Raw genomic sequence first — 144,179 nt, forward strand, 5'->3', positions numbered from 1 at the left:
ATTTTTGAATGCTACTGATAGGGATGGTGAGCAGATTTTGTTTAATAAGTTGTCGTTAACTAAACATTCATTATATACAATATTTTTACTATTCTTATTATTATTATATTTTGTAATATTATTATTGCTATAAACTTTATAAAGCACCAGAGCGTTACAGTCACATTTATACTTTTCCTTACATATGGTATCAAGATTCACAATTGTCAAAACTACAAAAAGTACATAATAAAATTGAGAATGGAAATGGGGAATAAAACTGTAAACAGTGCACTTTTTCGTGTATGAATTAGGTATTCGATCATATAAATTATGTTCCTAGATGATCGTAAATTTTATATATTTCAGCCTGAGTATTATCCAGTAGATTGTGGTGATTGATATAATAAACAAAGGAAATAAAATATTATAATTAACAATTGTATCAGCTTTTTCTTTGTCTTTGTTTAATTAAATTAGCTTGTTTTTATTTAACCTCTTCAAACCACATGTTTATGTATTATAACAATTGTCAAAAATAGAGAAATGTGTTGTGCTTGCCATCGGAGTGAGGCAATTGTAAACTCAATGATATGCGATATTACAAAGTTTTTTGTCAGTGAAAAAAACGCAATACTTGAAAAAGTCAACTAAAAAATTCCTTGACAGTTATAAAACTAAATATATGAGACTTTACAACCTGTAGCAATAGCCCGACACCATTAAGTTTCATATAATCAAACTACAACAGAGAATGAATAATAATACGTGTTTCTATTGTCAAAAAAATAGTTCTAAAGATTTCTTTTAGTCAATTTAGGACAGAATGTGACTATGAGTAAAGTGAAAAGTCAAATAACGAAAATTCTGAACTCCGAGGAAAATTTAAACCGAAAAGTCTATTTATCAAATGGCAAAAACAAAATTCTACACAACAATCGAATGAAAGACAATTGTCATATTCCTGACTTGGTGCAGGCATTCTTATGTAGAATAGTGGATATATTTTGGGGCAAATACATTGAACGGGAAAACACCAATCAATACTACATTAATAACGTGAAATCATTTAAACATATACATAAACGTTGTATCATTGTTTAATCAGACTAAGTCATTATTTTGTTGATGATTGACTTGATACCCTTATATGATTTAAAATTATGATTATTATATATATGCATGTTGTCCACGATAAACAATATTTTGCAAACTCTTCGTTACAATAACAGGAGGAAAACGGCGTTCCGTAGGTTTGTATATAAATAACAACATGTGAACTGATCGTCATAGATTACTTACTTTACCGTGACTTATTAATGATCATTGATATGCCTTAAAATGCACCAATTAAGTTTCTCTTTCTTTGTGTTTTACTTTCTGGAGTTCAATATCATAAATGCAAACGAAATAAAAAGTAAGTCTTATATTCTTTTCATTAAAAGTGATTTTCTTTTAACATGTTAAATTGCTTTGAATTATCATGATGTCGTTTGAACTCGGCATGAACTCTGAATACAACCCTGTAGCTACGGCAGCTCGTTGGTGTTAATCTACTTCAGTGTTTAAACTTTTTTTTTACATATACCAATTGTTAATGTAATATAAACCATAATTGTACAGATGACGGTCAGTAATTAAGATAAATATCAATGAATGGATTTGTGTATTCTAATTCATAGGCTTCATTTATAGCCTTGGTCTCGTTGGTTCAATATTAAAAACGCCTTTCACTTTTAAACATGTATTAAAATTATGCTAATACTATGTAGCCAAGGAACATTGTTGACAACTTGTAATAAAATAAAATATATAAAAAATGCCTAGTATTGATAACGACATTACCGTTCAAAAAGATACATTTCCCTAGTTTTATAATGGAAAGAGCTAGTCCACAATATTTTCTTACACGTATAAAACAAAAAACAGTATAACTATTTTTGATACTTGTACGTTGCATCACCCGTTAGTATAAAAAGATATTGCCCCTTTAATATGAGACTGATAATTCAAAACTAAGATAGGATACTTTGTCCATGTAACCTCAATCAAAAAGAAAAATTGGGTACCGTGTCGGCTGGTTTTTTAAAATGTTCTTCAACTTTGAACTTAATTGTTTTGCTTTATAACCTTTTGATCGGAGCGTCACTGATGAGTCTTATGTAGACGAAACGCACGATTGGCGTATTACATTTTAATCCTGGTACTTTTGATAACTATTTAGCATCGTGTTATAACATGTATAATAAGATGTGTAAACGAAAAAAATCTGACAATATTACCCACTGTATTTCTATTTGATTAAATGTCTGAATATTATAGTTTCGAAAACAAAATAAGAAAAATGATGAAAAGGTATATATAATACGCACATTTCTTAGATTATCACAAGCTACATCTTCTATTTTTTTATATTGAATCCTCGTAAACGTAAAACCTTTTGTGCTCGTGTCTTCTGACTAAGCGATCAACACACGCTGGTGGTATAGTGACTATAAAAATAAGGAGATGAGATATGATAGCCGTTTAGACAAATATCCATCAATGTTCAACTAGAGTGGATGTAAGTAATTATAATATGCAACCATGAGGCCTTCAATAATGATGCAAAACCTATACCGTATAGTCGGCAATAAAAGGTACCGACATGCAAAATATAAAATAAGTGTATTGAGACTAACAGCCTAAATATAACAAAACAGTATACGAAAAACAATATAAATCTACGACATCCACTGATCTACTGGCTCCTGACTTGGGACAGGCAAATAAAGAATGCGATGGGGTTACACATAATTTGAATGCTAGCCCAAGTGATGACAATCATGTTACAGAACAACATAAGAACAAACTTTAAAAAAAGCTTAAAAGGCTTAATTGATTAAATCTGAAACAAACAAAAACATCAAACAAAAACAGACAGAACGCGGCAAGGTATATATCCATTCTTCATTCATAACAACAAAAAATTACTTAAGTACATATCTTCGAGTACTTGCAGCTACTGACATCTAGTACGAAGCCCAAAAAAAATAAACTAATAAAAAAAACATGTATCTTAGTCTAAAGACTGGTCACTACCAATTCTTAGCTTAATGCCTCTTCTGGGCAGTTGAGGATGTCTTCGATGTCGTTTGTTACATCAACTAGATAAACGGAATCAGTCGTGTGTAGACGAGTGGAACGCGGTTGGATGGTGAAAGAACGAAAAATAAATCTGAAAAACAATACGAATAATCTCAGTTCAAATATCAATTTACCAACATGACCAATCTGTATTCATTAATAGAAATACAAACTTCGACTTCATTTTTGATTTGGCTTTCCCATTTGCTTCCAATTGAGCTCCACTGGAGAGTCTTTAAGGAATATGTACCATTATGTTGATTCAATGCTTAACATATAGAAATTTTATAGAAAATCCACAGCCTTTATCCTTTAACTTTCATATTTGGCATATCAATGACTGATAGATATAGGATTATTGCATTCAGTGCTAGCATCGATTTCCTTAAAACAATTTCATTAATGTAGGTATTGGTTAAAACAAATAAAAATATGGACCAAATTAGGTACACCTTTTAGGGTTCGCTCGACTTTAGTTACTCTGCACGAGGTATTTTGGAATTTACAGGTTGGTTAGAACTTTTTGTAAAAAAAAACACTAGCACATCATAGAAAAGCAAGTAAGTAATCTATGTTTTAAGTTTTATAACAAAAATCTCTGTATTAAAGGCCGTGGGTTTTCTATAAAAATCTTGATTTATTTGCCACAAAGTACTCTTTTTCTATTAAATTCAATGAAACAGTAAATAATAATGCTTTGTATCAAGTTTTCCATTGGTATATGTTAAAAAAAATCGTTATATCTGTAGTTTTGATACAATTGAAGTTTGAAAAGTTCATACAAAAATGGCTACAGAAGGGGTCATAAACCTTAAAGAAAAATTGCGCGTCTGTCGTACTAAACTAATATAACCCTGGTAACTCTAATGAGTTTCAACAACTACACAACGTTTATGTTAACAAAAGGATTCTTATAACAGTTATTTATGTAGGTTTGAACTTTTTTGCATATATACTTATTTTAATAATTGCAGTAACCCTACCGCCTATCACATGTTACACTAATGGATTGGAGAACATCAAGGTTAATCCAGAACATAGTTATAAAATCGTCTACAATGGTGGAAAAATTGCTAAGTCCTGTGCTTTAGTGGGGTTTTTCGGATTTGCTGATGACAAGGACTTCAGGGATTATACATATCAACAATGTGTCAGTATGGAAGTATTTGACATCGACTGTGGGTCTACTGACGTCAGCTTACAGTACAGAATAAGAACAGGACAATCTGTAGTTAGGCACTTGAAATTAAGTGCATGCAGACATTTAGAGTAGATTATGTGAATTCTAAAAACTCTGGTATCTATGATGAGTTTATTTTTAAATGAGACAACTCTCCGCAGACTAAATGACACAGAAATAAACAACTATAGGTCACCGTACGGTCTTCATCAAATAGCAAAGCCCATTCCGCCTTGTATGCTTTAAAAGGGTCCGAAAGAAAAAAACAATTTAACGACAAAAAAGTAATTAATATATATATCATAAATAATGTCCATAAAGATGCAAAGGGCTATGCAAAGTTAAACGTGTAGTACCAAAGGACAGGATAAAAAATAAAATAACATGTCATAGATTGCAAGCACCTTTCTTGATTTTCACCTCATTAGACACGCTCAAAGACAAATATTTATTTAATATGCGGTTTTTCCCGATTTTTACCCTTCGTGGCTGTTCAAAATTAAAACTTCAAAGCTGAAAATAACAAACATCGAACATCATTTGTTCCAAAATATTCCACAACCAGGTGCTCCGCAGGGCGCAGCTTTATACGACCGCAGAAGTCGAACCCTGAACAGTTGGGGGCAAGCATGGACTCAACATTCAAGCTTGATACAGCTCTGAATTTAGATTGCGATCAATTTTGAATTTTAGTTTGAAGACAAAACATGGAAAACAACTACCACCTTCCTTTTTTTTTAAAATTAGTCCAGAACCTGACATTTCTTTATGCATATTTTACAAGTACTGTAAGGGAGGTAAATCCGAACATACCCAACATTGTATGTTAAATGTTTTAGGATTACCTCCCTTATACTGCTTTTAAATTGTCTTAATTGCCCTTTGACCAGAAATTCCGAGTTTTCCTTCTCTTTTATCATAATTCCGAAGCATTTTGAGCCATAACACACCCCCCCCCTCAAGACAATACTAACCAGCCCTTCCTGGTATGGAAACTTGTGGTTTAATTTCAGAGAGATTCATACACTTAAACATAAGTTATTGTTTGAAAACTACAAAAATGATTATTTGGCCCGCCTTTCTGGCCCTTAATTCCTAAACTATTGGAACCATAACCCCCAAAATCATTCCCAATCTTCCTGTACTGGTATTGAACCTTCTTGTAAAAATTTATGGTATCCCATACACTTATACACAAGTTAGTGTCTGTAAACTAGAAAAATGTCTTTTTGGTCATTTTATGAGGCCCTTATTTCCTACATATTCTGGAAATTAACTTCAAACTGGATCCTAACCTTCCCTGTGTTATATGGAAACTTGTGTTACAATGCCAGAGAGATCCATACAGTTACACACAAGTTATCGTCTTGAAACTATAAAATGCTTGTTTTTGGCACATTTTTGGTCCTTAATTCCTAGAATGTTTGCCCAATAACCCCTTAAAATACTCCAAACCTTGTGATTATGGTATACAATATTGTTGTACAATTTCAAAACAATTGAAATACAAATACACAACTTTTTGTCCTGAAACTAGATAAATGCTGTTTTTGGCCACTTATGGGCCCTAATTCCAAAAGATTTGGTACCATAACCCCAAAAATCAATCACAAGATTCTTTCTGTGGTTATAAACATTGTTTTACAATTTTATTAATTTGTTTTTACTAATTCAAACATTATTATCTAGAAACAATCCGTCTTCGGACGACGCTGACGACGATAACAACGACTACGACACCGACGGCGTGATACCAATATACGACCATTTTTTTTTATTAATTTTAACGGTCATAAAAAAACGCACACTCGCCAAGCTATAGGCCAGGAATGATGGTATACGCCTGTAATGAAAGTCCACATACAATGCAAAGTTTTCACACTTTAATACAGTTATTTTATCCGCAGGATACACGTCTAAAATATACGTATTCATGCAATGACCGAGTATGGAGCATCCCGGAATTTTGTACCACTAATTCTAACGACAAAGAAAGTGTGTACGTTAATATAGTTGCAGACGGGTACAGTCCATCACGAATCGTCTTGAATGTCAGAAGTGGAGACAAATATAAGTTAGAGAGTAAGAATACATTTGTTGGTAAGTACAATGATAAGTACTACAATGGCGAGGTACACTGTACTATAAATCTTTCTTGAGGATATTGCTGTGACTTGATTTTTCTTTCTTTCTTGAAACAGATGGACAACTGTTAATTTTAGTTGTTATGTTTTTATCATCGAGATAATTAGACAATTTTATGATAAGTGTGTTATTATGTTACATCTATAGCTCTCAAGATTGAACAACATTACAAAACTTGAGACAAGATTTAGAAGATGAGACGTGCTAAATGCATGTATTAAAATTATTAGTCTTCTGAAAAAAGACAATATTTAAGAATAAGGACACAAACATGACAAATGACATGAAATTCTTATTATTCTTTGTTTAAATATTTTTCATCATATTTTGATTGCACGCTTGCTGCTTGTTTTATATTCAGTGTGATCTTCAGTTATATAAGTATGTGAATAAAAAAGAAGATGTGGTATGGTAGCTAATGAAACTAATCTCTTCTCATACACCTACATAGAAGTTAACAAATATAGGTCACCGTACGGTTTTCAACAAATAAGCTGAATTCAATGCCGCTTAGTCAGCTATGAAAGGCCCCGAAATGACAAATGTAAAACAATTCAATTGAGAAAAAGAACGACCAGATTTACATACAAAACAATTATAAAAAAACAAATGTGAAATATAGCAACAAATTACAACCTTGATGAAACGATACGATAGATACACCGTCTTAGCTATAATTGTTCTACCTTATTCAAACTAAACATTAAGTACTATGACATTGGCATGTTAACACAAAAATGATGACTGTTGTGTTGGTGTTACCGTCTCGGGGACGAATTATACAATACAGTCGAATCGAATTAGTCGTAACAAGTCTCAAATATACAAGGCTAATGATTTACTCAACCACGACGCACGTGTTTTAACACTATATAAGGGGCAGATAATGTAAGGGAGCTGTATAATGATACTTTATGAACTTGATGTGATATAAATACAAAAAACAAGTCGGTCAGTAGTGGTCACAAATATAACTCGTTGAACCCATCAAAATCATTACATATGAGGTCGATTTCGATAATATCAAGGAAATTGGTGCGGTTCTTTACAACTTCACAAACTAAGAGTGTTCGTGAACTAAAACATGTCATTTGTGTCTACGGTTCCCGTTTTTGTAGAAACAGCTTTAAATACTATTTCTCCGATCATTATTATAATTTAATGCTGCCGTTAAATACATGTGAAATAAACTTGTATCAGTGTATTCCTCATTCTTTCAGACACCTCAGAAGATAAGGGGGAAAATCCATGTCACTGATGGTAAGCTATAATATATCATATTTGATAAATGTTTACAAAATGTTTTCAATTATTGTTTAATGCTAAGCTCAATTGTTTGATGTTAAGCAAAACTGTTTAATGCTAAACATAATTCTTTGATGCGTTAAATATACATTTCGAGCAGAAATGTCAGATATCTTTTTCCAGCACAATATACGCAGAAGGTAGCGTTTCTAAAAGAGTTTTTTTTCACAAATTGTCGTCATTTCTATAAAATTGAGAAAGGAAATGGGGAATGTGTTATAGCGACAACAACCCGACCATAGAGCAGACCACAGCCGAAGTGATGCACATATACTTGATTTCATTCTCTTAATATAAAAACAAATTATACATTTGCAGCGCTAGAACATGGACGTGCCCTACTTCTGGCAGCCATCTTTGGTACTCTCTTTATTGTTGCTATCGTCGCAACTATAGCACTTTGTCGACGTTATAAGCGCAGAAAGGCAAGACAAGATAGAATACGAAATGTAGAAAGAGAAGTGTACGGCATTTAATATATGTAGGTGAATGTCTGTAACTGTCTTCATACATCGTCCGCCACTCATGCAGAAAACTTTGAATGAGTTAGTAACTCATACAATGACACTGTATTCACAGCTAATTGAACAAAACTAAAACAAAGTGAACTTGGAGAAATGAACCCAAATGATCATGAAACTATATGTATACATCATTATTATTATACCTTTGAAGAAGATGTATGTCTTGGGAAATAATTCCACAAAGCAGCCAATATCATAATTCGTGATCAAGTTTTAGCATAAATGTCAATAGAATGACTTCCGAGAAGATACAAAGATTTAACATTACAAACGATATAGAAGAATGCATTTGCAGGTTTTTTTTTCTGAAATGCATAAATCAGAAAGGGAAGTTTAGAAACTGAATCCGAGTGCTGAAGCTGTCGTTTATTTAGAGCTATAAAATATTGCAAGTCGTTCTCTGTAATAAGTAGTGTTGTTGTTCAATAGAGACTTTTATATGTACATGGGCATCAGAATTATACGGAACTTTACTTCAGTGTGAGTACATTATATTGATTTTATATGATAACATGTGATTCTTCGTGTTTGGGAGGCCAGTGCCTGAGGTAATAATGGCAACAGTAGTATAACGCTGTTCATAAGTCATAAATCGATTGACAGAAAAAAAATCTGGGTTACAAACTAAAACCAAAGGAAACACATCAACTATATGACAAAAGCAATGAAACAAAACAAACACTGAAGTGCAACAACAAGTGGGAGTGTGTCAAAGAGACAACAACCTGGTTATAGTACAGACAACAGCATGACTGAAGGTACATGGCTGAACATGGAAATGAGAATGGTCAATGCTAATACAACTGCATACCAAACACCATCATAAGTTGTTCCCTTTAAACAAACAATAACACAAGATATAACACAAATTATAACTTGTAAACTAGGTAAAAGTTTCAAAGTCAATTAACCATGATGAGGGGTTGCGGCTTTATAATTTCAATGGAAATAAGACTTGCAGGTGCCAAAAAATTTGTATACTAAATATCATTGACTTAACATTAACAGTTCATCTTAAACTGATCTAATCACAAACTAATACATATAAATTAAGCAAATGTTTCAAAGTTTATAGACCATGACTGAGGAGGCAGGTCAAATTGTGTCCATGGAAATGAGATGTGAGTAATGAATGGCTTACATAGTTATAAGACTTCAATGATAAGATGTGTCATGGTTTCCCAAATTTTATAATCAGAGAATGTTTCATTGGCTTTTAATCGCTAGTTTTTCAAGACTTTGAACCATGGTTAACTACTGGCACCTTTTTATTCATAGTCTTTTTAAAGTCCTTAAACAAAGTAAATCAATATCTAACTTGAATAGTTTTATTTCAAATCCCTTTCAATGATAAAGTCGTTAACAATTTTTACATATAAATTTTAACTCATAAACACAACTTGCAATAACTAACAAGTAAAATTAACAATCATTGCATATACCATTAACAAATTGCACTTTTAAAGCCCTCAGTAATCTTTACATAACAAGCTATTTTAACATAAGTTTAAGGCCGTAGTTGTATAAAAATAACATAGTTCTAAAGACATACAAATGAAAAATTTTACTTTTGCAAGCAAACCAGGAATGAAATCACAAATATATTTAAAAAAATATTTAATCAGAAAAAATAATAATTTATTATAACTGATTTGTACTTTGGCTGACTTGAAATAAATGTCTATTGAAATGTCACATCAAACATCAACTATAAAGTTGACAGAACCTGTGCTGAACAAGTATACTTCTCCAAACAGAACCTGTGCTGAACAAGCATACTTCTCCTGACAGAACCTGTGCTGAACAAGCATACTTCTCCTGACAGAACCTGTGCTGAACAAGCTTACTTGACCAGACAGAACCTGTGCTGAACAAGCATACTTCACCAGACAGAACCTGTACTGAACAAGTATACTTCTCCAAACAGGACCTGTGCTGAACAAGCATACTTCTCCTGACAGAACCTGTGCTGAACAAGCTTACTTGACCAGACAGAACCTGTGCTGAACAAGCATACTTCACCAGACAGAACCTGTACTGAACAAGCATACTTCACAAGACAGAACCTGTGCTGAACAAGCATACTTCTCCAGACGGAACATGTGCTGAACAAGCATACTTCACCAGCCAGAACCTGTGCTGAACAAGCATACTTCACCAGACAGAACCTGTGCTGAACAAGCATACTTCTCCAGACAGAACATGTGCTGAACAAGCATACTTCACCAGACAGAACATGTGCTGAACAAGCATACTTCACCAGACAGAACCTGTGCTGAACAAGCATACTTCACCAGACAGAACCTGTGCTGAACAAGTATACTTTACCAGACAGAACATGTGCTGAACAAGCATACTTCACCAGCCAGAACCTGTGCTGAACAAGCATACTTCACCAGACAGAACCTGAGCTGAACAAGCATACTTCACCAGACAGAACCTGTGCTGAACAAGCATACTTCACAAGACAGAACCTGTGCTGAACAAGCATACTTCACCAGACAGAACCTGTGCTGAACAAGCATACTTCACCAGACAGAACCTGTGCTGAACAAGCATACTTCACCAGACAGAACCTGTGCTGAACAAGCATACTTCACCAGACAGAACCTGTGCTGAACTAGCATACTTCACCAGACAGAACCTGTGCTGAACAAGCATACGTTACCAGACAGAACCAATTCATATAGTAATTAAAATTGAAAAAAAATCAATTGGTTGGGTATTTTTTGTGCTTCAGTATCTAATAGACAGATAAATTCAGAGAATTTAAAACACATTTACTCTTCATCAATCGTTTTGATGAACCCCACGAATGAATAGCCTTAGCTATAATTGACAAACACTTTTGGAATGTTTGTTTCTCAATAAACTACAACTTCATACTTTATCCGGACTTTTAACATTTTTGTTTCAAGAGTCAGTGATCAATCGTTTGTAGACCAAACTACATCTTAAAATACACAATTATAAGCCTAGAATCTTTCATAGTAGTTTAATTCTGTAAACAGATTATTTCATATGTAATTATTTTCATGCAGTATACTGCAGTTTAAGGTTTTCAAATTTTCAATATCTAATTGGTTTATCAGACTTAAGACATAAATATCATGCATGAACAAAATATATCACCCTGTTATTTTGTGAACACAAAAAAAAATGCATTACAAATACTGGAATATACAAATAAATCAATAAAAATACTTAAATGTAATAGAAACAGACATTAATTACAAACCAGTGCCATGATCTAATAAAAAAAATAAAAAAATATGTAATAAGTGAAGAAACAAAATCTATTTACACACCTAGTAAAAGTGTTAAATAACTAAAGTAGGCACTTAAATGATATTGACAATAATAATATAAACAATTCACAATTGATTTTTTTTTGTAAGAAATTATTTCCTATCTACCAGACACACATTTCTTAACTGATGATTCATGTATCCTTTGTCCCCTACTTATTTAAACAAACCAAAATTTATTCTTGAGACTTTTAAAACATTATTTATATCCTATTTTTGTTTTAACATTAGGCTGTCCTATTTCTTAGAACTACATGTATATGGCACAAAATGAAACACAACCTTTCTAGAAACACCCTTCTGACTAACAAATTGTATTTGCTAGACAAATATGATTAAAAATTTAAATCTATTTTTTGTATTTGATGTATAACTCACAGGTTTTTTTTCTCACCGAAATTCAATTTTATCTGAAGCTTTCACCTAATAACTTTTCAAAAAATAAAAATTTGTCAATTCTATTATTTTCAAAAGATAAAACATGTATTTACATTTATAATTGAATTATAATTGTATATTGCAATAAAATACAATACAATCACAATAAAAATTAGTGTAGTAGATGTGGCATGACTGACAATGAGACAACTGTCCATAATGGCCAAAGACAAATCTGTAAATAATCACAGATCGTCATATGACCTTCAACAATGAGCAAAACCCATACTGTACATGATCAATACAGTGAACAAAACCTGAGCACCATTATAAATTAAGCACCTTATCTGTGTCTATCAATTATAACATGTCCTAGCAATATATTAATTCTGTTATGATATATACAAAGCTTTAGGGACAAAATCAAAAGATCGATGAAGGATAAAAAAACTAAAATCAAATAGTTTGGGGGTGGGGGGTTAACATTGTTGCAAGTTTTGTTAATTTAAAATCGATTTTACATATATCCATATAGGTAAATCAATTTTTCCCAAATTAGTTAGGAAGGGGTAGGTGGGTCACTGAAAAAAATATTTGAATTAAGTCTTTTATCCTACATTGAACTTTTTATGTCGTCCCTTATACATAATAAAAAAAATAAAAAATATGTCCATTGGACACTGATGTAACTGCATGTAAATATAAGGCAAAATCAGCAATTGTTCTATTTGTAAAGAGATGTGACTTGAGAACCGTGGGAGTGACCATACCCAAATATGAACTTGATCTGTGTTTGGTGGTAAGAAGCATTGTGTTCAATTTTCATAATATTTGGTTGAGGGACTTGAGGCAAACTACCGAGAATCAAAACCAATATTAGGACTTTTAGACGGTCAAGGGTAAAACGTTATACCCATTGCTTAGCAGCAAAGCTTAACAAAATACAGACTTAGTATTTACAAATCTAGAATAACAAACCTATGTTAGAAAATTTCATGCACAAATTTCATTTTCAAGACCCTGTTCCTATCGAAGTTAACAGCTTAAACAACATTAATGCCAAAATGAATTGAAACTGCCATTTATATAATTAAGTCATAACTTTATTGATAATGTCCATATTGGTCAGACAGTTTGTATATCTATAAAGGTTTTAATTGAATATCTTTAAAGCTTAATAGCCTACATAATCAAGGATGCCATGATAAGGGTTTTACTTCCAATCTTTTATCATTATAAGGATTCCACATGATTAGCAATATCAGATACTGTGGATTCATTATATTTCGTTGAATACCAATTTTCGTGGACTTCGTGTGTACAGGGAAACCACAAATTTTCAACGAATTGCAAATTTTCTGTATGATTAAATGCAGACTTTAGGAAAACCATGAAATCAAATATTCACGAAAATGCAAGTTTTCCTCAATCAATGAAAATTGGTACGCACGAAAATAAATAAATCCACAGTAGACCTATAAGGTAGGCATGATACCACCAAATTTCTTTCCAATAATAGTTTTAGAGACATGGACTATCTTGTTCTGTTATTCAAATTCCAGACAAATGATACACTCTCTTAGAGGACAGCAAAACTTGTGAAATCCATGCCCTGAAAAAAGTTACACTGAACTTATAATAATGAAGAAAAAATTTGATACATTTATTTACTTTTTTTAAATGATATTGATAACAAACTATCATAACTATAACATCACTTTTTTCCCAAAGTTTTTCTTTATTAGAAGACAATGAGCAATCTGATTCAACATTACATAGTGATGCTGCTATACTTTCTTACTAACTCAATCTTATAGACTGATACATTTCAGGTTAATCTATCTTTTTACCTGCATTTACCTACCAATAGCCATTCAAAGCAGAAATAAAGTCTATTTGCATAGTTTTGAATAATGGAACAGTGTATTTTTCTTGACTTTGCTTTACAGATAATTCAGAATTTATTGTGTGTATTTATTATTGCTATTTTACCATTCTAGACCAAAATGCAATTACTATTTTTGAGATACAGGGGATAATTCAATTTCATTTTAATATAAACAAACTTGTATTTTTGTCCATCTGATGAGTTTAGCTTTTTTCAACTGATTTTTATAGTTCGTTCTTATGTTTTACTGTTATACCACTGTCCCAGGTTAGTGGGAGGGTTGGGATCTCGCTAACATGTTTTACCTTGCCACATTATTTAAGTATGTGCCTGTCCCAAGTCAGGAGCCTGTAATTCAGTGGTTATCGTTTGTTTATGTGTTACATATATGTTTTTCGTTCATATTTTTACATAAATAAGGCCATTTTTTTTCTCGTTTAAATTGTTTTACATTGTCTTATCATGGCCTTTTATTGCTTACTATGTGGTATGGGCTTTGTTCATTGTTGAAGGTCTTACGGTGACCTATAGTTGTTGATGTCTGTGTCATTTTGGGCTTTTTGTGGATTGTTGTCTCATTGGAAATCATACCACATCTTCTTTTTTATAAAATCCAAAATGTGAGTTTAAATTATTACGATCACAACCCTGTCTTAGTTTTTTCAAAAATAAAAACATCACAATAGCTTCTGCTTTCAAGGAGGTCTTATAGGTCTGCTTCCAAAGTAATTCTGAGTTTTCCTATATGACTGTATCATAAAATATTGTAAGACAACGAATGTCACTTTCTAAAATTTCATTAAATATCATATTGCAGAAAACAAGGGTGGTGTTGACCTAGCTGAAAGTTGTGTTCCTGTCAGACATTAGCTGACCAAATGAAAATCAAATTTGATTGATTCATACATCCTGTTCCAAGTCATATTATTTCTAATCACCCTTATAAAATACACATGGAACTAATTGGATTAAATTTATAGACAATGACTTATTATATTAAAGGAATTTAGTTCACAGTGACATCTTACCACAGGGAAATATGAGTACTCCAGGTTCCACATGAGATACTGTCTCTGTTAATTGAATATTACAGTTTCTGCAACTCCTGCAAATAAATATTCAAATTCAAAGGTGACAAGACTAATATCTTAAAATTGGCATATATTTAATGAAATATTCATTTTTTAATGTTTATGCATTTGTTGATGTTTGCTTTTTTTCTTTCAAAATTTAGATTATGGCACTTCTAATTCTATTAATATTGAAACACACTGGATTTTCTAAGTAACTATTAATTGAAATGATATATCTTAAGTTCATTACTCAATCTCTCTAAATATATAAAATTATCGATTAAAAGAATTGGTTTACCTATTAATTTTGGTACTTGTACCCCAATGACTCTCCATATCCTCTCTGTAACGTCTGCTAGTCAAACTATGATCTGTGGTCATATAGAGCTGTGGAAGAGAGTTGAATATTTAACAAGCACCTTATATATATATTAATCATTAGCACTGGAAATCTGTAAGAAATTATGACTAGTTGATGTGCAAGTAGTTACTACAATTTTTTTTTTTTTTAATATTTTATCATCTCAACTTATGGTACTACCCCTGCGAGATGAAATTCATGAACTGATGAACCACCATGAACTGTTCATGAATGTTCATGAACAATGCATGACTGTTCATAATGAGTTCATTAAGTTTCGTTCATGAATTTAGTTCATGAATAGTTCATAAAATACAGTTCATGAATATTTTCTGAACTTTAATGAACTGTAAGTCAGTTCATAATGTTCATAAATTGTTCATAACACATGTTCATGAACATTTTATGAACTTTTAATGAATAAATGAATACATAAAGTTTATAAAAAAATTCATAAATTTGACTGTCATACGTTCTCATAAAATTTGACATCCATTACATTGTATCATGACATCACAATTAAAGTGCTTTTAGCATGACCTCCAGTTTATTCATTTACAGATCTTGAGATCATTTTGAGACAAAATTCAGTTGAATAGCAAAAGTGTAAATACATGTATGAGGGGGAGGACAGGGGTAAGGGAGACAGGGAGGAAGGGTGTAGGAGAAAGGAGAAAGGGGGTAGGAGAAAGGAGAGGAAGGCTGGGAGAAAGAGAAAAAGTTGGAGAAAAAAATAAAATATGAAAAAATAAAATATCTCTCTTTTTTGTGGTAAATTAAAGAAAATAAAATAATCATTAAAAAAAAATCATTTAACAACAGAAATTAGCTCAGCACCCTTTTCTTTTTTTCATACTACGCCAGAAGAGTGTTACATTTTTAGAGTCATACAAAATTTGGGACTAACTTTGAAGTTTTGTAACTTACTTTGAGCTGGAGATGTTTCTCATGTTTCGTTTTTACAATCATGACAAATTTGGTAAACTTAATTTCTTTCTTCTAAAGATGTAATTTCTGATTGTCTCTCAAAGTTCAAACATGTGCCTTTCTTAACCATCATACAGCACATAGAGGAACTTGGAAAAAAGCACAGATTAATGACAATTCATTCTTTCCCAAACATTGCAGACTGGTGTCAATAATTATCATTATTAATGAATTACGTTTACCTATTGTAAAACGCTTCAATGACTTTGACAAAAGATTACAATGTAGACAAATGATTACAAGTGACTGGGAATAGAAAAACGTCATAATGACGTCAGCAAAATGATGTTTTTGACGCTTACAATACAAATGAAGATGTTTGATGAGGAGTGAAGTAATAAAGCTGTCAAAACAAAACAGATTTGTTATCAGATAAGTAAATTATATATATTTTGATTATATTTTTTTGCTGAATAACTATTTGTTGAAGCATTTTATAATAATTATTGATTAATTAAAATAAATATAAAACACCAGAAAGTAGCCTTTCACAGTGTTAGTTTAATGATTTCCATTCAGGAATAACTGATAGATTTGTACAATATATTGTATTTCAAGGTAAAAATAATTCATGCTTCAGCCACTCTTATGATTGTGTGTGGGTAAATTAAAAGGGGAAAAAGGGGGGTAGGTACATTATTTGAAATGTCATGAAAAGGCTGAAGTGATATTCATGTTATTAATCTTACTCTATTGATATTTTAATAAAAACAACATTTATTAAATTAAATTATTACATTGTATTATACCTGTTAGAAACTGTTTAATCTTGAGTGTTTATTTATAAAAACAAATATCAAGGACTTTTGATTCTTTGTGAAGTGATTTTTGATTTTGCAGGGGGAAACTCAGATGCATTTATTGATTAAAAGATCTGTTCAACTGTGAAGAATTTCAAGCAGAACAACTGCACCAAGATGTTATTTAGCATTTCTAGTTGGAAGTCCTGATACAGCAATTTTAATTACAGACAGGAAGAGATTAGTTTACTTATGATAATAACACAAAAAATGAAAATTCAAAAAAATCCTTTTAAATTATTTCATGAACTTTAGATGAACAGTTCATGAACTACAAGTGGACAAACAATGTTCATGAATAAAATTACTAATGAACAGTTCATAAACACAGTAGTTCATGTGTTCATGAATGATTCATGGACTGGTATGGTTCATGAACAAATTCATGAATCATTCATAAAAAATTCATGAACTATACATGAACAGGACATGAACTACAAATGGACAAGCCTGTTCATGAACTATAAAATCATGAACAATTCATGAATAATAAAAGTTCAAGAACTATTTTTGTTCATGAACTTTAATGAACCAAAGAGTTCATGAACACTTTCTGTTCATGAATAGTTCATTATTCACTGGTTCATGAACGTGCTTGTCCATTTGTAGTTCATGTCTAGTTCATTAACTGTTCATGAATCTTTTATGAACAATTCATGAATTATGTTCATGAATCATTCATGAATCATCCATGAACATTCATGAACTATTCATAATCATTTCGCAGGGGTATTGACCTTTATAAAATACCATGTCATTGATTCCCCATATTGAATTTACTGTTACTGTGGATCAATTTATTTTCATGGGTACCAACTTTCATGGATATTTGAAATGAGTATTTTCTTAAACATTTGCATTTGTTGTTCACCTCATTGGCGGATCCAGGGGAGGTTCTGGGGTTGCAACCCCCTTTTTTTTGGCTGGTCAATGCATTTGAATGGGGACATATAGTTGGAACCCCCCCCCCCCCCCCCTTTTGTCCTGGGTTGAGACCCCCCTTTTAAAATGGCTGGATCCGCCACTGCACCCTTACCTGCAAAATCAACAAAAATTGGTATCTAATGAATAACAATGTAATAATCAAGTTTTCTTATCAATGTTATTTATGTTTTTTTTTTGTATGAGACGGTAGCTATTTTTTAGTTCTAGCAAATTCATATTTTCATTTAATCATAAAGAGTACTAAAAATGATATTACCATGCTGTCCTGCTCTTCTATTCTTACATCCTCTGTAATCCCTTCTTTCTGACTGTTCACTAAGAACTGTAACTATAAAATAAATAATAAGATGAAAACAATTCTAAAACAGGGTTTTTCTTTAGCGTTTATTTTAATTAAGACTCAATATAAAAATTAATAACTTACTGAAATATAATATTAATCATCACCAAGACATGCACAGTGAAAGCACAAGCAAAATATGAGTAAATTTTACTGAAATATATAGCAAACCAGGTGCTCTGCAGGGCACAGCTTTATAGGACCGCAGAGGTCGAACCCTGAACAGTTGGGGCAAGTATGGACACAACATTTAAGCTTGATACAGCTTTTGTTGCCCCTAATTGCTCAATGATTTGATCCATAACCCCCTGTAACCATCCCTTTGTAGTATCTAAACTGGTTATATACATTGCATTAAAATTTTTACATTCTATTTACCTATACTAAAAGTATTATCCAGAAACCATCCGTCTTCGGACGACACAGACAACAATGTGATACATGCACCTATTTACGACCGCTTTTTGTGGTTGTATAAAAAATCAATGTGTATATATTCTGTAAACTTAGAAATGATTGCAATGTTGTATCATTGGGAAAAATTGGCTACAGGGCTTAAATTGCAAGAGTTAACTCATTTGGATTTTTTTTATTATAAGAATTAAGCAGGATGTCAAAAATGAAAATCAGATTTTAGTCTTTTAGACAAAATTGCAATATTAAATGATGCGCAATAATTTCTGAATTAACAGTTAAACTTTATTTAAACTCCTATGCTACTTATTAAAGTTACTTTCATGTTTTAAATTTTAAACAAGTTTCGCTAAAAATAAAGGAAGTAACCGGTATTTTACCTCAGGCATAAGTGTATTTGGTTTCTTTGTCCATAGGTAAGAATCTAACTTTTCCAGTAAACTGTGTGTAACATTTCTGGAAATATATACATAGTTTTAGATGAGAAAAACAATAAAAATCATTTCATATGATGACTTTTATGTATCTACATTTATCTATTCAAATGATATTCGTTTACAGTTTTGAAGTCAGATAATAAAAATATTCTAAGACAAATATCGTATGTGTCAAAAATGAAAAGTTCAAAATAGGCAGTATTCGATTTTTTTTTTTAATATATTTGCCATGTAGTATAAAATTTGACCAACTTTCTCACAATTGAAGGGGTAAGAACCCCTAATGTAGGGCAACCTTTAACCTTCACAAACCATGCATAATTAGAATATATTGGAATGACAACATTAAAGGAGTAAGTCAGGTAAGGACCGATTTTGGCCTCAAATTTCAGGTTCATCTGATGAAAGATTCCGACAACTTTTCATAACACTTAAGTGTCTAATTTATTTGATTCTATTAGTTTATGTTCAAGATTTTAACTGATTTTGTCATTAAAAAACGATCCGATTCAAGCTCAAATATGAAAAATCTACAAAATATGCTGAAAAATGTCACTTTTCAGATGGTTTTTGTCAAAAATGAAAGTGGCTGCATCTGTGTTCATCCTCAACCTTTATATATGTTATGTATTATTATCAAATACAACTTACATTTTAATATCAAGGATGAACACAAATGCGGCCACTTTCGTTTTACACGAAAACCGTCTTAAATTTACCTAAAATGCTAGAATTGTGTATATTTCAGTGATTTAGCATGACTTAATGGTGCTAGTACACGATATATGTGCACTGTATTGTCAAAAACAGCCCATATTTATGTAGCAGAAGCATTCTACTGTCCAATAAATAACTAAAAGTTTACTGTTTAACATTTTTGTAAAACTGCTATATTTTGGGGCCAAAAAGTGGTCTTACCGGACCTACTCCTTTCTAAATGCCATGAACACAAAGAGAGTATAACACATATTATGCAAACGTCATTTCAAGTTTGTATAAAAATTCTTGTTTTTTTTCATGTATTAACATCCTTGTCATTTAAACAATCACAGGATTTCAAATTGTACTGATTACTTTACATTTTAATTTTCCTTTTATCTATTAACGTACCTTTGTTGTCTATGGATGAATGAACTGAGAACACATGATTGGAAGAATGGGAGTAAAAACATCTCATCTGTCAAGTTACAGTCTCTTATAACCTGGACTGTAGTAACTGGTCCCAAGTTCTGTAACATAAACTGTCCTATAGCATTCCAGGTGATTGGTGTGCACTGAGGCGTGATATGGTCATCTGCCCCTTCTGACCATGACACTAACTGCTCATTTGATTGATCAGTGTCAGTGGCTGTAGTATTTTGGCAATTTAATGAGGAATACTGATCCAGAAACCATTTCCAATCTTCCACTGAACTTGGAAGTATTCCTGCAAAACAGATATGACATGAAAGCATGTTAAAGATGTTTTTTGGATGTATTTAGCAAAGTCTTCCTAATTCAAAAAAAATAGTTCTCTCTTGTATGGTCTTAAACTCTTTTAAGATGTGAAGTGTGAAATCCAGACTATTGCAAGCATGATTTCAATCTTCCCAAAATATTCTTTTTTTATTAAATAATTATCATACCCATAATCTACTATGGATTCATTATAATACAGGGGATACCAATTTATTTATTTTTTATTTCGTTGGTAGAGCAAACTTTTAAGTTTTTAAGTTTCATATTTATATAGGCTGGTTGCTGACTTTCAAAACCATAAAGTCAAATATCAACAACAAGAATGTGTTCTCAGTACACGGATGCCCCATCCACACTATCATTTTCTATGTTTAATGACTGTGAAAATGGGGGAAAATCTCTAATGAGGCATTAAAATTAGAAAGATCATATCATAGGGAACATGGGTATTAAGTTTCAAATTGATAGGACTTCAACTTCATCAAAAACTACCTCGACCAAAAACTTTAACCTGAAGCAGGACGAACGGAAAAGCTGACCAACGAATGCACATACCAGAAAACATAATGCCTATAAATTGGGCATAAAAATAGTTTTTCCTCAATACATGAAAATTGGTTTCCATAGAAATAAATGAATTCACAATACAAAGTTCCCTATGGAAATTATGTTATAATATTAAAATATATATATATCAAAAAATAAATTCTTGAACATATAACATCTTCATTCTGAATGTACATAAGTTTGGACATCTTTTACAAAGATAAATATGTATACAATTTTACAAACCATTAGGTTGATTATTATCCAGGAGTTTGACATCATTAATGTACAGTATAAGCATCAGCATCTCTTCCAATCTTTCATTTTGTTTCAACAAAACTAGCAAACCATTCCAATATCTACAAGTGAAAAATATGAACTGACAAATGGTAACAAATTATGTCATTTTACCAGAAAAGAGTGATGATAAATTTAAGCTTTGATATGAAATTGGTAAAAACTGGAGAATGTGTTCATTGTACATGGATGCCCCATCTGCACTATATTTTCTATGTTTAGTGGACTGTGAATTTGGAGTAAAAACTCTAATTTGGCATTAAAATAAGAAAGATCATATCATAGGGAACATGTGTAAGTTTCAAGTTAATTGTACTTCAACTTCATCAAAAACTATCTTTACCAAAAACATTTACCTGAAGCTGGACAGACAAACGGACAAACGAAAGAACAAACAGATGAAAAAAATGGACACACAGACCAGAAAACATAATGCCCATAAATGGGGCATAAAAAATGAGGCATTAAAATAATTTTGCAGATTTATCCTTACATTCATCCATTTTTAGGAGCCTATTATAAATTCAAATGTAACCTAAATGTAAATCAGTTTATCATAAACATGATAAATGGTAGATAGCAAATTTATTCTTTAGACACATGATTTTTCACAGATTTTGCAAGAGAATACATTGAGAATCTAAACAATTTTATTAGCATAAATAACAAACATAATGATCAATCCCTACTTTAATTTGAAATGGGGATTTTCCACCATGAAAAATATAAATCTTCATGGTAGAACTTAGATCGTACCTGATAATATTTTACATCACATCAATAAAATTCCTGTTCTGTTATACAAAAAAAACATTTTTAAACTGCTCTCTTACCCCTCTTTCTTGCATAGATTCAAATGATGCTGTATTACATTTTCATTGGTTACTGATATCACATGATCAATTATGTCTTGGTCATTCCATTTCAAACAGTGGCTCCATGGTCTGTCAAAATGAAGAGATAAAGTTTAAATTAATAAAAATAAAATCATAAGGGGCACTGACTGCCGAAGAATGGGCATGCTACATTCAAGCTTCAGTGATTCCCTAAATAATAAAAAAAATTCTCACAAAAAAGGAGGCCTGGGCCCTTTGCCCCTCCCCCAAAACAAATCTGCCTCTTTTAGATTATAAAAATTTCAATCCATAACCATTGTCAGTGTTAAAAGTGTACCCATCTATGACACAAAATTAGTACATGGCAAAATGCACAGCAAAAAAACATAAAACAAAACAAAGCATCTCATACATTATCTTGTAAAATTGAGAATGGAAATGGGGAATGTGTCAAAGAGACAACAACCCGACCAAATAAAAAACAACAGCAGAAGGTCACCAACAGGTCTTCAATGTAGCGAGAAATTCCCGCACCTGGAGGCGTCCTTCAGCTGGCCCCTAAACAAATATATATTAGTTCAGTGATAATGAACGCCATACTAATTTCCAAATTGTACACAAGAAACTAAAATTAAAATAATACAAGACTAACAAAGGCCAGAGGCTCCTGACTTGGGACAGGCGCAAAAATGCGGCGGGGTTAAACATGTTTGTGAGATCTCAACCCTCCCCCTATACCTCTAACCAATGTAGAAAAGTAAACGCATAACAATACGCACATTTAAATTCAGTTCAAGAGAAGTTCTAGTCTGATGTCAGAAGAGGTAACCAAAGAAAATAAACAAAATGACAATAATACATAAATAACAACAGACTACTAGCAGTTAACTGACATGCCAGCTCCAGACTTCAATTAAACTGACTGAAAGATTATGATTTCATCATATGAACATCAGGCACAATCCTTCCCGTTAGGGGTTTAGTATCATACCATCATAACATATATGAGAAGAACATAACCCGTGTCATGCCAACAACTGATTTTAGAATAAATGTGTTTAATTCCGACGCAAAGACCTTATCACTGACTCAATATTAATGCCAAAATATGCAATCTTTAATGACTTGACAACAGTATCGTAATTATATCCCTTCTTAATAAGTTTCTGAGGTGAATACTGACACCTTTGTGCTTTATAAAGAATATTTCCATAAAAAATTGGATGTGAAATACCTGAACATATAAGAAGTCTGCATGTTGAGCTATATTTACGAATGATGTCTTTATACCGATGATAAAATTTAGTAAATGTTTTGACTAGTTTGTGATATCAAAAACCCTGGTGTAATAATTTTTCAGTAATACATAAATTTCTCTTGTACATGTATTATATGCATAAAACAAATTACAATTATCATTGTTGAAATAGCTTGGAATAGAATTGTATGAATAATTACCTTGGAATACAGCTCTCATCCATAACTTTCTCTTTATGGTTTTCAGTCTGGAGTAATATTTCTAGCCATTTCTTAACAATCATTTCATTTTCATAAAAACTGTGCCTGTTCAAGCAATAAAATGTAAAACATTAATAATCTGTACACTTTCATATAGCTTTCATTTTATATCTTCAATAAAAAAAATACTCAAATAAACGAACCTCCAGTATTTCTATGTCCCCCAGATGGTTCTGGGGACAACACAATGTTATAACATAAATATATGCCATCTGTTAACCAGCTTATATGATTGATTGCATAACATATGTTAGGTGAAGAAACCAAAGGAACATTCAAACAAAAAAGACCTGTCAATGCTAAACATGATGTTAAACAAAAGATATAAACTAGTCATTATAAGAAATATATTCATTTAATGGTATAAGAAGAAATATATCTTGCATTATAAATAACTGCTTCATTAAATGCAGTTCTTAATTGAGAAAATCTGAAAATTTAAAAATATAATAACTTACCCAGGACTGTCTGTAACCCTTGCTTTCATGAATTTATAGAAGTAGGTCTCCACTGGCAGCAAATAAAGGTCACAGAAGAATAAAATGTCCTGAGGACAAACTGTTGCAACATCTACACACAGGTCTATAGCTTTTGTTGGCTTGAGCTCAAATAACCTGGGGAAAAAAAACAATATCAATAGAATATTGGCCTACTTTATCAGCAAGATTATCAAGTTTGAGTATTATATAAAGCTTGCATTCAAGTTTATTAAGTCAGAACTATCATAAAGTATTTATTTAAACTGCTTCTACAAGAATGACATGTCGCAATGGTTGTTTCAGCTGTATCAATGAAATCACATGCATGTCATTGATAATTGATGTGGATAGACATGAAGGCTTGACATTGCAGCAGTGTAACGTGACGTCATTCCCTTATATTTTCAAGATCTCCCTCTTCATAACACCACTTTGTACAGTCTCTTAGGGTGGTACCCAACACTTCTCTCAAATTAATTTGGCTCGTTTAATTTTCATAAAATGATGACAAAATATTTACTTTGACTCTTTGACAAAAATATAAAATTCTAAAAAATTTGAACCAACCATTCTATCAGAAAAATTACACTGGTTATATAGCAGTTTGACAAACACTAATTTTGATCATTGAGAAGCTTAATATATCCTTAACAAAACAGCGTAATTAAAACATTTAGGCGATTTTACAGAGTTATCTCCCTGTAGTGTTAGGTACCACCTTAATTTAAAATTATCCATACCTAGATATATATCCTAATGTTTTACTTTGTTGAAATTCTCCCAACCTCAATAAATCAGTCATTGTAGACAACTCTTGTTCCATTCTATTATATGGTACATCTTCTTTGCAGCACTCTATTAAACAGACAAAAATGTATATATCATTTTACCATTGCATTTAAAACATTTGTTATAATTAACAACCTCAACATAATGATAATGTTGTTAACCTAATGCATATCAAATATAATTATTTTTTTCCTTTCTGAAACTTTCAATCCTTCTGTAAATGATAAAGCCAGAAGATATTTTCCCTTTTTCCTTATCAATGCATTAGCTATAGGTGTGAGTTGTCCTAAAACCCCAGTTTTTCTACTCATTCTTTAACAAATGCATCTTAAATACATCACATACATATTAAGGATGTGTTTTAAACATTCTTTTTATTTTCTTCTAACCTCTTACACACTTCTACATAAAACTTGTTTTAATAATTTTTATAGAAAAATGCAAAGGAATGATTTTCTCACCATTATTTGTTCTGTTCAAAAGATTAATGTGTAAGAAATAAGGACAAACATTATTTTTTCCCCCAATTTCAATTTATAAAATACACATAATTTTAGACAACTAATTAAAATATGTGCTATATTTACCTACCTCTTAAAGCATTGACCAGTCCACACCAAATTTGGTATGACTGTTCATCACAGCAGTAAGCTTTGTTCTTTAAATTATCAATATCCAATAAAAAGAAGTAACTTTGAACAAATGTCTGAAAATCTAAACATTCTTTCTTTGAATGTTTACCATGGAAACAAATTGTGTGACACTGATGACAATAATAACATGGATGACGTTTAATGTCTTTGCACGGTTCACTGCTCAGGTTGCCATTGACTACAGCTTCATTTATTGACAAAGTCTTACTATGGTGACATTTGTCTGTCCCATTTTCATTGACTAAAGATGTTTCCTGGTTTTTATCAGATTCCAAAGAATGAGTATCTGGAATACTGTCAGATAGGCTTAAGATACTTTTGTCAGAGCTATTTGATACTGGACCAGAGAGACTATCTAAGTCTTCAGAGCAATCCTCCTCTTTTAATACTACTTCTAACTTTTCATGAGTATCTACAGCATCTGTAGAACTACTACATTCTAGTACACTTTGACCAGTCAAGTTGGTGTTAGTTTTTTCATTGGTCGTGTCAGGACATATTTGCCCTAAAAAAGAGTCATCTAATTTTTTGGAGCTCTCAATTTCAACAATATCTCTAAGTGGTTCATTATTGATCAATTCTATAGGACTGGTTTCTTCCTGTTCAAGATAACCAAAACCTGGCGCTGTTTCAGTTTTAGAGGTTTTGGAATCTTGCTTCATTTCACCACTGTCACTAAAACCAGAATCTCTCTGGTGGAGAATATAAATGCTAGATTTTTCTACATTGAGTATTTCATTGCACTTATCACATATTTCAATATCATGCAAATCTTTGAAATTAGGGATGGTGAAATTTGAAACATCACCATGGCAACCACAACCAAAACACATTTCCGTTAACTCTGCCACGTTCTGTTGAAAATCACTTTCCATTAGAAATGGGTCATTGACAAAACAGATTTGACCAAAGTCTAAATTCTCTTCCTCAATCAAATGGTCTAAATGATGAAAAGTTTTACTTTTGATTGATTGGCTTGATCCTGTAGAAATTGCATCAGCACTTTTAATCTTCAAATGACCTTCATTTAATTTAGAATTACCAATTCCAGAATTAATGACATTTTCTTCTCCACTTTGCTCTAAACTATGTGGTTGGTCAGCTGTTTGACTACTTTCATGTTTTACTTTGGAACATGTGTGAAATTTTCTCATTCTTTCAACATAAAGGAATGTATGTAACTGATAAAGTGATTGGTTGAGGTGTTTTATCCAATCAGACAGAGTCTTTTGTAACTCTACAGGATTAAGTAAAATGTTGACATCTTGCAACAGTTTTCTGGTCTCCTCTGTACTTTTCTGTAAATTAGAGAGATCTATAGGACCTTTGACAACTGGTGCTAACTCCACCAAATCTTTCTGTACTTTGTCGGCTGAGATTATGATTCCATCCATACTATCTAAAGACTATAAAAACAGCAAATGATTTTATAAATATTAAAAAAAATGTTTTCTTTAACTAATTCAAATCTATACTTTTAAAATTTACACTTAAGATTTATGAATGATAAAAAAAACACTAAACACATCTCAAGGTTATTTTCTATAGTGTTTAGTTTTTTCTTGATCACAAATATTTAATTCTAAATTCAATATAACGACGATATACAGAACACCTGAAATCAACCTTTGGTTTTGAAAAGGTTCATGTTGCTCAGTCTTTTGGTTTTTTTTGGTTTTGTAAACTGTTGTTTGTCTACCGATAGTTTTTCAGTTTTTCAATGGTATTTTTTTTTTTTACTAATGAGTTTGAACGTACCTCTGGTATCTTTTTGGCTTCTCTTTAACATAACTTTATATAGATATTATAATAAAAGCAACACAAATAACAAAGGAATGAAAAATCAATTTGTCTAAAAATGGTCATACTTTCACACAGAAGATAACATACTAAAGTTTCACACAGCAGATAACAAAAGAAACTCTCACACACAAAAGATAACATAAGAAACATTCACACAGAAGATAACATGAGAGGCTTTCACACACAGAAGATATCATAAGATACTTTCACACAATAGATAACATAAGAAACTCTCACACAGAAGATAACATAAGAAACTCTCACACATAAGATAATTAAAACTCTCACATGTAAAAGAAAACATAAGATACTTTCACACAGAAGATAACATAAGATACTCAAACACACAGAAGATAACATAAAAGAAAACATTCACACACAGAAGATAACATAATAAACTTTCACACACAGAAGATAACATAAGAAACTTTGACACAGAAGATATTATAAGTAACTTTCACACAGATGATAACACAGGACACTTTCACACATAGAATATAACATAAGAAACATTCACACCCAGAAAATAACATACTTTACTCTCAAACCCAGAATATAATATAAAAAACATTCACACACAAAAGATAACATAGGATAATCTCACACACAGAAGATAACATAAGAACATTCACACACAGAAGATAACATAAAATACTCTTACCCACAGAAGATAAAATAAGAAACTTTCACACACAGAAGATAACATAAACATTTACACAGACCATGACATAAGAAACTTTCACACAGATGAAAACGTAAGAAACTTTTACACAGAACATAACATAAGAAACTTTCACACAGAAGATAATACAAGAAACTCTCACACAGAAGATAACATAAGAAACTTTTACACAGAACATAACATAAGAAACTTTCACACAGAAGATAACATAAAAAACTTTCACACAGAACATAACATAAGAAATTTTCACACAGAAGATAATATAAGAAACATTCACACAGAAGATAACATAGGAAACTTTCACATAGAAGATAACATAAACTTTCACACAGAAGATAACATAGAAAACTTTCACACAGAAGATAACATAGGAAACTTTCACATAGAAGATAACATAAACTTTCACACAGAAGATAACATAGAAAACTTTCACACAGAAGACAACATAAGAAACATTCACATAAAAGATAACATAAGAAACATTAACACAGAACATAACATAAGAGAAATTCACACAGAACATAACATAAGAAACATTAACACAGAACATAACATAAGAAACATTCACACATAACATAACATAAGAAACATTCACACAGAACATAACATAAGAAACATTAACACAGAACATAACATAAGAAACTTTCACACACAGAACATAACATAAGAAACTCTCACACAGAAGATAACAAAAGAAACTTTCACACACAGAAGATAACATAAGAAACTTTCACACACAGAAGATAACATAAGAAACTCTCACACAGAAGATAACATAAGAAACTCTTACACATAAAAGATAACATAATTTACTTTCACACAAAAGATAACATAAGAAATATTCACACAGAAGATAACAGAAGAAATTTCACACACAGAAGATATCATAAGAAACTTTCACACACAGAAGATAACATAAGAAACTTTCACACAGAAGATAATACAAGAAACTCTCACACAGAAGATAACATAAGAAACTTTTACACAGAACATAACATAAGAAACTTTCACACAGAAGATAACATAAAAAACTTTCACACAGAACATAACATAAGAAATTTTCACACAGAAGATAATATAAGAAACATTCACACAGAAGATAACATAGGAAACTTTCACATAGAAGATAACATAAACTTTCACACAGAAGATAACATAGAAAACTTTCACACAGAAGATAACATAGGAAACTTTCACTTAGAAGATAACATAAACTTTCACACAGAAGATAACATAGAAAACTTTCACACAGAAGACAACATAAGAAACATTCACATAAAAGATAACATAAGAAACATTAACACAGAACATAACATAAGAGAAATTCACACAGAACATAACATAAGAAACATTAACACAGAACATAACATAAGAAACATTCACACAGAACATAACATAAGAAACATTAACACAGAACATAACATAAGAAACTTTCACACACAGAACATAACATAAGAAACTCTCACACAGAAGATAACGAAAGAAACTTTCACACACAGAAGATAACATAAGAAACTTTCACACACAGAAGATAACATAAGAAACTCTCACACAGAAGATAACATAAGAAACTCTTACACATAAAAGATAACATAATTTACTTTCACACAAAAGATAACATAAGAAATATTCACACAGAAGATAACAGAAGAAATTTCACACACAGAAGATATCATAAGAAACTTTCACACACAGAAGATAACATAAGAAACTCTCACACAGAAGATAACACAAGAAACTCTCACACATAAAAAAATAACTTAAGATACTTTAACACAAAAGATAACATAAGAAACTTTGGCACAGAAGATAACATTAGAAACTTTCATACAGAACATTTCATAAAAAACTTTAACACAGAACATAACATAAGAAACTTTCACACAGGAGATAACATAAGAAACTTTCACACATAAGATAACATAAGAAACTTTCACACAGGAGATAACATAAGAAACTTTCACACAGAAGATAACAGAAACTTTAACACAGAAAATAACATAAGATACTTTCACACAGAAGATAACATTAGAAACTTTCATACAAAACATTACATAAAAAACTTTTACACAGAACATTACATAAGAAACTTTCACACATAAGATATAAGAAACTTTCACACATTAGATAACAGAAACTTTTACACATACGATAACCGAAACTTTCACACAAAGGATAACAGAACTTTCACACACAAGATAATAAAAACTTCCACACAGAAGATAACATAATAATATTTACCACAGTATCTGGTGTACCTCTTCCTTCTCTACCTGGTGACCTTGGTAGCTTTTTTGATTTGATTGCCTGCAGAATCTTGTTTTTCTTTGTAGTAAGCATTGATTGCACACTATTAAAAATACACATGCATAAAATTCATATAATGATAAAAGAAATGTATACATAAACACCTATTAAATCTAAAATATTCCAGCTAAAATATTGCAAAAAGTCATAAAAGGTAAAATTCTTAAATCTTTTCAAAATTATTCTTTTATATTGATAAATTGGTAATGTGAACCTTGAAATATCTTTTAGCTGCCTGTGTTGATTGGTGGATGTCTCATTGTTACATAAATCCCACAATTAATTATTTTAATCTTTATATATATAAATCCCTTATTACTACTTGTAATGTAATGTTAAGTTTTTACCTGTCAAGTTTGTTCGTTATTGACTTTTTCCTGAGTCCACTAAACATTTCACTGTTAGAACTTTCCCATGACTGAGGCAGAGAACTTGATGGAGAAGAGTTACTACTGCCTTCTCCTAGACTTTTATTGTCAAAGTCAACATGACTGACCTGTACAGGCTGAGATAAACATTCTTCAGTAAGAGGTTCTTCTATAGACTGTCTGTGCTGTAGTTCTTGAAATAAAATACTGTCTAAATTAGTGAATAGTTAATGACAGTTTAAAAAAAATTAAGAATGAAAATGGGAATTGTGTTAAAGTGACAACAACCCCGACCATAGAGCAGACAACAGTCGAAGCCACCAATGGGTCTTCAATGTAGCGAGAAACTCCCACACCCGGAGGTGTCCTTCAGCTGGCCCCTAACAAATATGTATACTAGTTCAGTTTTATAGCTGTCACCATTCAGAGAAATATATTTTACTAGAAGCCATGTCTTATGATAAGATATCATTTTTGGCAATATAAAAAAGTTATGATATATTCTAATGCAATTCCTTTGTAACAATAATTTTCATTGGATGTTGACAAATATTTTGAAGAGTTATATTCCACATTCTACTAGTCTGTAACCAAGAAAGCCACCATTTTGAAATCAGATATTTTTTGGTGTGTAATTTCTTACAAAATATACAAGTAAATCACATTTGGAGCACCAAATTCTTTTTTTTGTCATCAATGAAACCATTCTGAAGCGTAGAAAAAGGTATACATAGGTACAGTGTTTATGTGTGACATCATAATTAGACAGATGATGTCACATTGCATAGATGCTTAATTTTGCTGACTTTTTCTATTGAGGCTTAAATTAAAATATTGTTTGTTTGCAGTTTACCGATGACCCTTGAAAATCCTCCCGACTGTGAAAATTTTATTGCTTAAAATTTGAAGATTTTTTTTTTAATATCTCTATTGACGCGATCCAGAACTTTGGGTCCTTTCCGGAAATGAATTAAAGTCTGGGTCAATTACGCATTTCAAGTTCGGTTTTTCTTAGCTTTCAGTCAAGCGTTCATGTGACCATTTAATGATAGAGCACATGGAAATTGTTTACAGGTATCCATGAAGTCACGGAGGAGTACTTTACGCTGTCGTCTCGTGTCAATTTTAAGACAAATAACAAACAAAAAACACTATGTTGTTTGTGCTCTCAAAGACAAGACATGGGAAATATAACTACCGGTATCATACCTGCCAACTTTTCAAATGTTCATAGAGGATTTGCTTGCAAGATGGCTCTTATAGTTCTTAGAAATCATCAAATGTATTATTTTTATGTTTCTTTTTGGCTGCTTCATACTTTTAAAAGTCAATAGCCATTGTGAAATTTACTATTTTCATTTAAAATTGTGGACAAAATTGCTCTTTCAAGATTTCCATTTGGATCTATCATCGGGAAAATCCCCCGCAAATAGTGACAGTTGGCAGGAATGCGGTATCAAAATATTTGAAATTAAATGGGAAGATCACATCAACAATTTGATTGTTGACCCCTTTGTAGTTGTCTTTCTTGTTTATAATCTTCTTCTCTTGTCAGAAAACAGTAAGTATGAAAAAGGTCATTGAAATCATGTCTTATTAAATAATAAATGTCTGTTGGGGATTATATCATCATGATCATTATGATCAGTTATACTCTTCATCATGTTTATCAAAATCCTCTTACTTTTTTCTACACTCCTAGATATTGATCCCATACTTTTACTTCTTCTCACTGGAATAAAATGAAAAGTTTGCAAAGCTAAAACAAGGAAAGCAAGTTGTACATATTGATCTTGTGGATTAAGATTTAATATTCTAGATATACTCAGAAGTATATTGACAAGCATTCATGCTGGTATACCAAAAATACTATGGTTATATATATATATATAAGATTAGAAATCATATGATAAGAAAAGCATTTCATTGAGACATGTTAAGTCAATTTTTCAGTTCATATAGTACTGTGAATTCATTTGTTTTCGTTGATTGCAGAAACCTTGCAACTTTGTGGATATCAGATTTTGTGGTTCCTCCAAACTCTGGATACAACTTTATAGTAATTTGTATTGTGTTAAACATTTTAATTTGTTGTTCTCTTGAACCCAAAAACTTACAAAAATTAGTATCTAACAAATAATACCGAATCCACAGTATACAAAAATTACTTATATTGATTAAATATAAAATTAGTAATCATATAAAGGTTAAATCAATGTACATATAGAACTAAGCATTCAAGGGGGTCTCATTGATCCCAGATCCCGCTTACTATATTGTCAGATTTTGCCTCCCGCTTACACTTAATGAATGTAAGCAATTCTCATTTTTTTGTCATTTCCCGGGTCATGCTAGACCTCATTTCCCGTTTTCACAACACAATAATTTGACTTTCACGTGTCACGCTTACAAAAAATCGGCAATCCCGCGTCATTCTTAAACCCTAATGAGACCCACATTCAAGGCAAGCACACTATCATAAGACAACCAATGAGACCCACATTCAAGGCAAGCACACTATCATAAGACAACCAATGAGGCACGTACCAAAGCAGTTATACACAAATAATACCTGTACATGTATCGTATTAAAAGATAGTTAACTTCCATAATAAAATATTGATGTTCATTTGAATCAAAGATGTTGGCGCATATTGATTTAAAATAGGCTATTATCTAAACTTGGAATTATTTTTCATTATGAAATTTGCATAATTTCTTGTGCTTGAAATTTTTTATAGATTCCATGTTTATTTGGTATTGAATGTTTTGAGTGGTTCATAACACTTTCCATACAATGTATTTTGTATAGATAGTGCTGTTCATGGCACAGTACATTCTATTGAAAAGGTACTATCTACTTATAATAAAAAGTGTTGCACACAGCACATAACATTAAAAGTACAGAATAAACATGGAATTTATTAAAAATTTCAAGCACATGAAATTATGCAAATTCCATAATTAAAAATAATTCTTTGTTCAAATAATAGCCTGTTTAAAAAAGATTTGAAGCATAATGCTACTGAAAAGAACAGGGTGTCACTGAAAAGGACAAAGTTCCACTGTAAAGAAAATGCAGTAGTATTCATGCTAATTCAATATTATTCATGCTAATCCAAAATTATTCATGATAATTCAATAATATTCATGCTAATTTAATATTATTCATGCTAATCCAAAATAATTCATGCTAATTCAATATAATTCAAGCTAATCCAATATTATTCATAGGCTAATCCAATATTATTATTGCTAACAGTGCTAACCATGCTTTGAAAAATAATTTGAAATAATCCAAAATTATTCATGATAATCCAATAATATTCATGCTAATTTAATATTATACATGCTAATCCAAAATAGTTCATCCTAATCCAATATCATTCAAGCTAATCCAATATTATTCATATGCTAATCCAATATTATTCAAGCTAATCCAATATTATTCATAGGCTAATCCAATATTATTCATATGCTAATCCAATAACATTATTGCTAACAATGCTAACCATGCTTTGAAAAATAATTTGAAATAATTGTTTATCTTACTTCCTTTCTGTGGGATAGTTTGCCCCTCTTCTTCCAATGTATTGACAGATCCCTTTCTAGGTTTTTTCTTTCTCTGTCTAGATGGTTGTCTAGATACTACAAGTGGTGTGGCATCATTCACAACTATGGCTAGGACTGCTTTTGAATCTGAAGAAATATGTATAGATTTAAGTATAAGATCCTGCTGATACCCTGGCTTTAGCATGTTAGTTTCAAAATTTCATGTAAAAGAAATGATTCATCATAAAAGAGGGACGAAAGATACCAAAGGGACAGTCATATTCATAAATCTAAAACAAACTGACAAAGCCATGGCTAAAAATGAAAAAGACGAACAGAAAAACAATAGTACACATGACACAACATAGAAAACTAAAGAATAAACAACATGAACCCCACCAAAAACTAGGAGTGATCTCAGGTGCTCCGGAAGGGTAAGCATAAATTGTCAAATAGTTCTGACAAAATTGACAATCATCACCAAAATTGTTTAAGCATTACAGTAGTAAAGATACATGTACACAATCATAGATTTAAATTTTATTTGTATTTTGATGAAAAAGAGAAGTTCTACAAATGTTGCATGTCAATGTTTCTAAGCCTCCTACAAATAAAATGTCTTTTCAAAGACAAAAAAATCCTATCTTAATGTTGTATATAATTCCTGAATTTAGGTGGAATGAAAGATTTGCTCTGTTTTTATAGAATACCAAGTGTTATGGTATTATTTTATATACTTTATTAGCCAAAGTGTTCTACTGTGAACTTTGTGAAAGACCAAACTTTGAAAATTATATTATGCAAGCTTTTTTACTCAACACTTTTTTTTTAAATTCATGTGTTAGTGAATCCAGTTAGCCAAGCTATATATTTACCTTCTTCAGCAAATATATCTTCCTCAGTTTCTTGAATGCAATTTACAGTTATTCTACTTTCACTTTGCTGCTTTGTGTGGTCATTTACAAAAGTTCTACTTTCAGTTTCCATTTCCTCATTCATGTATGTTTTATTTGATCTGTGTAAATCAATAACTATACCAGTATCAACGCCAGAGGTACTTTCAGTTCCATTGATGATAGGTTCAGTGTGTTCCACTATAACTTTGGTGGGATCATTAAGTGCATTTTTTAATACTGTTTCATTTTCAAAATTATCATTTTCTATTTCTTCAGAAAGTATAACCCTTTTTTCACTATCAAGCTCATCTTTACGTGTATATAAAATATCAAATTCTCTTTGTTGATTATCAGTACCGTTTACAGTCAAATCTGAACGCTGAGTGACATTAAACGAATTTTCAGACAAATTATTACTTATTGAATCCATTGCGTCTTTTCCAAAGGTCAAATCACTTTTGAAACTCAAATTTTCTTTTTCAATTTTGACTTCTTTAGTAGTACTATCCATCAATCCAAAAATTTCTGATTTTAAGTTTGTTAAGACTGGATTTTTACTGGCAGTAAAACTTGAATGAAAATCTTCCGGAATACTCCTGATCTCAGGTGATAATAATGAAGGCTGACTATTTATCCTATATATCCCAGTTTCCAGTTTTTGTATAGAAGCATTACTACTGGATCGGCTTCTATCTGAAAAGGAATCTTCTAGTCCTGATGATTCGCTATCATGCTGGACGGGATATGAGGACACCATATTGTCTATTACACTTTCTATAGTTTCATTACCCGAATTTTTACAATGTTCTTTTAATTTTTTTAAGTCTTCAACAGAGATATACTTTTTCCATCTCATTTTTGAAATCCATGTACAAAAATAACTATAAATTTCTTCAGCTAGAATCCAAGATTTTTTTGAAATAAGAAATGAAACACATTGAGGAATAGGATAAATCTTGGTCTTTTGAATGTTTCCATTGCAGTAAAATACAAAGAGGTAATTGTCGCTGCTAACTACATTTTGAATATCTGAAAAACAAAGAGGAATCTTTTTTAAAGTTAAGGTCCAACAAAAGGCAAAATAACATGAGGCAGATGTTACCTGTGAGATATGACAGATGATTAAGTCCTTATATTTATTCATACTTTTTGGTTATCAAAAACACAAATTTTCAAGAAACAGTATTACAACATAGCATGCTTGTCAACAAAGTATTTATGTGCAGATGGTAAAACAAAGTTTAGGATTTTGATTGCATAACTGATGTTTAATTTTCTTCTCACTTTGTTCATAACATACCCCATACTCCCTAAACCAAAAACAGAATTATTCAAAAAATCTTTTATGTATTCTGGACCATTCTTGTGGAATAATTTGCCAATACCATTAAGAAATATTACAAATATTAATTCTTTCAAATACAAAATAACAGATCATTTATTGAAATCAACCTAGCTGTATAAATAATATTAAAAACTGATCATGTCATCATGTTTATTTTTTCATCACATTTTATCAAGTTGTATTGAACATTATTATCACACTTGACTTTTTATGCTAATGTATGTATGCAATGTACTAGTATATGTTTGTGTTTTGTTTGATTTTTCATTACAAAGTCCTCAGGGAAGATTAGTTATAATATAGCTAACTGTGTAACCCTCTTAAAATAAAGTATTGTTGTTGTTATTTATCATATGCAGTGCTTACTTGCACTGTTTAGTGGGGAATCACATTGTATAGGAAGCGTCTAGATTTTTGTCCAAGTGCAATGCTGTGCTCAATTAATTTTTATAAGATTCTTCTTTTTTCATGCTGAATCACAATCTGTGAGTTTTTAATGTCAGAATGCATCAATTGTACTTAAGCAACTGTTGGTTGACTTTTATACTCAAGACTTAAGAAAACATATATTAACCTGCTCCCATGTCTGTCCAGAATATGACCATGATGTTGACAGGGTCAAGGACATAGAGATTAGTCTTATTCCAGGTAAACAGAAAGTTTTCTCTGAAAAAAAAATAACAAGAAGAGAGTAATAAGAAGTAAATAATGTCTGATAATAAGAATTTATCAGATCAACACTCATGGCAAAACTTTTTCACACATATACTGAAACTGAAGGTCTTTTAATGTATGTTTGTCTTTTTTTAAACTGACTGCAGTGAAATTGACCATGGAAGCCATACATCATTTTTACATCAGTGGAACAGTCACTTACAATATAAAAATATATTATATCTAGATGTAAAGTTTGACTGACATCTTATCATTGTGTGTCCTTATTTCTTTTTATTCTAATAATTGTACAAACTGAAGAGAAAACAAGAATGTGTCCATAGAACACAGATGCCCCACTCACACTATCATTTTCTATGTTCACTGAACCGTGAAATTTGGGTCAAAACTCTAATTTAAATTAAAAAAATCATATCAAAGGGAACATGTGTACTAAGTTTCAAGTTGGTTGGACTTCAAGTCCATCAAAAACTACCTTGACCAAAACTCTAACCTGAAGTGGGACAAATGGATGGACGAACGAAAATGTACATAAATGAGGCATAATAAATGGGGCATAAAAACAGAAAAGAAAATTACCTTGTAGTCTTCAGTTTAGGAAAAGCCACACTTTTAGGTTCACTATTTTCTTTCAATGGTGCCTTCCAGTAATAGTCCCTACAACGAAAGCAAAACTGAAAATTACAATGCGATCAAATAATAACTTATCAATTAGTAAATGCTGGTCTTCTTGAAGCATATTTTTACTACTCCATTTTTATTGGTCTATGATAATAAAAAAAAACCAGGAAACACCTGAATTTAGGATTTATATCTAAAATATATTTGACATTTTTTCTTTTAAATAATTCTTTTCTTGTATTCATCAGAACTGTTTAACAGTTGATGCAATGCAGAGCTGACAACAAAATGAGAGTAAAGGCTCATTACTAACTTAATTGAGAAGAACACATTTTAAAAATATCCAAAGTACATCTTAAACACAGTCGACCACTAGAAAAGCTTACTGTACTGCTAAATACAACAAACCTAGAATATTAACACACTACGGACATGTTGTTCTCTGGTTTTCATTTGTTGATGTGGTTCATAAAGTGTTTCTCGTCTTTTATATTAGACCAATGATTTTCCTGTTTAAGTGGTTTGCAATGTGAGTCAAGGCTCTGTGTTGAAGGCTGTACTTTTGCCTTTAATGGTTCACTTTTTACAAATTGTTTTAATATGTGTACAAAACTCATTTTAAATCCCAACAATACTTACACACTACTGACCATAGGCAGAGCAGGTATAGCTAACAATTGTTTAAACATGTGTGTACATAACACATTACATTCTATATCAACCTAGAAATATAACAAATAATTATTTACATGAATGTTAAAAAATTCTCTCTGAATAAAAATGCTATTGTAAAGTTATACTTTAGGCAAAATAATGCTAATATCATAATAATTTCAGAATAAAATTCATCTATCAAACTCAATAATTAAATAGATTGTTTTAACATGTTCTTTTTTCATTCATTCTCAATATACAAATAAACACAAGTATGTACATAATAAAATGTCTTGCCTTCTTTACCTAACATTATTGAATTTATTTTGAAAGTATGTATTGTGAAAGTTTTACTGTGAGTATCACATAAACTTTATTAATCATACATGTAAGAGGTGAACCCTGCCAGAAAGGTATGTACACCTTACCTCCCATATTCTAGATCCAGGTCTCGCACAATATATTCTGTATAACCCTGTACTCGGCTGTCTGTAAAAACATGCTCCATACTCACCATCTCTGAAAACATTAATGCTACACATAATTCTACAATTAACCATTAAGCAAATGCAACAGTAACTTTGTAGAAATGTATTTTCACATAGACTTACTGGCTTTAAGCTAAAATAATGAAGTTTATTTGTGTTGGACCAGTAAAAATGAAACATAGAGATCTTCTTTTCATTGACTATTCTCATTAAGATATTGTCAGTTATTTATTATGGGAGATATCTATTAAAACTGATTTCAACCTAATGCATGGTTATAACTAGTGTTGTCAAATCGTACACTTTTGCCTAACCGGTTACTCGGATAATCGTTCGACCGATTAACCGGTTAACCGGTAGTTTTAAGTTGTCGTTCGAAAGCCTTTTCAATAGTACCATACATGTACACATAGTTATAAGATGTGGTATAAGTGTCAATTTGACAACCTTTCATCCAAGTCATAATACTACGATTTAAGAATTGAAGTTTGTCCTTTGGCATTATAAGGCTTTATCTTACATTGATCTTTTGATGTAGTCCCTTAGTTTGCATTTCACAATTTTTAAGGTAGCATTTCGTTTAAAGAAAGACTAAACCTTGCACTACTGAGGTCACACATTAAGATGTTTACACAATATTAGATCAAAAACGAAATAATGAACTAATTAGTAAAATTTAATCGCATCTCTGATTTAAAGTTATTGTTAAAAAAACATGTTTACCAATCATGTTTCTTTAAGCTCCTGCCCTGAGCTCTAATTAATTTCATGTATTTAGGATCAACAATAGCAATCAATCAATATACTGGGCAATTGATCTGTCAAATAAATAACCATGACGACAATTTTAAAATAAAACATAACTATTTAATGATTTCCATGCAAATTTATATCAAAACTATCAAAATTGAAAAAAAGTCTGGTTAACCGGTTAGCATTTTTGGTATTCGGTATTCGGTCGTTCGACCGGTTAACCGATTAACCGGTTAACCGTTGACAACACTAGTTATAACACACCTTTCTTTTTATAAATTATAGATTGATCATTGGTTTGTTTTCATAGAACTATCTTGTACTATTAACATCAAAAGGATTACAATAACATATGCAATACTGTGGATCTATTATCTTCACAGGATACCAATTTTTGTATATTTCTTTTGTATAAGTGAACCCCAAATTGCAATGGTTGGAGAAGTTCACCTTTTCGTTTGTCAGACAAACATGCAGACTTTTTCCCAAAAAAAATTAGTACCAACAAAAGTAATTGAAGTCATAATATTACAGGGAAAACCTGGTACATATATATTACCTTAATTTAGTTCCTATGTGGGTAAACTTTTGTCTGAAAAAAGAAAACAAATATATCTTAATATGGTCCACGTTTTATGACAATTTCTTTTTAGACTTGCAGCAGTAAAGGTCACTGGTAATGGTGTTTGATAGTTTCTGAACTTAAATCATCATTTTTGTTCCTTTTATATATCCATTACTACAGAAATAATTCAAAATGCAGTCAATTTAAATGTCAGTTAATTTTCTTCGATTTGTAATTTACACAAGAGGCTGTCACAATGACAGCAAAACGGATTCATTAACATTTAATTGTGTCCTTGCAATATCACAACAAGAATAATGCTTATTTGGGCCCTTTTGTGGCCCCTAATTACTAAACTGTTGAAATCAAATCTCCCAAAATCAATCCCAACCTTTCTTTTGTGGTCATAAACCTTGTGTCAAAATTTCATAGATTTCTATTAACTTAAACTAAAGTTATAGTGCGAAAACAAAGAAAATGCTTATTTGGGCCCTTTTTGGCCCCTAATTCCTAAAATGTTGGGACCAAAACTCCCAAAATCAATACCAAGCTTCCTTTTGTGGTCATAAACCTTGTGTTAAAATTTTATAGATTTATATTCACTTTTACTAAAGTTAGAGTGCGAAAACTGAAAGTATTCGGACGACGACGAGGACAACGACGCAAACGACGACGCCAACGTGATAGCAATATACGACGAAAATTTTTTCAAATTTTGCGGTCATATAAAAACCATAACTGACGAAAGGTGATAGTGAAAATAGTTAATATCAAATTTGACCGCCATTTTGTTATCAGTATCAACATATTGAAATTTGACAAGCTTAGGTTGAATGGTTCATGAGTAAATGCAACAACATGAATGGAAACACCATTTTTCAATCTTTCAAGAACCATAACTCCTGACATTAAAAGTCAAAATTGTCATTATTGATCTTGAACTCCATTTTGTCATCAGTAACAACATATTAATTATTGAAAAGCTTTGGTTGGACAGTTTATGAGTAAATGCATGGACACGACAGGATACGCTATTTGTCTATCTTTCAAGAACCATAACTCCTGAAAGGTAAAAGTCAAAATCGTCATTATTGAAATTGACCTCCATTTGTCATCAGTAACAACATATTAAAATTTGGGAAGCTTTGTTTGAACAGTTCGTGGGCAAGTGCACGGACACAGCTGGAAACACCATTTTTCAATCTTTCAAGTACCATAACTCCTGAACGGTAAAAGTCAAGATCCTCATTATTGAACTTGACCTCCATTTTGTTGTCAGTAACAACATATTAAAATTTTAAAAGCTTTTGTTGAATGGTTCATGAGTAAATGCACTGACAACATTTGGTTTCTGCCCGTCTAACAGCCTGCCCAGTCACCTTGCCCGCAATACATCCCAAAATCAATAACTGACATTTTCGTCACATAAATCCGGTTAAAAATGTATACATTGATTGTGAAAAGAGAACGAAAATTGTCCAATTTTGGGTCAAGTAAGCCCGAAATAACAACATATTTTTTTAAGTTTCCACAATTAGGACTTTGAATAAATGTACTCACAAATACACTTAAAATATGTTCGGAAGAAAGGCTGTACATGTATAGCTATAAAATTATTTTATTCTTACATGTAATATGTTTAAATTTTGGTGAATTTACAGGTCAAATAAACCCCAAAATGTCCATTTGCATTAACATACCTTGTTGTATAACACAGATAGCATTTCTGTAAAGTAGACACCAGTAGTTTATCTTCTGAGAAATCCACTTGACAGATAGGAGAATCTAATCTGAGAATGATCTCAGGTGGTAGTGATACAAAATTCTGTACCTGAAACAGAGAATTATTTTCATTTTGTGGTGATGAATCCTAAAAGAAAAGTAATGAGTCGAGAATACATTTTAAGAACATGATTTGAACTGAGCAAGGATCACTATACAGATCCTTGAACTGAGTGAATAAAATTGCATTAAAAATTGCAAGTGAAGTGTAAATGTAAATTGACATGATTGAGTTATTTTTCTTTAATTTTGGTTGGTTTATATTTTAACTTGGAGTTTGTTGTGGTGTTGATTTCGCTGAACTAGTCATGCTAGTGTACATTATTGTTAAGAGGTTAGCTGAAGCCTGTCTCTTGGTGCAAGATTTTCTCACAGTCACTCAAAAATAACATAGCAATGTGAGCAGTTTTTTAGTAGAACATGTAATTCCATAAATATCCAAGAAATAGCTCTCTCAGTAGTATGAAATTCAGAAAAATACATGGCTTAATTTTTTTAGCTTTTATTTCAAAAACAACCAAAAAATCATATACAGACACTGTTGATCCTGCTTATTGTAAATCTGAATGTAATTGTCTTACTTTTGTACTAGGTATAGATGTAGCATAAATTCTCCCAAGATTGTCCCCTGTATATAGTTTACTTCCTGTGGTATCCCAAGTAATACTGGTCACAATTGACTGAACATGGTCAGTAATCAATCGCAACCTCTCAGGTTTTTGTCGTGAACCTTTTTCTGTGCTCAGTTCCACAACTACAGCATGTCCTTTCCTGTAAATAGAAAAATATATCTAGTTGATAACTAAACTGTAGACACAGAGATATGTCTTGTCTGTACGCAACTTTAGTATGAAAGGTACATGCATATGAATGCAAATAGTACATAAACCTATATAATCAAATGTTGATTTCAATATAGAAAACTCTATTAGAAGGAGCTTTATGAGAGAAAAAAATCCAGTAGGAAAGCTCATGGGATGTAACTTTCAATCCTTAGGCCATCCATTCGTCCCACTTCAGGTTTAAGTTTTTGGTTGAAGTAGGTTAAAGTTTTTGGTCGAGGTAGTTTTTGATGAAGTTGAAGTCCAATCAACTTGAAACTTAGTATACATGCTCCTTATGATATGATCTTTTTAGTTTTAATGCCAAATTAGAGATTTTACCCCATTTTCACGGTCTACTGAACATAGAAAATCATAGTGTGGATGGGGCATCCATGTACTCTGGGCACATTCTTGTTCCTGGTAAAATACCTAAATATTTACTGTTATCTGAAACTAAAACTAGCTGTTTGATCTACTGTTGCATATTCATTTTGTATCACACCCTCTTGTTTTTTGTTGTAACTTTCATATGATTTATTTCTTAGATTGGTTTTAATTTAAACAGAACATTGTTTCAATTTCAATTTGACTTGTTTAATGAACAATATGCTCCCACTTTGGATGATAAATGTAAGTCTATATATGATCATACAAATTATAGTTTAGTGCAAAGTTACTTACACTGTAGAAAAAGCAACTGATTTATCTATTGGACTAATTGATACACAGTTAACTTGTGCTGGTTCCTGGAAAGCAGAAATGAAAAAGATTATATTTCAATTTGATTAAACAAATAGTTAATAAGACATTAACATGTTTGAAAATCATGTATATTAATAAAATTAATGTAAAATTAAAAATCATAATCATTTTCATTTTACTTGCAACATGTTTCAATTACTTAATTTTGAAATTATCTATTATATTGTTGAGTTCATTTTTAATACTTTTGACAATAAAAGTACATTTGTAATCATGCTAATTAAGTATTTCTTTTTAATCAACCTGCATTTCTTAAAGAAGCAATAGCCTCATTAACTTCAGAAAGGATATCCTCTGAGGTAATTTTAGTTAAGAAACACTTACGATTTCAGGGAATATAATCTGTGGATGTTTGTGATTAGATCTTCCAAACACATACACACTGCCTGTATTGCTACCAAAGGCCAGAAACTTAGATGACACATCAATACATGTAAACTTTAGTCTAGATGAACCTCTGAGTGCACCCTTTACATCATCCAGACTAGATGTTTCTACCAAGATGTGAGTCCAGTCTGGTTCTGCTGATGTAGACTCAGCCATGGAATTTTGATTATTAAATCTTTATATCATGATTGAATATGCATCATAGAGATGACACTGCCATTTCATTAAGATTGTCCTGAAGGTCCATCTGAAAATAGGATAACATGTAAGATCAACAAAAAACTTTTCATCTAATCTTACCCATACACCAATATATTCCAGGTGCTTTTAAAATTTAATAGGCACCAGCTTAAAGTCCACATTTAGAAAGGTTACAAGTTCTGTATTTATCTTGTGAATAGCTGACATTGATTTAGAAAGATTACAAGTTCTGTATTTATCTTGTGAAAAGTTATCTTTGATTTAGAAAGGTTATAAGTTCTGTATTTATCTTGTGAATAGCTATCATTGATTTACATGATTTAGAAAGGTTATAAGTTCTGTATTTATCTTGTGAATAGCTATCATTGATTTAGAAAGGTTATAAGTTCTGTATTTATCTTGTGAATAGCTACCATTGATTTAGAAAGGTCATACGTTCTGTATTTATCTTGTGAATAGCTTATATAATCATTGATTTAGAAAGGTTACAAGTTGTGTATTTATCTTGTGAATAGCTATCATTGATTTTGAAGACTAGTAGCAGCTAATTGGAGTTTTATATTTAAGAGATCTGTAACATTTATGATGAAATTCAATGTTCAATTTTGCAGTCTTCTTTCCATTTTTTTAATGCTTTTTTTACATTATTTTCATGCATGATGAAAGGTAACTATGTTGGATTTTGTGGCCAGTTATTCTGTTTCAAGAAAAATAAAATTTACAAGTCTGACATTGAGAGTACTAGTCTTGAGATAAAATTGAGAATGAAAATGGGGAATGTGTCAAAGAGACAACAACCCGACCAAATAAAAAAAATAATAAAAAAAAAATTAAAAAAATAAAACAAAAGCAGAAGGTCACCAACAGGTCTTCAATGTAGCGAGAAATTCCCGCACCCGGAGGCGTTCTTCAGCTGGCCCCTAAACAAATATATACTAGTTCAGTGATAATGAACGCCAATCTTGAGAGACTGTTTGTCAACTGGAGTACTATAGTCTTTATGTTTTTGTGTGTTTATCTTAAAATTCTAATTGCAACAATTAAAATAATTTACTGGATTGCCCATCATTGTCTGTATACTGAGTAAATTGTGTGGTGTAAATACAATCATTATAGATAATATACACCTTATCGCTATTAGCCTACTCGGCCTGCCGACCCGGCCGCTTGACCTTTTGACGCATACAACAATCACTTTTCCATTGTGGCGTCAGATGTTTTGTTTTATGACGTCAAAATTTTACGGGAACCTATGAGATATCAAGTAATGGCGGACAAATAGCGATAAGGTGTATTGGACGGTCAGAGACAAAGTTATGATGAACTTTAATTTTTCTGCCAACATCTACCTTCATGAATTCCCTGTTTGATAAGGAATTTCTAAGGTGGTTATATTTAAAATAAACGTCAAAGTGCATGCAAATGACTTCAGAATATGAATATAAAAGATCCGGAGCGTCTTTTTACCACAGAACACCACAGAATACCACAGAACACTAAAAATATACCACAGAACACTAAAGATATACCACAGAACACTAAAAATATACCACAGAACATAAAAACAAACAACAACTAAAATATGCAACATAACATTAAAATAACTTAAAAAATCCATGAACTAATATTAATTAGACAGAAAATCTAAATTTCATCACAGATCGCAAACCGCATATCGCTAAACAGCGCAATTTATTTTTTATTTTATTTTGTTTTATTGTATTAATTGTGACCTTAATATATTATATCAGTTATAATGCAACAAATCATATTAAATTAAAGTTTAAATATCAAATATATCTACATTGAACACGCCGAACAGGAAAGGAAAGTCTATAACATGACAACTCCGCAAACCACCAAATATATATATATATTTTATTCATTTCTTTCTTTTTCTTATATAAAATATAGTTTTACCAAAAATAAGACAAGAGACAAATATCAAAATCTAACCGACTGAAAGAGATCGAGGACTTTGACTGATTACTTATTATGAATATATTTAAATTCTATTTGAAATGCATAAAGTTCCTTTAGCACGATTTTAATACATAATCATGCAATATCTTTGAATGGGTTTTCCTATTGACATACTTATATGATTTTATAAATCTTTTTTTTTAATAATGCTTGTAAAAAAAAGTCTATGTTATGGTCATTATTAAGAGTAATTAAACAAATACAACCCACTATATAATGAGGTCTATGTCAAAATTTAAAAAGAACGGATGGCTTCTATAATTCAACCACGCTGTCAAAAGAAATGGAAATTTAAAAGAAGTCCTACATAACTTTTTGTTTTTTTTAACAATGTCTCAAGAGAAGTCATTTCACATTTGTGTTCTGTTAGCGACGTCTCAAATCTTTTGTTAGACAATGGAAACATGAAACCATAAAGTACTGGAATCACAATTTCTTCCTGTAAATGTTATTGGACCATCTTTTACTTATGATGAAAATAAGTGGACAATATTTTATTTCCTGTTAATATTATTGGTCAAATTTACGATTGGCTTCAAAATTTAAAGATATTGATCAAAGGTTATATATTGATAGAACAAAAAATAAATTCCAAAAATCTTTCTAAATCTATTATAAAGTTTAAAAGTTAATCAGTAAAGTCAAAATGCCAAAACGCAAAGTTTCGTAGCTAAAAAGGTCGATTTTTTGGCCCTGTGGTGACTGCAGACAGAACTGCTCCAAGAACTCAGTACAGTGTGACTCTTGCAATTCATGGTACCACTATGAGTGTCATATTTGCACAATTTTTGTAAATTTTTGTTTCATACACTGAATTTCTTTATATGTTGAATCGGTTTTATCTTTTTATTACTTACGCGTGTCAGGATTTGTTAATTCAAAATGTATATGGCACAATTGTTAATTGCGATTTATGATAATTAAGTGATTGATTATCACATTTAACATATTTATCACCGACGCGTGTCAAATTTGTTAATTCATCTTTCTTATTAAGTTACGGAATATAATATGTTTATGAAATTTACAATTTGGTAATTTTTTATTTTAAATATTTGACATTGAATTTGTTTTCTATTTATTACCGAGGTAGGCTTTATTTATGATAAGTGATTGATTATCACATTTAACACATTTATTAACGACGCGTGTCAAGTTTTGTTAATTCATCTTTCTTATTAAAAGAGGGACGAAAGACACCAAAGGGACAGTCAAACTCGTAAATCTAAAACAAACTGACAACGCCATGGCTAAAAATGAAAAAGACAAACAGCAAAACAATAGTACACATGACACAACATAGAAAACTAAAGAATAAACAACACGAACCCCACCAAAAACTAGGGGTGATCTCAGGTGCTCCGGAAGGGTAAGCAGATCCTGCTCCACATGCGGCACCCGTCGTGTTGCTTATGTGATTACAAATCCGGTAAATAGTCTAATTCGGTAGGTCAAATTCATGAAAGGGAAGGGGATTGTAGTTACGACGTAAGGAACATATCCGATATCATTTGTGAAACGGTTATTCCATAACGGTCAACCAACTCGTGATGGCGTCCGTAAAATTTACGAAGGGATGATTTCAACTTCACCATTTGGAACTCTTGGTTTAATAGCTTCCTTGTGAGCAGTAACCCTCTATCAAGAAAATCATGATAGGAAATGCAAGCACGGGAATATCGTATCAATTGGGAGATATATACCCCGTATGCAGGTGCTGCTGGAATGTTGCTACTTAGAAATGGAAAGTTCACAATTGGAAAGCTGAAATCATCTCTTTTGTCGTAAAGTTTTGTCTTCAACCGACCCTCATTGTCAATTTCTAGATGTAAGTCAAGATATGAAGCCGACTTAACTGTATCTGTAGTATCCTTTATCTCCAATTCGATGGGATAGATGCGATCCACATAGTCACCAAATTTTGAATTGTTTAGTGAAAGTTAAGTTACGGCATATTATATGTTCATGAAGTTTATAATTTGGTAATTTTGTATATTATATGTTCATGAAGTTACAATTTGGTAATTTTATATTTTAAATTTTGATATTGAATTAGTTTTCTATTCAGCTCCGAGATAGGCTCTATTAATTCAAAGTGTATATGGCACATTATTATGCAGAGAAAAAGGCCAAGAACAGAAAAAGCCGAAAAAAAGACATTAATTACCTTGACCATGTATTTATTGAATTGTTTGTTATTTATGTAATCAAATTAAAATTTTCAACTTTAATTTTATATCTTTATTATTATTGAAATTTTACCACAGACAAGACTTATCTAAACTTGAATTTTTTCACTTGAAATTTGAGGAAGATACTCACACACACACACACACACAAACGTAAGATTCAGTCTTCAACCTTCAATTTTCAACAATTAAATACAAATACATGTAAACTATAATTTATAGGTATTTAAAATTGGTAGAATTCTATGTTGTTTTCTCGATAATTGGTCTTACATTAATTTTTAGTCTGGTCCCAATTAAAGGCCAAGTCGATTTGGGGCGTATAACAATGAGTCGACACTGGATTGAAATTTTTAATTTGTTTGACTAATAAAGTCATATTATAGACATAATTAGCAATAACAACAACTGCAATATCTGAATTGTTACTATTTAGGAGTTCTGTGGCATATTATAAGTGTTCTGTGGTATATTTTTAGTGTTCTGTGGTATTCTGTGGTGTTCTGTGGTAGTCTGTGGTGTTCTGTGGTAAAAAGACGCTCCCTAAAAGATCTGTCTCCATCATGTGTGTATTCTCATGTTCACTTGTTTTACTTTCAGTTTGTCTCTATAACAGAAAATGCAAGTAGGTGGGCATATATTTTTTCTTGGTAATTTAGACAGAAATAAGAAATTAAATTATGTGTTAAGTCAATTCTTTGTTTAACTTACTACGTATTTACGCCCACGTTTAGTTCTTTCGATAGTCTTTTTACAGGAAATAAAGTAACATTGCGGTCACATGATTCAGTTTTTCGATTGAACCCAATGAAGGGGGAACAACTCCTTTCAATCACGTGACTGTCATGTGACATATTTTCAGATTGCAGAAGTTGTAAGGCGGGTAGGATGCTTGTACTTATAATAATATTTACGTTATTGACTTGTTTTTCAATTCGAGAAACGATGTCAAGGAAACCAAACATTGTGTTTGTTCTTACAGATGACCAAGATTTAATACTTGGAGGACAGGTACTATTTTAACATGCTCTTCTTACAAAATGCTAGAACTTAAAGTACAAAAAACTTTTACCATTATTGTTATTGTGATGTCCCTGGCTGTATGTTGATCATGCAATAAAATTCCCAGTATTATATTAACAATTTACCACACTTTATACATAAAAGTCGAATCAGACTATTTTCTAACCAGAATGGGCAACTATAATGAGTTGGTTTAAGAACTGTATGTTTACCTTGTTGATTTGCATAGACGGATCCAGGGGGGGGGGGGGGACCCCTTTTGTGGGAAAAATTTGGTTGATTATATAGGGAATCACTGATGAATGACTGGAGTGGGCCCCCCCATAGGTCAGTCAGCGGGCCCCCCTCCCCCCTTTAGGAAAAGTTCTGGATCCGCCACTGATTTGTACATATCATGCCCGACTATAAATGAAATTTACTTAATTACTCACTTACTTATAATATGCATGGATGGGAAAAAGACTAGTAAATGCAGTTCCATCCTGCCAAATGTTATGCGTACAGATTCAGAGATAACAATGAAAACATTCAGCAATTTTTTCCTATTCAACCAATCGTATTATGCATGGTCACATTATTTAACAATTAGAAATTAAAAATATCTCAAACTAACAGTAACTGTAAGACAATCATTAATTTTTAAAGTGAGACAAAAACATTCAGACCATGACAAAACTATCATTTATCAGGAAAAAAAACCAAAATAAACTTTTTTACTCTTTAAGTCTAAGATTTGTTAACACCTATAATACTAAAACTTGATTGCACCCTCTCCAACCCATAAACATGACGCCTCCGGGTGCAGGAATTTCTCGCTGGATTGAAGACCTGTTAGTGACCTCCTGCTGTTGTCTGTTCTATGGTCCGGTAGATGTCTCTTTGACACATTCCCCATTTCCATTCTCAATTTTACTGTATCACTAAAAACATCAACTACATTGAAAAGTCCCTCCCTGAAAGTGTTACCGACATGCTTAATATGAAATCCCATATGGTTGTCAATTTAATTGACAGAGCTAGTTGCTCCTTAATACTCTGTGAAAATCTATTTAGATATATATAGGAAGATGGTAATTTTTTAAGTTGATGTCAGGGCAAGCTGGAAAAATGTCTTTCCATGCTAACTGGTTGATAGCCTGTATATCAATTCAGTTGATAAAGAAAATAGTAAAGTTAAACCCTATAGACAAAAGATTTGTTATGAAACTTAAAGTATTATGTTTGAAATAATAGATTTTTGTACATACAATCAACATGATTAAAATCTTATGTTAAGACTTACAAGTTAAAAAAAAAAATGTACATGACTTATGTAATTAATGTCAATGAAAACATGATAACAATTTTACAGCCAATATGAAACATGCTTTTGGAATAATTACCAAACTCAAAGTTTGTTAGTGGTCAAGTTGTAATGTACATTAAAAGTTGATTTTCTTTTTATATGTGGTTTCTAAAATTTAAATTGTTAAAAATAGCCAATTCATAACATTTTTTTGCAGATTCCCATTGTGAAGACAAACAAGTTAATTGGAGATAATGGGATGTTATTTAATTCCATGGTAAGTTTGTAAAAAAGATTTGTGGGAAATATCAGAGAAATAAACATAACACTGCTGACTGAACACTAAAAAACAAATACATGTGTAGACCTTTTTTTTTTTTTTTTTTTTTTTTTATCTATGTACAATGATGTAAGCAAGTCTTCTTTATTAAAATAAGTTATTCCAATTTAAAGATTAACATCAAGCTACATTTTGAACAACAAGAATTAATTTGGTTTAAAATTTTTAATGTTGTAAAGATACTAAAATTCTACCACAAATGAGTACGGGAAACATACTGTTGTCCTTAAGTTGAGAATGATGATGAGGTTAGATGTACCAGGGGAACAAGTTTTTTTTATACTCTCAGCAATCTAGAGCTTGAAATTGGTCCATTATTGAGGACTTTATGTTGACTTCTAGATCAGTGGATATGTTTAACATCTATTGTGTCATTTGCATGTACATGATGCATGTTAACATTTTTTTTTATTCATAACTTTTTGGAAGTTTTTTAGAAAAACATATTGAAATTTAAATGTTACAATGGGAGATAACTCTGGTTAAAAATGTGTGCAAGAGTTCCTCATTATATGTAATTTAATTGGATATTTTTTGTACAACACAGATCCATGCAACACTTCTGACATCTTGCATAGTTTGTGTGTTTTCAGGGATATCTAAAACTGCAATTTGTATTGTCTTGTGATTGGGATTTTTTAATTGGCACTGGCTATGGTTACATGGAAATGTAACAATAATAAAAAATACTATTGTTACATTGGTCTCAAACTAATTGCTGTAATACAGGGTTGGGTAAGCTTAGATCTGATTAATTACGAATGTGACAATAATAATTGAGGCTATGGTTACATTGAATTATTGTTACTGTACATTAATGCGCGTAATGCATGCTAGATTAATTAAACTTAAACCTTCTATGCATTAAACTTGTGTTGATTATTTTTTTCACCAATCTGTAATCTGTAATATCTCATTATCTGAACTATCAATGATTTGTATAGTAAGAATCCAATTAGAATGAAATTACTATAACGAAATATCTTGACTCTGAAAATGAAAACACTGATTCAATCACTTTCAACATGTTGGCAAATGTTGACTAGTAATTAGCTGGATATTGAAATTGGAGGTGAACTAAAAATCAGTAATGGACGGTAATGAAATCATATTACAACCTCACATGTGAAAGTATAAACATCACACCAAGGATATTTATATACAAATACTTGATCGCAATAGTAAACAAATATTTTTATCAGCTGAAGCATGACAGACATTGAAAGTGTCTTTAACTGCAAAGAAGGATAGTACAGAATGAAATTTAGAGTATGAAATACTGATGTGCATATGCTGCATCACTCATTTGTGTTGACTGTTTCATTTCACCTAGATTTGCTGGACTAAGATACATGTATGCTCCCAAAAACAATATATTGGCTTTGTAAAAACTGTAATACTGCAAATAATGTTTTTTAGAATTGTATGCAATTTTGTAAATTTCAAATTAAGTTTTCAAGTTTTATTTTACTAGTTCCAGCATACATTGACGTGAATAAATGTAACAATAACACAATGTAACCATAGCCTTAATAATTATTGTTACATTCGTTAATAATCAGTTCCTCACCCAACCTTTCATTCTTGCAATTAGTCTGTAATATTTTTATTATTGTTACATTTCCATGTAACCATAGCCAGTGCCTATTTAATTTTGGGATCAAAGAGGAGTTTCAGCGTTAATATTCATTTGTCTGTTATTTATACCAAGTTTATTTATACTTCAGTATGTAGCCTCACCACTATGTTGCCCAAGCAGATCGAGTATTTTGACGGGAAAGTATGTTAGTAGTCACAAAGCTTACAACAACTCAATAGTAGGAGGATGTAGTAGTCCCGAGTGGCAGAAAACACAGGAAGTGGATGCCTTTCCAGTGTACATGAAAAAACAGTCTTACACCACATTCTTTGCTGGAAAATATTTAAACCAGGTATTTTTTAACAAATGCATTATTTAGCTATGCATATGACGTGTATGACCATGTGTTAGAATTTTTCTGAACAACAGTGCAAAATTTTAAAGCTTGCATACTGCTAAATTCATAATTCATGTACTTGTGTGCACAAGGTTTTTTTAACACTGAAGAAAAGGCAATGTTTAGAAATGAAAAACTTGTAGATATAAATGACTGAGCATGTTTTTCTTCACATCACATGCCCTTTATATTTTTCAACTTCCAAGATCATTCCTTGATAGTATGCCAATTATTAATAGACTACAGATACAATTTGAATTTGTTTTTATTACACAGTATGGTTTCCCAGCAACTGGTGGAGTTCAACATATACCTCCTGGATGGGACTGGTGGAATGGACTTGTAAGTATTAGTAATGGAGGCGTGCAGCTGGTCATACATAGGACAATTTAGGCCAGTAAACATGTGCAGCTGGTCATATATAGGACATTTTAGGCCAGTAAACTCGTGCAGCTGGTCATATATAGGACAATTTAGGCCAGTACACATTAGTTTGGTTTATTTATATGATATGCATTACTGGACCAAATATCATTTAAAATTTTGTAATTGTCAAAATCATGTATGTTCATGCCCTGTCTTATTTGACCAAATGTCTAGTTGATTTCTCAAAGCCTAAGAAACCACTGTTAGATCTGGCATTTTGATTTTACATTTTTTTAGGGTGTAATGTGACATTGACCATTTTCTTTATAACCTTTGATGCACATTGACTCTTCTGAGACCATTTAAAAATAACAAATCTTTAAAATATGGTAGTCTTGTTTGCTATCATGTGTAATAGACCGTACTTTTAACAATCATTTTGATTTGATTTAATATTTTCTGCTTGAGTTATGGGACTTTGACTATCTTTGGCATGTTGCAGCATACTACCACTGTGTGACTAATCTACCTTATACACAGGTGGGAGATATTTCACATGGCAATTATGTTCCCCTAAACTTACATGAACAGTCATGATCCGGATGTCAAAATGTCCAATTTATTCCAGATTGGCAATAATAGTTCAATTTTATTTTTTCAGTTGAGAGATTTCCTCATTGATTATATGGTTTATTTTTCAGGGTACTATATGAACTAAATTTTCCACAATTATAGAAAGCCTTTTATAGAGTTAATCTCTGGAAATGCAGTTTTATTGCAAACATTTAATAACTATAGATTTATAAACATCTATTCTATAGTCCTTTGCACTTTAAAACAGAATAGGGGTATAGCCCATCTGCTTAAAATATCACATAGAATATTCATGATATTCTTGACTTGCAATTTATATTCATACCATGAAAAAAGTCATTTCTATTTTTTTAGGTTGGAAATTCCAGATACTATAATTACCATCTATCAGTAAACGGAACAAAGGAAGCACATGGAAGTGACCCAGAAAAAGACTACCTCACAGACTTGATAGTAAGATAGTATATTATACATGTTATACACACATAGCAAAATATAGATTTTATAGATTTTGAAAGATTTAGATAAACTAGGGCAATCAAAAATATCAGGAATTTTCAGATTTATTTTTAACCCCTGGACTCCACTAGATAAAGGGAGCATTAAGGTTTACCCTTGTCCTGTATGTAGTACATTGTGAAATTTAGTTTCATTTCTTTAACTTTAGTTTTCCTCAACCTGTTACAACAAATTAAAATGCTTATTACCAGTAAAAACAGACCAAGTCCAAACTTGCGGGGCTCCGCTTTCACTGTTCTTCAGTTATGATATTTGACCTTTTAATATTGAAAAAAAAGGCTGAAATATTTCTGTACTCCATGTATATATACCTTACAACAAAATTATATAAAAAAGAAGATGTGGTATTATTGCCAATGAGACAACACTCCACAAATGTCCAAAATGACACAGACATTAACAACTATAGGTCACCGTACGGCCTTCAACAATGAGCAAAGCCCAAACCGCATAGTCAGCTATAAAAGGCCCTGATAAGACAATGTAAAACTATTCAAACCAGAAAACTAAAGTCCTTATTTATGTAAAAAAAAAAAGAACGAAATACAAATATGTAACACATAAACAAACTACAACCACTGAATTTACAGGCTCCTGACTTGGGACAGACACATACATAAACAATGTGGCGGGGTTAAACATGTTAGCGGGATTCCAACCCTCCTCTTAACCTGGGACAGTGTTATAACAGTACAACATAAGAACGAACTATAAAAATCAGTTGAATACCCAAAAAATTCAAAAGTTTAGTATATCAGCATTTAGATAAGCATAATCATAATCTGAAATATATAAAATTCCAACCGCTCGAAACCATTCAAAAACAACCAGGAGAATCGCACAAGCAATTTGAAAAATCATGCGAAGTTCGCGAATTGTTTTGGATAAAAAGACTTCAAACAGCTTATCCTCTCGGTCTAAATGATAAAATATTAGGGCAGGGGAACATATCTAAAACTCATATCGATGTCATTGATATTGTTGATAAACGACTTAGAAATAATAGGTCTCATGGTAAACGCAAGAACCACAATCAACGTATTAAACATCGTATAAATTATACACTTGCTGATCTGTTATCTATAATAAAGAATAATGGCAGACATCAAGTATTATGCAAACTGGGTCAGATACCTATAAGTAAATTATATGCTATTTTTCTGGAGGGTGATAAAATTTCTTTTTTTAGCCCATTTTATGAATACACCCGTTATTATTACAGCCTTTTGTCATCACAGACTTTTTCCTATTATTGATAAACCTGAAAATCATAAACGACATTTTCTCAAATTAAAATATATAAATAGAGGTATTGATTTTATTAATTTGTCTAGCATATTCAATGACTCTTCTGTCTATAGCTTAATACCTCCATATTTTGATAATATAGAACAACCCATTATTTCGTATTCTTATAAAAAAACGAGCAGAAATTTGATTTTCAATTATACGTCAATTACAACAGACGTCAATATAGAAAATAATGTTCCTTCCACTTGAGATTGCAAAACATCTAGTTTTAAATATGTTCCCTATGGTCATGTTATCACAGGAGACCTCAACATAGTCGATGACCGTGAAGTCATAACTTTTCTAAAGAAAGGACCGAAATACCGTCCTCCATCTACAATAGATTGGAAACAGTGTTGTCATGTCATTAAAGACGCTCTGTCTGCCTATTGTAAAAATTGGTGCAAACGTGAAAAATCTGATAAAAAATCTTTAGACAGTTATTTGAATAAAATTATGAATACTGTTGATATTCGAATATCTCATTTGTGTTCGTACCGGCAGACAAGGCAGCAAATAATGTAGTGGTGGTGTGACGCATATACTACACGCAAGTTCTTCAAAACGAAATTATCAATTCCTCTACATTCAGGTCAGTGCGCACCACAGAGAGTCGAATCGTTAACAAGCATACCACTGCCCAGCTTAAAGCATCTTCCGAACACTTGAAAGTCCCTACCATGTACTGGTTACCAAAATTACACAAAAAAACATTTAAATTCCGTTTCATCTCCGCTTCGAGTGAGTGTTCTACTACTTATATATCAGTGCTTCTAACCACCTCCCTTACTACTATCAAAGAACTGGTTATTAACTTTTGTAATAAAGCTTATGAAAATAATGGTATTAATTATTTTTGGAGTGTTAAAAATTCTTTAGAGGTTTTAGATAAAATACATGCTTTCAATGGTTCTTACAATTCTGTTGACAGTTATGATTTTTCTACTCTGTACACTACACTTCCACACAATCTTATAAAGGAAAAGTTTTTGTATTTGATTAAATGGTCTTTCGAAAAATCTCATTATAATTTTATTTGCTGTAACTCGTTTAAGGCCTTTTTCTGTAACGAAAAAGGAAAGTATGCTAGATACACTTACTAGAAATGTGAGGATATGATTGAAGCTTTAAACTTTCTGCTTGATAACATTTATGTACGTTTTGGCGATAAAGTGTATCGTCAGGTAGTAAGTATTCCTATGGGCACCAACTGTGCCCCTTTAATAGCAGATTTATTTCCTTATTGCTATGAATCTCAGTTTATGACCAAACTCAGTAAAGACCCATCATTGTTACATTTGGTTGATACATTCAAAAATACCTACCGTTATCTGGATGATATTTTTTCGTTGAATAATCCAGAGTTCTCTAAATATACTTCAGAAATTTACCCAAACGAACTTACTTTAACTAAATCTAACATAAACAGCAGCAGTTGTCCTTTTCTAGATTTAGACATTTCAATTTCAAACGGGAAACTTCACACTAAAATTTACGACAAAAGAGACGATTTTCATTTCCTATTGTTAATTTTCCTTTTTTAGACGGCGATGTGCCTTTGGCTCCATCATATGGTGTTTATATATCGCAACTCGTTCGGTTTGCCCGTGTGTGTTCTGATGTCATAGATTTTAACGAATGTAATCAATGCATCACTGGTAAATATTTGTGTCAGGGATTTCGATACCATAAATTACTTAAAACCTTTACTAAATTCTTTCATAGATACAAAGATTTGATTAGTAAATTTTGCTATACCTGTAGAAAGCTTATTAAAAATGGTATTTCACATCCTAAATTTTATGGTAATATTGTACTTAAAGCGAGGAAATCACTATGTGATCCTTGTAAACTCATCAAACCTTTAAACAAACTTATAAGTAAGGGTTATCGTACCAATATTGTAATTAGATCTCTGAATATAGTTCACATTGGCACTTATATTGATTTTGTCATTAGCAAATTAAAACATAACTAAATTTCATTATCTTTTGAGGCAAGATGTATAGAGACACAGACACGTTAACTTTTATTTCTATAGAAGTCGCTCTTCACTATACTACTACCTGTCGATACATTTATTTTTGGCATTGCACAAGTCATGTCTTCTTTGACTATTAATGACGTTAAAATACTAAATCCCTGTGATGTGTTTTAGTCGATTTTAGTCTCTGATGCATGATTTTTTACTATTAATTGGTTTTGGCTTTTAACTAGCTGTCAGTAACTGCGAGTACTTTCAAATCGTATTTTCTTGTTAATTCGACCTGTTGATACTGTTTATAATGCTTTTTTGTTATTTTTTATTTATATGGATCTTGTCTGTACACCAGCTTTGATTATTTGTAATATCTTCAATTTTTCACTTGTTCTTACAACATTTGTATAAACTTCAAGATTATAAAAAAACGTTTTTTTCTAAACATTGATCGGTTAAATATTTCTCAGTGTGTTTGAATTTCTTTGTTAGCTTTTTGGTCATGAATGTTTGTCTCTAATATTTAGTTAACTGTGCATTTGTATTCAGATATCGCAGATCAAATTTATTTGTTCATTGTGTAATCATACGTTTTTTTATTGAGTTAAGTCTGCCAATTGATATTTTATCGTATGTTTTTCTATGTTGTGATGTTATGCTATTGTTTCAGAAAAAGGGAGAAGGTTTGGATCCATTAAAACGTTTAATCCCGCTGCAAATGTTTGCACCTGTCCTAAGTCAGGAATCTGATGTACAGTAGTTGTCGTTTGTTTATGTATTATATACGTGTTTCTCGTTTCTCGTTTTGTTTATATAGATAAGACAGTTGGTTTTCCCGTTTGAATGGTTTTACACTAGTAATTTTGGGGCCCTTTATAGCTTGTTGTTCGGTGTGAGCCAAGGCTCCGTGTTGAAGGCCATACTTTAACCTATAATGGTTTACTTTTTAAATTGTTATTTGGATGGAGAGTTGTCTCATTGGCACTCACACCACATCTTCCTATATCTGTTAACTCGATCAGATGGACAAAAATGTTTATTTCCCTGTGTAAGCTATTTTATTTTGCTGCATTTTGTCTAAGATCATGGCTGTCTTTCTGATATTATTTTACATCTCACACTTTTTGTATTAATTTTGTATTTACATTGTGTCATAGATCAAATTTATTCATTCAGTGTGATTTAGTTAAGCCCTTTCAATTGATATTTTATAGTGTGTCTTTTTATGTTGTAATATTACACAAAATTGTCTCAGGTTAGGGTGACGGTTGGCACCTATTAAAACGTTTAAACCTGCTGCATTTGTTCGCACCTGTCATAAGTCAGGAAGCAAATGTTCAGTGGTTGTTGTTTGTTGATGAAGTTCATAAAAGAGGGACGAAAGATACCAAAAGGAAAGTCAAACTCATAAATCAAAAATAAACTGACAACACCATGGCTAAAGATGAAAAAGACAAACAATAGTACACATGACACAACATAGAAAACTAAAGAATAAACAAGACGAACCCCATCAAAAACTAGGTCTGATCTCAGGTGCTTCAGAAGGGTAAGCAGATTCTGTTCCACATGTGGCACCAGTCGTGTTGCTTATGTGATAAAAAATCTGGTAAATATTCTTATTCGGTGGGTCACATTCATGAAAGGGAAGGGGATTGTAGTTATGACGTAAGGAACATATCCAATATCATTTCTGAAACGGTTATTCATAAGTGTTTCTCATTTCTCATTTTTATATAAATTAGACTGTAGCTTTGCTTTCTTGTTTGAATTTTTTTACACTTGAAATTTTTATGGTCCTTTCTAGCTTGCTGTTTGGTGTTGCCAAGGCTCTGTATTGAAGGCCATACTTTGACCTATAATGATTTACTTTTACAAATTGTGACTTGGATGGAGATTTGTCTCATTGGCACTCATGCCACATATTCTTATATAGTTTTTTTTATTGCAAAAGTTGTGATAGGGATAATTTGTCAAAAATAGAAACTATCAATCAAAGTTATTCAAAGTTCTGTTACGCCTTTTTTTTCCTTGAATTGTAAAGAAAAAGATATCTGACTTTTTGCAGCATATGACCGTGAGGGCATTCTGGTGTAATGCTTTCAACCTTTCTTTCCATTACGTAATATTGGTTTTGGTTTTTAACCTATCTATAAACATGATAAGTATGTGGATATTAATGAGTGCAAAATAGCATTCATTATTGTTTGTTATAAATACATCTCTTCAATGAATGCTGATACAAATATCTTTGTGTAGAACACAAATTAATAATATGAAATGTTTTGATGTTAGATATGGGCAGGAATTCGCTAGTGAAATTTTAGGGTCAATAGTGTTTATCCAATTAAAAAAATAAAGAAATCATGCAAATTTGGAGAATAAACATTGTTTAAATATCAAAGTGGGTTAGTCTTTATTGCCAAATGCAAAAAAATTGGATCCAATTGAAAAAATCAACAAAAAATCAGCACTTGTTACGTGCTGGCAGTTGAAAACTGTAGACAAAAAGTGTGACATTTCTGCAGTGGCAAAACCCCTAGCCATATTTAGAATATGCCTGAAGAATTGTTCTACTATAATAGTTGAAAATCAACTGCAAAATGATCGGTCTATCATTTAGAAACCCCATTTTGTACAGAATCCGATTATTGCTGCAAATAAAATACGTTTGAAAATGGACAAGTGCATGTAACTTTTCGGGTCAACAAATGTTACATGCACCTTTTCATTAGCTGATTAGCTTTGGAAACAAGTTATTGGTCCAGCATGGCAAATTTTGAAAGCTGTCAACAATGGGTACAATTTGGATTTCATGATTTTTATCAATCAACTGAAGTTTGAAAAATATAGAAGGTAAGAAAATTTATTTCATTTTCGTGTCAATACTGCCCAATAATACTCATCTTTTTATAACAGTTGTATACTTTTTATAGTAAGCATTACCATAATTATTTTTTTCACATTTCAACCCACTGACAATTACATTAAAATGTGGCTTTGCCATCTTTCACACTTGGCATCTACCAGTGATCAAGCAGATGATAAGAGAGTGGGACCAGGTTAATTTTACCTCACAATGAAGTGTTACATGCACTTTCTGTGTAAATTAGGTTCTTTGATAATGATGTGTGACTTGCTTTGCAATTTTGTCAAAAAATATAAGTTTATCTTGTATTTAAACAGGTTTGAACCTTACGATATCCATTTTATTGCTGGAGAGATTTCTGTACATAACATTGACACGAAAATATTTACCAAGGAAAGGTGTCTATGATACATGCAAAAGCTTTTTTTTGTACGGTTTGCCTTATCAATCTAATTTATTACATGAAATACCACAGATTAATTGCCAATTTGATTAACTAGTACTTGTATTCATTCTCAGCATTATAAAGATAACTGGCCACTTAATTTGAAAACATAAAATGTAACATTGACACCAGAATAAAAACAATATTACTTTATTACACTTAAAGCATAATTGGCCAGTGCAAATATTAAATCAAATGTAAATTTATGCTGAATTCTAAACAGAGAAGTTGTTGATCTTTCTTGATTTCTAGACTTTACAATATTTACTTGTAATTCTTATTGTTTAAAGGCATGTAACATTGACACATCTTCTGCGTCCAGGTTACATGCTACAACCTAATAAATGTGCATACAATTATTCAATCAATAAAATCTTGTTGAAATTTAAATTTGCTTCATTAAAATGATATTAAAGAAATAAATGAGTTTGAATTATTTGTGTTTATTTTTTTCCTGATTGACCAGCAATTTTTCCTCATCATTTGTTGGTGTTCCTGTCAATGTTACATACATAACCCAGAATTACAATGAATTATAATGTTTTAAAAGCATTGATTTCCAAACCTCTGTTATGAGCTTTAAAATGAGTTTATCTGAGTTTATAAATGACTAACATCTGAAATATTGTCATCACACAATTTCTTTGATGCTCCTATGATAACTTTATGAGTAACATGGACTACGATTTTTGTATCAGGTCTTTTTTGTGTTACATGAGAAGATTTTACTGTGTTAAAATCAACAGTTTATCTAATTTTTAATATTCAAAGTTATTATTATGATACTTATTTTAAAAAATAATGTATAAAGTAAACCCAAATTAAACTTTTTTTTCATTAAGAAATTGTGTATGTAACATTGACAGAGTCTATTATTTAGACTTTTACATGTTCAGGCCAGTGTTACATGCGTAAACAAAACTTACTGCCATATGGAGCTATTATCTTATTTTTAATTTACAAAATTAAAGCGTTTTCATGTTTCTGTTTAATTTGTCTTTTAACACTAGTTAGTAACATTGACAACAATATTTTGTGTCAAGATTATTTTATGTTACATGCAAAGGTATTACTTCCTTTAAGTCAGACATTTATATAACATTTTATAACCTAAATGATTAATTAGATATTACTGGGCAGCAATTATATTATTTCTCCAAAGTTGACTATTAAGCACACCACTTATATCTTCTGGTCTTCATGTATGTAACATTGACATACAACCTTTTACTTTTCTGTCAATGTTACACGCATGAACAGAACTGATAACATTTACTAACTCCTTTGCTCTATAAAGAGATTATTGATAATTTAACTTGTTTTACCACCATCAAACTTCATCTTTATTTCTAAATATAAATATTCTTTATAGAAGTGTATTTTCTTCATTGACAACAAAATTGGTGTCGGTCTTGAAAATTTACAATATTTAAAAAAAAAAAAAATCTACAGGCAATATAAACCAAAGAAAGAAAAAGATGATCAGCAATAAATGTGATGAAGAAAACTCTCAGGAAGATGCTGCAAAAAGATACTGTCCCTGACAACCAGTCAGATGGTGATGTCCCTGGCAGCCAGACAGATGGTGATGTCCCTGTCAGCCTGGAAGATGGTGATGTACATATCAGTCAATCAGTTAGTTGGTGATGATCCTGTCAGTCAGTCAGTCTGTGATGTTCTTGTAAGCCAGTCAGAGGGTAATATCCCTGTCAGCCAACAGATGGTGATGTCCTAGTCAACCTGGCAGATGGTGATGTTCATATTAGTCAGTCAGTTGGTGATGTTCCTGCCAGTCAGTCATATGGTGATGTTCCTGTCAGCCAATCAGATGGTGATGTCCCTGTCAGCCAGTCAGATGGTGATGTCCCTGTCAGCCAGTTAGATGGTGATATCCCTTTCAGCCTGTCAGATGGTGATAACCCTATCAGCCTGGCAGATTATGATGTCTGTGTAAGCCAGTCTGATAAGGTCCCTATTAGTGAGTCAGGTGGTGACGGTCCTTTCAGCCAGTCAGATAGTAGTGTTTTTCTGTGTCAGAAAACCAGATGATGGTGACTGTGCATGCAGACATACTAGTTATCTCCAATTTAACTATTCTACAGCAGTGTAGAAGATAGTTATTTCAAAATCTTGTTTATTTATCCCTTTTCAATCACCAGTCAACACATGTATCATGTGTATTTACTGATGCTCATTATAGAAATCATGAGGAATTCAATTTGTAACATTTTTTTTTAAATTGTTATGCCAATAATTGACATTCCAGAATATCTTTTGCATTATAAGAGGTTCAGGCTCCTTCTGATTTCAAAATAATAATAATAAACTCATCATGGATACCAGAATTGAAATTTTGTAGGCCAGAAACGCTTTTCGTTTACAAAAGACTCTTCAGTGACGCCAATGAAACAAAAAAGTAAAAGAAGGCCAAATAAAGTTGAAAACAGGACTATGGTCTAGTGGGTGTTGGTTTTCTCTTCTGAATTGTTTTACACTGGTCATTATGGGGCCCTTTAAATTGTGGCTTCCTGTAGTTTAGGTAACAAGTTTTCAAGATGAAATGGCATTGAAAAATCGAAACAAGATATTTGAGAGTTTCTATATTATTGTAAATTTTATAATCTATGCATGGATTTTGGTTCTGTTTGAGGGTAGATTAATTGTTGTTTTGTTTTTTTCTTTTTTCAGATAGATAGTTGAAGATGTTGGAGACAGAAAACAAGAAACAAGAAACTTGTTTTGAATGTTTGAAATAAAATTATTGTTTAACTAAACCTTAAAAAGTTATCATAAATGTAAGATTAACCAGCAGAAATAAAACGAGATATGGGGTAATATGTCTATCAGACAACAACCTCAAAGATGAAACCCAAATTGTTCTTTATAGAAGTTATGTAAACGATTGAAAATAAGATTCTCAATAAATGCAGCTGTATCAACCTCTTGTAGATTTGTCCATGTTTTGTCTTGGTTTTTCATACTATTAGTTTTAAGTGTAACTGTGTCACATGAATGAGGGATACATGTAATCATTTTGTACCCTTACTTTGTCAGTATTAGTTATTGAGTGAGAAACTTGTGGATGCTGATGGTTGTGTGGTTGTCTTCTTATCAATGTCATCCCTGTGCATAAAAAAACTGGTTGCTTACTTACTGATATAAAAATGTTTCATGTTGTGGAAATTTTGGATGACTCCTTCATCAATTGATCTATCTTTGCCAAATTGGTCTTAATTTTATTTTTCTGGTTATTTTGACATTTGAATATCTTTTAATTTAGCCTTCCATAGTGTACCACCATGAACAAGCATAACTTTTGGTATAGTTAAAAAATATGTCTGCTGTCTGAAATTTAGGTGAATGGTTTTGGTATTAACCACTATTTAAATAATATCATATATGAGAAATGTGGCAGTATTATTGTTTAATTTACATTCAGATGGTTGTTTGGAGGCTTTTTATATCTTTTAAGGTCAATTCTGGCATGGTTCATTATTCATATTTTTTGTGTCCACGTTACATGCACCATTTAAGTCACTATTTTATGACAGAAATGAGATAATTGCAAAAATATTAATACAATTTTTTAATGTGAGGGTAACACAATGAAAAAGAGCCTTTACATGTTCAGAAAGAAAATGATTCTTACTGTATTTTTTCTCTTAAACATTGCATGTAACATTGACAGAAAAGTAGAAGAAACTTGTTTTCACAAAATTTCTGAAAGAAATGAAAATATACATTTTAGAGTTTTGATGATAGACAATGTTTTGTGATCAATATATATGATATTGAATGTTGAATAAGTTAAGGAATCATTAATCTCAATTTGGAAAAAGTGTCCATGTTACATGCTCCAAATTCATTATTTGCTTTGGTTCCAAACTGACGCAAGTTTAAAAATGATCTTTTTGGTTACAAATAGAAGGACACCATTTGTAGCAATAATTTGTAAAAAATTTAGAAGCTTATAATGATTTTTATTTTTTTCTTACAATGTCACACTAAAGGAGCATTAGCGAATTCCTGCCCATATATAAGTTAAAAAATCATTGATAATACCGAAACATTGTGTCAAAGCATGCTGAAGAATATCTAAAAGAACATTTTGTGACACTCCAGGCAAGGACCGGTAACTCTGCATTGAAGATTGTTTTTTTGCAGGAAAATATGAATGGCTACTCATATCCAATCTTTTAGAAAAATCAAATTTTTACAGAAGAGTGTCCACCATGAACTTACACTGCACTATTATTACAAATGGATGAAAATTATATATACATGTAACTGTTATATATATGATATAAAACAACAAACTAGTGTATACTGATTTTTATACATATACATGTAGGTCGCATTTCTGTAAATATTGACAATGCAATTTCCCATAGAAACTCTTTTTTTTACGGCTAAAACTGCACCACTTTTACTATGAAGTTTTGGGAAAAAATCTTATCTAGAATTGAAAGTTCATATGCACCACAATTTTTTCTCTCAAGATCAAAATATAGGACTATGCAGCATTTTTTAAACTTTTATAACTAACACTAATTTTCTTAACTACCCCTACCTCGAGATGGAACACAGAGAGCATAACTGGGAACTAGTCTGTAAACAAAATTAATTTTCTATGAATATTCAAGTTCTCACTAAAAGAGGCGTGTTTTGAGAAACAGCTGTATTAACAAAGTGCAACCTATATATCACTACAATATAATAGTTATATTACGGCGAGGTTGAATTTCCTGTCATTTATTCATCATCCATGCATGAACTTGTCTCAGAAAAAAGTCTCAGTACATTATCCTCAGTTTCAGTTATAGAGATGTGATTTTTTTCTGTGACAAATGCTTTTGGCTATCCACAAGAACTTCAGGTTATCTGATGGTCAGTACTTCAGTACTTTGATTATCAATTATTAAACGATCTCAATGATAAATACACACTACACTGATTTTTTTTTTAGATTTATAAAATTTTGTCAGTTATTGAAATCAGAGATATATGTATTATATGTTTTTGTTAAAAACAAAAATATTTGATAAAATTTGCATTCAAAATATTTTTTTTACATTTCTGCATGTTTGTTTAAAATTTGTTTCAAAGGATAAATCAAGCATTTTCTTTTAAAATCTTTTAGAGTATTTTATCATCTAAATAATCTATCAGGAAATATTTACTGAAAACAATAGACCAGGATGTCAACAACTATATGTCAGTGAAAAACCTCAACAATTAACACAAAAAATTATATACATTATATAAGCTATAAAAGGTTCTTCGATTACAAGATCATGAAGATGATAACAATTCAATACAAAAAAATCTGTAAATAAATAACATCAAAACCATATTTAATAGGAACATATTGTTACATACGAATTAAAATAATACACTCTAAAAAAGATTTTGTTCAAAAGTAAAAGTCATTTGCACTTTACACATTATGTATGGTGTGAATCATTCCATTACACTGATGCTGAATAAACAAAAGGTTTCCAAATAGCAATCCTTTTATCTTAGGAACTTTCTTATCAAACAACCGTGAGTAGCACCTCTCGAAGACAAGGGATTATTATTAAATATCTGTTTACATTCTTGATCAAGTTAGTGTGGTGCTTCATTATATAAGAATAAGAATATTTTATTTCCAATTAAAGGGCCCTATAAAGAGCTTTCATGACATTACATACAAGTACATATGATTACACATAAATAAGAGACATATAATACAAGAAAACAACATTGTTTAGTACTATTAAAATTTTATAGAATTGAAAGCTGTTGAACACTGAATGTGTTGAATGTTCGTTTCCGTTATTCAAATTTAGTGTGTCTGAACCAAATCTTATGAAACTTATACATAATGCTTATTAGAACGAAACAAAGTTCAATTTTGAATTTTGTTGGCGTCAGTTCCAGTTGTTGAGTTATGTCCCTTAAAAACAATATATGCAAAAAGGGGAGATGTATCATCTGTTTTCTATGGACATATTCTACTTTTATTTACCATTTATAAAAGAAATGGAAGAAAGTGACCAACATATTCTGTGTGAAGCATTGTTTTGTATCATATTAAGAACAAAACAATATTTTTGAATCTGAAAGTAAATCTTTAAACACAAAATTTTGACATATTGTCTATTGAGATGAAAGCAGTATCATTTCATATGAAATCAATTATGATACATCATTTAATTGAAATGAGTATATAAAGATGTTATTTTTAAAGTTAATAGCTTGTATATTTATATATATTAATTATCCATATTTCAATATTTATTGTCAACTAGCTCATTTTTTCAAATGGATAAAATTTGTAATTTAATAAAAAAATTGTTTGCATAAAGTACACTAACACTGCAAACAATGAAGTAGACAGAGCTAATATTTCTAGAATCATGGGTTTCTGTCATTTCAATGAAAAATTTGAATGATTAATTTTTCAGCCTTCTGCCTATATCATATTTGGTATGAATTAAGCACGTACTGTAAATATTTTTCAGTTATTTAAATAGTAGTGAATGATAGTGGTATTTAATTTTATTTTAAACCCTCTTTCACCTGAGTTTATTAACAGGGTATATTGTTATAGCCAAGTGCAAAATTTTAGGTGGTGTTACTCATAATGTCTTTTCAAAATTATATGAGAGTTTGGTGCTTCCAATTGTTGAATATGGTGCTGGTATTTGGGGTTGCAAAAATTTTTCTTTTATAAATGCCATCCATAATAGAGCTTGCAGATTTTTTCTTGGAGTGGGTAAATATACTCCAAATGCTGCAGTTGCAGGGGATATGGGGTGGATACCTATCTTTCAAAAACAATGGCAATGCTTAATTCGACTATGGTGCCGTTTGAACAATATGAGTTCTGAGCGTTTAAACAGAAAAATTTTCATATGGGCAGACATTATGAGTAAAAAACATAAGTGTATAAAAAATTGGAATTTTTATGTAAGGAAAACGTTTTCTGAGTATAATGCAGAACATTTGTGTATCATTACAGATTATGTTGATAGTACCTCAGTTGTCAATACTGTTATGTCTAAAATGTTTAGTAAATATGTCGAACAGTGGCAAGGCAATTTACAATCAGAGAAAGCTTTATCTGGTAAAGGGGGTAACAAACTTCGCACATATAATTTGTTTAAGAACAGTTTTGAAACGGAAACTTATTGTAAAATTCCAATGCCATTTTCGCAAAGGAGTTCTTTTGCCAAATTTCGATGTGGTGTAGCACCACTAAGAATAGAAACGGGGAGATTTGAAAAATTAATTTTAAAAGATCGAGTATGTGATAATTGTACGAATGTTTTAGAAGATGAAGCCCATGTTATTTTATCGTGTCCTTTGTATGATGATTTTAGAAAAACATTATTTGATGAAGCAACACATTTTAATAGTGATTTTATGTCTTATGATGATAAACAGAAATTAGTGTTTTTATTTACAGATAATAATATGATTCGTAGCTGTGCCAAAGCCTGTAATCTTATTTTAAATAGACGTAGAAATGTTTTATACTGTAAATAATGTTAATGTCAATATGTTTTATAATAGATGCATTCTTTATATAATTTTTAATGTTATAGTCTCTTATAATTCTGTACAGAATGGCTCTCTTTTTATATTTATATATTTTTACATTTAATGTAATGTTGTATTATATATTATTGAGAGATGAGACTTAAATAAAATATTGAATTGAATTGAATTGTTATTTAAATAGTAGTGAATGATAGTGGTATTTAATTTTATTTTAAACCCTCTTTCACCTGAGTTTATTAACAGGGTAACCAGAATAATTCAGTCATTATATTTTGCAGATCTATGATTTTTACTACATTATAAACCCTGATTAATGCATACAGAATGAAAAATCTTTATTCAATCATTTAAATTTTAGATCTAGGTATCATATATCAAATTAAAATTGAGCTGATAGACCACCAATCAATATTCAGGATTTTTGAAGAGGTTTCATCATGTTTGGAATTTGGACTGATTTAATATTAGAAAAATAGTCAGTAAACAATTTTGATCAAAATATATCAGTCAGGTAGTTAAATATGTTCGCAGTCATAAGTTCAGTTGAACTTTACTTGCCCCATGAAGCGTAAAATTTGCTTTTCATAGTTTTATTTCATATGTAACATTGTCTTGAAGATGCCACACTTGATGTGAAACATGTCCCCCAGAATAAGCTCTTACCATACGGTAATTGATGGGTGCTGTTGACTCTTTAATTTATTTATATTAATATCATGTTTTATATTACTCATCTAAGTAAAAGTCCATTGTGAATACCTTTTGGTATCCATCCACTATTAGCCATCTCACGATTATCACTTCAGGTGTTGGTTCACCTTGTTAAAAATTCAAGTGAACCTTGGTAAAAAGGTCTGTTTTTTTTAATATTTCACAATACCTTTTATAATGAATACTTTGAACACTGCAGTTAATGAAAGCTATTACATTTTTTATAATTCATTTGTTTAAATTAAGTTTTCAGTTTTTGTTTATTCCTCAATTACTATGTATGAAATTTCAATAAATTCACATGTATGAATGAGTTACTGTGTAAAGATCATTTACCTTTGAACATCAGAATTTTTCATAACATACTCATAGTGAGAGACATCATGGTTGAATCAGCTTGACCAGTATTTTAAAAAACAAACCAAAGGCTTTCAATTTAAGGGTAGAAAAACAGTCTAAATAAACTTTTATTTTTTAAAATTCATATGGTTTCAGGGAATAGTCTGGGCTTGTTTTTAGACATGAAGACTTTATAACAATTTATAATGTAAGAAAACAGTGTATAATGACGCTTTAGAATCATATGAAACCAATTTAAAAAAAAAGCTGAACATATTCTGAACATGTTTTGATCTACTTCCAATAATTAACTTTTACTCCTAAAGGAATAAGCATGAACTTTTTTTAAAAAGAAAATCATTTCAAAATTTTTATAAGTGTACACAAATTGAATTATTGATGTCTTAATCATCTAATCAGTAAAATTTAAAAACCAGAAAATGTCAGTTCAGATAACTTTCCTGTATTTGTGTCTGTAAGAGTTTTAATCCATAGGTGCCCATCTCCATCTATGGTCAGCAGCTCTGGTCCCTGTAACCCTACCAAGGTCAAATCAACTAAGGTTAGTAAAAGTCCATTAGGCTGAATAATGTGTAGGGAACTTTGTTTTAAGTCTGCAACAACAATATTGTCTTGGCCTGTTACCACCATTGCACAGGGATTAAATGAATTCTTATCACGATTCACAATTCCATTTCCTCTGTATTCCCATTGAATGTCACGATTCAAGTTAAGTTTGATAATTCTTCCACAGTGAGATTTATCATTATAATCAATGTAACATATAGTTCCCCTGTTTGAGTTGTCTTTACTTGTAAAGGTTTCACTTTCATTGTTAAAAGTTGCACAACTGGTCACAGAACCGTTGATAAGAAATTGATTTTCTGTATTGGAAATGGTTTTTGCTGTTAACTTCTTCCCTTCCAAGCTGAAGACTTCTATGATTGCTTTGTCAGTGCAGTTTTTAACATCACCAAAGCTCATTCCAATAAATAATTGATTTTCCTTGGAAACGTGCATTGACCTTGGCTTATTTTCAGTTAAACCAACTATTTTCTTGATTGTTTCATCTTTTTTATTCAAAATGAAAACACCTTTTGAAGAAATGAACACTAGATCATCTGTGTCTGTTATTTCTATTTGAATAAATTCTCCTATTTCTGCTGAACTTGGTGTTCTTTTAGTTATGTTTAAATTTTCAACACCCTTCTTAGCGTCAGCTTGGTTGATACTATCAATGCTAGATGTCCATACTGTCTTGCTTTTATCAATTTTCAAGTCCTTAATGGTTAAGTCCATGTTAAATGCTTGTTGAATTGTAACATTAATTTCATTGGTAGTTGTATTTGGTTCCATTCCAAACACGATTCCTGGTGTGTACTGCAGTATTTTTGAATTATAGCGATTTGAATTAATGGAATCTTTAACCTCTTTCAAATGTTTACTTTCAAATTCTTTTGCTTTTTCAACAAATTTTGCTGTGTCTTTACTTACAGCAATATCATTAAGATGCTTCTTTTCTTGGTCAATAGTATCTTGCTGCTTGCTAATTTTGTCTTTCTTAGAGGTAGAAAGACTAGAAATTAATTTCTTTTGTCTTCCCAAGTTGTCTTTTTCAGCATTGTACTTTTGTTCTACTTTTTCTATTGCTTCTTTTTTATCCAGTTCGATTTGACGAATTATCTCATCATACTGCAATTTATCAACTTTTTCCAGTGTGTCGAGTTTCCTGAGATATAAACTGGTTTCATTAGAAACTTCATCGTGAAAATCAGATAATTTGTTCATCCAATCAGTGCAGCCACTTTGTATGGTTTTTAACTGATGTGTCTGGTGATTAGACTCGATGCATTCTGGACACACAATTTTACTACATGAGCTGCAGTGCATATAACACATTTGGTCTATGTGTCTGCTACATCTGACCGCCTTGAATTTGCCTCGCTCATTTTTTGCTTCATCATCCACTGTGATATCCTTTATATCTACAAGCTTATGAATTTCTGCATCTTTATATTTTGAATGATTCTTTTTACATGTTTCACACATAAATCTGTCACAATCAATACATTTCACTTTTACTTTTGCATCTGTTTCACACACTCCACATTGTTTTATAATCTGAGATCGTGAATTTGAGGCAGCCATTTTATACGAAAAATAAAACTACTTTATAAATTTTCCTCATTTATCATCCAATACAGTGATATAAAAGTTAACAGATATAATGAAATTATTCAACTTGACCACTTTGTTGCATTCAAAATATGCAATTTGAGACTATTTTGTGATACAAGGAAATCTTTCATTTAAAAGATCATGTTTATCAAGGATGAATATATCAATTACATACAGGAATTCTTAAGAAAAACCTAAGTATGTAATACAACAGATCATTTAAAGGTTTTTTAAAAAGATAAAATTTAATTTACTGTTGTTGAAATATTTGCACAAAACACTTTGTTATGCAATCTTCGTGTGCATTAGCCAATATAAATACACTTTTAAATTACTTTGCAAAATCTAACCAAGGTACGGTATAAAAAACAAGTACAAATGTATATCATATATAAAAAATCAATATAAAAGTTTAAACTGTTAACTATTACTACCCTATCCATATACTTTATAATGTGATTGTAAAATGAGACAGCAAACAACAGTTTGACACTTAAGGTATTCTCTTTGCATTTTATAATTAATAAGTTCAATGGTAATAAACCAAAGAGTTCATGGGGAGAATATTTGCTACATGTCAAAGCTCATTTCTCATACAATCTCTTTATTTAGCATTAGATTTAGAGGATTGTAGCTTTCATAGCCTACAGTGGTCAGTAAAGCACAGGCTTGCAAAAAAAAAATGGTTCGACAGTAACTTCAAATTATATGTTCATCTTGCCTATAATCTCTGTCTTTGCAATAATTTAATACTGTAGCGTGTTGCCATATCATTCCAAATTCTTTGTTGATTATATTTATCTTTATAAAGAAAAGGAGCAGAATTTATACACATACTACTATAGTCCTAAAAAGGGTTAGATGAGTCGTATTTAAAACAAAGGCAAAAACTGGTTGAACTATAAAGTTGAGATTTTTCTTCAAATACAAAATGCACACACAAGAACAATTTTCCTTCTCTAACCAATGTAAGAAATTAAAGTGTCAAATAACAGTAAATCAGTGTTTCATCTGTAGTGAGGAAGCTATTAAAACATTGTTAAACAAATGGTGAAGTTGAAATTATTCCATTGTAAATTTTACGGAAGCCCTCACAAGTTGATTGACCGTTATGGAATATAGCTTTTACAGATGATATAGGATATGTTCCTTATGTCATAACTTAGTAACTATCCTGTTCCCTTTTCAAGAGTATGACCTACAGTATTAGACTATGGGTATTTTCCAGATTTGTAATAACATGAGCAACACGACATGTGCCACATGTGGAGCAGAATCTTCTTACCCTTCTGGGCACCTGAGATCTCCCCCCCTGTTTTTGGTAGGGTTCGTGCTGCTTAGTCTTTAGTTTTCTGTGCTATGTCTTGTGTACTGTTGTTTGTTTGTTTGTCTTTGTCTTTTTCTTTTTAGCTCACCTGGCCCTTTAAGTGAGCTATTCTCATCACTAAATGACTTCCATTGTCCGTGGTTCTCGGAGTTGTAGTCATCGTCTGTCGTGGTTTACTTTTACAAAAATCTTCCCTCTGAAACTGCTCGGCCAAATTTAACCAAACTTGACCACAATCACCATTGGGGTATCTATTTTTAAAAATGTGTCTAGTGACATGGCAAACCAAACAAGTTAGCCGTCATGGCTAAAAATAGAACATAGGGGTAGAATATAGATTTTGGTTCATATCTCTGAAACCAAAGCATTTAGACCAAATCTGGGTTGCTGTCCCATAATTGGTAATTTTAAGGAAATAAACTGTATACAGTAATAGGCAATATAGGAAAGGTGTACTGACATAAGTAGTCTCTAAACACATTAGCTCCATGGAGCTTTCGTTAGTAGAAGCCATATTAACTATGTGTATCAGTGAGAAAAATGTAAAAGCATAAAAATATAGTATATACCAATACACATAATTAACAGCGCCTGGTGATGTTTGATAGCCTGACCGGTTTCGGTCCATAAAGGACCTTCATCAGAGGCAGAATGGTGGATTAATGTTTGCACCCTATTTATATAGATATGGTAACCGGCGGTTGTGTTAACCGGCGGTTGCGTTAACCGGCGGTTGCGTTAACCGGCGGTTGCGTTAACCGGCGGTTGAGTTTACCGGTGAAAAATCCCAGTGGGATTTTCCATGGTTACAATTATCTATAGTTAGCTAATGTTCATGTTACAGTTAACTTTTTGACATGTTACGGTAAACATTTTTACACTATACGGTAAACATGTGACCTGATGATATAACCATATTTGGGCTTTAGCATTGGATAAAGGGTGTTTTAATAATTTAAGAAGTACATAGTAATCATTTAGTCTTGATCTTTGGCTTATGATCCACCTAAATATCAAGTCTTGGAATAGTATTTCATGGTAGTTATGTGATCTTAATATTTGGCTTATGATACACCTAAATATCAAGTCTTGAAACAGTACTTCCTAGTAGTCATGCAGTCTTGACCTTGATTTTTCACCAATTTCAGATTTTTTGTCTGTATGACCAGTCGTGATTTTGAAGAAAAAAACAACGGCAATTAGAAGGTATATACGTGTCTATGTGATATAATGATTGTGTCCATGGAACGTGTAATTTCTTTCATCAGACAATACAAATATATTTCTGATGATTTTTGCAGACGGCAAAATAATTATATTTTTGTTCCGTCAATCTTATTTAAAATCAAATGACTAAAAGCAATACATGATTCGCTTGTGGACTCTGTATTTGTGTGTCGTTGCAGGTATCTGTTTAACTATTACATTTTTAAAGACTATTTACACCGTCTGCTGTTGACCAATTGGTGATAACATACATCAAGCTTGTCTATTTTAAAATGACAAAAAATAGATAGAGAAAGCTTTGTTTAAAAACTAGGTATTGAGGAAAGAATTAACGAAATTATACCCCGCCACTTCTACAGTCCATGTTTTGGAAAAAAATAAACCACTAAAAAAAAAAATTACTGGTGCACAAGGGCATCATTATATAATGAATATGAGGAAGTTTTATTAATATATGGTAATTTTTTGAAAGTTGCGTATAGTAAATGGGTACCACTCAATAAGGTAATGGAAAAGTCCTTATCATGGAAATAGAAAACTGCTGAATTTTGGAAAAATCAAAATAAGAGGTGCACAATTGAATTAAATGATAAGGAATTCATTAAGTTATGACAAGTGTCTGAAGGAAGTTGTGGATATAAAATAGGTACGCCCAATATAAGGTTATGACAAAGTCCGTATTTTAGATATAGAAACATCAAAAATATGTTTACCAAAAATTTGAAATAGAAGGTTCAGAATACATTAATTGATTAAAAATGGAGCAATTTTAGAAAAGTTTAACAAATGGTTTTGGAGGTCACGGTTGGAAATACCTGATGGGTGCCCCCATATAATGCAATGTTCAAGTCCGTATCTTATATAAAGAAACCCCATAAATAATTTAAATAAAATCCGAAATACATTCCTTTTTTTATATAAATAAGGCCGTTAATTTTCTCGTTTCAATTCTTTTACATTGTCATTTTGGGGCCTTTTATGGCTGACTTTGTGGTATTGGCTTTTCTCATTGTTGAAGGCTGTACGGTGACCTATATTTGTTAATGTCTGTGTCATTTTGGTCTCTTGTGGACAGTTGTCTCATTGGCAATCATACCGCATCTTCTTTTTATATTATCATTTATGATACAGAATCCGAGAAAAAATAATTAATAGTTATGCCAGTGACGGATTCAAGAAAATTGGGATCCGGCGGTTTGAAACTCTTTTTGTTGAGCCTTCGACTTTAGTCGAAAAAGCGAGACTAAGCGATCCTACTTTCCGTCGGCGGCGTCGTCGGCGGCGTCCACAAATATTCACTCTGTGGTTAAAGTTTTTGAAATTTTAATAACTTTCTTAAACTATACTGGATTTCTACCAAACTTGGACAGAAGCTTGTTTATGATAAGATAGTATCCAGAAGTAAATTTTGTAAAAATAAAATTCTATTTTTTCTGTATTTTACTTATAAATGGACTTAGTTTTTTCTGCGGGGAAACATTACATTCACTCTGAGGTTAAAGTTTTTAGAATTTTAATAACTTTCTTAAACTATCCTTGGTTTGTTCCAAACTTGGACAGAAACTTGTTTATGATCATAAGATAGTATCCAGAAGTAAATTTTGTAAACAAATAAATCCATTTTTTCTGTATTTTACTTTTAAATGGACTTAGTTTTTCTGCGGGGATACATTACATTCACTCTGTGGTTAAATTTTTAAAGTTTTTAAAATTTTAATAGCTTTCTTAAACTATCCTGGGTTTGTACCAAACTTGGACAGAAGCTTATTTATGATCATAAGATAGTATCCAGAAGTAAATTTTGTTAAAAGACAACTCCATTTTTTCTGTATTTTACTTTTAAATGGACTTAGGTTTTCTGCCAGGAAACAACACATTCACTCTGTGGTTAAATTTTTAAAAAAAATAATGACTTTCTTATTCTACTTTTAATATAGTATCAAGAGAAATATTTTTATTAATTGTTTTCCTCATTTTTGTTGAGCCTGGCAGTTACAGCAAAAGTAGGCGACACACTGGGTTCCGCGGAACCCTTACAAATTTTTTAACTTTAAATGTATTTGTATGGGAACATATATTTGGAATCCTCTTTTCTCCTGGATTGGACCCCCTCTTCATTTAAAAATGTCTGGAAACCCCAATGTATATTAAGTGGTTTATGAGGCGATGCGCTTACAAAACCGGCGAAACATGTTGTACCAGTCCAACGGACGAACGGAAAGACGGACTTCATTATCACTATAAACCACCGCTTTACAAAGTGGTGTACAATTGAGTGTGAAAGTTTTCTAATTTGAAAAGAAAATTTTTCAAACATTTTTTTGAGAGGATTAATATTCAACAGCATAGTGACTTGCTCAAAGGCAAAACAAAAATTTTAAGTTCATTAGACCACATTCATTCTGTGTCAGAAACCTATGCTGTGTCAACTATTCAATCACAATCCAAATTTAGAGCTGAATCCAGCTTGAATGTTGTGTCCATACTTGCCCCAACCGTTCAGGGTTCAACCTCTGCGGTCGTATAAAGCTGCGCCCTGCGGAGCATCTGGTTAAACTTAAGCAATCAACAGGAAAAGTTAAATATTCATACTTTTTAATTAAACAAAACACTTTTTTTCAGAACAGAAGAGCTACAGAGTTTTTGGACCAGCAGTCTACAGAATCTGGACCATTTTTTATGATGTTATCTACACCTGCATCACATGCACCCTTTACACCAGCACCAAAGTATAGAGAGAACTTCGCAAACAAAAAGGCTCCAAGAACTCCTAGTTACAACATTCATGGAAAGGTTACAATTACAATCTGTTAAATTATTAGTCAACAATTAAGGGTAGTAAAAAATAAAAGGTTTCCTTGCAACTTTTCCATGTCTCTTAAAAACCAATAATTAATAATTACTTTCTTGAACATATTCCAGTACTAGTTAACATTTAGGACTTAAATGTTTTAACTAAAATAGGAACTGAATTTGAATTGAAATTAAAAATGCAGAGATGTGATATGATTGACAATGAGGCAATTTTCTGCCACATTTCAAATGGAGTGGATGTAAGTAATTATTTATATAGGAAGTCTGATAAAGCATGAATTGAAAAAAATCTGTAAAAGAATAACAAAAGATTTTCTTGAATTTAGGTTTATAAAATTGCAAGTAAAACATAAGAGGTCTATTACTAGATATACTTCTTTATAAATTCATTGCTAATGAAAATAGTTTCAAAAATATAATTTCAGAACAAACACTGGTTGATTGAACAAGCACTAAACCCTATGCCCAATGATACAGTAACAACTATTGATGAACTTTTCAGAAACAGGTAAATGTATACAAGTTGATGTGTTTTCTTTCATGCCCTTGTCTATGTGAAGGGAGCATTTACTTTTACCCTTGAAGTTCATTCCATCTGACTGTCCTTTGGTCTGTTCCATTTTCATTTTCACACTCTGAATTGAGCTTTCATCATCCAACTTTTATGAAACTCATACTTTGGTCAGTTTTCCATTTGTTTCAATTTGAACAACATATTTTTTCCATAGAATGATTATAATCATGAAAAAAGATTATATGAAAACAGTATATTGTTTGCCTGATTTGTACTTTTAATATATGTGTCTTCATTTCAAGTCAGGTCATAATTGAAAGAATAATGTTTTCAGATGGTAAGTTTTCCATTTTTGTTTCAGATGGAGAACATTATTGTCTGTAGATGATATGGTAGAAAATGTTGTCAATATTCTGACTGAAAAAGATCTGATTAACAACACATTTATATTCTTCACATCGGATAATGGATATCATTTAGGTAACATCAAAATGTCAACATATTTTAATGCCCCCACCATGGTGGAGGGGGCATTAAGTTTTACCCTTATCTGTATATTCAAAAAGTAAGTTTCTGTTCTTTGACTTGAAATGTCTCAACCAAATGTTATGAATCTTACACTCAATGCCTATTACCTCAAAACACAGTTCAAGAATGATTTTGGGTAGTGTCACTTTTATAGTTCTTGAGTCATGTCCCTTTGAAATCTTATATGCAAGCAGGGGCATTATCTGTGTTCCATGGACACATTCCTCATTTTTTTTAGTTTTGAATTAGGTGTCATTAGAATTTTGTGCCTTTGTTACACTATGTATAAATCTGTATAATCAGCATCATTTAAACAACAAAACTCCAATACAAATTTACCAAAAACTAGTATGTAGAGGCTGCTTCACAGAGATCTGTTTTTGTATTGCATCACATTGCATACTGTACTCCAAATTAATTTCACAAATAACATCTGAAAGTTTGTGTGTTTTGACAAAGTAAAATTGGTAGAAATACCAAAAAGAGGTAAAGCATTAAATTCTGTGAAATTTGGAGATGAAGTCAGTCAAAAAGGGAACAGTTGTGAGTAGCCCAGCTAGCTTTGAAACAAATGGCATGCCAAATCTAACAAAGATGAAATATAAATGTACATCAATTTGTAGAAAAATTATAGCATAACTTTAAAACAAGGAATTATTTGAATCTGGAATCATTTTGAATTCTGGAAAATTGATTAGAAATGTATGATGAAATCTGACCCAACTAAATAGGGTTAGCCATGAATGTATGGCTAAGGTTAATTTTAGGCTCACTATCATTTCAGTATGAACTAACTAACCCCCCGTAGCCATGTGCACATGGCTAACCCTATTTATTTGGGTTAGTTTTCATCATAAATTTCTTATTAATTTTCTAGAATTCAAAATTATTCCAGATTCAAATAATTCCTTGTTTTAAATACTATTAAGGTATAACAACTTTTGCTCTTGTAGGTCAGTTTTCATTGCCTAATGATAAGCGCCAGTTGTATGAATTTGATAACAGAGTCCCATTTATGGTTCGAGGACCTGGCATAAAACCTGGTTCAACATATAATGTAAGTATCATAATGACTATACAGTTTCAGATATACTAGCAGGCAGTGATAACCACTGAATGACTCACAATTTGAATTTTAGTTTCAAACTGTCTGAGAGAAAAATACTGGTATATCACAATCATAGCTGTAGTGGAATCTGTTTTTCCAGGGGCATAGCTACCCGGAGGCACGACAGCACGTGCATCCACGTCGTTTTCACAAAAAAAAAAAAAAAACGAGGAGAGAGAGATGAGTTGGTCAATCGGAATCGGACAGAGTGATGCATGTATTATCTATGATTATTATGATTAGGAGACTGTTGGTGTCTTTTCCATCCATCTCGGATATTAGTTTGACAAGTCAACCAAGTGACAAGTGTTCGAGTCATGCAGAAAAAGATCTTCGCTAACACGCAGTTGCATGCATATTGATTCAACATGCAAGAAAGAAATGGCCAAATAATAATTTATAATTAAATTGAATGTTATTAAACACCAATGTTGTCACTTATTAATTGATAAAATATCATTAATTAACAACTTTTTTTTTCAAAATATTTAATTTTTTTAAATTATGACAAAATCGGAATGTAACTTGTATCTTTTACAAGATTTAAATTTGTAAGACTCAGTCTACGACATGTAGTTTTGAAGCACATTTTACAGTGTACAGTTCATCAGTTTGGAATGAGATGTACCAATCAGCATTAGAATTATCAGATCCCTTCGATATCGTTAAAAATATGCTGAGGCGATGTAGTCTACAGACTACTGGAGCCAATCAATCTGCAACCACGCCAAAACAGTATCGGAAAGTCTATTTTTTTGCTTTCATAGACCATATGATAAGGGAAGTGGAGAGTGGAGTCCCGTCAAGTATTATCAGAAAATCTCTTCTTTGCGCTGTATCTGCTTCATCGAGTTGTAGAATATATCCGGAACGAACAAATCTCAATATTGTCTGAGACATACGAAACTGACCTGGCATGTAATTTTGACGCATTCAATTTGGGTAGCTCGATGCCGAACACGTACGCTGGTTGATAACATCTCGCGAGTGCTACCATGCCATGATGGAGATATATCAGTCACAGTACTAAGTATCTTATTGAAAACAAATGTAGGATCAACAATGAACAACAACAGTTACAAAGCATAACTGCATATCCATCTGGATTTCAGTGTGAATATTGACTAAGTTATAGAGAAGTTTGTTTCTGCCCAGACCCGAAGAGCAGATTTTGGACAATCTTGAGCAAATACTGTATCACAAATATGTGTTGTTTATGTATTACTCTATTCAGAAGATTTATTTATAGTTTTACATTCATAAATTTTTATCTAGTACATATAGCTCCTCTTTAAACCGTCCTATGACCGAAAACTGAAAAGAAAAAAAAATCTGCATAATAGGGTCCCAAAAAAGTTTGGCCTCACTACGCTCGCCGGTAGTTGCTTCCACATCATTTAATTCTAGCTCAACCCTGTTTTTTAACAATTTTTATCAATGTGTAGGAAAATTTATCATTTCCTCTCTGCAAAACAATCCTTTTATCTCTCTATGTGATGTCATTAGATATGGTGGCATAGTCTATAGCCAGATAAGAGGAAACTAAAGTGAGAAATTCAAAATCATAATTGAATTTTAATATATAAATGAATAACTGAGACCAAGAAAACCACAAATTGATTATTAAAAAAAATATAATCAACTGCTCTGGAAAGAATCAATAGGTTTAGAATAAAAGAAATATCACAACTTGAGTTTATTATACAAATTATTTGATTTTAGTCTCCAGTATCATCTATTGACTTAGCCCCAACATTTCTGGAGATAGCAGAATCAACCATACCTACAACAATGCAAGGGGAATCATTACTGAAGTTACTGACTACACAGAACTATAACAGATCGTCACCTATCTTATTAGAACATTATGGAGAACATAAAGATGAAATCCAAGGTTGTCCTCAGTACAAAAATCAAGGCATGGCAGTAAGTTATTAGAATAAAAAAAATATACTTTTCTTTGCAAAAGAGAGTTGAAACAGGACAAACAATAGTATTCAAAGTACAACATAAAAAACTAATAACTGAGCAACAGGAACCCCACCAATATCCAGAGATGATCACAGGTGCTTCCAAATTGTAAGCTCTTTGTATTATACACATGAATTCTGTGGTATTGGGCATATTAAAAATCCTGTGATTGGTTTTATTCATTAGGTCACATTTAAGAATGATGGGATTGTGGGACAACAATAGGAACATGTTGATCATCATCTTTGAAACAAATATTTAATAGTTGAATTTTCGATTTGGAAATGAGTTCTTAAAGTAATTACATGCACATGAATGAATCAATCCCCAACCTTCCTTTTATGGTCATAAACGGTATGTTTAAATTACATAGATTTCTATTTACTTATACTAAAGTTACAGTGCAAAAACCAAATGTCTTCGGACAACGACGAACCAAGGTCATACCAATATACGACCAAAAGTTTTCCTTTGTTGCGGTTGTATAAAATTTGAAAGACAGAAAAACAACTGTTCACAATATAGAAAACAAAAGTCTGAGCAACACACATTCTCACCTAACAATCTTTCATACAGAATCAACTATTTACATAATAGTTAGTTATTGAAAATCTGGTCATTATCGTGATTTATTTACCAACTTACTACAATATGTATAGAAATGCCCATGCTTTATAAAAGGAAAATTTCGACATCTGGTCATTATGAATGGAGAAATTGCTACAGCCAGTCATTACGAAATCTCAGTCATGCATTATGAAATCTCAGTCATGCATTACGAAATCACACCCGTGCATTATGAAATCACAGTCATGCATTATAAACAGATGAAACGGGACATTGATTAAATCAAAATGTTGTTTATTTTTTTTAATAAGTGTGACATATTTTAATTTTTTTTTAAAATTGATATCATAAAAACAAGTTTAAATGATGTTCATTGACATCGTTTTGTAACGACTTGAAACGGAAATATTTCACAGCCTTTTTCGAGTACGACTTTCGATTATTATTACTGTTTCATTTCCGTTGTTCAATTCTCAGAATGCAGACTTATGTATAGTTAAGCTGTCTTATTTATTCTTCCCAGCTACTTTTTATTTGCTAGATGAAATGAATTTTAATAGCATAAAATTAAGTACTTGGATGAGAAATCAGAAATTACATCTGACAGTCACAATGTTGACCAAAATTCCATGCGAAATTGAATGCAAAAAGACAAGTTGTAGTTCAGCTATGAAATTCCTGTATCTTCTTCACGGTAAGTTTCTCACTCTTTAATTGTTTAATAGAAGAATTAAAACCATTTAATAAAAATGTTATGAAACCGGCTTTTCTGTATTGGTCCTGTTGTAGTTTGTGGATAGCTGTATAATTTTGGATCCGAGACTTGAAGACTGTTCTTGAATGAAGTTGCCTTAATAGTTGGTTAATAAAAGGATCATTATATGGACTTTTTCAGATTGGCCCTGTAACATGCCCTTGATATTAAAAATAGCCTCGGACAGTTGTAATGGCCCTAGGCGTTGCCTCAGAGCCATATCCTTGGCCATTATCAACACCTCAGGCATGTTACAGGGCCAATATGAAAAAGTCCATACATTAATACTATAATATGGACTGCTCACAGGACAGTGGTATTGACTGAGACAGCGATTATGACTGAGCCGAAGGCGAGGTCATTATCGCTGTCACAGTCAATACCACCGTCCTACGGGCTGTCCATATATCACGATAATGACCAGTTTTTTTCAATAACTATAATGTTTATTTCATTGAGAAACTATGTTTTAAAAAGAATTAATAAATTCAAATTGTTTAAAGTAACCTCGAGATAATGTACGATTTTGACCCCGGGTTCAATTTTTAGGGGGTTCAAAATACCATATGACACATGTCATAGTTTTAGATATTTATATTAGTCACTTTAATATTTGAAATACAAAATAAAGTTTACTATAATTGCATCAGTAGCAAAACGGTCATTAGAGTTGTCTGCACTAACAGACGTGTCTTCCATTTTCATAACTGTAAACTGCAAACACATATTGCGCTTTATTAAGGAACATCACTCATACAGACAAACCACGCCCCACCAGTCATTATCATGTAAAAGTCTGTTAACGACCGGTTTTCCAGTCCGTTTTGTTCTGTTAATGACCAATGGAACTTATTACTGAGGAATAAAGAATGTCATGTGGCCTCTTTTTATCCAATAAGATAAGCTTATTCTTAACCGATATAAAATAAAATGTGATTTTTATCTGGAAGTCCATTATTAATGGATAATTAGAGAGGCAATATTATCATGAAATTAAACTAAAATATGTTGGGTTTTTAAGTCAAATTTGCTTCAAACTCTTTTCCTGAAAAATTCAGGCTATCATAAAGATTACATTATTTTAAAATGAGAGGAAATTTACCAAACATTCTTCTTTTTTTATTCGATTTACTAGTACATATTTATTTTCAGAATTGTGACAACCATTGTGTTTGTGAAGATAGTCATAACAACACATTTAGATGTGGGGTGATGTGGGGTGAACCAAATATAGATAAACAGAAATTATGTTATGTGATGGAAGACCATGCAGTAAGTTAATTAGGGAATTTTACATAATTAAAATGGGATTTATTAAACTGATGAATGCTATTTGGATGATAAAAAAAAACAACGTGTTTTTACATTGCTGAAAATGTCTGGATTGAACACAATAATAGGATCATATAATAATGTAAATGGAATGCAAATAAATATCTCATCACATATTTTCTGTTATGACAAATGGATATTCAGTATGTGTCCAAATTTTCTTTTAAGTGTAAAGGTTTGAAAATACAATGTACTAGGACCAATGAAAATAGAGTGCATGATACAATTTCTTTTCTTTTTTAATGTTTATTCAATAAAAATGTATTGTATAAGAAATATTTACTAAAATAAGAAATGTACCAACCAATGAAGCTTTTCACATTGTTTTTCCAGATACATACTGTATTTTTTTCATATTTTTTTTTCAGACTTTTGTAGAACTGTATGATTTGGTAAAGGATGAAAATGAACTAAACAATATTATAGATTATATTGACAAACCAGGCTTTGAAAAAAATAGGGACATGATAAAAGATATGAAGAATTGTAAAAAATGTCAGCATATTCTTAAATTCATGGAAGACTGCAGGGGACATAACTGTGAGAAGATTATCAACCTGCTTCACTGACTATAGAGAACACTGTATGGGACAAAAGTGCAATTACTGTTTTAACTTCGTTTCCAATTGCAAAAGCAAGTTGAGTCACTGCTCAGCTCAGTCCAATATTCTGCCAGTTTTCTGTTTGTCTGAAATAGTTTTGGTGGAAAACATCTAACTTTACTTATGAAAAGAAGATGTGGTATGATTGCCAATGAGACAACTATCCACAAAAGACCAAAATGACACAGACATAGACAACTATAGGTCACAGTACGTTGACTTTTATGAGAAGGAATAATCTTCAGTTATGTTTCAGAATAGGTGTAACCCCTATCAATTGCATGCAGCTATGCAGGTCCTAACCCAGTTGGGCTTTTTTTGCAAATACTCAAGTAGTTCAAAACAGTGGAGGTCATTTTCTTTTATTTTGATTAAAGTCATAATAAACGAGTGACCCGTGAAAAATAATGTTATTACAATTCTTGAACAAATGCATACAAACATCATAAACTTAGTCTTCTGTGCACGATTTTATCATTTTTTTCGTATACATTATGTATAATCGTCAATTTTTTTTTCAATCAGTCAGTGTTATTGTGAAAATATGGCAGGTAGTTAAAGTTCATGTTTTGAAACCAAAGTTGAAAGATTGTCACCTGTTTGTCAACAATCAACAAAAAATAAAATTGAGAATGGAAATGGGGAATGTGTCAAAGAGACAACAACCCGAACATAGAAAAGACAACAGCAGAAGGTCACCAACAGGTCTTCAATGTAGTGAGAAATTCCCTCACCTGCAAGCTTCCTTCAGCTGGCCCCTAAACAAATATACTGTGGATTCATTATTATTCGTTGGATACCAATTTTTGTGGGTTTCGTGGGAACAGGTGAACCACGAATTCAAATGTTCAACGAATATCATATTTTCAATAGGCTTTATATACAGAGATCTACAAAACCACGAAATCAAATATCCATGAATATGCAAGTTTTTAGCAATCCACGAAAATTGATACCCACGAAAATAAATGAATCCGCAGTTCAGTGATAATGAACGCCATACTAAACTTCAAATAGTACACAAGAAACCAAAATTAAAAATAACAAAAAGCATGGATGTTGAACAGGTGTTTAACATGTACAATAACATAATAGTTTATTTAAAGGACATACATGCGTAATGCAATCACCAGAGTTTTACGAGATGGGTCATGCTGAGGTCACTTTGCATACGGAAAATATTTCAGGGGAAATTGCTTCCTGGGAGTAAGCAATTAAAATAAAGTAAACTTCTTCTGAATATGAACAATCTACAGAATTGTCTTCAGAAAAAAGTATATAAACATAAGTTTTATAGTGAAAAGTATCCATTGAGTTATAAAAAACATATGCATTAAAAAAAAATTATTTGAGGTTTCTTATGACTTTAGGTTAATGATATCCCAAGTCTGAAGCCTTTAATTCAGTGCTAGTTTGTTGCTGTATGTCATATTTGTTTTGTTTATTATTTTGTACAGAAATTTTGCTATTAGTTTTTTTATTTTTAATTGTTTTACATAACAAAGTAATTTCAAGGCCTTTTATAGGTTACCATGTGCCATGGGTTTTGCTCATTGTTAAACACAGGACAGTGCCATAAAGTTGTTAACTTTATGCCATTTGGTCTCTGGTGGCGAGTTGTACCATTCTCAATTATACCACAATTTCTTATTTTTATATTTTAAACTTTATTTTGATATTTGGTCATTGCTAATTTAGAATAGAGCTGAGAGACTTCATTGTTTAAGAAGTTGCATGAATACAAGTGTAATCTTTATATCATTATCACCTACATTTTACTTAGTATGGATCCTGATTTATTTTTATACTCTATTGTTTATAAGTTTACAAATATATAATTCATCATGTTTATACTAATTTTATAAATAAACTACAAAAACTAGAATCCATGCTTTTTTTTGTGCTAACATATTATCTGCAATAGTCATAAGAACTTACATATATGTCATGGATGAGGAAGAGTCTTGATTTTGAGGTCGAATGTCAAGATCTCAGCAGCTGTAAGAAGACTTTTGGGTTTTTTTTCAACAACAAAATAGTTTGTCTGTAGACTACGTTCTCTATTTTCCTCAACACAAAAATCTATTGTTCTATTACAAATCTACAAAGATCACAAGGCATTGGTGCTTCTGCAACTTTGATCAGAGTCTGACAAAATCTTTCTGAGCTTATAACAAGGTGAATGCTCTCCAAATGTCCAGACAACTTGGTATCCAGTTGTACAGTTGTCAAACGTTAAATTTTGGTTACATAATATAATATTTTGTGCCATACACAATTTGTTTACCTAACTCGGTTTGATTAATACTCCATGGAGATGGGAAATCTTATTTTTATGTTGGGGTGTAAAGGTCAAAAGTCTATGTCAAAGCAGTGATTGAAAGACTGATATTTGAGCTAAATTTTGGTTTTTATGTGTTATGTTGTGTATAACTGTCCAAATTTAACAATGTTTCTCTTCAATGCCCCATTGCATGAGATGGAAACCAGTAGACAACTTTCGAGTTTGATGCATTTACGACAAAAACTCTGGTTTTAGTGAACGTCATTTGTGCTTTTAAGGGCGTCGTCACTTCCATTCCAATGTTGAGCGAGTGGTTGGAAAACTATGATTCTATATTGTACAAATTATTTGGCAAATTGAATTCCCAAAATTGACAATCAGCACTGCTATCATTAGGGAATTGTCAGTAAGTACCTACAGATCAACCATAATTTCTAGTTAATCCTGCATAATAACAAATGTTCAACGAATAGCAAATGTTCTATAGGCTTGTATGCAGATTTCAGAAAAATCACAAAATTTAATTAAATATCCACAAACATGTAAGTTTGCCTTAATCCACAAAAATTGGTACCCACGTCAAATAAATGAATCCACAGTAAGCTATATAATTACAGTTAGGTATGTATTTTTGTCTAGTAGTCAAATTAAAAAACAAACTGATTATAAAAAATTTAATATAAAACTGTAAGCTCATATTTAAATTCAAAACATTTTGTAGTTTAAGATAGACTAAGAAATAACAACAGATCATACATTGTGTTCACAGCAAAATATCATAGGTGAGTTTACCTGTTCATATTTTTTTGTTTCAATATTTTGGATTATGTCAAAATTGGCTAATTAAAACAGACTGTGACTGTAAAGTAGATCTGGATTATAAATGCTTTTATTTAAATGTAAATTAACTTATCTATCTGAAGCATTTAAGGATACAAATATATGTAAAAATTATTAAGTGGATCATAGAAGTTATGATCAGTATAGCTATAAGGCTTAAAACAAAATATGAAAAGTGAAAAAAAATCATCAAACACCGGACCACTGTATTGTATTTTTGTTCCATATGTACAGTGAATAAAAGACAAATATTTGTTCATTGGATAATTATTTTTAGTTTCTGGAATGAAATGATCTGTAAAAATAGCATATTACAAAGAAGAAAAGATTTTTGCAAATTTTAAGCATTTGGAATTACAAATCCACATACATTAATTCTACTTAAAATTGCATAAAGTAGGTTTCAACAGTTTTTCTATTTAATTTTAGTTTCAAACATGTTGAAATATAAAAATAGTTCTATACTTCATTTTAATTCATCACAGCTTTATGATCTACACTTAAAAATATTCCCAAAAAGCATTGTATTCTAAAAAGTTCACTGGATTTCTTCAAAAATATTTGTTGATTATGCGTTAATTCCAATTATTTGATCAAAAATTTCATATCTAAGATATAAAGATTATTTATTTCAATTATAGAACATTTTTTAAAAGATATTTTGATTTACAAATAATACTTTATAAGTTTTACATACAAGCTACTTAAAATTTACTAATTTCAAAATAAATAAATAATTACATATAATATTGGTTTTCAAAATGAAACACATACATAACATAACAAAATAATTTCAAACAAATCTTTTGCACATAAGTGACATAACCATTGCACACAAATCACAAAGTTTTAACAGGCATATTTAATCTATTTTAGAAGTATCACCCTGTATCAAAGAGAATTCATTATATGATCATAAAATGTAATAAAAAAATAGCAAATTATATATGTTTGTTCTATTTTCATTTTATCTAACTTTATAAATAATAAAGGAAAAATGTTTTTTTTTGTAAACTTTTAAATTTTGATCATATTGCTCTGAAATTAACATTTTTGTCACTTTTTAGCATCTATTTAATAATTACATTTTTTCTATACAATCGTACAGTATCTTGGTAAGCAATAGATATCCAATATTTTGATAGGTTATTCAACTTTCACACTTGCATAATTTTATTACACATATCACAGTTTAATTTAAAATTGGTGTGATCTACTAGCACTAACACAGGTTTTATAATTCCAGAACACAATCATATGTTTCATACTTAAAATATTTAACAATAAACTGAATATTGTGAGTTGGTATTTTAAAATTTTCAATGTGTAGAATGTTATAATTTAACTTGTAACTATAAATCATAATAATAAGAAGGTTGACTATGAAAGTTTTTTCATAGCCCAGTTCAATGATTACACAATGGCATCATTTATGTTGCCAAGAAAATAGCGCTAAACAGATATCTTTGGTCTTTCATCTCTAGGCAGTTTCTCTACTCCATTTCATCAGAGGGATTTCACTCTATGTTCAGATTGTAGTCAAGAAAATTCCTCTCGTGTTTAGAGCAACAGATAATTTATAAATATCTTAAGAAAAAGAAGAACGTAATTTGAAGCAACAATGAACAATGGATACAATCTAACAAGTAAAGTTATAACTTAATATATCAAAATGGAAAAAATGGTTTAATAATAACATAAAATTAAAAAAAAAACTAGCTGCCAAACCAAAGCATTCATGTTTATCGTTTGTGATATGTGCAAGCAAGATATCATTACATAAGTCAACATTAATAAAGTAAAGCTTGCTTGATAACAAAAAAATCTAAGGAACTGAGGTCTCTAACTTGGTATGGTAATCATTTTGTGAAAAGGTTATTTTAATATCATTAGAGAAGTGAAATTATCAAATTTAAATTTGTAATGTTGGATACAAGTCCGCTAAATCAGCAGTTCCTCATGAATATATTCCTTCAACAATGACACAAAATGTTTTGAATAGACATCAACTTAACATTTCAAAGCTTTTAAAATAATGGTTGAATAATAACACTTATATTTTTTTATACACATCTTTTGCAAAAAGTAATCATAAACACGCATTATGCACAAACAAGTAGTAGTAAATGCTTTCTTTAGTTAACATTGAGCCATCATTATTAGCTTAATCTATTAAATCATCACAATTTCAGGTTTACATGGAGGAATTTAAAAAAAAAAATAAGGGATTGAAATTAATATTGTTGTAGTTGATTTTAAAAAATACCTGAGATATACCTGAGAATTTTGATATTTTCTTAAACAGCTCTTGATAAACAAATCTAGTAAAAAAACAGAATTTTCAGTTAAAGAAGAATAAGTAAAATCTATAAGTGTGAAAAAGTATAAACAATTTTAAAGCAAAATTAAAACAGTAGTAACTTTGAAAACATATTAATGAAAGGACAAATAATTACTTATTTGATATAAAAAAAAAATCAAAACTGATCTTTGACTTGAAAAAACATTTTAACTCAAAATTCAAATTTCACATATATCCATTTATGTCAATACATATACAATATAAAACTAAAAAAAAATTCAAAATTTACACTATATATGAAATTAGATAATAAAATGAAAATGATTTAAATAGTGCTAAAATCTATAATTAATGAAATTTCAAACAAATTGATAATTTTCTCTAGCTACATTGAGTCTCATTCTCCTGAGCAAGTTTTCTGGTTTCCCTGGTACATCATAAAGATTCTTCCAGTCTACTTTATTAGGTCGCAACAACCCAAAAAAGCTTATACCAAGTACATCTATCAGATTAGATAAGGGACCTCGGCTGAAAAAGAAAACATATATATCAAATTTGGATTTAACTGCTACTCAATATGCAAGAACCTTATAATTTAAATAAGTTTATTAAAAAAAACTTGAAAGGTGAAATTAATTGTGATAAATTTTTACTAATTATGACTTATTTCCAAAACCTATACTAGCCGGCTGAGGGACGCATTCAGGTGCGGGAGATTCTTGCTGCATTGGAGACCTGTTGATGACCTTCTGTTGTTGTCTGCTCTATGGTCAGGTTGTTGTCTCTTTGACACATTCACCATTTCCATTCTCAATTTTATTTGAAATCAAGCTTATTCTACATTTGTTGTTATTTTTTGAAAATAGTATTTTAGAAAGTAACTCTTTTTTTTAATACAATGAAACTCCATTATTAAAGTTATTTACAGTAATTATCACTCTCAAGTATTTTATACTAACTATACTCACTTAAAAGGACTTTTAGGTTGGTGTTTACACTTCTCTCCATCATCATGACTGTGTCCAACCTCTTTGTCCTTATCTTCAGAATGGAAATATTTATATCTGTGAGCATTTAATCTTTCATTGGTTGTCATGGCCAACCACATAACCTACAAAAGTAAAGATCACAAAATATAACATAGGTTACCATGCTAGATTTGAATCAAAATCTTGATTTTTTTGTAAAAAAAAAGAATATTGTCATTAAATTTGTCATTTTTGTGATGAATTAATAGGATTCATCTATAAGCTTTGGTAAATATAATAATTGACTTCGAAATTTTAAATTCCTTTATCAATATAAAGCTTTTTTTTTACAAATAGCAGGTACTCAAATAAATGTTTGCATATTTGTACAGTCCCCTACTTCTGTGTTTAACAAGCGGTCATGTGAATCTCTGCATAATAGTTCATTTTTGGGTCCTCTTTGCAGTTAGCGTTTATAAACCATGTTGATTTCTTTGAAAAATCTTGGGACAACTTTTTATATGTAAACAACTAAAGCTTCAAGTGTCAGATGTAAATTGTAGGATAAGTTAAATATGTACTGTCTCTTTGGCAATCTTACCACATCATCTTTTCTATACATTGCCTTAATTTTCACATCAGCATTTAGATTCCCATACTGCAATATCATAAATTCATTATAACATATAACGGTTTACAGATAAAGTCATCCCAGAGTGCCCTAATAACTAACATCACTAATTCCAATACTGAAAACAATTTAATTCTTTAGTTTTCTAAGTTGTGTCATGTATACTATTGTTTGTCTGTTTATCATTTTCATTTATAGCCATGGTATTGTCAGGTTTTTTTTTCGATTTATGAGTTTGACTGTCCCTCTGGTATCTTTCTTCCCTCTTTTATACCTACCTGGTAGAGTTGACAAACTAATAAGATTCCAACCCAACAGAAATGGAATGCAGCATTTAAAGCTATCCATGTGACCCAGGGAGAATTTTTCACTAATTTGTAAGATACTCCAGTAATTCCTTCTTCATAGAAATCAAAAGGCACAACATTATTCCAATCTGAAAGTTTAAAAAAAAAAGACATTTTTTAATTGTAATTTCAATACATGATGTGCTTGAAGAGAAATTTGAAACAAAATATGTGGTAAAGTTTGTTTTCAATAGGCTATTTGCCAATTCCCGTTATTGACCCTGTAACTAGACATCCCTTTTTTAGTTGTCTCCCTTGCAAGGGACATTAAATTTTATTTACAATGGAAAGCTAGCAGAAAGAGCAAATTTACCTGTGCGTAATGTGAGTAATCTTTAAGGTTTTCGAATCTTTTAATGGCATTAATTTGTTGTTAAGCTAAATACTTTTGACTTCCTAAATTATTTTTCATGAAAAACTAGTTTAACCATTGATACATCACTTTGAATTCATCATGCTTTGCATTGGCAAAAGCCAATTATGTCCGTTATGGAAACAGTGGAACATACGGAAGTAATTCATTTAAAAAGTTTGTAATAACAGAATCAAATCGGTAATTTGCAAATGGACTATTATCCCTGTAGTTTTGTAAGACTTGTATTTTGTTTCAAGTATATGCAAGTAGATATAAGACATACTGTGTGCAATTCACAATAGCACTTTGTACAAAATGAGTTCACGATAATACTCCAAGCTAAAACTTTAACTACAAACCAGCCAAATTATAGCCTTATTGGTTTGCAAAAATAGTTTAAGTGTTTATTTTTAAGATATACTGCATAGGAAAGTAGTTACAATTTTAAATTTTGAGTTAATACAATTTTGTGGAATTAAAATGGAAGGAGTGACACCACCAAGTTTTAGAAATATGGAAGCTGCCTTTGAGGAAGAAAATTTAATAAAGATTTGCCTAGTTATAACAAATTAATGGCTATCTGTTTTTATGTATACTTGCTGTAATGTGAACTTCAGCAATTATGTAGCTAAAACAATTATATATCAAACTTTTTAATACTTACATAATTTACAGCCATACATACACCAACAGATCATACCAAACAGGAAAAATAAGTATCCAATGAAGTATTTATGGTTATTTGCACCTGAAAATAGTAGTTTCTATCATTCAATATACAATGTTTCATCATGTAAACATCTGTCTGTCCTTCGACATTAGTAAACTGATAGCTAAAAATATCACACAATATTAAATATATGTTACTAATTTACTCATTTACAATTATAATATGTTTTCAGATTTGTTTATATCATGTGTCAAAACAAGGAAAGTTGATACATAAAATTTACTTCAGATTTGACAGATTTTTCTGTTTACATTGGTTGAATTACTAAAGAATATTTACTGTATGTCCTGTTTCAACTTTAACTCTTTTCCTGACAACAATTAGCATACTACATTGTATTACAGTTTTTAAATGCAACATAAGGTGTAAAATGGGCCATGTATAGTTCTAGTCAATGATATTGTACGATTTACAGGAATAACCATACAACTTTTTTAGCTATATTATCATATTTGCATGTAAAAATTCTTTGAATTGTAAATGAATGAATCGAATAAGGATTCACTTTTAGTATATTTAGTGTGAGCTTTTCTCATCACTTGGCGTCCGTCGTCCGTCGTCTTCCGTCGTCGTCGTCCGTCGTCGTTAACTTTTACAAAAATCTTCTCCTCTGAAACTACTGGGCCAAATCAAACCAAACTTGGCCACAATCATCATTGGGGTATCTAGTTTAAAAAATGTGTGGCGTGACCCGGTCAACCAACCAAGATGGCCGCCACCGCTAAAAATAGAACATAGGGGTAAAATGCAGTTTTTGGCTTATAACTCAAAAACCAAAGCATTTAGAGCAAATCTGACATGGGGTAAAAATGTTTATCAGGTCAAGATCTGTCTGCCCTGAAATTTTCAGATGAATCGGTCAATCGGTTGTTGGGTTGCTGCGCCTGAATTGGTAATTTTGAAGAAATTTTGCTGTTTTTGGTTATTATCTTGAATATTATTATAGTTAGAGATAAACTGTAAACAGCAATAATGTTCAGCAAAGTAAGATCTACAAATAAGTCAACATGACCAAAATGGTCAGTTGACCCGTTTAGGAGTTATTGCCCTTTATAGTCAATTTTTAACCATTTTTCGTTAATTAAAGTAATCTTTTACAAAAATCTTCTCCTCTGAAACTACTTGGCCAAATTAATCCAAACTTGGCCACAATCATCTTTAGTTTAAAAAATGTGTGGCGTGACCTGGTCAACCAACCAAGATGGCCGCCACGGCTAAAAATAGAACAAAGGGGTAAAGTGCAGTTTTTGGCTTATGACTCAAAAACCAAAGCATTTTGAGGAAATCAGACATGGGATAAAAATGTTTATCAGGTCAAGATCTATCTGCCCTAAAATTTTCAGATGAATCGGTCAATCGGTTGTTGCCCCTGAATTGGTAATTTTGAGGAAATTTTGCTGTTTTTGGTTATTATCTTGAATATTATTATAGATAGAGATAAACGGTAAACAGCAATAATGTTCAGCAAAGTAAGATCTACAAATAAGTCAACATGACCAAACTGGTCAGTTGACCCGTTTAGGAGTTATTGCCCTTTATAGTCAATTTTTAACCATTTTTCGTAAATTAAAGTAATCTTTTACAAAAATCTTCTCCTCTGAAACTACTTGGCCAAATTAATCCAAACTTGGCCACAATCATCTTTGGGGTATCTAGTTTAAAAATGTGTGGCGTGACCTGGTCAACCAACCAAGATGGCCGCCACCGCTAAAAATAGAACATAGGGGTAAAATGCAGTTTTTGGCTTATAACTCAAAAACCAAAGCATTTTGAGGAAATCTGACATGGGATAAAAATGTTTATCAGGTCAAGAACTATCTGCCCTGAAATTTTCAGATGAATCGGTCAATCGGTTGTTGGGTTGCTGCCCCTGAATTGGTAATTTTGAGGAAATTTTGCTGTTTTTGGATATTATCTTGAATATTATTATAGATAGAGATAAATTGTAAACAGCAATAATGTTCAGCAAAGTAAGATCTACAAATAAGTCAACATGACCAAAATGGTCAGTTGACCCCTTTAGGAGTTATTGCCCTTTATAGTCAATCTTTAACCATTTTTCATAAATCTAAGTAATCTTTTACAAAATCTCCACTGAAACTACTAGGCCACAATCATCTTTGGGGTATCTAGTTTGAAAAATGTGTCCGATGACCTGGCCATTCAACCAAGATGGCCGCCACGGCTAAAAATAGAACATAGGGGTAAAATGCAGTTTTTTGCTTATAACTATGAAACCAAAGCATCTAGAGCAAATCTGACAAGAAGTTAAATTGTTAATCAAGTCAATATCTATCTGCCCTGAATTTTTCAGATGAATTGGACAACTGGTTGTTGGGTTGCTGCCCTCCAATTGGTAATTTTTAAAGAAATTTTGCCGTTTTTGGTTATCTTGAATACTATTATAGATAGCTATAAACTGTAAACAGCAATAATGTTCAGCAAAGTAAGATCTACAAATAAGTCAACATGACCTAAATGGTCAATTGACCCCTTAAGGAGTTATTGCCCTTTATAGTCAATTTTTAACAATTTTCATTAATTTGGTAAATTTATGTAAAATTTTACCAAATATAGTTCTCTGTTACTAATGGGCAAAGTTCATGATAGATATAATTGTAAGAAGCAAAATCGTTCAGTAAAGTAAGAACTTCAAACACATCACCATCACCAAAATACAATTTTGTCATGAATCCATTTGTGTCCTTTGTTTAATATGCACATAGACCAAGGTGAGCGACACAGGCTCTTTAGAGCCTCTAGTTTAGAGTATACAATTTATAGAATACTGTGGATTCATTACTATTCGTTGGATCTAATTTATATACGTTTCATAAATTTAAATTTTCAACAAATTACTAATTTTCTATGGGAAAAAATACACTTCCGCCAAACTACAAAATTAGATGTCTACAAAAATGTAAGTTTTCTTCAATCTTTGAAAATTGATACCCATGATAATTAATAAATCCAGTCATTGATATTGATTTATATATAAAGTGCTCTTATCCATAAATTTGAAAGAATAACATCTTACCAACACAATTATCTATCCAGGGACAGTGATGGTCCATTTTAGCCACACATTTATTACAAATACCACAGTGTTTGGATCTTAGTGGTCGATGTACTAAACAGGTACTACAGAATTCTTGTAATGTTAGAGTCTGTGTTTCTGCTAAATCTAATACAGTCTACAAAATATATAAGATATAGTACATAAAAAGGAGAAGGTCTGGTAAGGGCAGATTTTGGTTCATCTAACGAAAGTTTTTGAACACTTTTTAAACACTTAAGTGTCTATTTCAATTGATTCAATTAGTTTAAGTGAAAGATTTCAACTGATTTAGCCATAAAAAAAAAAACGATGCTAGAACGCGATATGTGTGCATTGTATTGTCAAAAACAGCTCATATTTATGTAGCAGAAGTATTTTACTTTCCGAAATATAACTTAGATTACATTTCCACAATTTTCTAAAACTGCTATATTTTGGGGCCAAAAAAGGGTCTTACTGAACCTACTCCTTTGAACTCTTTTAGGAAAAATATTACAATTTTAACTTATGATAAAAAAAAAGTTCTTTTTGAATGTGAATGGTTGTCATATAAAAAAAAACTCCTTGATTTAAGAAATATTTAAAATATGAATTCAAATTATATATGTTACAAAAATAGGGATGGTACACCTGGGAACTTCTGAAAAGCAGAACAAATATAAATGTACCAGTATGTGCTTTTTTCATTGAATATTCAATTGTTATCTCCCCCTTGATCACATTTTTTTTTCTTTTCCTCATTAAATGTGAAGATTCACTATGATAAATGTTGTACATAGGAAACTGGAAGGTACCAAAAATACCATGCACAAACGTCAAATTTTTCTACTATTCTTATTTTATTCTAAATAAATAAACATTTTGACTTAGGATCAAAATTACTGTAGTTTTTTTTGTCAAGATCTTAGATAATTATCAAGTTGTTACACAATGCCCTCTCCATATTCAATGCTAATGTTACCTTCATTTTCTGTTCTCTGTTAGTGTCTATAAATCCTGGGTCTGACTTCCAAGCTTTTACAAAATTATACGTCAGTAAAATTGTATTTATAGTAAATAAAATATTTAATTTCATGCTATCTACATCTGTGCACAAATTAAGGAAGCAATGGATCATTTGTTTATTTAGCATGTCTAATAAAGAATTGAATCAATTAAAGTATATGTGAAGAGTACCGGTGTAACCCAATAATTTTAGGCCTTGACAGAAAGAATTTACCAGAATGTAGTATATATGTTAAACAAAATAATTCCTAAGCAAAGGCAAAACTTTGAAAATATAAGGACTATTTTGGTAATATTTTTTTTTATGTCAAATGAAATCTGAGGGAATTTGGATAATTGCCAAACCTTTGCTGGCTGATTATTATGAATATGAATTATGAAATAAAAAAATATGAATGAACATTTCAATTTCAGCCCTTCATGGACCTTATCTTTAATGTGACGAGGATACCTTTTGTGATTTTATCAAAATATTATCAAACAAACTGCAATGGGCAAGTAAAAACATTAAACTTTTGTGACAGAGCATACAGTACATTTAAAATTTTGAATCTCATTGATTTTCAAGTCATATTAATTCAAAAACAAACTTCTAATGTTTAAGCAGTCTATTTATAGAAGTGTGACCTTTAAATGACCTTAAAAAAGGATACAAGGCAAACAATAGGCAATCCATGTGTAGTACATCCAAACTTTGGTGGCAAGATACAGAGGTAAAGGTATCACATTCATTATATTCTCATCAAAGAAAAACCTAAAAAAAACAAATTATACACAAATTTGTACACGTATGATAAATTTTCTTGCAATTAGTTGGTTAAGTATCAATGTATTTATAGCAGTTCAAATTTGGTATTTGTTTGATATCAAAAATAACATTGCTCAGATTAAATAGTGTGCTTCAAGCTTCTTTACCTTAGATCAACCAGAATTAAAGTGAATGATTTTGAAAAAAAATGTTTAATTCATTTTTTTTTAATGAAATTGTAGTTGACAAGTTAAAAGGAAATTAGTTGAATCCAATACAACTACAGCAATGTGGAAGAAAAAGGTTTTATTGACCTAACATTTATATATTTCTAATATCTGCTGGCCAAAAGTGATAGATTATACTTTAGTGAATAAACCTTTAATCCAATTTCAACATACAATGTATTTGTAACCTAAAAGGGATATACAATGTTGGAGTTGATTACATACAAAAAGTACCATACCTACCAAACATGACACTACCATTAATAGTTTTTTTGCACTTAATGTAAATATGTGGATAACAGTTGATATTTGTTGAAGAAAAGTCTTTGTCAAATAGCTATAAATTTGACAAATGTTTTCAAGAGAAAGTTCAGAACAATGTAATTGAAAGTCAATATATAATCACATACTGATGCCTTTTTTCGTAATATGTCTTATAAATATGGTTATAGTCAAACACTTTGATTGTTTTAAACAGCATATAAACCTTCTGAGGCATTTAGAAAATAGTTGATTACAAATGTAGAAAGAGACTTACTGTCTGCAGATCTGGTATCCACCAAAGGCTAGTAGAGCTAATAGTATCTTCATGTAGATAGGTGCTGTCATTTCTGGAATGTAACCAACCACAAACAATGCTACAAATGGGAAAGTCCACATCACTCGCTTTCTAAAGGCCTAAAAGTAAAATATGAACAAAATTCTCATCATTATTAAATTTTTTCAAAGTTTCAAAATGAATTTAAACCATGTTAGTAATAAATGTTGATGGAAGTATAATGACTTTCCTAAACTGTTTTTTTTTTAATTATAACTAACCCTTACCATGCAGGACCTGTAATATTACAGTCATACCCAAAATAACGATATTTTGCTCTAATGGCTCTCCATACTTTTATAACTTAATTATAATATTAATTTCTAGGTGTGTGCATGTGACCTGAACCTTACGCTATTCATAATCGGGGCCTCATAATCATATTTGGCATGTATAATTTTCATTTTGAGTTTAAATACAAACCTCTAAAATTTAAATCGGATAAAACAGGTTTTTTTTGGAGTGTGTAGGTACCCCTTCAATGTTCAACACAAAAAGTTCAGTTGTGTATTTGGCCAACTTTCAATAATTTTACTTGACTTACTGTGGATTCATTTATTTTCATGGGTACCAATATTCGTGGTTTGAGGAAAACTTACATATTGGTGGATATTTAATTTCGTGGTTTTGGCAAAGTCTACACTCATTCCTTTACAAAATTTGTATTTTGTTGAATATTTCAATTCGTGGTTCTCCTGTACCCACTAAATCCACTAAAATTGGTATGCAACGAATATTAATGAATCCACAGTAACTTGTTTCATGTTAGACATACATCTTTACATACCTTGTCTGAAGTATATCTTGTAAGACAGTTAGATTTGCCTGATCCTCTCATTTCACTAATCTGCCTTAATCTTTTCACTAGATTTGGTAATTTAGCTGCTACTGCCATATCTATTGGAGTCTCTCCCTGTATAAAAAAAACTTTATCTATGAGCAATTTGTATACATGTACAAAAAGGGTAAAATTTTCCATCAGGCATGTGAAACAAAACTTCATATTTTAAGTAAAGACATTCTTTACAAATATTTATACACAGACCCAAAGAATAACATTGTTGTAAAATAATAACTAATTAAAGAATGCATTTTTCATTGAAAATAATCCATTTGATTTCCATTTGTTAAAAAATATGCAGATAAAACATGCTTTGTTAATTTTAGTTCCATGGTGATGGCTCTCTTGATTTTCTGTTCTTATCAAAGAAGATTCTTCAAATATGTTTGAAATTTTTTATTAGGTCTATTCAAATTTCTCCGTGATGACCTCCAATTTCTTAAGAGAAGTTTTTTTACAAAGCCAAGAAAATGATATGAAATGACAGATTAGGCCCCAAATGGTCTAAGAATAAAAAAAAATGTTTTGCTGATGGACTAACCTTGTGATTTGATACATTTATTTCAGCTTTTGCATCTAATAACAGCTTAGCAGCACATGTGTTTCCTGTCAGACAAGCAAAGTGTAATGGAGTATTACCAAGTGCATTATCTGCCTTGTTGACAGCTGCTCCAAAGGTCAACAGCATACGTGTTGGGTCATACCTGAAATATAAGGCAGTTTTCATAATTGACAGAAATAAAAGTAATTAGATGAAGTTATTTTGTACAATACAAGAACACTACATAAAATTGAAGTATTGGATCCTCCACTAAGAGCAAAGACTTTGTTGTAAACATTATTTGAAAAGTTTTTAACGTTTGAGATGTGAAAGTAATAACTACATGTATTGTATTCAAATAATTGGAAAATTTTATAGAAAAATCTTTTTTATATATATACTATTCCAATAGTAAATGCAAGTACAGGTTCCATTAAAAATACATAATAAACACTTTAGTCGACTTTTAAAACAAAAGAAGATACATAATAAGTTATCTTCCTAACCAATATTATAGGGTTATTGCATGAATATTGTCCCGAGTAGAACTTTATATTGCACGAGCTTGCGAGTGCAATATATGTTCTACGAGGGACAATATTCCCCAATATTCATGCAATAACCCTTTTATTGTATAGCAATATAATATTTGAAAGTAAAAAATTGTTTAAACTAAGATTTTGTCGTTGATGACGTCATGAATTTTGAAGATTTATTGCACTAGAGCAATATTAGAATTTATTGCACGCTAACTTTTGGTTACTTTCTGTGGGGAATATTATATTGCTATACAATAAAATCATTTCTGTCTCTCTTTGGTCTAAGTATTAAAATAGGCTAATTTATTTTTGATCTAAGTTGACTAAAATTATTGCAGGATTTCTGTATTCTTTTTATAAAATGTTCATGAAATACAAAGAAAGAGACATTTCTTTATTATAACTAGAAAAATTTGTCATAATGTTGTATATATGTATTTTGATCTTGTTATATTTATACTCATATTTATTTATACATTTGTCATGCTGAGTTCACACGTAATTCGAATTCGATTCGCATTAACTAATTCGAATTAGTTTAATTCGCATTCAAAATGTTTAACGTCCTTACGTCAATTCTAATTCGAATTGGAATGCACATAAAATTCGTTATACTGTCCTAACGACGTTAACTTTCAATTCAAATTAACAAAAGTGTATTTCTAATGCGAATTAGTTAACTGGAATTAGCCAATTCGAATCAAATAAGAGTGTGTGAACGCAATTAGCAAATTCGATTCGCATTTGATTCGAATTCAATTCGAATTAAAGGTAAGTGTGAACGAGTCATTAGTGCCCAAAATGGTGATATTTTTGAAAACTATCTGGTTAAATGACATGAAAATTTTCAAGAACAAAATATCAAAGTAAATTTAACAAAATATTAAAATTCTGTTGAGCGGCAGTTTTTTTTGTGATTACTATTCAACTCTAATATTACATACCCAAATACTCTGTGACAGGCATACATCAAAGGTGTCATTCCATTTTTATCTATCATGTCCACATCATTACCCTTAGCAATTAAGTATGCCACAATGGCTGTGTGGCCAAACTGTGCCGCCAAGTGAATACACCTACAACCTGTTATAAAGCATAGACAGCCATTACTATTAACTTGTACACAATAAAATATGGTTTGTTTGCTGAAGTGAGAACCTATGCTGATATTGTTTGTAGATAAGTTTCTATTAAGTATAAATTCAGAGTCAAGCATAAATTTTGATATCTACATTTCGTCATAATGATACTGACCAACAGGCGTCCCTAAACCAATGTCCACCTACTCCTTCCATAGTTTATTTTGTATTGCAATTCATTTTAAAAGTTTCAACAAATGTACAAACCTTCTCCATCTAGTATTGTGGGATCAGCTCCATATGACATGAGAAGTACGACTGTAGATAAATGACCCTGTCTGAAAAAATAAACAGAATTTCTTCATTTCAATTACAAAAGTTGAAGTTATACATGTATATACACATGATACATGAAATACTTTATAAAGGAATGATTATTACAAAACAGCTTTCTATATTTGTGCATTTTATAAAAAAAATTGTAATGTAACTGTGAAGTTTTTAACAAAGAACTTGATAACTGGTTACTAGCCTGGCTTAATAATATTACAACGGCTATTCTGCAGTTATAAATAAATGTTTACTTTAAACATATTATATTGTTCAAAAAGATGAATGAATCAGACACAAGTCCAACTATAAATTACATATGTAAAACGTTTTCCTGACATGACAAGGGGTATTTTCCACTTAATACAGGTGACCTTTTATATAGGTTAAACTGTACTTTCATATTTGGTAAAAATCAATGAAATCTCTAATAATCCTTAAGAGTCTGAAAAGAAAAATTCTGAAATTTCTAGAGATTTAACTTATAAAGTAAAAAAGTTGTTTACCTTGTTGCCCAGTGTAGTGCTGTTGAATTAAGATCTCCACCAAATTTATCCACTACAGCCCCTTTATCTATCAGATATCTGGAATTACAAAAATATTTAAAACAGCTATTCGTGACCTGAAATAAAATGCAATTAAAATTGTTTTTCTTATCTTTAAGACATTACAGCAAATTTTGGTAACATAGATTATTAATTCAGTCTTCACAATAAAATTTTGCAGCTACATGTCCAATGCTGACTTTTTGTCTTGTTTCATGAGCACGACTGTCTTTAGTTGCAAAATGCAAGTCATGTGTTGTTTGAGTATTGACATGAAATGTGAGGAAAAGGGTTAACTTTTAATGTTAAAATGATAGTACATACCGGTAGGTATAAATATATCACAAGTTTGTGGTTCCAATGGCTGTTATTATTATTTTACTGACTACAGTCTGTTTTGCAGAAAGAAGTCTATCACTTTTTCTGTGTACTTGTTTAAAATATATAATGTATAAGATATGCTACACAAGGTCTTGCCCATTTTGTATTACTTTTGTATCACATCATTTGTAACACATTTAGTGTTGATATGTTTGTAGTAAAAGAATTTATACATACCTGATGATATCAATTCTATTATTGATAGAAGCCCAGTGTAATAGACTGACATTTTCTTTGTCCATCTCGTTGACATCATATCCCCCTTCCACCAACTCCGTAACTCTGCCAAACGCTCCATACTGTACAGCTTTAACAATCCCATAATTCCTAGCATCATCTTGACCCTGACCTTGCTGGTCTGTTGTTGCTGGCTGGAGTGGCACTGCAGAGTCTACCCTATTTAAACCATTGTCACCCTCCTACAAGGAATGATGAATATAAATATACTTTTAAAAAAAGAAGAATGTGTGTGAGGACATGAATACACCTGCTCTAGATTTGAAATTCCGGCAGACAGGATAGAATGACAGAATGAAAGAAGGTGGAAAAAGTGTCAAGGGCAACAATTAATGCCCAAAATCACCTATAGCACTTAACGGCAGGGAAATAATAAAAGAGCATGATTGCTGTGAGGGATAAGATTGCAGTTGTTTTCTCTAGAGTGAGAGAAAGTATTTCACTTCGTATCTTATCACCTATTTTCCTACATGAATTATAGGGGGAACTCCATTTCTAACTCTATAAATATTTAATTCCCTTTGGGTATGACTCCTTTCCGTTCACATTTCTCTGTTTAAATTGCGATCGCTTTTAATATAATAGAACAAGTTAATTTTTCTCGATGTATTGTCATATTTGATTTAGAATTGACTGAAGTTACTTATGGAAGGGAGACAATTCAACTCAAACCGATAATATGGAAGTCTCCATTTCAACTGAAGGGGTTTTCTAATTACACCTGTATGTTGTGGACTACATTTATTTTAATTTAAATGATGCATATGATTTAAAATTATGCAACAACAAAAACCCTCAATAGCAGACAGACATATATATAGAAATGATCTCATGAGTTTCAAATTAATCAATGAAGTGGGGAATCCAGAGCAACCATTCAATCTAATACCCTTGTAGTCAAGAGAACTATATGCATGCACATAATTACCTTAACAAACTCAAGACTTGTGATTTGAAGCAAGGACGTATATTTTAACAAGAATGTGTCCAAAGTACATGGATGCCCCACTCACACTATCACTTTGCATGTTCAATGGACCGTGAAATTTGGTAAAAAATCTAATTTGGCATTAAAATTAAAAAGATCATACCATAGGGGACAGGTGTACAAAGTTCATTGTTGATTAGACTTCAACTTCATCAAAAACTACCTTGACCAAAAACTTTAACCTGAAACTCCCATTTTCATTTTCTATGTTCAGTGGACAGTGAAATTTGGGTCAAAAGTCTAATTTGGCTTTAAAATTAGAAAGATCATATCATAAGCAACAAGTGTACTAAGTTTCAAATTAATTGAACTTCAGCTTCATCAAAAACTACCTTGACCAAAATCTTTAACCTGAAGCAGGACAAACAGATGGACGGACTGAAAGATGGACGAACAAACAAATGGACCCACAGACCAGAAAACATAATGCCCCTTTACTATCGTAGGTGGGGCATAAAAATGTTAATTAAACGACCTCAATTGTTCTCCATTTCTTTATGGAAGCACAAACATGCTAGAATCAAAGAGCTGAATAGCCCTGAAGGGAAAGACAGCCCTTGTTTCTTTTCTTCTTTTTTTTTTGGGGGGGGGGGGGGGGGGGGGGGAGAGGGTAACTTTTGATAGTCTTCATATGAAGAATGATAAAAAGAACAGCTAGAACATGTAGAAAGGTTGACAATATTGAAATCAATTGTTATTTAATGTAATTTCATTTCCTTAGCTTAGGATTCAATTTTGACCAATGGAAGAGATCTGCATCTTCTAAATCTAAACATTCCATTAAAGTTCATGGTTAATTATGTAATATTCAACTGAATTCTGTCATTTAACAACAACTACAATATTTTCTGAAATCTTATATTAATTGTGTACCATTGAACTGCAGGCTAGGCCATTTTCCATTTTTTGTAACAGTACTCTATAAAGATTTTTATTTTTTTTCTTAAGAAAGTTAGGACTGAAAAATCTATTCAGTTTTAAATTTCCATTGATAAAGTTCCCAGTCACAACTCTCATCACAGGGATACAGGTACCAATAAAAAAAAACAATATGATTGATGTAAACTGTGTGAAGCTTGTTTCCAGATCCTACATTTTGAAATATTTGTAATGGCTGTTGACAATTATCACTAAACTTAAAAACTACATTTTAGCAAGTGTATATATATTCACGGAGTGTGTATATAGTTAAAGACTTTTATCCATATAACCCTCAAAAGAGGAGTGTTCCTAACAGAGGAATCTCATACGAAAAAAAAATCAATAACCTATATTAAAGTCAAAGGATAATTAAAGTTTTAAATCAGAAATTTTTCTTGCTTTTGAACATTTTTCGTCACAACAACAATTTTCTTTTCTAAACTATCTTTAAAAGGAGAGGAGACGTCAAAAGTTTGCTGCAAACATAATGGTAAATAAATTCTGTATGTGACATTTAGCGGAAGCCATTTAACCATATCATTTCGTCAAACAATTCAATCAGCACCTTTATTAATTAGTCCTTTGTAGTTGATAGCTATAAAATGCAATCTGTTGATTATTGATTTTCAATCCAAATCTTAATGAGGTCACTCAAGGTGAATTCCGAGTATTGTCTGAATGGGTAAAGTCTAAGAAACTAAAAAAAAAAGTAAATAAACTGTTTAACTGATATATGATAAGATAAATTAAAGGGCCCATGAAGAGCAAAGCAATTTATTACAATGATTTTTATAATTGTTACAATAATGAAGATGGAGGAAAATAAATTGTTATATATATTTCTTACGAACATTTTTTTTGCAAATGAAGAATTTTTATTGCCACAATTGTTATTTTTTCGTAAATTTCGTAAATGGCGACCACCAACAGAAACCCTGTTTGTTGGTAGACACAATTTAGTTTTAATGGAAGACTACTTATCATTGTGCTAAATGTCACATTTTAAGTTTTATTTTAGCGGATAAGTACTTATCAATTGAGGTGCTCCTGAATTGGAGGAAGATTCACAAAACAGAATTTTACAGAAAAAAATGAAAAAATCATTTCTCTCCCCAATCTCATGTATCTCCACAACTTTGTTTACCTACAAATTAAAGTATTGCATGTTGATGTTTGAATCATCTACAGCAAACATAATTATGTTTAAAGTTAACAAATACAAATTTATAATTAGTGCACGAACTAGATGAGAATGATTTAAATAACCAGTGAAATGGTGAAGGGTGTCAGGTGCTTCTGCGTAGTGTGGCATTCCAACAATGACGTCACTATGAAATATAATGTTGATTGGATATATTTAGAATATCTTGTCATGCTGATTTTTCCGGATTGTTAAAGAAATGTAATTAAATAGTGTAAAGGAGAGCTCAAAATACGATCAAAGGGATTTTTTTTTTAAAAGTGTTTAAAGTCAATCTATTCAATTGTGTGTCTCCTTCTCATCAATCTCAGTAAGATTTGTTGGGGGGTTTTCCACACTATAAAAACAAAATGAATGATATGAGGGGATGTCACTCTGGTCAAACCCATAGGGGATTGATGGCTTGAAGCCGTCTTTCCACAAAAACTGGAAGCTACAAAGAATATAAACAATTCCAAAAAGACTGCAAACACCAATTTAGAAAAGCAGAATGGAACTATGTTAATGACATCATCAATGCAGATTTTGAAAAGAATAGTTCTAAACAATTCTGCAACTATATGAAAGCAAAGAAACAAGATAATTTAGGAGAAGCACCAGCAAAGTCAAATGGAGGCCTCACAAACAACTGCAGAGGAAAGGCAGAAATTTTAAACAACCAGTTCAAATCAGTTTTACAAAATTAGATTCTAAACTCACAAATACCACCGCTAACAAAATGATCAACTTCAGATATTTCGAAATTGGGCATCACATCAGAAGGCATATACACAAATTATTGAAAAATATAAATCCATCCAAAGCATTGGGACCACACAGAATACCAAACACTGTCCTTAAAACACATGCAGAAGAACTCGCACCTAGTTACAAAAAAATGTAGTATATATCCGCCATCTTTCAAAAATCAATCAACACATCTGGACGAGGAAATCCATGTCAAAAGACAGTTGAGAGATTCACGGCAGACCTCCAACAGTTGGACTAACCAACCTGCTCTCCTTCCAGTGCACAATATCATCAATCGGATCCTGCACTGTGTAATTTACGGACACAATATCAATTAAATAAAAGTTTTATAACGGTGACATATAAGAAAAACTCCACTTCAGATCTTATATGATAGAAATAGATTTATCGGATTCAGAGAACTCTCAAACATTATTTATTTACTTATATGTGTATTTTTTTTTTTACTTCTTCAAGTAAATAAAAATAACTTGTACAAGTAAGTTCAAGTAGTACCCCTGACTGTCATAGACTTACCATTGTTAACTGGTCATTTCAATTAGAAGAATATTGGACTATGTAAGCTATATAAAAAATGTCTGATAGGTACAAACGAATCAGATGGAGAGAAACATATAAAAGCGGGATACTGAATCACGTCGGGGCATATATAAATTGCCTCTGGGGAGTAAGGGGCGTCATGGTTACGCTACGGAATGTGCAATTGTAAAGCTGCTATGCCTCTTTAACGTATACATTTTCAAATTATGTTTACTTTAGGTGGCTGTTTTTATAATAATTTGGTTTATACCTGTTGGTAAAGGGGCTGTATTGGATTACAAGAAGGGTCAACTTCTGGTTCCATCATTTCGAAAGACAGCTTTACCAGGAAGTATTAATATGTAACTAAATAAAGGACCAAATCATGTGGTCGCGTACAAATTCCGGAAATTAAACATGACGGCATCACATCGTTGTTATTTTCTAACAAATGAATATGAAGTCATAAAACTAGTTTTAATGTGGGAATAATTCAGTATAAAATCCAAGATAGTATAGTGACAGTAAAATTGAAATTGCTTATGAAGAAAGAATCATGTTTTTAACTGCAAATCATTGTTTCTGCGAATTATTAAAAATAACCAGCTTTAATTTTTTTTAATATCATGCTAATTTCATTTTGGCTGAAATTTGGCAAATGAATTTTCCCGTTCCAATTTTGTCAGTTTTTTAAAGAAAAAAATCCAAAGTCAAGTTATTTTCTTGTACACATTTTCACTTATATTTTTTAAGGGGCATTAATTTCGATTTAGAACAAAAATTATAATACGAATCATTGTGTTTCAAGTCAGTTAATGATAAAAGCTGAATTTTGAAATAATATTTTGTTAACAAAACCATCGCTTGCAAGTGGAAATTCGACCTCATGTGACTCTGTATGCATGTGAAATTTAATGTAAACAATGATTATCCATATTTTTTACCTAGAAGATAAAAATCAAACAGACCTATACAGATTCATTTGCACGTGGTTGTTATCTATATATTTCTTATATTCATGTTTATATCCGGTTGTTTGACCGTCACCAGTCTTTAGAGATCAGCTTGTAGGTGAATTAGAAGACGCCGATACTAAAATACGAAAGAAATGCTGATATACATATATATAATCGATTCCAAGCATTATTATTTGTTTATTTTAGACTCATCGCATTTTGGATATTTTTTTTAATTATGTTATGAATCTAATATGAGAATTTGAGTCAATTTGGTGAAAATTAATTCGACAGCTACATTTTAATGCAACTAAGTAACTTTGGTAGTAATTTGTTATTTCCGTGTGAATATTTTATACATCATACCAATGAATGCTTTGTAAAGAAAATAATAAAGAAAGACTTTATAAGACATAACAGATACTGACCTAATTTTTCACCCGCTATCTTGGGATGACCGTGAATATAATATGTTCATCAGCTTAACCACAGTAAAGTTAGGAGGTTGTTTATCGGTGGTTGTCGTTTGTTGTTATATAAAATTGAGAATGGAAATGGGGAATGTGTCAAAGAGACAACAACCCGACCATAGAAAAAAAACAACAGCAGAAGGTCACCAACAGGTCTTCAGTGTAGCTAGAAATTCCCGCACCCGGAGGCGTCCTTCAGCTGGCCCCTAAACAAATATATACTAGTTCAGTAATAATGAACGCCATACTAAACTCCAAATTGTACACAAGAAACTAAAATTAAAATACTAGTAATACAAGACTAACAAAGGCAAGAGGCTCCTGACTTGGGACAGGCGCAAACAATGCGACAAGGTTAAACATGTTTATGAGATCTCAAACTTCCCCCTATACCTCTAGCCAATGTAGAAAAGTAAACGTATAACAATATGCACATTAAAATTCAATCCAAGAGCTAGAAGTCCGAGTCTGATGTCAGAAGATGTAACCAAAGAAAATAAACAAAATGACAATAATAAATAAATAACAACAGGCAACTAGCAGTTAACTGACATGCATAACAACAGACTACTAGTAGTTAACTGACATGCCAGACTTCAATTAAACTTCAATTAAACTGATTGAAAGATTATGATTTTATCATATGAATATCAGGCACAATCCTTCCCGTTAGAGGTTTAGTATCATATATACCATCATAACATATATGAGAAGAACGTAACCCGTGTCATGCCAACAACTGTTTTGTTATTCGTTACATGTTTTTGCATTTTGAAGCTTGCTATCTGGCGTGGATTTTGCTCATTGTTGAAGGCCATATACGATGACTTATATATAGTTGCTGACTTCTACGTCAGGTGGCAGAAGATTTATCTCAATTCCAATTAAGTCAAATCACATCTTCCTATTTTTACATTTATTAGTGTGTACACCAGACGCGTGCTTCGTCTAAAAAAGACTGTGATCCTAAAACAAATGAAAAGGCCAAAGTAAGTACGAAGTTGGAGAGCACTGTGTGCGTGCTCGGGATTCCGTAAGTCCAAATAAAGCTAAGTGTATACTCTGTTCCTGGGAGAATAGAAAATCCTGAGTATTTCGAACAATGAAAATCACATTTCGAAAAGAGTGAAATTAATAAAAATTTATACCTGATACCAAAGGAGTTGGACCAATGGCCCATGATCGTGTGCCCAATTCAATGAGCAAAACTCGTCATGCCGTATAGAAAGCTATATTTGTTTTTAAGAAGCCTGGTATGTCAAAATGTGAAATGATAAATGGCCGGCCTGGTGTATGCCACAAAAAATATACATACAAAACCAAATATAATAGACAACAAACAACAACACTCGAACCAACGAATTGCAGGATCCTGATATGGAATACAAAACAAAAGCATGTGTCATGTTTTTACATCACTGGTTGATACCTCTGCTGGTGGACTATCAGTCCCCGAGGGTATTATCAGCTCAATAGTCAGTACTTCGGTACTGACCTGATCTATAATATAGACCTGATTTATGATATAGACCTGATTTATAATATAGACATTTCTAAAATTGTCTATAATTATAAAGAAACTAAGGTTTCAACTTCCTCAGGCAAAGTTGACCTTAGCTGAATTTGACTATATAAATTTGTATTTTTGAAATACATCTCTTCAACTGTGTCGGTACTTATACATCCATTTGAGCGTTCCTGATGAAGGTTAAAATCCAGAAAGGCGCTTCGGATGCACGAAATCATTAAACGTGTTGTTTTCAATTTTGTGGTTTCTTGTGTAGAGTTGTATCGTTGGCAATCATTTTTTTTAAAGCATGCAAATACATAGTATATAAGCGGCAAAACTCTGGTATATTATATAAAAGCTAACTCTAAAAGCACATACAAAGCCTGCACCAGTGACTTATAATACATCTTTGCAAGCACAGTCTATAAGTACAAATGCAAATTAAAGAAAAATGCCATAATCTGGTCAGTACTGTTGTGAATTAAAAAAAAATGACACCACTTTTTAAATTTCCCGCTACGCGAACTTACTGATGCGTGTTTTTATAACAGGTACGTCCATGTAAAATGAGCATAAATTTGAAAATTACAGGTCTGGTGCATGGTCTCTTAGAAATCCATACAGCACGCAAGACAATCATTGAGATACTAGTAGAAGAGAAGTCAGCAAATGAGAGGCAACCATAGGAAAACTATGAATAATTTTTAATGTAAAAATTATTTTGTATGGTGTATGCAGGAACATATTATATTGACGTTAGATATACTGTTCCCAGGTGTATGCAAGCGCCTTTATATATATATATATAAGTTAACAATTTTTTTTCTTTCTGTGACGTATTAAATTTATATTCAGATCCATTTTGTTATCTTGTGATCAATTTTATTTGGCAATCGTCAATGGCAGTCAGCAGGGTTAAAGAACATCAGTTGTGTTTTGTTTAAATCGATACGAGTCAAAATTGAAAACTACGTTCAAACCTATGATTGCGTTGGATAAAAACCGCAATTTTTATACGTGTGCATGTCAAACAAATTTCGTTGTAGAAGGGTCTAAAAACAGCACAAACAATATTTTCCAAAAGACCAAAAGAGTGAAATATATATATATATATATATATATGTGTGTATACCGACTGCAAGATGGCAAGAAAGCATATAAAACAAGCAAAAAATAAAATTGCCATGCAGGATTTTACTGAAGAAACAAAAAATGTACGAACGTGTACAAAATTACCTGCAAGCACGTACAGCCTCGGGACAACAATGATAACCACTCCAGGACCAAACAAGACTCATAAATAGTGTTATTTCTCACAAAAAGTGGTAATTCAAATCACTTGCATTTCCCGAATCTTATATACTGTCTTTAAAGAAATTTTAGTGCTTTTAAAACGAAGCTAATTTTAGATCTACATGAAGCACAACACACAACTACAAAGTACTGAAGAGATCTAAAGCAGCGGAAACCTATATAATGGTATTGTATGTCTCTGCTTAAAGCTATAGATGAAATGCAACACATTGAATAGAACAGCAATCAGCCTTAGACCGTGCCCAACGGGTTTAATGTACAATTTCAAGAACGAGCCTAGAAAAGCAAGACATTGTACTGCAGTACATGTGCATTGCCAAAATATAAGCATTCAGTGAAGACCAAAAGTTTCAACACTGTAATTCTATGTATACACGTGCATGGTTTTGTCTTAATTTATAAAAACAAATCAATGTTTATAGGTAGCACTGATTACGAAAATGACTAAAGTTCTTCCGACAAGTTGAATTGATTACCTTTGAGAATAAGATTAATTGTAAGATCAATGGGTTAAAGTGGATCGTATCTATATTGACAATAGATATAAGACGATGTGGTATGAGTGCCAATGAGACAACACTCCATCCAACTCTATTAACAACAACACCCTGCAACAATTAGAATGTGGTATCCCGATTGTATGAAGGTATCTACCGGTGCAGCCAAACATACAAACTCAAAAGTTTTGAATGACTGAATTTGAAAATTGAACTATGAATATGTCTAAACCCAAACCTAACCCGTAGTACCTTTTTGTCATTTAATCATATTAATATGTTCCATTTTATTTTTAATATTATCAAGGAATTGTATATTTTCAAAAATATAGATTACAATTCCTTTTTTTACCAATATACAATTCCTTGATATCATTTTATCAGGAACTTCAAGTTCTATACTTGGGAAGATACAACTTTTTAAATTTCCCGCTACGCGAACTTACTGATGCGTGTATTTAGAACAGGTACCGTGTATTTCCGGTTTAAATTAGGAAAACAACACAAGAACAACCGGCTTGAATTTTGACAGGTAAGAAATAGGTAATTTAACAAACACATTAATTAGTGAAGAACCTTGTGGTTTAAATGGACCTTTAAATAGGCTTCATTCCGAAAATATACATGTTATATTGATCAGAAAGGCCTGCAATGAACATAAAGATTAATAAAAACAAATATTTTGGCGCTTCTTTGAGTTGACATTGGCTTTTAAAGATAAATTATGTTTTGAATAAAATTATAATTGTCATCTCATACTTTATAATTGCGTAACTTTTCAAGATCAATAGTATACTCTGATAGAACTTGGGTGTGGTCATAGAGGTTCTTTCGTGGATGAAAAATACACAGGCGCTTGGGTCTATGATACATTTTTTTTTTTTTTTTTTTTAGTAAAATTTTCAATTTTCTATATTTATAATACATATCTATCACTTCTGTGCATGTCTCACCTAGTTTCGAGTGATTTAAACGAACCAGAGAAAATACCAAATTTTACTATCCATACTAAGTTTGTTTCTTAGTATGGATAGTAAAATTTGGTATTTTCTCTGGGTCGTTTAAATCACTCGAAACTAGGTGAGACATGCACAGGAGTGATAGATATGTATTATAAATATAGAAATTGAAAATTTTAATAAAAAAAAAAAAAAAAAAAAAAAAATGTATCATAGACCCAAGCGCCTGTGGAAAAATACGTACATGTACTAGGGAATAAGGACTATAGCCTAATAGTCCAAATAATTATGACGTTTGGCAATGCTATTTTTAATTTTTTTTCTGGGATGCCTTCCTGGTTCAATTTGGCCCTTTAGTTTCAGAGATTTTTTGTAAAAGTTTATGGACGCTTGACACCAAATGATGAGAAAAGCTCACTTGGTCCTGTGGGCTAGGTGAGCTTAAAATGGTCCATCACATCTGTGAAGGCGTCCCAGAAAAAAATTAAAATAGCCTTGTAAGACGTCATAATTATTTGGACTAGGACTATAAATGCTCTTTTGTTTATAAACCAATTATTAATGTTGAAATGACCTATTGCCACTCAAGCCTTATTATATCATATGTCTCTGTTGTTATACACAAGGCAAATGAATGTTTATAAAATGCAAACAAAAACACATTAAAATGCAAGCACATGACAAGATAAAAAAAAAAAGAATATTGTATTCAAACATTCTACATGAATTATCAAATTTTGGAGGATATAAATAAGGAATTGGTTTTATGCTGGAACGTATCCTCATATAATGGATTTTCATGTTATTTAGAAAACAATTGTTACCTCAAAATTTCCATTGAAAAAGAATGCATATAGGACATATAAGTGGGTCTCATTGGGGTCTAAGCATGACGCAGGATTGTTGATTTTTTGTAAGCGTGACACGTGAAAGTCAAAATCTTATGGCGTGAAAACGGGAAATGAGGTCTTGCGGGACCCGGGAAATGACAATAAAATGAGAATTGCATACGTACATAGTGTAAGGGGGATACGGGAATCTGACAAAACAGTAAGCGGAATCCGGGATCGGAACCCCCAATGAGACCCCCATATAAGACGATATGAATAGTAAGGGGGATAGGACCTTTATCAAGACTCCGGGATCAGGTGTTTTTAAGCTCGGGATTTCGGGATTGACCCTTTCAGGATCCGTGAATCCTTTTTTTTTCGGATTTCGGGTCGTCAGGATTTACTTAATTTAAATTCAGGATTTCGGGATCAGGACCTTTCGGCCCTCCTATCCCCCCTCAATAGTAATTAATACATTTTACAAACACTGTATATAAATTGTATGTGGTTGTCACTGGTTTTATGATGATCAAATATATGAATTTATAACAGCAGAAGAAATAAGGCTACTCAAAGACATATCAAACACCTGACAAGCAGTAATCTTTCATTTACTGAGCTACATGAGTATCACATACATGTATATAGGTGCATGGCACATGACAAATGAAAGAAATACATTTATACATGTACTTCTCACTCTCCATATATACAATGTAATATGGTAAACTGTTGAAGAAATCAAAGTTGTAATGTTTATCAAATTCAATTACTGAAAGTCTGGTCCCTTGGAATCTTCCTGAAACTACAAGACTTTTTTTATTTTTGCTAAATCCCTGCTCTTCTGCTTTTTGAGTAGCAAGAACACCTGTTTTACGTTTGACAGTATACAAAATGTACATGTACAATTTACAAATTTTTAAGTAGATTGTTTTTAGCTTTACACTGCCTTCAGACTTCATCTACTGTATTCATGTTTTTCATGACATATTTCTTGTACATATATTTTATAGTGTATATAACTTTAATGTAAACATAGCCCTTGAGGTTAAAAATCTCATCTGCATTTAATCTGCTATGTCTGACAGATGTTATCTGTCGATGTAATTGCTTAAGGTAACATGAGATAAGATTCTTCAACTTAAAATCTATACATGTGCTTGTCGATAAAAAAAAGGTTGTTTTAAAAAAAAATAAAAAAATTAGGTCAATCAGTAAAGACTCCAATGAAAAAGTACCATAAATATTGACCCAGTTAATTGACTTGTATTTGTTTGTTTGGATTTTTTAAATTTGTTTTTTCCTTTATTTTTTTGGGGTCTATATATAAACAAACATGAAATGAAAAAAGCCTATAATATATGTCTTGTTTTTGTCAAATAAATACATTTTATTTTACATGTACTTAGATTTCAGGTATTGATACCTTTTGAGTCAAGATATTTAAGGCAATAAATATATATGCACCCATTAATCTTCAGATTGATTAGATAAATGCATTTATTAATCCTATTACCTTAGGTATCAAGATTTTTTAAATTCCTGGCATTCCACCTTTATAGGTAGTTCGTTTAAGGTGAGATCACATACTTATAAGGATAAATATTTACTATAGCACTGACTAGTAGTTGTATAAATGTGTTGACAAATAGTTCATAATAGCTCATACTAGCCTGAGAAAATGAGTGGTATGTGTATTGCATTTGTGAGGTGATAAGGGTTCATTAATCGGATCATCAACTTCTACATGTTCTAGAAGGTAAAGTCTTTATAAATTTGTATTGAATGATTTTGGTTTAAACTTTTTTTTAATTTTTGAATTTCACGAAAGTTATTTCCTTTATGTAACAGCTGATCAGATAGAAATTGTAAATTATGTAATTGACATATTGATGAGAATTATCAGATATAAACTTTTTTCGCTTTAATATTTTCAAATTTAAAATGAATTTAGGGGAATGTCATTTCCGTTTAACTTATAATCAGATAGAAAATAAATTACGTAATTGATATATATTTATGAGAATTATCAGATGTTAAGAAATATGTTCTTAATGCTGAGAAATACAAAGTTGCAAAATGTTTACATGTACAGGATATATGTGAAAAATCCTAAAATGTTTATCCATTAACTTATATTGATTAAAATTAATGATCAGCTGTTAGATACAAAATCCTTTTTGATTTTTCCTTTTCAAACAGGCATTCTTCTTTAATCAGAACACAGATAAGACTGTAACACTAACATAATCTTATAATTTAAATGTATATCTTAACTATTTCTGAACCAAAGAATCCATGTCTTATCAATGAAGCGTTGTAATTAATTTAGTGTGTGCTTAAAATATTGCATCTGTTAGAACTCTTTAAAATTTACCAATGAGTCAGCTCTAAACAGGAGAAAATAGGAATAAAGTGATAAAGAACTATCTGTGATTCAGACTTAGGACTAATTAAATTTATTTTTAGTAAGTTTTAAATGTTATAGCTGGCATGTTTCTTATTATATATTTTTTTCTTTGCTTCAACTTGCATAAGTCATTCGTAATGACATAATTGTTAGTTAAGTATTTCATGAGTTCAAAAAGAAGAGGCATTGAAATTAAAGTATACTGAATAAAAAAAGAAGTACACCACTGTTATTAATTGCTGTCTTAGTAAAATATTATAATTGCACATAACTTAACAAATGATTTAAATGGGTTTCAATTTTTTGACACAGAGTTTTAAAGGTCATAAACATAAAATTCTGTAAATTTTCTTAAATAAAAAAAAAGTTGACATCCCCTAATTAATTTTTTTCCTTTTTAGCTCACCTGGCCCTTCGGGCCAGGTGAGCTTTTCCCATCACTTGGCGTCCTGCGTCCGTCGTCGTCGTCCGTCGTCGTTAGCTTTTAGAAAAATCTTCTCCTCTGAAACTACTGGACCAAATTAAACCAAACTTGGCCACAATCATAATTGGAGTATCTAGTTTTAAAAATGTGTGGCGTGACCCGGTCAACAAACCAAGATGGCCGCCACGGCTAAAAATAGAACATAGGGGTAAAATGCAGTTTTTGGCTTATAACTCAAAAACCAAAGCATTTAGAGCAAATCTGACAGGGGGTTTAATTGTTTATCAGGTCAAGATCTATCTGCCCTGAAATTTTCAGACGAATCAGACAACCCTTTGTTGGGTTGCTGCCCCTGAATTGGTAATTTTAAGGAAATTTTGCTGTTTTTGGTTATTATCTTGAATATTATTATAGATAGAGATAAACTGTAAACAGCAATAATGTTCATCAAAGTAAGATTAACAAATAAGTCAACATGACCGAAATGGTCAGTTGACCCCTTTAGGAGTTATTGCCCTTTATAGTCAATTTTTTACCATTTTTCGTAAATCTAAGTTATCTTTTACAAAAATCTTCTCCTCTGAAACTTTTGGTCCAAATTAATCCAAACTTGGCCACAATCATTATTGGGGTATCTAGTTTAAAAAATGTGTGGCGTGAATCGGTCAACCAACCAAGATGGCCGCCATGGCTAAAAAAAGAACATAGGGGTAAAATGCAGTTTTTGGCTTATAACTCAAAAACCAAAACATTTAGAGCAAATCTGACAGGGGTTTAATTGTTTATCAGGTCAAGATCTATCTGCCCTGATATTTTCAGACGAATCGGACAACCCTTTGTTGGGTTGCTGCCCCTGAATTGGTAATTTTAAGGAAATTTTGCTGTTTTTTGTTATTATCTTGAATATTATTATAGATAGAGATAAACTGTAAACATCAATAATGTTCAGCAAAGTAGGATTGACAAATAAGTCAACATAACCAAAATGGTCAATTGACCCCCTAAGGAGTAATTGTCCTTTATAGTCAATTTTTAACACTTTTCATAAAATTGGTAAATTTTTATTAACATTTTCCACTGAAACTACTGGGCCAAGTTCATTATAGATAGAGATAATTGTAAGCAGCTAGACAGTTTATTACAGTAAGATTTACAAACACATCACCATTACCAAAACACAATTTTGTCATGAATCCATCTGCTTCCTTTGTTTAATATTCACATAAACCAAGGTGAGCGACACAGGCTCTTAAGAGCCTCTAGTTTAATTAAAATCTCCGTTGTCACCACTAAAATGGAAATAAACTCTGTAAATTCTGTATTGATTTCAAGGTTGTTGTTAGAAATATTAAACTCTTATAAATACATGGTAAAGATGTGGTGTATTATTTGTGTTGTTTAGTATATATTTATACTTTCTATTTCATAATAACAAATAGATTTTTAATCTTTTGCATATATTCCAAAATTAAGGCAGTTCATGTATTGTACATTTTGTACATGTATATGCAGATGATACATTTATTGTTATTTGTCACTCATTAATATATGCATGGACCTTCTACATAAAAGCATGTACATGCATATATTGTGTAACTTATTTCCTTACATATGCATCATGCTATCAAAATTTAAGACTAACAATATATGACAAGAAAACTCATCATATTATACTGGTTTAAGTCATCAATTTAATTGACACATGATTAGCAGTTTACAAAATGAATCAAAGTACTGAAGTACTGAACATCGGATGACTGCAAGCTCTATTGATATTCATTGAAGAAATGTATTTATAACTAACGATAAGGAATGTTATTTTGCACTCGTTTATGTGCGCATATTTTAATATCATGTTTGTAGATCTGTTACAATCCCAACATAAAAGTTAAGTAATGGAAATCTAGGCGATAGTCATACGTTGGAATGCCCTCATGGTCAGCTCCATGTAAAAAGTGGTCCAAGGTACATCAACTTATAATAATATATAAAGGTAAAATTCAGACATAGAAAACAAAACAAGAAAAGCAAAAAGACAGAAAGCAGTGACCCAATATTTAGACTGAAAAAGTCTGTCAAGTGTTGTTAAGAAAAAATAGAGAATAAAAAAAACCTAGATAATGTACATTGTCAGGCTGAAGACACAACTGGTTTCAAGAGCTACTGAAGTATTTATCAAGTGATGAATTCATATAATGTAACTGTATAAAAACAAAGAAGTGGACTCAATAAGGTCAAAATCAAGTAAGCACTAGGGAACAGTAGTTGAAGTGGCCAGATAAATATTTTCTCATTCCTGAAGTAAAAGCTGAAAAAAGGAGATCATAAATTTACTGTATCACTAGCCTGTCAACACTGAGGCCAAGAATTTGAACCCTGCACATGGAAGGTGCTTCCTCACCCAATAAAAACTGACCCACAGTCACTATATACATGTCGTCAAAAGAGCTGAAAGTGGCGTTAAGAACCTCCAATCAATATTAAGGGGGCTAATGCAGGTCTAAATCATTTCTTTTTAATTTAATATAGGATTTCTCTATACTTTTCTATAAATGAACTTTATCTTATACTTAATAGAAAAATGAAATAAAAAAATGAGGTCACCATTCATTTACGCTCACAATCTGCCTTCTAAAGAAGCATTCATTTTTGTTAATGTCCTTTTTTTCTGTTGAACTAATGGGAGAAATAGAGATAATATCAAAATAAAAAAAGAACTAAATTACAGAAATCACTTTAATTTTACAATTATTTAGTTTATGTACAGCTTATTTGAAAAACAACAATAAAAATTAGGTCACAGATGAGTTAAAAAAGATATTTCAATTTTAATGCCAATAAAATGGCATTTTTGCATCAAAGGGAGATAATTTGGAGCTTTTTCAATGATATAGATCTACATTTTAAAAGTCATCTGGGGCCAACATGAATAGATTTTTTTGGAATGATTTTTGTACCGAATGATAAACTAAAAACTGCTAAAGGTAACAAATAAAATTTGTAATGAAAAATTAAAGTTTACTTTTTTTCTGAAAATCTTATACCTGCTAGCCTCCTTAATTGACATTTCTATCATTTGCCAATTATCACATTTTTAGGGGTTTTTTTTGGTATTAAAAATGTAAATACCTATATATATAGCTACCACTAGACACAATATATGTTTTTTTTTTATATAAATAACCTTTTAAGCGTTATTTTTGTAAGATGTACTATGGTAAAGACATGTATCTTAGGCCAAATTACTGTTTATCACATGCATGTTTATTTTAAAATGTATAATCAAAGCTTCTACATGTATACATTTGTGTCTAGGAATAAAGGCAACAGTAGTATACCGCTGTTCAAAACTCATAAATCCATGGACAAAAACCATAATTGGGGTAACAAACTAAAACTGAGGGAAACGCATTAAAAATAAGAGGAGAACAACGACATAACACTTTGTGTCTCATCTGTTCTTTTGTAAATTATTTTCATACATTTTAATGATGATTTATACAATGATAGTATTTTCAATACTTAAATTACACCTGACAAATTGTGGATTATCTGCTGTGCTTGTAATAATGTTCAGTAAAATATGTGTTCAGAAGTAGCAGTACTGAGTACAGTAGTACACAAAAGTTAAGAAAATTACTTTTTATGCTTCACTGCAACAACTTAAAATAGAACATATTTGTATATATCTGGGACTGACATCCTAAAGTAAAATAGTGCCAGTTTCTATTAATACTAAATATGCATGCACTTTAATGTGCACTTAATTCAAAGAAAAAAATACATGCATATTATGACTATGATAAACAAGTGATTTGGAATTGAATTATAAGTAACCTTAACCATAGACATTATAGATCAGTCTGGTTTTCCATCCATTGAATTGTGAGGGGGTATAGGACCTTTGTAGGGACTCTGGGATTGGGTGTTTTTAAGCTCGGGATGTCAGGATTGACCCTTTCAGGATCTGCAAAAAAAAATTTCTTCAAATTTCGGGATTTGGGATTTCAATTTATTTAAATTTGGGACCTCAGGATTTAGTGTTTTTAAGCCCAGGATTTCTGGATCAGGACCCCTCCTACCCTCCCTCATTTGTATTTTTTTCTTGTTTTGACAATGGAAATAATCATGATAATAGAGAGTAAGAAATAGTCTTATCATAAGCAATGATCTTATCATAGATATTTACTAGAGATGATTGTCTCAGTGGGCATTGACTATTGCATTTCGGTTATCTATGTTTTATAACATTTTTTGACAGCTTTTTAAATGATTATAGACCAATTTCAAATTACATTTTATGATTGAGTTAGGATGATTGACCTAAGATCAATCAGAGTTAATAACCTCATTGAATTGTAACACTTTTTAACAGCATTTTGAATGGTTATAGAACAATTTTAAATTCTTTTTTTTTCGATTGAGTTAGGGTGGTTGATCTTATATCAATGATAGTAAACGACCTCAAGGAACAATCAACCCTTTAGTGTGAGATAATAATATTAAGCAATGTGATAGAGGAAATGTACGAGAAACTGCACAATTGTTAAGTGTGGCCATCCATTGAGTTAAGTTTTTCTTTTTACATGGCTCGTCATTTGTTAACCAAAGGTTTTATTATCTTTCATGTTGATTGGTTCATCCCTATTTAAAGGTGAAACTTTTCAATATATTCAATGAACATCTGATATATAAAAAGTTCCTGAACTCAAGCAGTATACTGCTACTTATCAGTTACATAAGAGGGTAAAAGTGACCTAGTAGACATTTACATGTATGCATGTTATTGCATGTACACTTTTATTTTCAGAACTGGCTACATTAAATAGAGATAACCATGCCTGAGTACTGCCCAAGATGTGATAGACCTGTTTACTTTGCTGAAGAAATTGTAGCTATTAGCAAAAAATGGCATAAGTTGTGTTTCAAATGTGGTAAGTGATATTCTATAGAATTGTATATAAAACTTGTCTTGGTATGTATGTACATTGTGCTTGTATGTTCATTTTATATAAAGAACAAAAAAGAACAAATAAACATGTCCCATTTAAGAGAGGTTACTTAAAAGACCCTTAAACATGTTAAATAATCAAAAGAATCTAAATGATGTAGGAATTGATTTTCAAGGATTCCTAGATGATATTCATTTGTATGTACTTTACAAGTATATCACGTACTGTGGATTCATTTATTTTTGTGGGTACCAATTTTCATGGAATGAGGAAAAGTTGAATTTTCATGGATATTTGATTCTGTTGTATTCGGGAAGTCTGCATATATATTCCTTAAGAAGTTTGTTATTTGCTTAACATTTAAATTTGGTAAAAAAACATAAGGGTCGCTGATAACCACGAAATCTACGAAAATTGATATTGAACAAATATTAATGAATCCACAGTTTACATTTGTATCATGGTACCCCCAGTATATATCGAATGTACACAAGATACCATTATCAGGGGGGGGGGAGGGGTTACAGTGCCATTCTTGAGAGACTGATTCCTGGACAGTATTCGCTTTAGTATTTTCTTTAACTAAGATATGGTTTGAGTGCCAATGCGACAACCCTGGGACTCTTCATCCAACATGCCGCAAGTCACATTTTACCCATCACAACTCATTTTATAATATAAAAAAGAAGATGTGGTATGATTGCCAATGAGACAACTATCCACAAAAGACCAAAATGACACAAACATTAACAACTATTGGTCACTGTACGGCCTTCAACAATGAGCAAAGCCATATAACCCATTATGATTTTTAATATGATAAGATGATCTTTTAATGTTTTTTGTTTTTTGTTGGTGTTTTTTAGGGAGATTACTTTCTCATTGACATATCTTCATTATCATTATTTAGTTATGGCTTTAATTTTTGAAATTTCTATATTTTAAGTAAGCACTAGGCATGAAAATGACCATCACACATCAGACTGTGCTTGTCAGCATTGATAAAAAATTGCTTTTATGTGTATGTATATACCATAGAAAGTGAATCTGATACAGAGAATCCATGTTGTATTGGCTACAGCAAAGAGAAGGTGTGATTATATGAGACTTTGGCATCAGATTTATTGAACTTGATCTGTTTTAGAATGATTATATTTCAATATTTTAGTTTCTATCAATAAGATTAAAGGAGATGATACAATCTGCCAGCAGTCAGCTTAAGTTCTCAATAAGGACAGTTATTAATTAAAAGAATAGATCATACATTTATTGTTGGGCTCAATCAATTCTGTGCTCGAGAATGTGTTAAAGTGCATATTTTTACATAATGTAAAGTTAGACGTTTGCATTATATCAATTATTTCCAAAGTATTTTAATTTTCAGATACATGTTAAAGCTAAAATTGAGTAAAATTCACATCCGTTTACATGTTACATAGAGCATATTGAAGATTAAATCAAAATATATTGCAAGCATATAACACAGATTCTGCATTAAGATAATAAGATGTTTTTAAAGATTGTGTATTTCATGATGTTATAAAGCTTTGCAGACATTTTAATCTTTAGGTCAAGAATTTACTAGTCAGAGCTGGTCCATTACCATGGAACTTGTTTGTACTTCAATGCTGCTTTTCTAATCTTATTTTAAATTTTATAAGTAAACCCCAAACAAACTTGACACTAAATATTTAACTCATTAAGTCATGCTTCCATCCTGAAGGTTGTTCCTTCCATAATAGTCTTAATTGATTGATTAATGGTTGTTACTGTGGATTCATTTATTTTCGTGGGTACCAATTTTTGTGGATTGAGAAAAATTTACATGTTCGTGGATATTTAATTTCGTGGTTTTGTCAAAATCTGCACACACATGACACAAGCCTATAAAAAAATTCGGTGTTCGTTGAACATTTAATTTCGTGGTTCACCTGTTCCCACGAAAAATTGGTATCCAACGAATAATAATGAATCCACAGTAAATGATAATATTAAATAAACAATTATTTTGACTATAAAACAAACGTGTACATATATAATTAAGCCAGTTATTTTGTGCCAATTGTTAACAAAAGTACAGTAACAAATCTGTGTTTTTCTAGCTCTGCATGAACATGAACATTAACACATTAGTATTTATTATATATGATAATTTTTCCTGACTTATTGGTTAATTATGAATCTTGTATAACGTAATGTTCATTGAAAATTTTGAACAGGTAATTGTAACAAGCTGTTGGACAGTACTACTTGTACAGGGCATGATGGGGATGCCTTCTGTAAAGCCTGCTATGGAAAGCTGTTTGGACCAAAAGGATATGGATTTGCATCTGGTGCCAGCGGACTTTCTATGGACACAGGCAGACCATACCATGTCACAAGAGAGTAAGTGGTGTTGGAATCAAAATGTATAGGTTGGCAAGTTAACATGTATTTAAGAAACAACTATTACGGATACTGTGGATTCATGATAATTATTCATGGAATTGATTTTTAAATTTTCTCTAAGCTTGTATGCATACTTTGACAAATATCCGCGGAAATGTAAGTTTTCCTCAATCCACAAAATGTGGGACCCATAAAACCAAATGAATCCGCTGTATAGTACCACAATAAATGTTAGTGTGCCATGTTAAGTTACCTTGAATTTGCTTATGAGAATTATTACTATTCTAACTCTAAACCAAAGTGGATGTATCAAGCATTTCACTCACAACTGTCTTGGTATTAATCTATCTGCCATACATATGCTTATAGTATGTATATAAAACTTCCTTAAAGGGAATAGATTGTACATGTATCAACTTTATTTTCTAAAAAAATATTTTTATGTAACATACACAGTCACTCTGTTTTCTAGTCTTTTCTATATAAAGATTGCAGTTAATTGCCAGTCTATGTAAGAATCAGGCAATTTAGGTAAAAATCAAAACATGATCAGAAAAAAACCACCGAGCTTAAATCATGCTATTTGTAAATATTAACCATCATCCTGAATTAAAAATTATTAGTCTTTCGTTTGTGTGTGTCTGGTAATATCAAATAACTTGGTTAGAAAATTGGTTAGAATGATAGCAAATTGCAGGGTAATATCCCCTTATTCGTTAATTTCTAGTGCATTTCAACCGAATTGTATCCTCTATTATCAGAACAGAAAAAGGAAATGAATGTTATTTTTGTGCATAACTACATATTATGAACTCTAATCAATGTCAAACTGGTTGGTTTTTTTTTGTCATGTTTTCACCACTGCCTGATTCTTAGGCAGACTGGCACTTAAAAGAGAAATCATATGTAGATACTAAAGGAACATTCAAACCCATTAGTCTTTAAAAAACAACCTGATACAGTGCCACTTAATTGTAAAACTGTAACCTATCAGTGAAGTGGCCATAAGTACTATACATGTATACCTTTTTATGCAGTTTAATGTTAATGCTTTTATATCCATTTGTAATTTCAATCAGTTCACTGTCTGTGTATTTATTACATTGTATTAGTGTCAAATGGTAAATTAATTAAAAAAAGTAACATATTTTCAGGTATCTTTATTTATAACGGTTTAAACCATATCATACTAATTAATAATATTATAATTAATAAGTATGATATGGTTTCAGAATGTCTTTTTAAAAAATGAATTGAAATTGTATGACAGCAGATGATCATTTTCATAAGATAATTTTAAAATAGTATCTCCTGAAAAAAATTCTTTATAATTAAAGTCAGTCACTGGCTAAATGTCCATTTGTATCGTGTAATTATAATACCTGAAAAATCTTGTGATATTGATCAGTGAATTCATATGGACATAATGATAAGATGCTACGGAAATTCTTGCATATGATTGAACGAAGGAATAAATAATTATATCTTGATATATAATAATTCATAATACAACTCATGGTGAACTAATTGTAAAGGCTTCTAGAAATAAAAATTGAGACGAAGGATCATTAATCAGTTTTTTTCCAAAAATAGGTAACTCCAGATAGATTTTATTTTAGAAACATTGTATAAAGTTGAGGCATGTTAGATTGATTATAAAAAGTGTGATTTACGTAAATCTGGCACATGATATGATGAATACTGTCTGGGCAACACTATTTGGTTTCAAGGTACATGAGGTAATCTTCTCATGAGTTATAAATCAGATCAAAGCAAAATTTAAACTGAATCCACATATGTTATTTGAAAGCATATAAAAAGATACTCTTTTTATCTCTATAGACAATTTAACGATTAAAATTTTAGTATCAGAATCAAAATCAAAATTTGAATATAATTTTTTTATTTTGAAAATTTGCTATGAAAATATAAGAACATGTTTCAAAATATAAATGAAAGCTAGCTAGTGACCATCACATTTGAAAAAAAAGTCTTACAGCTCATCATGCAAAATGTGATAGTAAATTTGCATTTAAAAATAAAAAGCAGTAATAATAACAGATTAAAACATATAACCTTCCCTTTTTATTGAAAATTTTTGACATATATTATGTCCTAATTAAGCCCCTTGTTCAGGTTTTGTGTTCAGGGTAACATGAATCCAGTGTTTCATTGTAATCAAAAGTCATTGCATCTGATTCGATATTGTCTATTTTAAATTTTAAGAAATAGCTATAATTTGGAATGAGCGTGACATCTCTCAAGAATAGACCAACTTAAGCGCATGCAAAGTGCAATAACTCAACATGTATTTGATTAAGACTGTCAAATTATTTTAAAACAAAGTTGAATTGTTGCTAGTGAAATCGGTGTGATGAGACCAACATAGCTTAAGGACATAAATAATCACTTCAATTTCATTAAAGTTATGTGCCATGGTGGAATTAATTAATCAATGAATTCATGGACAGCATTGTTACATTATCACCTGCGAAATTGTCAAGTCGTAGAAACGTAATTAAAAGTATGGATATTTATCAATTTCTTGGCTTCCCCTGGTATTCTTTAAACTTCTAGGTTCATTTTCAAAATAAATATTTATGAATCGGATATAAATCTCGTGAGATGTCATTACGTTCTAACGTTTGTTTATTGAGTTGTTGAGAAAGTCAGGAAAATCTGGATTCTGCTCACAGAAATTTATTTACGGTGGGATAATACATTGTAAACAATAGGCTAGCAATGTGTTTTGAATGATTTGTGTACATTTCCTTAGAAAAAATGCCACAGTTCCAAACGGTTACTAACTTTATGTAAACTCAACAGATGGTTTTTACTTGAAAAGTTTGGATTTTACAATTCTAAAGGAATAATCTATGCATATAATTTAAAGGTGATTTTATAGTGCCATAATAGCTAGAAACAAATAATTTGTGAAATAATAAAACATGTTTTTTTGCGTTAACTTGTATATATTTCATAGATTAAAAAACTAACATATGATAGTGCTTAAAAGGAAGAATATTTGCTGGTGAACATATAAAAAGAAATAGAAAATTGAAACTGAAGTATGGGATATTGACTGTGATTTATATAGTGTTGGATTATTCTTAATTTTTAAATTCCATTGAAGTTTAAACTGTCATTTGACTGTTTTGTTTTAACAAACTTGACCAGTGGTCTTCAGACAATGTGTAAGAACATGAATGGGGAGGTAAGTTTTAATTAATGAGGATACCACACTATGTTTATATATTTATTTAAAGGGTTGAATTTTGAAAATGTGTTTTGGGGATGGTGTATTGTTCAAAATGATTGGATATTGTGAATGCCCTCCTAAGATAGTAGACCTAAGGAATTGAGAATAGAGTGGGGATTCTTTCAAAGAAACAACAATTTTAACCTGATCAAGGAACAATAAATAGCAAAAGCTCCCAATGAAGCCTTTATGTTATTCAGTCTTTCCAAAAGTCCATTTACTGTACATGTCCTTTGTTTGGCCTGTCCCCATATCAGAATTATATATTTGGTTTACTTTCATTTACTTTGGTTAAAGATAGGTATTATATATTAAAGTCCAGATTTTAAAATATAGGTTATAGTTTTTATAGATGGTAGTTAACCATGAAGTTGTAGTCAAAACAGCTAGAAACATAGTACTCATGGGTTTTTTTTTTGTTTTTTTTTAAAACTTGTGACAGTTTAGGTTTTTGCTCAGATTTAAAGATTCATAGAAATGTGATAATAAGGGCATATGGCCAGATATAATCCTATAGACATATATATACTTGTTTTTGGCATATTTTTAGATGTTAAAGTCTAATTCAATGTTTTCTTATGATTACATGGATTAAGGACTATGAAATTTATGCCTAAGCCCTCATCATTGTGCCTAATGTGTGTCATTTTTCTGTTGTCTATATATACACAAGTTCATAATTTAGAAAATATCTAAGAATTTGAATCAAGTTAGTTGAACTTAGATAATTAAGTCAAGTAAGCTACACCTTCTGGCAGTACAAGATGTTTATTTTAGTCAATTTCTAAAACCTATAATGGCCGGTGTATAAAGGTTCATCACCTCTACAATTCTTTTGAGAGGAGTACAACATTAACCTTTGCCCTCATTTCGTACTTCAATAAACTAGTTCAGCATTGATTAACTATTTTTGAGTCACTTTGACCTATATTTTATGCTTCAACAAATCTTTCTTCTATCAAACTAATTTGCAATAAAAAAATACAACATTGATATTTCTATCACTATACAATCCTATAAAACCTGGGAATCTTGTTAAGAAACTCTACAAACAAATTTTCCTGGATTTTAAAAGTGATTGATTTCAAGTTTTTTTATTTTTGACGAAATGTTTGTTCAAGAGTTATTTAGTACACCCCTTTGTACCATCTCAAATGAATAAGGCCTTCTTACTTAAATCCTTTCCTCCATAATGACGCCTTTTGACGCCTGTGTAGAACCTCAGTTGAAACTCTTTGACTACAAAATGTCTGCATCAGACTTTAAAAAAAATTGTATCCAATATGAAAAGGACATTCATAAGAATATCTAACTTGAATTTCATTGATGAAATATTCGTTTTCACAATGCATTAATACTTTAAACCTGATGATTTTTTTTTTGATTGAAAAAATCCTATGTGAATCAAGTATGTGAGAGAAAAAAATCCATGGAGGAAAGGGATAGATGTTTACAAATTTACATACACGTGGCATACGTTATCACTGTTGTCAAAATTGCCAAATTTATACTTTTGAATTTTCAAAATGGAAAAAGTCTTCCTGATGATAAGTTAAATTGTATTTGTGAGAAGATTCCATATGGTTGCAAAATTATGAGCTGTATTCACCATAAAATACAGATTAAAGATTGCAACAATTTTTTTATTTTTTTTATGCCTCTTGAATGATGTCTTAAAAAAGCAAGACAGTTTCATGATGGTAAATTCAAAGATGGCCTGGGCATTAATGCCTTGTAATACTGTAGAATCAAATTATTATTGTTGGGATTTCTTGGTTATCATGTAAACCATAAATTAAGTTCAAATTTACTTAAGGTTTGTATGCATATTTTTTTTCAAAACCATGATGAAATCAAACATCCATGAAACTAAAAATTTTCCCATTATCAACCAATTGAAGTGAAACCACAGCAGGGACAAAACTTAAAGGGGGCCCAGTCGCCCATGGCTCCTAGATTTTGAGCTTGGCCCCTAAACTTTCAGTTAAATTTCAGTTGAACATATAGAAACTAATTATGAAATATCTAATCTGGGCTCCTAGCTTAAAATTCCCAAGTTTAGTCCCTGCACAGTACATAAGATTATTATATAAAAAGCTTTTGTTTTAATACAAAATCAATGCATAGCTTTTTTATGATATAAAATCAATGGTTAGTTTGAACTTGATAGCCATGATTAAATGACAAACCAGTTTGCTCTGATTTCATAGTCTTTCTGAATCATGGTATCATACGCTTTGCTTTTTTATGAATAATTCTCCACTGTTGCAATAATGTTTTTGGAAAGTGGTTACTGTACTTCTGCTTTCTTGAGTATTTTTGTCATCTTGTTGAAATACAGCGTCCCATGGATTTGCTTATGGTTTAAACGAATAAATGTAACAGTTATATTAGTTACCAGGTACAAGTTTACAAATACATGAAAAATGTAACTATTTTATTCAAATGTAAACAACTTAAATACAGGGGATTCATTATTATTTGTTGGATACCAATTTTCATGGTTTTTCATGGATACAGGTGAATCACAAATTCAAATGGGCGACAAATTACAATTTTTTATCAGGTTGAATGCAGGATGAAGCAAAACCAAGAAAACACATATTAATGAAAAAAGGCGAAACCGTTTTTGGAAATCCACGAAAATAACTACCAAAGAATATAAATGAATCTGAATTAAAATTTCCTCTGAAACAGCTTTTTCAAGCAAAATTTTTTCAAACAAAATTAAATTATAAAATATCACAAAGGTAAACTGTTGAATTAAAAGTTACAAATTCTGTATAAATGAATTAAATTTGAAACGAATAACAGTGTTTCACCCATGAATAGATATGTGAGAAAATAAATGATAAAATAAATATCTGTTTTACCAAAGGTATGTAAAAGTAATGACATAGCTAGTCATGACTATTTCTGCTCTGTTACAAAAACTCTGTAAATCTGAGTTCAAAATCAAAGTTAAAACTTAACTGACAACACAATGGATAAAAATTTTGGAACAGACAAATTGACATGAACCACAGTATTCAAACAACAACATAACAAGCTAAAAAAACTGAGCAACACATGCATATTTTACAACTAAAGTTTTACATTATCCTCAATGTCAAACAATTTGATAATTGTTAATTTAATAGTACAGATAGTATGTTATATTTTTTTAAATTTCAGTAATGTATCACACATACAGACAGCCCAAATAGCTCCAAAGTTAAACGGAACAGAGAAGCCCAGGTTTGGATCAGCTAATGGTTGTCCTCGGTGTGGTAAACAGGTCTACTTTGCTGAGGAAAAAAGAGCACTAGGAAAAAAGTGGCACAAAATTTGTCTAAATTGTCGTAAGTAATTGTTGTACTTGTATCAACATTCTTTCATCATATAAAATACAAAACATATCATAGATAAAATAAAATTGAGAATGGAAACTGGAATGTATCAAAGAGACAACAATTGTCCAAAGTGCAGAAAACAGCTGAATGCTACCAATGGGTCTTCAACATTGCAAAAAAAATCCTGCAACTGGAAGCTGGCTTTAGCTGGCCCCTTAAATAAATAATTACTATTTCAGCAAAATAGATAGATTCCTAAAATAAAATGTATGTATGTATGCAAGACACATGTTTCTCTACAAAAGATTAATCAGTAGCGCTTGATTCAAAAAAGTCAAAAGGTGAAATGGACACTTGTATACAAATAGTTAAATGCTATGTTGACCTCTTGGTAAATTGACTGGTTTTGAAGCGTTGTTGGATAGCTGTCTTAGTAACATGTACAGCACCTTTTTTTCTTTATTCTAAATATGAACCATGATCATGGTGTTGAAATCTGTTGAAAGTTTGTTGACCAGCAGTTCTCGTCATTAAAGAACTACGCTAATTAGTAAATATTGAATGATACAGCAGAATGAAGCATTTTCTATATTGATATGATAAAGATAAATTATGTATCAGCTTTTTCTGACCAGTTTTCCTAACAATAAAGCAATAATCATCAGTTATGATGTACGGAACACAAGAGATCTTTTGTTCTCATATTATCTCCGTGGTTTTATCATCTATTGATTTATTGTAATCTTGTCTCTTCAATTCTAATGAGACAATTGTTGCTACTACATATGTGAAATAAATAGAGGATTTACCGATTATATTCTATTGTTCACAATATTTATTACTATATATAATGAGAATAAATCTTTTTAAACAGAAAAAAACATTATCTTTGATGAATTTGAAAATGGGAAATGGATTATTAAAAGTTATGATTAAACAAGTCTGTATATAGAAATATGGAATTAAAATGTTTATAATATTTTTTTATGTGTTTTATCTGATATTTATGTCACCTGATCCCAGCTAGGATATTATGTTTCAAAATTCTAAAGACAATACTTCAAAAGCAAGATGTCTTTCTTACCTGAGTTTTATTGCTTTATTTCTTTTACATTATAAAGAATTTTAATAAAAACAATGTTAATGTTTCTTGACCTTTGTTATTATTGATTTTAGACAAAGCTGGCTTAGAAATATCAAATTATATATGTTGGAACTTTTATATTTTGATTAATTTCTGTGAATAAATTTTCCAGAAATTTCAATTGATGCTATGAGTTTGATTATTTTTATATTTATTAACAGATAGTTGTAAGAAGCTATTAGACAGTACAACATGTAACGATCACGACGGAGAGATTTATTGTAAGGCTTGTTACGGTAAAAGTTTTGGACCTAAAGGTTACGGATTTGCAGGTGGAGCCTCTGGATTAAACATGGATACTGGCGTTAAAGGGGAGATTACTACAAGGTATTTTATTATTCAGCTGAACATCAATGAAATTATATACATGAATAATTTAAAAGATTTTATATAGTACATTAACTCATGATGACAAAAAAAATCCCTAGAGGTACTAGACAAAATATAACAAACAATCCAATTTCAAAAGGCAGAAATGCCTTAAAAATGAAGCCCCTGTATATCTCACCGAAAAATTTAAAGAAATGCCAGAAATAAAGCAATATTGTTTGAGAAATGCCTCTTGCAAAAATTTACAAATTCCAAAAGCCAAAACAGAGCTTTATAAAAAATCTTTTATATATTCAGGATCTATTTTATGGAATAATTTACCAATATCCATGAAAAAATCAACATCAAGTACAAGCTCATTCAAAAAAGATTTAAAAAATTACTGGTTGGAACATTAAGAAGCTGTGTTTTTTATATGCATAATTATTTTCACACACTTACTCAAACTTGTTATTGTTGATGTTATTACTATAGATATATGTCATATGTGAATTTGTAATTTTTACCTGTTGTGAAAATTGTATACTTCATTTTTTATTTCATTATTCATGTATGTGTGTCTGTTTGATATTTTGTAATTGTTTGTTATATTTCATTGTATTTCATGAGGGCCTCAGGGAAGATTAGCTTTATAGCTAACTGTGTAACCCTCTTTAAATAAAGAATTATTATTATATTATTATTATATTATAATTGAAACGTGAAACATGAATTGAAATGGTAAATAAAATAGAAATTTAAACTTTTTATAAGTAATTCTGAATTAATTTCTCTGTAAGTTGTCTGTATGCTGATAAATAAAAATACTAACTGAAACATAAGTGCAGTACATTTAAGTACAAAAATGGTCTGAACAAAAAGATATATGCTATTGAGTTTTGAAATTTACAATCCAAATATTGTACCCAATAAATCTGAAAATAGATTTTAAGATAAAGACTTGTACAAATTTACTAATATTTTATATACAGATAGTTATTGGGAAAAAAGAGGAAGACTATTTCAAGGAAATTATATTTGATTTGTAGGGATGTATCTACTTATCAGAAGGCCCAGGCTGCCCCTTTGATCAATGGAAATGAAAAGTTTGGAGGGGGAAACATGTGTCCTAAGTGTGGAAAATCTGTTTACTTTGCTGAGGAAGTCAATGCCATGGGCAAGAAATACCACAAGCTTTGCCTAAGATGTGGTAAGTAGTCAATGTGATGGACAGGAAATACCATAAACTTTGCCTTAGGTTTGGTAAGTAATCAATGCCATGGGCAGGAAATACCATAAACTTTGCCTTAGGTTTAGTCAGTAATCAATGCCATGGGCAGAAAATACCATAAACTTTGCCTTAGGTTTAGTAAGTAATCAATGCCATGGGCAGGAAATACCATAAACTTTGCCTTAGGTTTGGTAAGTAATCAATGCCATAATGGACAGGAAATACCATAAACTTTGCCTTAGGTTTAGTAAGTAATCAATGCCATGGGCGAAAATACCATAAACTTTGCCTTAGGTTTGGTAAGTAATCAATGCCATGGGCAGAAAATACCATTAACTTTGCCTTAGGTTTGGTAAGTAATCAATGCCATGGGCAGGAAATACCATAAACTTTGCCTTAGGTTTGGTAAGTAATCAATGCCATGGGCAGGAAATACCATAAACTTTGCCTTAGGTTTGGTAAGTAATCTATGCCATGGACAGGAAATACGGTAAACTTTGCCTTAGGTTTAGTAAGTAATCAATGCCATGGGCAGGAAATACCATAAACTTTACCTTAGGTTTAGTAAGTAATCAATGCCATGGGCGGGAAATACCACAAACTTTGCCTTAGATGGGGTAGGTAGCCACTTAGGGACGACATCAAAAGTTCAATGAAGGATAAAAAACTTAATTCAATAAAAGGTACTTTTCTAGTTCATACTTTACTTTAAATTTTCTGTAGGTTCTTAGTTTATTTCCATTTATTGAATTATCATCATTAAAGAGACAATGTTTCCAAAATATAATGTAATTTTCATTGAGCTTCTTCACAACGACTAAAAGTATATAATGAGTAGTCTATGGGCAGGAAATACAAAATCTCTGCCTTTTTAAAATGTGGTAATTAGTGTCAATTCGATGAGAAGAAAATAGCCTCACTTTTGTCTTTGATGTGTTTGAAAAACTAATATATTTTACCAGTGCTTGACTACTCAAAAATGGTTAATGACAAAGAGCAAATTTTAGCAAACAGCTGTTTCTCAGATAAATGTGTCTGAGAATACAATTTAAAAAAAATTGAAAAAACAGAAAAGAATAACTATTTTTTTTATAAATACCTGGGTATACCATTAAGCTTTGAAATGTGTGGCATTATTTATTTGAATTATCTTAACTCATGTCAATACTGTTTTCCAGGTAACTGTAACAAGATGTTAGATAGTACTACCTGTACAGATCATGGCAATGATGTTTACTGTAAGAATTGTTATGGAAAGCTGTTTGGACCTAAAGGATATGGATTTGCTGGAGGAGCGTCTGGACTCTCCATGGACACAGGAAATCCTGATGAAGTTACTCGAGAGTAAGATTGATATGCAGATTGAACAGAAAATGAACAAACAAACTTATAAATATTTATAAATAGAAATAAGATATGATATGAGTGCCAATGAGACATTCTCTCCATGAAAGTCACTATGTGTAAAAAGTAAACAATTATAAGTCAAAGTATGGACTTCATCACGGAGCCAATACAATGACTAGTGTAAAACAACTCAAACAAGCAACCAACTTATCTACCGGTATATAAAAAACAAGAAACGAGAAACCCTAATGAACATCAACAAACCAAAACCACTGAACAACAAAACCATGTTTTTTTTTATAATCAACATATATTTACCTTTAATATCTTCAGTCTCGCATGATGCAACTTTAAACTCATAATGTATAAAATACACGATTTTTTGAAAAATTTCTTGACATTTATTACAGAAATGTATCCAGCTTATGTATTGCCCAGGCTGCACCACTGCTTCCTGATACCAAACAAAATGCTGTAATAGGGGGTGGGGACATTTGTCCTAGGTGTGGCAAAGCTGTTTACTTTGCAGAGAAAGTATTTGGAGGAGGACAGGTATGTCTTAAATAAACAAAAGCTGGGTCTTCATGTTCTTCATACAACAGCTAAGGGCTGTTCCAGAAAATACTATGTCCCCCCCAGGAACGGCACTTTTTTTTAACCCCCACCACTCACAGAAATAAAATTTAATTAGAACAGCACTCCCTTTGCATTTTGGTATTTCAAATACAACCACCCACATAATATTCAAAAAAATTGCCTTCCCTGGGGGGGCATAGTATTTTCTGGAACAGCCCTAATGATAAAAGTTGGATCCATAGAAAAGGGGGAGACAAAGACATAAATTTATGGGGAATTACGAATTTAGACTACAGTCACTACTTTTACACCTAAATAAAATTACAAAAAGAAGCATTCATTTCTTAAATACTGCTTCCTAAATCTGTTTTACATTTGATACAAGTTTTAAAATAAAAAAAATAATCTATAGAAATATTAAACATTGTATAGGGAGATTATTAAGTGTTCATGGATATTTTCCATCAACTTTGTTTCTACATGATCAACAGGTATTGCAAACCTTAATTGAAGATTTAACACGTATTAAAATGGAACACAACATATGTGTATACAATAAACATTATATCTTAATGTAACCAACATTGTTATAAAAATAACATATCATTTATTATGATTACAAGGCAAGGCAAGGCAAAAGTCAAATCAAAATAATCTTTTTGCTCTTATTACTGCCCTATCAAAAAACCTGACAGGAACAATGCCATAGTTATTGCAAGTTATTTTAAAGTTTAAGTGCATTTCAATGATATCCTCTGGTGATACAGACTCTGTAATTTTATGTTATCCTTTGTCTTACTTCCTATTTTAAGATAATTTCTTTCTTTGCTAGGATGAAAATCCATCTGCAGATGATCAGGTTAATAAGTAAAACTTTTTGTAACACTGTGGCAAACTATTTGCTTCTCCTTGAGATCTATTGTTGTAATCTAAAATCATAGATACAAAACTTACATTCTTTTTAGGATTATATATGAATGTTGATACTAGAAAATTTCTGTAATAACATTTTTCTTCTGAAAATGAGATATGTCTACTGTGGATTCATTAATATTTGTTTGATACACATTTTAATAGATTTAGATTTCAAATTTCCAACAAAGAACACATTTACTATTGATAGGAGGTCTCATTGGGGTCTGAGCGTGACGCGGGATTGCCGATTTTTTGTAAGCGTGACACGTGAAAGTCAAATTACTGAGTCGTGAAAATGGGAAATGAGGTCTTGCGGGAACTGGAAAATGAGAAAAAAATGAGAATTGCTTACGTACATAGTGTAAACGGGATACAGGAATCTGACTAAACAGTAAGCTGGATCCGGGATTGGAACCTCCCAATGAGACCCCCTTGATATAAATGCAGACATTAGCAAACCCATAAAATCAAATATCCCAGAACATATCATTTTCCCTCAATCCACAAAAAATGGTATCTATGGTAATAACTGAATCCACAGTACCATATAAGTTTCAGTTCTATTTTAACTTGAGAGAGATATGCATGCAGTTATCAATAACATTAAAGATTCCTTGTGCAATTATTGAAATTGATGATAAATAATATATACAAGGAATATAAGGAACGGAACAATTTTTCAGAATTAATTCAAAATTGATCTTTTCAAATGCATTAAATAGACAGCTTTCTATGCTTTGAACAAGTGCATTTAATTCCTTTGGATGTATTTTGTCTATTTAAACCTTTATTTCCTTTGCTATAGTCTTTCCTTTCACTGAATAACTACTTCATGAGAAAGTTATCTCTTAATTGTTGTCGCATTCTTAGCTATTGACACCTTTGTTCTTTTAGAATTGAGCTGTGTTGGAACCCTTATGCAAATAAATATCAATACATCTTTTACTTATGTTGGGTTTAAAAAGTCTCTATGGAAAGTTTGAAACTGTTTAAAAAATGATTCTTCCAATGAACCATACAAAATAGGCCAACAATTTTCCTTTATCTGGTATTTGAATGTTTGAAAATCAATTGGAGTCTTGCTAATGTTCACATATGTCATTGTATGTGCACTTCTGTAAGGTTGAATTCTATCTGATGCAGCTAAATAGATATCTTGACAAAATTAACTTCTTATATGAAATAAAAAATTCTCATTTATAGAATAATGATATAAATATTTTGTTTATAATGCACAGAGTTTCAATTATTTTCTTAATGGTTTATTTAATATCAAAAAGAAGATGTGGTATGATTGCCAATGAGACAACTATCCACAAAAGACCAAAATGACACAGACATTAACAACTATAGGTCACCGATGGCCTTCAACAATGAGCAAAGCCCATACCGCATAGTCAGCTATAAAAGACCCCGATAGGACAATGTAAAACAATTCAAACGAGAAAACTAATGAAGTTTGTTATCATCATTTGTTGAGACCTGTTGGCTTATCATTGCTTTCAGTTTTTATTGTTGAAGGAAATATGAGTGCACAGAGAGTACCATAGCAGAAAAACATTCCAGGTCAATTAAGTTTGGAATAAAATGCACCTGCCAAATGCATGTTTTTATTTAAAAACTCACAGCTTCATTGTTGACAGGCTAGTGATATCGTAGTTGGTCTGTCAACCAAGTGGGTCTCATTTGGGTCTAAGCGAGACGTGGAATTGCAGATATTTTGTAAGCGTGACACGTGAAAGTCAAATTATTATGCGTCGTGAAAATGGGAAATGAGGTCTAGCGGGACCCTGAAAATGACAAAAAAATGAGAATTGCTTACGTACATTGTAAGCGGGATACGGCAATCTGACAAAACAGTAAGAGGATCCGGGATCGGAACCCCCCAATGAGACCCCCAACCAACTCCCTGAAATGTAATAAATGTTGAGCAGGTCAATGAGACAGCAACTGAACAATATAAATAACAAATAACAATCTTGAAAACAAGGCTTCAATTGTAGGCAGGTTTCTTTACAATTTGTAGAGCTCTAAATCACAACAAGTTGAGAAATGATGTCAGCATAGGGTCTTTATGTATTGTTACAGTCTTATTATTTTGTTTTTTACAGACATATCACAAGAGTTGTTTTAAATGTACTGCCTGTGGGAAAGGACTGGATTCTACTACACTCACCCATAAAGAAGATGAAGTCTTTTGTAGATGTAAGTTACATATGATGGTAGCTAATTCTTTAAAAAAAATATGATAAGTATGGAGTAAATCTTACACAAATTTATGGACATAAATGCCAGTACATCCAGTGGAAGACAATAGTTCTCAATCTAAGATAGTCATATGTTCAACTGGGCTGTATGGCCATTTCCAATATTAAAAATTATAGTTTACTGGAACAATGGCCTAACAAACAAAACAAGCTTTTCATAAAGGGACATATACAAGTAAATTCACAGTCTTCAACATTTCATCTTTCTCTCACCTTTATTTTGCTGTAGTATTCATGTTCATAATCTCACTGGCATCATGAGCGCATTTGTGCATTATGTCTTAGTAAAGAAAAAACATCATGTATTTCTAAATAGCAGTATCAAACATGTCAAAAGAAACATGAACTTTTGTATTTTTTTCAGCGTGTTATGCAAAATATTTTGGACCAAAAGGATTTGGATTTGGACAAACTCTTCAGCATACAGGATAAAATAGAATAAGTGGAATACAAAAGATGTTATATCTTCTCAAGAAAATCAAACCTGGCATTATCACAGATTAGTTTAAATGGACAGGATGTCTTTAACAAATTTAACCTTATGCACAAAATGTTTGTAAGTTTTGGTTTTTAATACATGAAGATATTTTTGTATAAGTTAACATTGATGTTTATTGGACTGATGTTTTATGCATATGAAAATGTCAAATATATTTGAATGAAATTTCTTCTTTTTTATTTTACTGAATTTTTTAGTCATGTATCTTTTAGCTGCCTACATTTTACAGATTATATGCATATAGGTTAAATTGTTTTTAAAAGAATCTCAAAAAGTTTTTTTTTTAAATGCCTAAAAATGGTACTGGTAATTTAAATGATTCTTTGACTGTTTGGTTTAATAACTAACAACACAATTTTTACCAACAACACAATTTTTATATGCCTATCATTAATCATCAACCTTTTTAAAATCTGTTTATGAATATACATGATCTGAAATATGCTCTGTCATAATGATAAAGTTAAATTTATATGTTTGTTTTTTTGTATTTATTTAATTGAATTTAATCATTAAATGGGTATACTTTTTTATTGAATTTAATCATTAAATGGGTATACTTTTTTATTGAATTTAATCATTAAATGGGTATACTTTTTTACTGAATTTAATCATTAAATGGGTATACTTTTTTATTGAATTTAATCATTAAATGGGTATACTTTTTTTTACTGAATTTGTATTCTGAATGGTACTCTACACAAATTAAATTTGTTGATTAAAATCAAACTAGTTCAGTTAACTTGTAATTTATAAGTTTTTTTTTGTTTATTTTAAAATTTATAATATTTTTATAAAAAAATCATGTTTTCTTTCTATTTATACAAAATTTATATAGATGATATTACCCTTACCACATATCAAGAAACATAAAGTTATATTTTGCTTGTCAGACAAAATGGTTGTGTGCATTCCATGATTAAAGGTTACTTTGGTATGGCTTATTTTTATGTTAGGAATATAATGTTAGTTAATGATAAAGACTTGCATTCATACAATTGTAGTTTTCAGACTTTTGATTAACTGTTTTAATCAAAAGATTTTTGACCTATGGGAACTTTTTATTCCCCCTGAAAAGAAAGTTTTTGGTTGAAGTAATTCAGAATCATTGCATTGTACATGACCAGTATGAACAGGATTTTTCTAGTTTGTTGAGCACAGTTGGAAGTTTTGTACAGAGAAGTGTAAATTATCAGGTTTAAAATGAAAAACTTGATATAAAATTGTATGTTGTATTGTATATTAACGTTGTATTCATTTCTGATATTTGTGTAAGTTATTTTTAGAATCTTTACATGTTTTAATGTAGACTTTTTATTAAGGAATTTTAAGATTCAGGCAATATCCTTAAAACCTTCTTATCTAGTTTTCCTTTATCTTTAAAATTAGACTTGCTTTATATCTAGTATGCTATTTTTTGATTTCATTAGAGGTCATTAAGGGAGTTACTTCCCTTGTTATTGTTCATAATAGATAATTTTGAATGTTTTTGAAATATGCTAAATCATTATCTAAATGTTCAGTTTTGGGGGAAGATGCATTAAGAATCTCCTTCTACAACTGGCTTTTCAATCCTGGGATACTGTTGTTCTTTCTGCAATAAGTCAAAGGTCATAAGTAAGGTAGATAAACCTTGCTGATGAATGTCAAGGAAAGTGAGAAGCTTTAAAAAATTTTTTTTTTTTTTTTTTTTAAAACATGATGTCAGGTAATTACTACACTATCAGCTGAATTGGTTAATATTCAGGGATGAAGATATTAACATAAACCAAGGGGAGTTTTTCAAAGATTTCCAAGTTTTGGGATATTGCCTGAGTATTATCACTGAAGACATGTGTTTTTTTTAACACTTATTTGTTATATATATGTACATTTTAGTATGCTTATTTTATATTTATTTTAGTTTCACAGACTTATATACTCTTATTTTACCGGTAGCCTATGTTTGAACTTAAGGCACTTTTTTTTTATATGTTATAGAATGCACTTGAATTTTTTTTTCAATTATTATGCAAAAGAAAATATAAAAGACCCTAGTGACTTTCATTTACTGAAACAAATCAGTCATATCATTGATATCAATTATGATCCCAAAGGCTTTATCAATCCTCTGTATTATAAAACATCTACTGGAGGTGTATCATAAAGTTTATATGATAGGGCTTTTTCAATATCACACTTGAATTGTGTCTTCATTTGCTTAAAGAAATATTTTTATTTTCAACAAGCCCCTGTTGATTTATAATTCAACATGATTTACTTTGTGTATTTCTATTGCTATTTTAAAGAAAAAGACATTTATTGCAATTGTAACGTTGTGCCTTGGGTATGTTTATTGTTTGAATCAGAACTGTCAATGAATATTTGCATGTCTTGGGTAGAATATTAAATTTTAGTTAAGGGGAAGATTTATTTTCTTTTATTGGTTAGGTATGCACTGTAGTATTATGTTTTTAGTTTTCATAACTAAAAGGAGCATAAAACTGTCATTTATAAGGCATAATGAAAACCTTTAAATGGCATTTTAACATCCTAAAAGTATATTGGAATATTTTGACCTCTACACACTTCAAATAACTCAAGTCCTTTGCACATTTTGTTATCAAAGTCATAGATCATTTGATTTGTGTACCCATTTGTTAAGCTTTGCACGTTTTTTTAGAGTCAGTGTGTATTTATGTGCATAAAATATATTATATTTTTGTTGTATCATGTGATATGTAAAGATCAAAATTATGCTTTTAATTTTTCTTATGTTTTCATAATACTTAGTCATAAAATGCAAATATCATCCTTGTTACAGACAAAATCATACTTGTGTTTACCGAATTTTATTTCCATGTGATCAATGCTATGTTAAATTTTATTAAAGCAGTTTTGAAAATTATCCGCTTTCTGTTAAATACCTTAAAAGCAACTGGTGTATAAAACTCACGAAAATGTTGGTTAAATGGCTTGAGTTTTCTGTTTCTCATATATATTGAAGTCAGTTTATTGTGTAGATATGAAAAGCTGTAAAATAGCATTCAAGGTGAAATGATTGGTCACAAAAAACAAGTTAAACTTGTATGGTTGAACTAATTAAATCTCCATTGACAAAATAACTTTGAAAGGATTACAAAATGCAACTTTAAAACTAAATTAAGGAAAAATTCTTTTTTTCCCCCAATCTAACCTGTACTTTTAAAGATATGAACCATTTGCATCTGTCACAAGAAGGCCTCATACCTATGTTGAACTTTTGTTATAACATTGTGGAAAGGAACTATATCGAAGAACTTTTTATTCAGAGAACTATGTAAACAAGAAAAAGAATTTCAATATTTTTTTACATTGTTTTATTGAGTTTCTAGGGAAAGTTGTTACATGCTGATTTGATGTCATTAAATGAAAAAAACAAATTAGCTACTGGGATCACAAAGACAACTTATTGACATTAAAAGTTCTGTAGAGCATGTTGACAAGATTTTTCTACTGTGCAATAAGTTATTTTTTACTACTTAAATGCACTTAAATACCTCATTTAGAATAACATGTGAATCACCGAAATCTATATTTTCTTTCATTTGTTTATGACTGCAGTTCAAATAAATATAAATTTAGATCCAATTATTCAACAAATTCACATTTCTTTGATGATGAATATAAAGGAAGAATTTGAAAATTATCTTTTAATTTAATAGACATTGTGAAGGTTTATATAAGAAAATCTGTTGTTGTATGTTAACACATTGTGTTGGTTAAATATTTAACATGGACATAATTTAAAGTGCATATTATCAGAATTGTAAATATAGAGTATTAGGAAGGCATTCACTGACAAACTCAACATACAGTCTTTTGGACTTCAGATTATGGGTGGGCAGAGCTTACACACCTATAGTCTCCTTCAAAATACTCTTCATAACTATAATTATTGTAATAAGGATGTGAACTGTTTCCATGGCTTAAAATATATATACCAGTTATTGTTGTCATACTGTAGGTGCCATTATTGTTAATGTTAACAGACTGACCAGTTGTTTTGTTAATTATGTGTTAACAGTCTGGTTGTGAGAGTTAACATGATAGATTGTTGTGTAATAAATGCTTTAAATGCAAATTTGTTTTGACTTTATATACGTTAAAAATTGTGAAACTTTATTGCATTGCATAACCTCTAAAATCAATACCAACCTTCATTTTCAGGTATGTCACCTTTTGGTACAATTTCATAGAGATCCATTGACTAATACAATAGTTATTGTCCTGAAACATGAAAAAAGATTTTCCCCCCAATTTCTAAACTAGAACAATGCCTCACAAATCAAGCCCAACCTTCCTTGTATGCAATGGAACAATATGGTACAATTTTATAGAGATCCATAGTTTCCATACACTTATTTGAGGGTGGTAAAGGATAATTTTTGTGCAAAGTGTTTTGCCATTTTAATTTCATGTACAGATGGAAAAAGGTTCGTTATTCACTGTGTTTTGTGAAATCGGAAAAAATCAATGTGCAAGAAATTTTTAATTGTTTGTTTATCTTGAAGAAACAATTTTATTTGGCATTCTTCCGAGCAGAGACCCCCCTTAACATTCAAGTAATTGCCTGGAAACCAAATGTCTTCAGACAATGATGATGATGTCATACTTTTATATGGAAGCAGATATTTTGAGGTTGTATACAAATCTGTTGTAAATGGTGTTTAATTCAAAAGCTATGTGGTCTCAATACTGCTGGTTTTCATTTGCAGAATATATTTAGGTATACCAAAAGTATGCAGGTTTTCTGATTTGAATGCTGTGCTATAGGCAAAGGGTATTACGTTGTACTT

The 144,179-nt window shown here is 31.1% G+C and overlaps 5 protein-coding genes across 7 annotated transcripts; 3 read left to right on the forward strand and 2 right to left on the reverse strand.

The window, feature by feature from the left end:
* The first annotated feature begins 1,268 nt into the window (after positions 1–1,268).
* Positions 1,269–4,389, forward strand: LOC134683920 (uncharacterized). Its single transcript, XM_063543236.1, has 2 exons — positions 1,269–1,396; positions 4,080–4,389. Exons 1-2 carry the CDS (start codon positions 1,321–1,323, stop codon positions 4,376–4,378), a joined length of 375 nt encoding a protein of 124 aa, XP_063399306.1. The 5' UTR covers positions 1,269–1,320; the 3' UTR covers positions 4,379–4,389.
* A 9,084-nt stretch (positions 4,390–13,473) lies between these two features.
* LOC134684657 (BLOC-2 complex member HPS5-like) lies at positions 13,474–49,434 on the reverse strand. The gene is made up of 27 exons (XM_063543960.1): positions 49,315–49,434; positions 44,168–44,477; positions 43,763–43,827; positions 42,839–43,028; positions 42,176–42,306; positions 40,470–40,502; positions 39,098–39,188; positions 38,655–38,737; positions 37,974–38,051; positions 37,294–37,385; positions 35,354–36,403; positions 34,479–34,625; positions 32,611–32,658; positions 30,906–31,119; positions 30,493–30,601; positions 25,705–27,172; positions 25,065–25,179; positions 24,304–24,459; positions 23,786–23,890; positions 22,325–22,435; positions 21,441–21,553; positions 20,301–20,616; positions 19,134–19,209; positions 18,256–18,327; positions 15,205–15,293; positions 14,862–14,938; positions 13,474–13,557 (listed from the first exon to the last, which is right to left on the reverse strand). The coding sequence occupies exons 2-27, from the start codon at positions 44,384–44,386 to the stop codon at positions 13,493–13,495; spliced, it is 5,313 nt and encodes a 1,770-aa protein (XP_063400030.1). The 5' UTR covers positions 44,387–44,477; positions 49,315–49,434; the 3' UTR covers positions 13,474–13,492.
* Positions 49,429–86,488, forward strand: LOC134682978 (N-acetylglucosamine-6-sulfatase-like). Its single transcript, XM_063541947.1, has 12 exons — positions 49,429–49,614; positions 51,129–51,188; positions 52,979–53,182; positions 53,504–53,569; positions 54,542–54,640; positions 77,241–77,411; positions 77,858–77,940; positions 78,308–78,426; positions 79,428–79,531; positions 81,305–81,508; positions 84,027–84,146; positions 84,575–86,488. Exons 1-12 carry the CDS (start codon positions 49,492–49,494, stop codon positions 84,773–84,775), a joined length of 1,554 nt encoding a protein of 517 aa, XP_063398017.1. The 5' UTR covers positions 49,429–49,491; the 3' UTR covers positions 84,776–86,488.
* A 1,264-nt stretch (positions 86,489–87,752) lies between these two features.
* Positions 87,753–108,124, reverse strand: LOC134682979 (palmitoyltransferase ZDHHC17-like). The gene is made up of 15 exons (XM_063541948.1): positions 108,045–108,124; positions 103,335–103,576; positions 102,738–102,815; positions 102,169–102,239; positions 101,767–101,905; positions 100,284–100,446; positions 99,689–99,814; positions 98,842–98,981; positions 97,982–98,082; positions 97,285–97,409; positions 96,303–96,459; positions 93,200–93,283; positions 92,112–92,269; positions 91,203–91,345; positions 87,753–90,762 (listed from the first exon to the last, which is right to left on the reverse strand). Exons 1-15 carry the CDS (start codon positions 108,099–108,101, stop codon positions 90,594–90,596), a joined length of 1,953 nt encoding a protein of 650 aa, XP_063398018.1. The 5' UTR covers positions 108,102–108,124; the 3' UTR covers positions 87,753–90,593.
* A 4,837-nt stretch (positions 108,125–112,961) lies between these two features.
* On the forward strand, positions 112,962–139,717 carry LOC134682980 (muscle LIM protein Mlp84B-like). Of its 3 annotated transcripts, none has more exons than XM_063541949.1 (10): positions 112,962–113,052; positions 121,954–122,077; positions 124,315–124,480; positions 130,917–131,083; positions 132,380–132,545; positions 133,577–133,737; positions 134,937–135,102; positions 135,516–135,657; positions 138,708–138,801; positions 139,228–139,715. In XM_063541949.1, the coding sequence occupies exons 2-10, from the start codon at positions 121,981–121,983 to the stop codon at positions 139,293–139,295; spliced, it is 1,227 nt and encodes a 408-aa protein (XP_063398019.1). In that variant the 5' UTR covers positions 112,962–113,052; positions 121,954–121,980; the 3' UTR covers positions 139,296–139,715. The 3 variants fall into 3 exon arrangements, with proteins under 3 accessions (XP_063398019.1, XP_063398021.1, XP_063398022.1); XM_063541951.1 differs by lacking the exon at positions 112,962–113,052 and adding an exon at positions 115,977–116,068 and having other exon boundaries at positions 139,228–139,717; XM_063541952.1 differs by lacking the exon at positions 112,962–113,052 and adding an exon at positions 116,754–116,777 and having other exon boundaries at positions 139,228–139,717.
* Positions 139,718–144,179: the final 4,462 nt, after the last annotated feature.

This window comes from Mytilus trossulus, chromosome 9 (genome assembly GCF_036588685.1).
Source record: "Mytilus trossulus isolate FHL-02 chromosome 9, PNRI_Mtr1.1.1.hap1, whole genome shotgun sequence".
Taxonomy (NCBI): Eukaryota; Metazoa; Mollusca; class Bivalvia; order Mytilida; family Mytilidae; genus Mytilus; species Mytilus trossulus.

Excerpts from the sequence above, each read along its gene's own strand:
- LOC134682979 (XM_063541948.1), bottom strand. The coding sequence starts at position 108,101 with ATGATGGAACCAGAAGTTGACCCTTCTTGTAATCCAATACAGCCCCTT. Across the intron at positions 102,816-103,334 it reads AATAGAATTGATATCATCAG|ATATCTGATAGATAAAGGGG; the intron begins GTATGTATAAAT and ends TTGTAATTCCAG. Across the intron at positions 102,240-102,737 it reads GCACTACACTGGGCAACAAG|ACAGGGTCATTTATCTACAG; the intron begins GTAAACAACTTT and ends TTATTTTTTCAG.
- LOC134682978 (XM_063541947.1), top strand. The coding sequence starts at position 49,492 with ATGCTTGTACTTATAATAATATTTACGTTATTGACTTGTTTTTCAATT. Across the intron at positions 49,615-51,128 it reads ATTTAATACTTGGAGGACAG|ATTCCCATTGTGAAGACAAA; the intron begins GTACTATTTTAA and ends ATTTTTTTGCAG. Across the intron at positions 53,570-54,541 it reads GGGACTGGTGGAATGGACTT|GTTGGAAATTCCAGATACTA; the intron begins GTAAGTATTAGT and ends CTATTTTTTTAG.
- LOC134683920 (XM_063543236.1), top strand. The coding sequence starts at position 1,321 with ATGCACCAATTAAGTTTCTCTTTCTTTGTGTTTTACTTTCTGGAGTTC. Across the intron at positions 1,397-4,079 it reads AAATGCAAACGAAATAAAAA|TAACCCTACCGCCTATCACA; the intron begins GTAAGTCTTATA and ends TAATAATTGCAG.
- LOC134682980 (XM_063541949.1), top strand. The coding sequence starts at position 121,981 with ATGCCTGAGTACTGCCCAAGATGTGATAGACCTGTTTACTTTGCTGAA. Across the intron at positions 124,481-130,916 it reads CCATACCATGTCACAAGAGA|TAATGTATCACACATACAGA; the intron begins GTAAGTGGTGTT and ends TTTAAATTTCAG. Across the intron at positions 138,802-139,227 it reads AGATGAAGTCTTTTGTAGAT|CGTGTTATGCAAAATATTTT; the intron begins GTAAGTTACATA and ends TATTTTTTTCAG.
- LOC134684657 (XM_063543960.1), bottom strand. The coding sequence starts at position 44,386 with ATGGCTGAGTCTACATCAGCAGAACCAGACTGGACTCACATCTTGGTA. Across the intron at positions 39,189-40,469 it reads CACATAGGAACTAAATTAAG|AGATGGTGAGTATGGAGCAT; the intron begins GTAATATATATG and ends TAATGTTTTCAG. Across the intron at positions 22,436-23,785 it reads GATGAGAGCTGTATTCCAAG|ACCATGGAGCCACTGTTTGA; the intron begins GTAATTATTCAT and ends TCATTTTGACAG.